The 144179-nt window shown below is 42.3% G+C and overlaps 1 protein-coding gene across 1 annotated transcript; it reads left to right on the forward strand.

The window, feature by feature from the left end:
- The first annotated feature begins 8914 nt into the window (after nucleotides 1–8914).
- antxr2a (ANTXR cell adhesion molecule 2a) lies at nucleotides 8915–78922 on the forward strand. The gene is made up of 17 exons (XM_070904372.1): nucleotides 8915–9360; nucleotides 13748–13819; nucleotides 16978–17049; nucleotides 17507–17588; nucleotides 17708–17812; nucleotides 18062–18130; nucleotides 19745–19825; nucleotides 23756–23816; nucleotides 24935–25030; nucleotides 28139–28208; nucleotides 35955–36033; nucleotides 36673–36768; nucleotides 42307–42357; nucleotides 43420–43509; nucleotides 45379–45549; nucleotides 45948–46028; nucleotides 78739–78922. The coding sequence occupies exons 1-17, from the start codon at nucleotides 9188–9190 to the stop codon at nucleotides 78775–78777; spliced, it is 1488 nt and encodes a 495-aa protein (XP_070760473.1). The 5' UTR covers nucleotides 8915–9187; the 3' UTR covers nucleotides 78778–78922.
- Nucleotides 78923–144179: the final 65257 nt, after the last annotated feature.

Below are 144179 nucleotides of genomic sequence, written 5' to 3' on the forward strand. Positions count from 1 at the left end.
GGTATGGAATCGATGTAGTGTAACTGCTGTGCACGAAGGATTACACCGCTCATTTTTCAGAGCCTTTCGAGACTGGAGACTTTGAGACTTGGTTTTTTTTAGCCTTGTTCTGTTTTCGATCCTATTTGGGATATGTGGAGCATGAATAACCTGCTTATTCATATCCCTGTACGCATGATCCTAACAGTATCCAGTATACCTTCAAGTATCATTTGCATTGTGCGTCTGATATGTTTGGTCTGGCCCTCACCATGAATCCCTCCGAGTTTTCAGTCGTGGACTTTGGAAATCTGCTGTTTCTGTGTTTTTATGAGTCCACTGAGGAAACAACTCACGTCGAGCACATAAATGCTTTCGCTGCTGCTGCCACAACAATCAACCTACGATAAATATTTTGAATTCATTGTTTGCTTTCTCCTTCCAAAATGATGAAACATATTCATATACTCCAAGAAATCATTTGACATCCTTTGTTTGTGTGTATATATACGAATACAAAAGGAAGTGAGATGACATGGTGACAGTTATGGCAGAGCAGCTTTTAAACATTTTCAATTTAGTTTGAAAACATGGCTGAAGGACAAGCAGCTCTGTAGTCAGGTCCCTAACCCTGAGTCTGGTGTTGGGATTGCTGATGGTGTTCCTCCGTAGTGGCAATTTAGTATTCTTCTTCTTTTGTTTCTTCGTTTTTTTCCCAGTTTTTTCTAGTTTTTTCTGTTGTTTCTTGGTGTTTTATTGTGTTTGTTATTTGCAAAGTATAAGGTTTTAATTTACTACAACTGGCCTCCGCCCAGGGACTACAGGTGAAGATGAGCTTTTAGCTATATCTGGTACAAAACATGTTGTTAAGCATTGTCCCTGCTAAATAAACAATAATAATAATAATAATAATGATAATATAAATCCCAGACAGGGAGAGCAAAAAGCAACAATGAACAGCACTTAATGATTCCTTTCCTTCCTCTCTTCTCTCCCTTCCTTCCTTTCATCTTTTTTAACCCAAACAGGAAGAGAGAGACAAGAGTAGGGGTTTGACTGTCGCTCCTTATTGTCCTTAATAAAGCCTTGATTTCATCTGTCACAGCATGAAAAACATGGAAATGAAAGCCGCAGACTTCATTACCAGCAGCGTGTTGGACAAGATCAACAACACGTTTGTTGGCATGAATATAAAACCACCCATTCATATTTTATTAGCATTTATTTGTTTTACTAATTTATTTAACGCAGACATTAATATGAAATTTGTTGTGTAGTCAGAGTGCGAGAGTTGTTACATTTGCTTGTCTGTTAAAAGTTAAATCCTGTGTCTTGTTTAAAACACAGTAAAGTTAAGGTCCAATCAGTGTTACAGCTGTTTTTCATTGAAGATGTCAATGAAAACCTTTCGTGTCCGAGAGTGATGAATGGAAATGTATGGGAAGCGTCTACAGCCATGCTCTTCATGACTTTACTCAGGTGCAACATTTGTTATTAGCACTAAACACTAAACTATAGCTGAGGCTTACGGGACTGTCGACTAGTATAAGATAAGGGAGAACTTTATTCATCCCGGGGTAAAATTGTTTTAATCTTTACAGGTATCACAAACATGTCTTACAGTTCATCCAGTGGAGAACAGGAATGTCTTTACAAAAGTTTGTTTAAATCCATCCAGACATTTAACTCAAAACCACCAATGTGCCATTTCAGAGTCAAGGGATCACTCGGATTCATTATTTGGGGGCCCGTCAATGTCTGCAAGAAATTTCATGGCAATTGATTGAAAAGTTGCTGAGATATTTGAATCTCGACTACAGTGACCGACCGTGTGGCTAAAAACATGGACCTCTCATCGCAAAGCACCGTCAGAGTTGAAAGGTATAAAACAACTGTGCAAAATATCCCATCGTGTTCAGACTTGGATTAACTGACTGCCCCGTCCCCACTGCTGAACATCAGGAAACCACATAATGTTCCCACTTTGACATTAATCGGTTCAGCCTAATGTTTCCAGAAATTAATCCATACGCCCTCACACAGGCTCTCACTTCCTCCCATGATACTCCACGCCAAAGAAATCCTTGACGTCTCAACAGCGCAGTGAAAGAAGTTGAAAGGGTAATTCTGAAACGACTTCATCACCTGTTTTTCCCTCGTCCGGCCCTCCCCGACGTCCCGTCTGAGAGTGTATCTATCCCGATTTCCCTCTAATCCAATTAAACATGGGAGCAGAGGTGCTGTCACTGCCAAACATGTTTCTGCGGGAGCCCACTGAAAAAAAGCCTCGAGACAGATTAAGGCAAAGAAGATCCTTAATTTGTTAATCACTGAACTCTGCTGTCACTGATAGGGGGAACGAGCGCGTCTTCATACGCGGCCCTGATATGAACGGGGAGTCAAGCGTGAAACACAAAGGGGGAATCAAGACCAATTACCGGGAGACGACGAGAGGATCAAACGTGGATTCATTTCATTATCTGGACGATGCCTTGCTGCCTGTTCTTCTCCGAGGAGCGTCGAGTCGATGCAGATGTGTGCTTTAAGTGAGGCCCGGCGTGCAGGGACGTAGTGGAGGGTGAAGCCACGAGAAGCCAGTTCACACACACAACTTTATGATGTACTGATGTGCTCTATATAACTGCTGGTAAGTGTGTGACGACTCAGTGGTATAATCACAGTCAAAGCTGCATTTGGCAATATTTTCATGTAAAATTGAACATGGGCATCTTGACATATACTGTGTATCTGTCGTTTTCCTTCATTAGGGCTTCGTTTTTGTACCTACTGACTTATTATAACACTTGTCTATTCTGTGTCACAAAGTGGGGGTGCAGCAGTGACATATTTAGCTGTAGACTTAAGACTTGAGTCAGACTTCTGTAAGATTTGAAAGCAAAAACATTTAAGCGTGTCGTTTTTTTTGACCCGGGAAAACAGGTAGACCTTGCATGGCCACAGACGCTGATACTTTCATTATTAGGTCTATGAATTGAGAGGAAGAATCTATGTAGAATATACTATAAACACAGCTTTGAAAGGAATTATTTCAGATTCTTTTTAATGGATAGATTTTGAGGTCTATCTTCTACAATAATCACTGCTGTTGAGAGAGTTATTGATGGCTGTAATCATCCCTCCGGTACACTGTGGCCCATACTGGGATCCTTGTTCTATGCACAAATGCACAACAAAGTTCAGTCGAAGCTACGTTGAGGCTTCAGTTTTAGACAAACCGAGTTGGTATCTCAACCCAGCACTGTGGATGGGCGAGGAAACACAGAGAGGAGAATCTGAACTAAAAGGCAGATTTAGTTGTTTAACTCAGACTGCTGTATCCTCATGGCTGCAGCTAAACTGTAGAAAGAAGAACACACTATGAAGGGATGACTTCCCAGCCAGTATAAACAGGAGGGATGATTACAGCTCTTTCAACATACATATAGCCTGCGAGTATTGTATCAAACCTGTTCTTTATTGGTCACCATTTAAAGACTTGAAAGTCTTGTAGCTCGGCATGCAAACGGCTTATGAAGACTTGACTTGGATCTAACCCTACACGACAACTGATATAAGATACTATCTGCCACCACATCTGGCCACATCTGCCCTTAATGTCCAGACAGAGTCATGTAGCCTCTGACCTTGTTTTATCTGATAATCTTTGGTCATAATGAGTTTTGTTTACTTCGTAATGATGTTGGGATTTCGTTCAAACCACCATAATGACAAAGAGTAACAAACTTCATCCTGTATAAAGTACAATGTGAACACATCACGCCGCATCACTTCCAACATGGCGGCCATGGTGTCCTCCGTAGCACCAGTAACTGATGAAGCTGATGTGGAGCAGCTGAGTCTGCATGTCGCTATGAAATGAAAAATGACTTGTTAGACACAACAGAAGATGGTCACTGTGTGTATAATTACCATTTACACATATCAGGCAGGTGTAGGAGCTGTCCAACTCCCCCCCACACACACACACACACACACACACACACTACACTCATTACACACACACACACTTTTGGCTTTTGTGTGTTTTGACACTTGGCCTCAAGTCATGATTGATAGATGCTGTTTACTTGTGGGCAAGGCACTCAATTTCAACTTAAGATGCCATTAGTGACAAACAATGCTTTCTCAAAGGAGGAAAAACAAGCTAAAATAACTCTTATTAAGGTAATTATGAGTTATAGACGCTATTAGGGCTCAATGGATCTTTGTTATTGTGACTAATATTTCTTTGGTAGGTTTTCTTGAGGTGACTTGATTTCCTGACGCCTCTCCAATTATCGATAACGAGGTTTTTTTTTTTCTCTCTCTTGATGAAGCATCATGAACATGCAGCAGTTCTGAACTTCAAGGACCTTCAGAGGACGAAGCCGTACAATCGGGAGCAGTAAAGAGATATTTACTGTACACAGAGAGCAGGATTCAGAGAGCAGTATCTAATCAGTTGTTACCGTAAAGAAAACACCTACTGCTGCCAAACGTACTTGAAATGTGCTTGAAAGAGGAGGACGTTGGCGTGAGGTCGAGTGGAGCTTTGCCTCTTGTGTGTTTATGGAGTCTGTCCTCTTTCCAGGTCTCCATGGTGGAGTGGAGGTCATGTGGCTCGGGTCCTATTTGTTTGGCGGCACTTGAAGTTGCTCAGCATCCTTCGGATCCATGTCCTTCACACATGTTTACAATCTATCTGTAATTTCGTCATCCTGATTGTCCATACTGTGCTCACGACATCTATCGCACGTCTGTCCGTCCTCTATTGCTCTTCCTGAGGTTTCTTCCTCCCACTGAAGTTTAATGATTTTAAAGAAAGTGGTCAAAGGTTTATTGACGTTCTATGGAGCTCTTAAAAAAATGATCCAAACAAAATGTTCCGCCTTCTTTCTTAACGATTAGAAATATTTGTTTGTTCCCGCTCGTTTGCATTTTGTCACGGGTTTATCTCTTGATTAGCTTCAACGCTTCACTGCTTCCGTAAATTAGTCTTGTTGTTTTAACTGTCACTTTTGATTTCTCCTCCAGCTTAAAAGCCCCATGACAAATTGACGCACTGCAACTATTTTCTCAAGCCACTGGATTCTCATAAACATGTACATTTGCCAAATAATGGGAAGTACATGCTTGTTGTTTTCTCTTTGTTTTGTGGAGCCCTGCTCAGGATACACCAAGTTAAGTAGCATATACTGAAACCAAATGGCGTGCAAAAGAATTAACATTCTAATTAAAATCTAATTAGACTTTGATTTGCCAGATAATTATACTCGTGTGTCGCTGTTCTCTGGACTATTCAGATTTGATGAGGTGTGTTAGTGGTAATTACCTCGCTGATATGGAGTTGTGTGACAGCGCAGTTTTCACACTGAGACCAAACAAAAGAAAATAGATTTAGCTCCTTCGTATAATCCACGTTTAAGTAGGAGCTGTGGTTTACTCAACAATATTTACATTTTAAGGTTTTCATGACAAAAGTGCGTCACACAACAGTACTCTTGTACACTAAAGCTCTCCAGTGAAGCACAAACAACTCGCGTAGGATGTTTAACAGCATTTATAGATGAACCCAGTCTATCGAGGCGAGGAAACTAATCTGAATATTAAAATGAATAACTTTATTTCAAGTTTGTTGAGCGATTAAATTAACCGTGGTGACGGAGGAGTCTTGACATCACTGTAAACGTACTGTACATATCATTTTTATGGTAATATTCAGATTAATAATTTCACTGTTCGGTGTGTGCAGCTTTTAGTGTGTTAGCATTTACTCTTACGCTGCTCCAGAATGAACTGGAAACTCATCCGAACTGAAACGTGATTGTGAACTTCAAATATATTAAAATGTCACATTTCACACCATCTTTGGCTCACGGCTGTCTGCTGTACTTTGGGAACAGTGATGTGCAGGAAGAGGCAGGAAGTTCACTGTCAAAGCAGGCAGGAAGACCAAAGTGTGGACTCGAGCCACATGACTTTGATGACTTTAGACTTGACAAAATTTAAAAAAAGACTTTCAACCTGACTTCTAATAACTAGAGGACTTAGGACTTAGGGCTCACAGTATGTCACGGCTCCATTAAAGTCAAAATACTTAGGAATATGTTAAACGTACTACAGGAAAATAGCTGTTGATATCCTCAACAATAACAAACAGCAGCAGCAGCAAATGAATATGGACTACAAACCTTTGTTTTGCTGCTAGATTTAAAAGGATTTCAGTGCTTGTGCCGGCCGTTGTATCACCATCTTATTTGCTATGTATAGTTAGACAGAGACATACCTTGCAAACAAATATGCCTACATGAATTACAGACACTGCAATAAATATGTAAAACCCTTTAACTCTACCTTTATTGAGAACATTTGTTGCAGCAGATACAGGTAAACCAGGTAGAGCTCAACAACAGCTGTGCTGTTTTCCCTTTGAGTGCCTGTCAGTGTCTTTACTTAATTCCATAGCCTGAAGTCACATCCTCTGCCAGCTACACACACCTTGTTCAAACAAGAGGCACGAGTGACGAGTGGTTTCCTGTATGTCCTGGAAAATACCCCCTGAAGAAAGGTAAAATTAGCGTGTATTGTTACCTGAGGGGAAGGTAGTCAGACACACAGGAGTTATGAAACGTAATTACTCAATACAGTCAATAGACACAACTGTGAGAACATTTGCATCATCCGTCTTGGTATTCCCTGAAAGACTTCTGGTTTTCTGAATGCCACTTGGCCGCATTTGGTTAAATGGTGCCGTGCAGCTCAGTGGGCGGAGCGTGGCAGCAATAAGATGAGGAAGGCTTCCGTTTTATGCATACAGCTCCGTGCTGCATTGCCAGGTTTGGAGGTTCAGCTCCCTGTGTAGATCAATGAGTAGAGAAATGCACTACGCCTGCCAGGTTTTGGGATTTAAATCACACAATGAGCCATCCACGCCAAAGAGGCACCTGCAGCTTCCATAGTGTGCCTTGAATAAAAAGGCAAATTTAATTAAATGTTGAACAGAAATGCTCTTGCACCGTTCAATGTCAGATCTGTGATGGTCAGTACCAACGAAAATACATGTTTATAATTGCACAGCAGCATTGAAAATGTACATCAGGACACAACTGATCAATTGCAGTACTTGTATTTTCTCCTACTTTGTATATTTTGACTGTTATGCACCACCAGAGTTAGCTTTAAAGGGATAGTTCAACATTTTTTATCGTGCTCTCGGGTCTGTTTCTGGTGTGTGTTATTGAAGGAGCGCGGGCCAAAGTTATTCTTGGGTAGTTTGCACATGTGAGTTATAAAAACGGAAAAAGAAGGAATGAAGAAACACAAACTGGATGAGAGAAGAAACGCTCACAAAGAGGCTTACAAAAACATGTCACACCCTCCACATAAATATACGTATATAAGGTATACTTTAATGCTACACTTCAGGATCAGTCCTTAAGCAACATCTTTTCCGAAACACATTTGATTTCACAGACCTCACATCTGCAGCCTCTTCCTGTTCTCACTTTGCCAACAGCCTTTTCTGCTTCCTTCAGAGTGACTGTTCTCTCTGCATTGGGAAAAGTGTTTTGGACGCCTGCTTTGTTTGCCACGTGTTCATACTGCTTTAAATGAAGCGTGTTGCAGACGTAGTGCGAGCCAAGCTGACACCTAATGGTTCGGCGAGAGGGTCTCAACCTGGGTGAAGGAGAATATGTGAGGGAATTGTGGGAAAAGGAGAAGATACGTAATTCCCATGACTGTGCAGCTCGTGCGGTTCTTAAATTAAATCGTAATAGCTTGAAAAAAAGGGAAATAGTAATCATCCTTTCGTACCAAAAGTCCCCTTTCTGTGTTACTTTGCAGGCCAAAAGCCCCATGTGGTTTTAATTGCAACACAATTGTGTGCAATTTTTTTGTTATACAAGCGCACGACACAATCTTAATTTTGGCCTTAAATATATGGACTATCAGCCAGAACTATTGTCAAATCATATTTAATAATAATAATAACATAAAATGACTGAGTAAAACATGCTACTGTACAGTTGTTCATGGGCCCCCTGTAGTGTTAGTGCCATGCTCTTGAACTACACACACATCCCATTAAACGTGCAGATGTGACCTGTGCGGATATTGTTGACGTAGCATCATTAAGTAGCCTTGTTGAAAAGATGATACAGATGTTGTTGGGTGTGTGCACCAAGACCTCCAGCTCTGCAGAAGTCCAACAGCTGGTTCCATCTCAGGCATGCGCACTGGACTGGATGAGGCCTTTAAGTGTTGTTGGAGAGATTGGATTCAAACACTTTGTGAACACTGTGTCAGTACTTCACTGTGGTGAGGTGTTCAGGGGACATGCGCGTAGAGACTGATTCAAGCAGGCAACACCTGACACATTTCAAGAACTCATGAGCTTGGCTTGGTGAAGGCATTGGAGGCAGCAGAATCAGACCTACAAGATAACTACATTTTAAGGGCGGAAATAAATACGCTGCTGAAGCCTGATATGATTCATTGCAATAGATTAAATGACCTTGAATTATATAAAATACAGTACTTAGACTGAACCCTAATGATTAACGCTGATTACACATTAATGCACCAGTAATTTGACACTTTGAAAGTGGCTGTTCTTACTTTTTATGTTGATACTTATGTACCTCTTCTACTACTCTACTATTATACTATACGAAATTACTTAAGAATTACTACATCTTGTCATTTTTCCACCACTTAATAAAACATTGGTTGCGTGCTTAATTAAAAAAATAGCCCTGTGTCAGTGCGTTTATAAAACAAAAGAAAAGTAACACTCAGAAGAACGAGCTTCCGAGGAGCACTTGAAGGCGCCCTAACTTTTCTGTGTGTGAACTTCAGCTCGGCGAAGTTCAACGCAGTGATTTAGGTCTTCTTCCAAACAGGGTCACAGTGAGTCCAGGAGCCCGGTTCGGTTTTTGTTGTGTTCACTGAGGATGCGGTGCGAGTGAGCGGGGAGTCAGGAGGATGAAGAACCCGCACAGCTGGTGACGTCGGCGCGGTGGTTTCCTTTATGTCGCAGGTCCGTCGGCTCACTCGGTTGTTTTGGAGGAACTTTGACATGTAGCTGCTCACACTGCGGGATGAGCACGTCGCCTTCATCTTGTCTCTGAAACTCCTCCAACTTTATTTATTGTCATTCCCAACGAGACCGAACTCGACTTGTTTGTTTTTTTTTTTTGTGGCAAACATGTTGGAAAAGTTGTCACGTTACTTCACCGCGGAGGGTGAACTTTTTCACGGAAAGAGTCGGTGGAGTTCGGCGGCAGTCGCAGTCGTCCTCCTGGGGCTGTTTGCGTCGTCTTGCTGGGCAGAGGAAGCGTCCTGCCACGGAGCTTACGACCTCTACTTTGTTTTGGACAAGTAAGTAAGAGAAACGCTGTCGAGAACATCTTGAAATGTAGTTATTTTTCTCATAACCTGTTGAGTTTGGAGGGAGAAGAGGAAGGATGTGGCTCGTGGGTGGGGTGGGGGGATTGGGCGCGTGGTCGCAGGTGTGACAGTTTTCTGTGACCTGATTAGGACATTTGTTTTGACACCACCCTATTAGGTTGGGTACAAAGGTATGTGGACCCTCCTCTCCACGGGGGTGTCCACATATAGCATGAACGCTGCAGTATAAAGTGGCATTTAACTCAGTCCTGGCAGAGGTTTGGGGAAGGGCCAAGTGTGGCCCGCACAGAGTCCTGACTCCATCCAACACCTTTGGGATGAGCTGGAGCTCCGACTGTGAGCCAGACCTGACCCCCCCCCCCCAGCATCAGTGTTGGACCTCACTGATGCTCTCGTGGCTGAGTGGGAGCAAATCCCTGCAGCCAGGTTCAAACATCTGGTGGAAAGACTGAAACCAGAGGAGTGGAGGCTGTTACTGCAGCAGATTAGTGCCCATGGGTGTAATGTTTGGTCACCCTCATACTTTTTTTGGTGTAGCTGCGATATTAGGCCATATTGTATAAGTCTGTCTATGTAGCGAGGGTCACAGATTTCAGCGTAACGTCTTCTGTACGTGTTGGATGGGGTTAAGACCAGGTCCAAGGTTCTGTCATTTACAATACACAATATAAAAAACAACGAATTGCATGAAAGCACAGCAGGAGAAATTATAAAAACACCAAAAGTCAAATTATTTCCATTATGATCCTCCACAGTTGGATGTCTGAATAAGAAGGCAGCCATTGGTTTCAGTTCATTTAATTTTAGTATGAAAAGCAGCTACGTGCAGATGTGTTACCAAACTCAGTTCAAGTTTTCTTGTGAAGATTTCTGGCACTAAGTTTAAAACAGTGCCTGCCTGGAAAGTTGAAAAAGAAAACACATTCGGAAGTTTGGTAACGTTACAGAAAACACTTTTAAATGGTCAGCAATGTCAAATATGTGTAATGTGTAGACTACAACTGCAGCTAAAACGCAGGTTCATGCCTTGGAAAGTTAAAACTTTCTGAAATTGGTCAGGCAGAACCTGGGCGCATCTGGTCCAGAATCAGTCTGGCTTGGGACTACACAAATCCGATAGATAACGGAGGCCTCTCCCTGATTGGCTGGAGTCGCGTGATGCTCGGCGGTTACATGAGAGGAAGAGGGTACTCTGACAAACCTCATGCAACCACACGAGTCTAACTATGACCGCAACCTTACCCCAGCCCGAACCAAGTGGTTTTACCCACCTAATGGTAACCAAGCCTGAACCAGGTCAGTCTTTAAGGAGCACAGCCGGTCACGTGGCGTCATGAAGTTTGTCCATGTATTGTTTCCCTTCCCTGGGACATGCTGCCAATGTGGGGGAGTGACCATGAAAGAGGAAGAATGGAGGTTTGTCACCTCTTCCTCCCTCAAAATAACAAGCTTACTGTTTTAAAATAGTGAAAAAGGCCACATCTTTACATCATTTCAACATTTCCAGAGGTGGACACAGCCATGATCTGTCCGATAGGATCAACTACCTTGAATGTCACCGCAAACAAGACCTTAAACATCGTTGAGCAGTCTCTTGACTGTTGTGTGTTAATCATGCAAACTAGCAAGAAAGAATTGCATCACTTTGGTACCACTTCCTGTGTCTTTTGTGCACTCAGAGTGCTGCTTCAAACATCAAACGTGCAGATACTGCACATACTTTGCAGTGCTGCAGTAGCGTCATGCAGAAAGGCTTCCAATATATTATGGAGAGCTTACAGCCTTGACAGCAACTGTTTTTAATCCTGTCCTCCCCCGGCTTGGAAACGTGCCATTACTCTGGGCCTTTGAGTTGAAACACTGCTCCCCTGACCCATTTGCAAACTACCCCGCCCTCATCTTGATTGCAAAATTACAGGATGATGACCGAGATTATTGGCACAAGTTCGACCAAGTGCGCAGATTTTTAGTTCGCTCTGTATGTTTATGTACATTTGTAGGTTTGGTGTCTGTTTGATTTGCATATGCACGTTTTATATTTGTGAAACGCTCCGTCATCAGTTTGTCTGGGTGTCAAATAGTTGCGTGTCTCTTTGAAGGAAGTTTACTTTTGTCCCTGCAGATAAAATAGCTCCACTGTCAGATTTCCTGATTGATAAGACTAATGTCCCTAATGTCAGCAGTTTGTGCAGCAAAGATTTGTTGCAGCAGCAATCTGCAACACGTCTGTACAACCAAATGTCCATTTTGGTGTTTTAACACCCAGTGATGATGTTCCAGTCTGAGGCCAGTTCATGAAAGCTTTTCTGTTTGGTTTACTAAACACTCAGGTCGCTCTTTCCAAGGAAACGTCCTGCGAAGTGATGCCTCAGTGCCACTAAGACCTATTTATTGTGGGGAGTTTCACTGAGAGCCAAGCTCCCCTTTTCAGGAGCTGCTGGTCACTGAGCTGCAGGGCCTTGGACTCTCGGTCCAGGGATCTCACTGTCGACCACACGTCGCAATAAAATCTTCTGTCTTGGAATAAGTAATTTAATATCATGATAGTAACATACGTTTTCTGGAAATTCAAATTGAGAAACTGGCGTGAATCAAATAATGCTATGAACTTTAGCACTAGGTGATAATGACAAACCCAAATAAATGCATCAGTGTTGAAAGTCGAGGGTAAACACAGAAGGAAAACCGGAGCAATGATCTGACGGTGCTGTAAGGGTAACGTGGCCTTAAAGTTCTGGAAAGATCTTGAAATGATGATAACCAAAGTCTCAGACGATATTGAATCTTTCATCACTGTACTGGATATAACTTCCATGGATTTATTGCCCCTCTCTGGTTGCTGGTGTATTTGTAATCAACAGGTAAACATCTGGATACTTGAGCATGAGCAGTGACAGTCATCGTTGCGCAACAAAGTGAGATTCTAGTGGGATGGAAAGTTACGGAAATGCAGAGTACAGATAAGTTGTGAACGCCAGAACGCAGACGTGTTGTGGAGCAGTAAAATCTAACCACAGTTAACCGCTGCTGATTACGGTGGAAGTGTCCTTTACAGTCACAGTCGTGTCCTCCCTCCTCTGCGTGACCTTGTCTCTGGGCAGCGGGGAGGAGAGAGAGGTGGCATGAAAGATGAGCCTCCTAATGGTCAAACTCTTCTGTTTTATGTTCTCCGCACATACATTCAATTGTAATTATTGGTTTAATTACCTCTTTGTCGTTACACCAAGGGCACATTTTACACACTGTGTTCATTGTGGTCAGACTGACTTATAGAGGGGGTGAGCAGGGCCAAGGGCTACAGGTTGACACCCACCTAACATTGGCTTGTCCTTGGTCACAGCGAGAAATTTATGCATCATTTTTTGACAATTACCACGTCTTAATTAGCTTTAATGAGACAAAAGACGGTGGCGGGAGAAGTCCGCCGTGCTTTTACTCAATTAAAGATAGCAGTGCCTCAAAGGAAAACCTGCTATTTCCAGTTTTGTGAATTTGCATGCTTTCACACTAGCTGAAGAAAGGAAGGAAAGAAGGATTTCAGGAAGAACACATGGAAGGACAGAAGGAAGGAAGAAAAAAAATAAATAAATAAATAAAACAGGGACAAAGGAAAGTTGCGAAAATGTGAAAGAAAGACATAAAGAATAAATAATCCAAGCACCTATGGACTTATTAATGAATCCACTCTACTGCAATCATGGTCAATAGACTCTTTATTAGACTTGGAAAGTCCCATTTTGGATTTAGTACATTAGTGGTGGAAATATTTAAATTGCATGTGTTGGTGTTGGACTTTTTTTTATGTGACACATCTCCAGTTCAAATCTTTTGTAATGGCCTTTTCCTGCCCATGTCTCCTATTGCACACATGGTCATCTTTGTCTGAACTCTTGCTGTTTTTTTTATTGAAGGACTTCTTCCTTGTCTTCTTAGAGAGCTTGACCGGGTCGGGAACCATTGCTAATGTTGGCCTGTAAGCCCTTTGAGGGCTTGAATGTATCTACAAATGGACTTGAATTGACTTGGCTTAGTTACCTCCACCTCTGTCGTACGCCCTGCTGTTTCTTAGATGTAGTTACTGTCCTTTACCTTTTTATTTTGGGAAATAAATTCTAACTCTACCAGCCTTCTAGATTTGTAGAAAGACAAAGCGCCTGTGAACGTTCGAGGGATCTAACAGCTGAAGTGGCTGCTATAGAGCACAGACTTATCAGCACAATTATCCAGCATGTGGCTGGTGTTAATGTCCAACTGTGGTTGTGGTACAAAGCACAAATACTGTACAGTGTTTTACTCCCCGGCACACAATCTGCTGCCACTGACGAGCCGCAAACTGACTGTTGTTTTCTTGTTTCAGGTCTGGAAGCGTCTCTGCTGACTGGTTCGAGATTTACTCGTTTGTGAAGAACCTTACCGACAGATTCGTGAGGTGAGTACAAAGTCGGCAACGTCAATGTCATACACTTTGTTTGGAAACAAAAAAAAAAAGAGTTGATATAGCCTGCAGTCGCAGCTAGAGGTGGGAAGGGTTTCATAATGGTCATATTTTGAAATAATAAAAAAACATGAAGTGAAATTAAGCTCTCTAAGACCTGCAGATATTTCATGGAGCGAGGGCAAGCAATGATTTAACGACGATGGCAACACGGAGCAATATTAAAATACATATAATAAAGCAATCAAAGCAGTAAATATAGGAAGAACTTTCTTCCAGAAAGGATATTCACCATCTCTTTAAATTCATATGTACTGTACACTGACCGGATAAGCAGAAATGAGCTGATTGGTTGGGGAAATGGTGCAATTTAACGTTATCATGGTTGTTTTATCAGATAAATGTCTATATTTAAAGAGCCTACGACATTAGTAGCAGCCTGTTGCTCAGATTTAAAGCACTTCCCACCTGTTTTACAAACCATCAAATTGCAAAAATCAATGACATCCTTTTTGCACATAATTCATTAAAAAGACGAAAACCAGAGAAAGCGGCTTGAAACGTTCAGCTTGCATAACGTTTGAGTCAAACGGCGCCTGCCAGCACAGTACAGACGGTAGCGACCCAGCCAGAATGAAGTGGTTGGTTGAAGAAAATAGCAAAGGCACCAGGTGGGAGTGGGTGGCAGAGAGGAGCAGTCTTCTGGGCTGTGAGAATGGCCATTTGCACCGGGGGGGTCCGGCTCCACACTTATCCCCTGCTTCCACCACAGAACGGCTGACAGGCAGACAATGTACAGTAAAGCAAAAGAACACTGGAAGGCGACGAGGACAATCTGCTAAACAATGCTCGCTCACCAAGAGCTCTTCTGTTCCGCCATGTGGAGCAAACTGGACTACTTCATCAACCCCCCCCCCCCCCCCCACCACCACCACAACGGAAAAAAAATCCCGCCACCCCCCTCTGATATGTCCTTGGCATCGCTGCCTCTTTATCCGTAGTAGAAACAGAAATTATCTCAATACTCAAGCGCTAACATATACGATCTTAAGCTCCACTGAAAGCCTAAAGTTCGACGCTAAGTCACCGCCCACGGATTACCATCCGTGACTTGAGCGTCGGTTAGTTTTTAGTCCACATATGACTCTGAAACTTGCAGACAGGATGTGGATGTATACGGCTGCTACTGCTCCCTGCCAAATCTGGCCGTGTGGCTTAAAGATTGTGCTATGTTTGCGGGGGAGGATCGCGACTGGGCCATGTGTCATGTGGGTGAGAAATATCAGCACCTCTCCTTATGCTCCGAAGGCTTCGGATCTCTGAAGGAAACACTTGTGCGCTTAATTATCTGAAGTTTAACTCGCTCTGTGGGATGTCATCCGTGTGCTTTGAGAGGCGAGAAGTAACTGAGTACATTTACTCAAGTCCTGTACTCCAGTACTTTAATACTCTATTGATATCCATATTCTCACCTACATTTATCTGATTCTGGTTACTTACAGCATTTAAGATTATACATATTCTTTCTTTAATATCTGTAAACTTGGCAGAGTAGAAATGATTGCGTAAGCTGTAACTATGCATCTCTTCTTTGTTGATACCCATACAATAACTTGTTTTAGGCTTGTGTAAATCCTAATTATATTGTTGTACATTTTTATCATATTGTGTTGATACCTTTTTTTATTAACCACAGTTACTAAGATAAAGTAAAGTAAGTATCTCTGAAATATTAACTTTTCAGGAACTTCAAAAAACAGTTTCAGCTTATTGACTCAGTGACTTTTAAAGTTACCTGAAGAGGTTTCAGAAGTCAAGTTAATTTTATTCATGTAGCCCAAAATTGCAAACCGCACAGTTGCCTCACGGGGCTTTCGATTTCTTGTGAGTCGAATTACAACAAGGAGAAACGGGATGACGCTATTAGTTAGATTGCGAACACATACGAAGAATAAAACACGGTATTATTCCATGTAGAGCTGAGTTAATAACTGTCATTGCTGATCGAAATGTGTCAGCGGCGCTAAGTATCGTGACAGTGATCAAGTACTGAAAGCTGCTGAATGCTTGTTCAGTTTTCCCATTTAAGAAAGTAAGTTTGACCATTTCAGTCTGTATCTTCAACAAAAGTCAAGACATGCATTTGAGTTTTTGTTATAAAATGCTTCTGTTGAGTAGCAGCTAACAAACTAAGCAAACTAAGTTGATGACTAGTTGTAAGAAAACCTTGCATCTGAATTTTGTGGATTTCTGTTGTTTTTTACGCTGTCAAGTGGAAACCTTGTATAATTTTTCATTAATTCATCATGTCCACTTTTGGGTATTTTTAATTTCCCTGCTTACTTTTTATCATTATGAATACTTTTACTTTTAATACTCTCAACACAAGGCGCTGAAGTTTTCAAGTACACTTTTACAGTGGGATGTTCCTCATCTGTGTGCTGATTTTAGTTTTCACACGTTTCATCAGCTGCATATTTACTCAGAAACCAGCTGTGTTTGCAAAACAAATATATATATATATATATATATATATATATATACATATTTATGAGGCAGCGATATGACGGAGGGATACTGAATGTAAACAGTTCAGGTTGTACAGAGAAGATCGCGTTCAGAGACACATCAGAGTGTCCAGTGTCCGTTCACACCCCTCCAAAGTCACAGGTACAAAGTATATGTTTGCGTAACAGGATGTGTGTGTGTGTGTGTGTGTTTATGTGTGACTCATCGGCACAACATGTTTCCTGTCTGTGAATTGATTAATCACTTCCCTCAGTCCCACAGAAGCTGCTTTTAAGTCGTACACTAATATTAGTTGACATTAAAAGAGCCCCTTCTGTTTGGCTAAGTATTTATGCCTCTTTTCATTCTCCTTAACTGAACTCACGTAAAAAGCTTTAAATAAAGCTGTCAATCACACTGACTCATTGATAGCCGTTCTGAGTATTTTACATGTCATGCTGCGTGGGTGGCTGACAAAGAGGACGAAGGGCGGAAGTGATGATTTTATGGAGTAAGGAAGGAGAAAACACGATATGGTACAATATTATAGTGTATTGTCTTAGCTTAGCAATACTCTATTTTAAGAATGAGATGTTTTTTGAAAAAAAAAAATCCAAATTTTTGATTTGTGTTTTTCTCCTCAGCCCCAGAATGAGGGTCTCATTCATCGTTTTCTCGGCCAAAGCGACCGTCCTGCTGCCGCTGACGGGAAACAGGTACTGAACTCACTGCTGTGCCGTATTATTATCACTACCTACATTTTCCAAAGCTGTCATAAGTGTATCATACATGTATTACCGTAGTTATATTCTACTGTATATGGAAGTGTTCTGTTGATTTCGGTTCACTGGGTGAACTTGGCCCCCGTCGATGATTTGAAATGTTTGCATGGTGACATTAGTTTGAGGTTAGAGGTTCAATTCCCTCTGGGCCTCTAAATGCCAGAAAAAGACTCTGAGAGACTCTGTTCACACAGCTTGTCATTTCATCTTTATTACAAGAACAACATGTCAGCGTGTCTTTCGGATCCTGCGGTTTTCCAGCACTGTAGCTACAGTACAGCAGCAGGACAAATGATTATCAGTCAGGTGTTAACATGCTGTTCTTCTTCCAGCGGTAATACAGAAACCTTCATTCCCAAGTGTGACGCGTGTCTTTTCCGTGTGTTTTAAGATACGAGATAGAAGAGGGTCTGAAGCGCTTGCGGGACGTGAAACCAGCAGGTGAAACATATATGCATGAGGGAATAAAAGAGGTCAGTTTACCCTCTCAAATACATCCAATCACAGCTCAGTAGCTTTTTTTTACAAATATTCAAATGAATGTGAAAATGGAGCTCTGACGAAATGCCATGTCATGCGGTTGAACCTGAAGGCCTCGGCTCAGATCCAGACGCAAACGACCAAGTCCTCCAGCATCATCCTGGCTTTGACAGATGGGAAACTTGCAGTTTACGTTCACGAGCTCACAGTGAAAGAGGTGAGATTCACGTCGTCGTGTCGACATGTTGAAATTCTGCTCACCAAGCTAATGTTGCACTTGTTTTCTTCCTCAGCTTTTTAAAATATTTCTTTATATTTTTAACACGTTTTTGTTGAATGAGTGAAATATTTATTAATGCGTGTTTTCTTGAATGTGCTTTGGTGCCTGGTCTTCAGTTTTATGGTGTAAATGTTTTCTTTACAATCGACCTGTTGCACATCCTTTACACGTTTGTTTGATCTGCAGGCTGATGAGGCGAGGAAATACGGCGCTCGTGTTTACTGTGTGGGTATCAAGGACTTTGATGAGCAGCAGGTAAGAGAGCTTTAGTCTTAATCTGCTGCAGTCAAACACCAGTGAAGTCTGTCACTGAACGTATGCTGAGCGATTACATTTTATTACAAGAGACACGTTGCTATGTTGGAAGAGTGTCAGGAAAGGTAAACACGTGTGAGTGCCTTTACCCGTATGGAAAAATCCACGTCTTTAAAGGGATATTCCACCTAAAACTCTTCTCAGTATCAAACACTTTGTTTTTACAAGTCATTTATTGAGGAGTCTGTTCTTACTTTCTCCTTTGTTTCCTGGGCAATAATCCTGCTTAATCTGCACATGTAATTTAGCATGTTAGAGATCGTTTGGTTGTTTATTATTATTATTATTATTATTATGTATATTTATATTGTGCCCCTGACTGCAAGTCAAGTTTCCCATCTGGGATAATAAAATGACTGAACTGAACTTCAGGTGGAGATTAAGTCTGTGAGTTTTAGTTCAGTTCCTTTTTCCCCATTGGCTACAGTGATTAGTTTTTATTGTGTGAAATCATTTTTTGGCATTTTCATTTTCACTTTCATTGGACAGTTGATAGTGAAGAGCGCTGTAACCGCTTGGCTACTGGGGCGCTCCATGATTAGTGGTTGCTAATCTTCCACTCACTCATAAATCAGTTTATGAGACAATAATAAATAATGTGTAAAATGAATGGAAGTTAATTACATTGCACAAACGCAAACCAAATAAACTGAAACCAAATGAAACTGCAGGTGTTCCATTTGAATACCAACAATATTACCAGAAAACATCAAAGTGTGCCACCATGAACAAGAAACGGAGACATCAACCTCATGAAAACAAATGTGTAGTCCGTCATGCACTTCTGCTTTTAGTGCATTTACATTAGTTTAAGATAGGACTATATCAGATTCTCTGAATCTCTGTAAGGATGTTGTTAGTAAGAAACTAAATTAGTTTAAAATGTAAAAATGTCTTCAATCAGACAATTCTTTACACATTTCCTGATAAAAATCACAATATTTCAGTGTGTAGTTTCTGTGTTGGACAGCCCAGGCAAACACTGTTAAACTAGAAACTGTGGATTAAAGGCATCACATACGTTGGCTGTTAAATCAGTTATTGGTCCACCACACTGTTCATGGAAATCAATACATTTAATCTACCATAGAAAAATCTGATCACTGCCTTATTTATTATTTGTCTCCACAACATATAATGAGTTATATTATATATTATACATTATGTAATAATGAGTTTGTGCTCATTTCATAAAATGATGCACCGAAGTCCGAATCGTTCCCTCTCATGTCAGTGATGTCAGTAGTTTTACTGTCCCTCTTCCAACATGGTGGCCTGTCCCTTGTAACCATTGGTAACCACCCTGTGATGAGCTCTTATTAAGTCAAAAACAAAGGCAATATTGCTCCCAGTTTGTGCTGCAATGATTTTTTTTTTTTTTTTTATGGTTGAGCAAAGTGTTTGCCACAGTCATGCCATCTGCTATGTCTCCTCCTGCCCATGATATGAAAGGAAAGACAGTGCTCAGTCATAAAGAGGAAAACAGAAAAAGAAGAAAGCAGCGTTAAATCAGCAGCACTTCTTGTTTACTCAACTCTCTCATGATGAAAACAGCTTGCTGATATTGCGGACACCAAGGACCAAGTGTTTCCTGTCAAAGATGGCTTCCACGCACTCAAAGGCATCGTCAATTCTGTAAGTTTGCCTTCTTTCTGTTTGTGTATGTGTGTGTTGGTGTATGAGTTCTCTTTACCACTACCAGACAGGCAGAAAGGTTTTTCCTTATTGTAGAAATAATTCAAGGTGGTAACATCAGTCTGGGAATCACTTGGGTAGATTAACTAAATTTCCTGCTTTGGCTTCATTGAAGTTTGTCACAAATTAAAGCAAAACCTCAGTGAACTTCCTGCGAAGCTGCATGGAAAATGTCTGTGGAAATAACTGCTCGTTGTGTCCTCAGTTTGTAGACGGAGAAGGAAATGTCTTAGCCACTCTGTAGCAAATTAGACGCTGTAATGGGAGCAGCTTGACAGTTAGTCACTGTCCATATGACATCTTCCTCTCAGTGTTTTTATTGTGTGTCAAAAGTCTCAGCGCTTCAAAACAATCAGTGCTTGTATTTATTTTTTTTTTAGATGAAAAATTCAGAATGCACGCATCAAACTCATGTTGTCAGAGTAATGCTGCAGTCAGTGAAGAGCTGTCGGTGTAAGAGTCCCTTAAACAGTGTTTATATGAAGTTTCCCATGCAGCCTCCTCGTCCTCTGCCAGCCAATTAGTGATACTTTCCATTTGCTGCAGCTTTTAGCCTAAACGCTGTCAGCCAAGGCGGGGGTTTGTATGGCAACATTTTTACATGAATGTGAGCCCGGAGCCCTGCGGAGCTCACTGACCTGAGCTGGACTTACATCTGTGTCAGAGCCGACAAGGCCAGCAGTGTTTAGGAAAAAGAGCAGAACGACGAGGACTGTCAGACACGCAGCTGCAAGGATGCAAAGCCAAAGGGTGTGTCTGGGTTCTGTTGTGTGATGCAAAGTACAACAACTATGATTGATTATGTTACTTTTTAACGTGACTGTCAAGTGACGGAGGGTCTAAAACTGTGGCTCTCAGTTGTCTCACAAAATGGGCGCAGACAATAACGTGCAGAATATCTTGGATGCTAAATATGCCTTTTTAAAGAGCAACTTTCAGACCAGTGGATCAATGAGTTGGAAAATGATGTAGAAGCTAGATTTTCAACAAAGAAAAAAAAAGAAAAGAAAAGTACACTACAGTAAAAAAGACAAATTGAACGTGACGTAAAAAAAGGGAGAGCGGCCAAGTTGGTGCCAGTTTATCATTAAGAAGCATGGATCCCAATGCTGGTTCTGACACTGAAGAGGTTGAAAATATGTATTAATACTCATATGACAGACCTCAGCTTTATAATTATGAGCCTGTTGGGTGTCCAAGAGAGCAGGAACAGACCAGGAGAGAAATTGAGTTGTGGTGTGAGAACCAGTGGAGAACTGGACTGCTGAGTGACCGGCTAACGTAGCTAAAGATGGCTAACGCTGTGTTCGCATCACAATATTGTAAAGTTTGCTTTCGCCTATCAGGCTGTAGCAAAACTATTAGTTGTCTAATACCGGAAGGAGTACCGATACTTACACCAGAGCTGACGTTAGCGCCGGTCCTTCTCCTGTTAGTCAAGCGGTGGACTTTGTGCAGCCTGCACAAACACAACAGTTCAACATGATAACAAATGTTAAAATTCAACATAAAACTGCAGAAAAAAAGAGACTAAATTGCAGCCGCCTCACTACCACCTCCTACCGCACGTTGAGCTGAGGCAGAGTCCGGAGACCACGGCTGCCTTTTGTTACGTCATGTGACTCGATGTTGAGGAAAAGAGTGTTTTTTTAAGAGTGTTGCTCAATATGGCTTCTTTTTCCTCTTATGCCTTTTAAAACATACACAATTCTGCATGAACTTTTCAAATGGTCATTTTCAGGACAGATTAAGTATAAATGTAGTAAAATGAATCCTGCAAGTTGCTCTTTAAATCTCATCTCCTTATATTTATCTTAAATTATACCTGATTAAATTAATGCATGACAAATATATATATTTTTTTAATTCCAACAATCGCATGACCTAGTCCAGTTGATGCATCTTTCATATGTTTTTACAGCAAAATGATAAAAAGTGATACAAAACGCAACCGTGATTCATTCAAAACAGATGTAATAGTTGTTGGATCATTATAAAGTCTGAGTTATCATGAGTAGCACCCTGAAAAATGAAGAAGGAAAAAATGACACACTAGTTCAAACCAAGAATATTGTCATCTCTAATGAGCATGTGAATCCAGCTTGTAATAATTAACATTAAAATGTGCTGGAAGCCTCCGAAAGGGTGGATTTGATTATTGGTAATTAGAAGAAAACATGTTTCTGATCTGTTTGTGCTGAGCTAAGAGAAGAGCACGCACACAGTCTTGTTCACAAGGTCGTCCTTCACATTAAAGTCTTGCATATACTGTTATTTTTCTGTTGTTTCAAAACACTTTCCGAACTGTACGAGAATGTCCAGCACAACAACAACAAGAAGAAAGCTCATCCCCTCCGAGTCCTCCGAGACGCCGAGCACTGTGACGCTTCCAGCATCCAAATGAAACGCGGAGCATTCTTCTCTGATTAGTAATACTGGATTCCTGACTAGTTGGCCTCCTCACTCCTCTGTTGGATTTTGAGGATTTGAGATCATCTGTGCAGCCTTTTGCTGCAGGATCCTCGCTGCCTGACAGAAAGAGCTCTGCAAAGTTGTGGTTCTGCACCCTGCAAGGCCATTTTTTTTTTGTTTGTTTTTGTGCTACGCTGGGCCTTTGTTCTCTGAGCTGCCGGCCTTTGGGGAAAATCCCAAATTGCGAAGTAGCCACATCGTTATCGTTAACATCCTTTTAGCTTCTAACACATTCAGCTGAGTTTAGCATCCTGCACAGTGTCGTCGACTTCAACATTCCTGTTAAATAATGAACAACAAAAATGCCCTCATGAACCTTTCCCCCCCGAATTATTTCCACAAAATGACTAAACCAGCTTCATCCTTTCAGAAACCCCACCAGTTACAACACTGGCGGAGAAATTTGGATGACTTTGGGTATTTGGACGGCTGCCTCCTTTTCTCCCTGCAGCCTGTAAATAATGTTTGTCACAAGATCCCAGAGAAATGAATAGCTGCTGTTTGAGTTCAACCAAACTGAGGATCTTGTTTGTAGATCTTCCAACCCTGACAAATCACTTATTTTACCCAAATTGCTTTAAAAGTTCTATATTTTGCTCTATTTAAGAGTAAGTGCTGCTTTCCCAAATGCCGTTTTTGGAGCAGAACTGGTCACATTTCTACACTTAGGAAAACAATGTCATTCCTCGGGTCCTTTCCCTCATTTTAAGCAATCAGTTGGTTTTTTTTTGTCTTTTTTTTTTCTCCCTCTTTTATCTCGGGCACTGCCAAGCAAGTAATTAGACGGGGAAAATAGTGGCACAGAGGAACAGCAGCAGATCCTTTTCCTCCCAGCTGTCATCTACAACCCTCTCCCCTTTTAACGATTCCATATCAAACCATCATATTTAATAAGGCCGCTGTAAACACTTCCCTCTTCCACTCCTCAGATTGAAGTTTCACCCAACACCAAATGAAAGGTTCAAGTGTCCTATATTGCAGTTAATATGCTTCTTTTTACCGACTGTGTACTGGGATTTGCATAGTTTGTCCTTTGTTGATTTATTGAATCATAGCGGATAGTGCAGCTCCATGACAGTGGGCTCACACAGGCCTCTTTATATGATAATGCAGGATCCCGGAGGTTTTTAATAGAACTGGGGAATGTAATAGTCTTGCATAATTTTCCCATAAAGGCTGACACAGCTGCCATTTTCCCTCCTGTTCTCCTCGCCGCTGATATTCAGCGCTCTCCTTTAGCCGCCAGGCCCCGATCAGGAGTGAGACATTTCTCAGGTGTTGCACCCTAATCTGTTTTCTAAACTTGACAGAGCTGATAACGGCCAGGACTTGATGTATTTATTCTTGGTCCTCAAGCGATAATGTACCCATTTCATTTTTTTTCCCTCATCCTCCCAGATATTAAAGCGATCGTGCACAGAGATCCTGAGTGTGGAGCCCTCCAGTATCTGTGTGAACGGTGAGTGGATCCTCCTGCTGCAGGCGGCCTCTGGAGCTCACTCTCTGCAGGACTCCCTCTTTTCACTGCTTGCTTACTGAACTTGCGGCATATTTCCAAGAGGAATTGGAAAGAAAGTCTCAGTTTCAGTGGTGAGGTAACAAGTCTGCTTAGAGACGAGTAGTATATCAATGTGAGTAGTTGAAAATCATCTGACAGCAGTAAGGCCATCATAGGACACTCGAACTCCCCACAGAACCTCAGAAAATTGAAATGATTTCAGATTTTGTAGCAGCCTTTGGGGGTGGTCCACCTAAATCAGTGGTTCCCAACCTTTTTGGCTTGTGGCCCTTTTTAAAAACAAGCAACTTCTACTTGTTACCCTTCATCACTGGTTATGGCACACTCAAAATATGAGTTGTGAGCGTTCAAATAGTGAAGATATCCTTCTCAGGCTGTTTCATTTGTGTAAAAGAAATGTATTTTTTTCAGTTTAATCATCTTGGGACCCTGATTTCTCCCCCTCCGTCCCTCAGTTTGGAAACCTGTCCAAATATATCAGCATATAACTCTGCAAAAAGAGACACTTTCAAGTGTATCTTGATGTAGTTTGGACCAGTTGTGCAAAACACAACATATGATACAGAAGTTAGAACATGAAGTTCAAACATTTTCGTTGTTGTCTTTGTAAAATTATAATTTGGAAAGGAATAACTTTGCTACTGATCCTGCCAGCCATCTGAAAAGCTGGATATTGCTCTGCCATCATGTACTACCACATTGTAAAGTGTTGTATCTCTGCACCAAAGAGAGTCTAATCTATAGATACATGTATCTTTGTTCATATTCGTTGAACTTCTGTTCAAGTTCTACATAGTGCTAGTTTTCCAATCAGTGGGTGGCTCATTAAAGGCCTGAAAAGAACGCTTGATTTACAAGAAACAATCAAAAGAATTATTGAAAGATAAAATGTGCAAAGAAAATGATCATCAAAAGTTGCAGAATTTGATTTGGTTAAGAGGAACGTTAACATGATCATCGGGATGCTGTCGTTGTGCAGCAGTAATACAGAAGAAACTCTTTAACGTTATGTAGGTTCCTGGTCTCAGTCTTATCTCCCGTTTGTTTACATTCCACAGAGTCTTTCGACATCGTCCTCCGAGGCAACGGCTTCACCCTCGGACGCAGCAACGAAGGCGTCATCTGCAGCTTCATAGTCGGCCAGCAAACCTTCAGTAAGTGGAAATCACTAGCAGTGTATACATTACATGCTGCAGAGTCTCTCAGCCAGATTCCTTTAGCTCGATGCAGTTCAAATGTTCATTCAGCACACAACTCGGATATTTTTAATCACTATGAGCAGCAAAAAAAAGCCAAATGTGGAGTCACAGAATACTTCCTGTCCGGCCCTCTGGCTCTAAATCGCTGTCTCAAAGCACGCATCCAGTGTCGCCGATTAAAATAGTCAAACTGGAGTTTTGTGGGTGTTGATTTGACAATAAATAAAAGTCTGACATGAAAGCACCCATCATGTGCCCTGCCTCTGTCCAGGTAAGTGCTGTCCCGCTCCACACACAGTATTTGAACTCATGTACAGTCAGTTAAAGCGTCTGAGGGTTCAGAGCTGAGGCCCGAAGCCGTGTTCACATTAAAGTGCAAAAACAAGGCGGCTTTGCTCACTGCAGGATTGCTAGTTAGTTCCAATAGCGGTAAGTTACTATGGAGACTCAACATTTTTGTAATATATCAGTTTATATATAGATGTCTAAATGCAGCATTTATAATTCTGCTATAATGTGAACACCGCTGTAAGGTGGACATGAAAACTGGACCATTGAAACTCAGCAAACTGTCCCTGTGAATCTGTACTTCGCAGCCTGTGATAGTCCCCCCCCAGAGCCGTGGTTCCCAAAGTGGGTGCCGCGGCACCTTCGGGTGCCTTGAGGGCGGGCCACGGGTTTATCAAATCATTTAATGCGCGTTCCTGTGGTGCGTTCACCACATTAAAAAAACAATATTTACATTAACTCTGAATTATGTTAAGCAATAAATATCAAAATCGACGTATTTAAAAACGACTTTTTCTGAGTTTTTCTGGAGCTCAGCAGTCAGAAGAATAGCGACCGTCAGAGCAGCGATGGACAGATTTGCCAGCGTGAACAGAGCTCAGAGAAGTGCGAGCGAGTCTCAGCACTCAACACGGACCGACGGGTCTGAAGTCAGACTCAACTCTGCTCGGCTGACGGCTTAACGGGCAGGTTTTTGGCTGCTTGTGGAAAGCTGATATCCAGCATTGTCTGATGGCACATTCACTGTATTGCCTGTTACCCAACGTCATATATTTGTGTTATGTGGCACATCTCTCGTCCCATGAAAACAAGACAAGAGAGGGTCTGTCGGTGGAGTCGGACCTGCAGGTTGTGCTGTCTCATGTCCCATTAAAATGCCTGCAACCTTGTGTTGCTTTGTTTGTTTCTCCTTGAACGCCTGGAACGTAAGCAAACTGTGATTTTGAAGAAAATGAAAAGAATACATTTAACATATTGGCGTGTAATTGTAAAAGTTAAATATTTAGCTGTAAGTCTGCAAAGCAACTATATATTACATTATATTATATTATATTATATTATATTATATTACAACAGAGCCACAAACTTGCTGACTCGCAGTAACACACCCTCCACCCTCTTTCCCTCTGACTTCTGATCTCTGAATGTGTCTCACATGTTGATTTATAGTGAGGAACTGTGAGGATTCATTGTGTTTGTAGCCTTTTATATCCATACTGTGGACATACGGTACGTCACATCTCCTGCACAAATCTTCGATGTGAATTGAGGGTGGGCCTTCAGAGGAAGGACGGGACTAAACAAATCCCTGTCCCGACATGTCTGTTATCTCATTGCCGCTCTTTATCTATATGATCTAAATTCAACAGAAGAAAAGGAGGCTATGTAGGTCACTGTGCTCCTTATTTTGAGCTTGCAGTCTGTTCTGCGGAGAAATCCTTTTTCAGGAAGCAAACGGGATTTGGCACCAAAAGCCAATCTTTTCAAGCTCTCATTTGGCCGTGGGATCTGTGGGATCGACGACTGCCAATGACAACACTTCTCTCCTTGACAAGTTATTTTTGATTTTCAACATTTTTACTCAACTAAAGCACTTGAGCATATTTTTTTCTTTTTAAAAAAGAACTTCATCCGAATCAGGAAGTGGCCATTAGCAGATGTCTTCCTGTTAGTCCTTTCTCAGTTTAGGCTGTCTCACATTCGCCCACTTGGGGCTATTTATTCCCTTATTGGCTTTTGCATGTGTTCAGCCCAGACCTTTTTAACAGTGGGGCACCTTATAATTATGGACAGGCATCATGGCGACTATGGAACACACACCACATATGTGGAACAGATGCTTCAGTCTTCTCCATCACCAAACCAGTCGGAGCCCCGAGCAGACGAGCAGAAAAAAATATCAATAATCTGAACGACCTCCAGGGCCGAAGATGGTTCAGGCCTCTCACCACCTGTACTGATCAACACACACACACACACACACACACACACACACACACACACACACACACACACACACAGATCATGATCCAATATGTCATCTTTTTCTTTTCTTTTCTTTATTTTTTTAACCCTCATGCAACACCAGCGATAGAAGAGTGCTGGAAATATCAAACATATGGCACAATTTCTGTCACTTTCCTAACAGCAAAACAGTGTGCATGAAGGCAGCTTACAGCATAACTGATATTTAGTTTAGAAATGTATGTGATGCCTCCCATGTAACACAGAGGGGACACGCTCATTACATGGGAGTTGATAGTGATCTTGGATTATTCATTCATATAAAAGGATGTTTAGGGTTTCAGTATTTCTAAATAAATACCGTTTTCTGCCAGTTGGGATTGTAAATCGTAAATTCATTATTTTATGGCTCACAAAATGTTAATGAAAATAAGATTTTTTTGAATATTATTTAATGCTGATGTCATTTACATTTGGCCCTTTTCTGACGCAATCAGAGACTCATGGGTAATGTAGGCAATTCAACGTGCTGTTTTCCCATGGTTGCCACTTTAGACCACAACGGCTGCGCTTTTTACAAGCGTTAAATGGCTCATTTCACTATTATTACTTATCGCTGTAACTGTCTCAAGACAAGCTCGTAAACAGACGCGTAAAATCATCCGCTGTCACAGTAACGAGAGTAAATGTGATCTGTTTTATTTACTCCATCATGCAATCTGGGAGCAAGTTTACGTCTAAGTTTGTATTTGAGTCATCCGAGGAGTTAATTTAACACTGTTTTTATCACTTTTTTTGTTTTTTTTACAGATCATAGGCCGAGCTCTGTGCGTAATGACTATCTGCTGTGTCCTGCACCGAAGCTCTATGACGTTGGACAGTAAGTAGCTTGCTGGACTTTTGAAGTGTCGGTGAAGCACGTTAGTGTTGCATACGGTTCAACTAATGACCTTTTATTAGATATGACCATCAGATATTGGCCAACCATGTGGTCTGCTGCTGGTGCGGTGCATGTTTCTGCATCGCCACAGAAAAAAGTCAGGCTGTTTTTATTTTCTCATCAGATTTTATGTATTCTTTTCACTGATTTAACTCAACACTAATTCACAGTAATGCATTGCAGAGTTTCTCCCCTATTGAATATGTGCATCACGCTGCTTTGATGAGCTAGTGCCTGCATGTTTTTAAAATTCTCTATTTTGTTTTTGTCGTGGGAAGACACCAAAAATAAAGGGGGCGTCAAAGTATTCAGAAAGTTTATCATAAATTATAATTATAGTTATGTGTGTAGAACCTCACTTAAACTCACTCTTTGCTTTCCCAAACTGATCAGCAGATATTGTGCCAGGATAGACCAGTGGTGGTAAAAACTCATAATAAGGAAGATTTGTATTTTTCAAGTGAAAATATTTCCCTTTTTTACTTTTTTGCCTTAAATCAGTGAAATATTGCTTGTGGGCTTAAACAAAAGTGAAATTTCTTTAAAGCAGGTTTGACACAAATGAATAAACTATGCAAAGTATGCATGGAAATTATATAGCAATATTCTCGTGAAGTAAGTTTTCCAAAATAACTGATGATGTAGCTCATGTGAGGTCAGTGCTTCTGTCGATGTGTTTAAGTTTTGATCTTGGCATGTGGACAACTTCTAATGTGTGAAGTTTTAATGGCAGGCATCTCTCTGTGAACTCTTTTATAAATCTATAAATGGGACCGTCTAAATAGATGGAACGTGTTCTCCAATAAATCCTCATGTTTCCATAAAATAGTGACGAAAAGAAAAGGAGTGTTGTTTGATAGACGTCAGGTCTGTGTGTAGAAATCAAGAAGAGTATTTCAGTAGAAATCTTTCTTCTTCTTCTTTTTCTGTAAAGCCGCACACACTCACAGCCACACACACACACACACACACACACACACACACACACACACACACGCTTTCACAGATACTTCCTCTTTCTTACATTCCCTGACATCAGGACTCTTTCAAAACTATTTTATGTCCCCTTTTCTTCAGGCATTTTCTTGCTTTTGTGCTGCTCTTCTCTGTGTTCAGTGTTTTTTTATTTATCACCCGCATCTCTCTTATATTTAGCTAAGATCTTTTTATGTTTTCTGCTCCATTTTCTATTTCTTTTTTGTGCAAATGAACCTCTAAATCTATAAATCAGCTGTAAGTTAAAACAGTAGATGAAGGGATGAAGAGTTTGGTGTAGCGTAAAGACGCAGCAAACATTGTAGACGCAGCCTGACAGAAAAACACCCCATACATACAACCCACAAAGATCGAAGTGAAAACAGTGTAAATATGCATTTATTCCTGGCTGCACAGCTATTGTTTGATTTTAACGTCATCTCTTATAATCCCAAACCATAACAGATGATCGCTAAGGCATTCTAGATGGAACAACAGATTTGAATGTCCTCGATGACTGCAATCCAATCAAAAATGTATGATTATGAGTGCCGCTGGCTCCTGAAGGTCTTTCAGCTCTAAAACAGATTATGTATCATATGATGACGGCGATGCTGTAACTACTCCAAATCAACTTGAACCTCACCTCAGATAATCCTCTCATTTTAACGTCCGAACTGCTCATGATGACATGTTTTTGTGCCGTTCTTAAAGAGGAACATGAGTTTTTTTGAAGTCAGATGTGCATTCATGTTTTCAGCTCTCTACTGGAGAAGTCCTCCGTCTTTCTCTTAGAATAGATAGAAATCGGGAGAGCAAAACAGAATTTGATATCTTTCTACCAACTCGCCAAAGCGGCAGTAAAAAGATGAACTTGAGCGACTACATCTGTAAACCACAGGCCTACAGCGCCTGCCGTGACCTGGTATGACCTGAGCTGATGCTGATGCTACGTGCCCGCCATTTGCAAAAGGCCTGCTTAATTAACTCTTGGCTGCCGATGGTGACCCATTAAGTAGTTAGCTGGTACGGGCGGTGAGTAAACACATCTGCTGGAGGGGCTTTAAAAGGATGTGCGACAGATGCAGCTATTCCCTTCTCCACGCTCCCCATTTAAATAATTCACCATGCACTGACAATCCCAGCACCCAGGACCACCTGCATGGAACGGCAAAGCCTGGAAACTTCCGTCTCCGTCCATCTGTCTGCTTCTGCTCCATCACCGCTCCCGGCGCGCAGGGCGCTCCGTTAACACGGCTCTACTCAGCCGAAGAAGAATCGTCTTTTCATTGCACATTCCTTCTCCCTGGTTCCCCCTTTTTTTTTTTAGCCATGTTTTGTTCCACGTGAGGCCCTCTCCTCAGCGAGCCCTGCTCGGATTCCTGTCTTGAGCTCACCGACATGGATTGCTTGGAAACATATTTCAGATGCAGCGGTCACTTGAGTCGAGGTGCTCAGCTGCAGCTTCCCGTCCCGCTGGGATCTCAGAGCAGGCGGCCCCACATCCAGCCGCGATGTCCAGGAATCACAGTGTCCTCAGTTGGTCATCGAGCTGTGTAGGAGCACTCACAGCCGAGGCATCATCTGTGCTGACAGCTGCAGCATCAGGCTTGAAACACTGGCATCTGCTGACGGCCTTCCTTCCCTCCCCACCCCGGTCCCTCCCTCCTCCTCCTCCCCCCTCTGTATATCCCCATTAGGAGACCCAGCGTACCCTGCTGGGGCCCCGATCGAGAGGTTAAGTGGCTGTGCTCTTGCAGCAGCATGTCCTCACCTGGTATTTTCACAATAATGGTGGAGGACAAAAAATAACTGAGGGGGAAGTCGACACCTGCTTTACAAAGAAGGTACAGTAGCTAATGCTAATGCCCGTCAATAATTAAACCAGCTGTCCCAGGGTGATGCTAGCAGCATCACTCCATCTGCTCCAGTGGGGGTATGAAGACGTTTATGATAGAATTGTCCTGTTGTTCGATTGTCCTCCCATGTTGTGGCACAGACGCGTTGGAGGTGCATTGATTTGTCGTCACGTGATGAAGCTCGAACCAGCGAGGAGCAACGTGTCAGCTCCAGATCGTAAAGGTGCAGTTTCAGATGATTCAAGCTCTTCTTGGTACTGAACATCAAAAATAAGAAATAAGCAGACATGAAATTCGGAAAATTCTCAACTTGCACGTGATCCTAACAACAAATTCAACGAAGTCAAACACTTTTAGTTGGAAAGTATCCTAATCTGACACCCTTCTTTCTCAAATGTACAGGATCCGGTCTGTATAAGCGCAATACTGGTGTTAGGACTGAAGTGGTTTTGCTTGTTTTAGCCTGTTGACAACAAATCACGTTGACTTTACGTCAGTGGTTCCCCACGTTTTTGACTTGTGACCCCTTAAAATGATGCAGCGTGACCTCTCATCACAGGTTATGCCTTTGCCAAAGAGTGTTTCTATCTCCTCAAATTCTTATTTTGAAGGAATCTGACCTGAAAGAATCCCAGTATTTCACTAGAAAGAAAGTAAGGAATGAGGTCCGAATATCTTTTTAATGTTCCGTGCAGACATTGGTATGATGTGAATCAGGATGGTCAGTTAATGGAAAGAATAGAAACAAATTGCTACCTGGATTGGTGAGAAAAATAGATCCGAAAATGAAGAACTGTAGGCCATGTGCTGTAAGATGTGTCTGAAAAAGTGTCCGAGATTGACGGTTCATGAGTTGTATCGTGCAACACACTTTGTTTTAGTGTTGTACCATCAGTCAGTTTTTTAAAGTGCATGTCACTCTTTCCAAATGGTGGATGTCTCACTCTGGAGCACAGCTTCTCATCCGGTCCCCAGGCTTCACTTGGCGACACCCCCCCCAACCCCCCCGGCCGCCGAACTTCTTCCCCTCCGTCAGAACTTCAGCCACACAAACTGGTGCAGAGTGATGACTCCTGGATGCCGAGTGACAGGATTCGCATATGCTCTGCCGTGAATTATTCACCCTCCTCAATTTTCACATCTTTAAGGGAAGTTTGAAAGCCATTAGCGTCACTATTGTCAGCCGCTCCAGCTGTATCGCATCACCAAAGCTTAGTGTCACGGCGGGATTACTTTCTGACAGATTAGAGCGAGCCTGGGGACAAAGTTTTTCCAACGTGGAGCCAGAGATCTGCGGCGGGGAAGAAGCCCTATGCCATTCAACTGGTGTCCCTGGGAGCTTGTGTCGGCTCTCTACCCAAATTTTGACTGATCCCTCGGCCCCCGTGACAATCTGCCCTCTCATCTCCCATTTATTCAAACACAGCCATCGACCCACCAAGCAGCTGCAGCTCCCTCCTCAGTGTCGCTCGCTGGCTTTCACCGTGGAAAAGTTAAATGACAGCGAGCGTTGTTTTAAATTATTCATCTGGCTCCTTTTTAAAGTCACTCAGTTGCCTTTTTTCATTCTTTTTAACCCTTTTTTTCTCCTTTATTTCATGTTCTGTGTGCTGTTGCCTATGTAACACGCAGTAATGGCCATCATCATCATCATCATCATCATCATTGTTTTGCACAACAAAGGACCGTAAATGTTTTGGTGCACCGTGGTGTTGTTTAAAGGACTTCACAAAAAACTGCAACTAACAACTTTCATTATCTGTTTGGGGTTTATTTTCAATTAAGCAATTAATCATTTTGTCTGGATTCCAGAGCTCAAGGTGACATCTTCCAGTTTCTTGTTTGTCCAAAATCCTAAACTTTTTAATTTACAGTCGTATGAATCAGCAAGTCCTCACATTTGTTTCTTGACAAGTGACTTAAACAATTAGTTGATTAACAAAATAGTAGATTCATTTTTCAGTCGTGCGACTTATCGACTGACTGATCATGTCAGCGGTAATTGCAATACTGTGGCACAGAATAACCACTTTAATAAATCTTCAGTCACCCAATAACTAATCATTCTTTTGTTAATATTCCTGGAAATAAAAGTGTGGAAAAGAGAGGAGCATATATGACTGATGCCGCTGCAGCAGATTCTGCCGACTCAACAGTAACTCTGTGAATTAGCAGTCAGCGTCTCAGGGAGGAAGAAAAAAAAGTCCTCGCTGGCTGTGGTTGGGTTGTGGTGCATTAAGGATGTCCAGCGATGTCAGGCAAGGAGGGTCGGGGGGGGGGGGGGGTTTGTCAGTGTAACTCGCTTGGGAGGTTTCCTCCTTCACACCTCCACCTTGATTAACAACCTGCCCACCATTATCACGGATTGAGGGTGTCAGCTAAATTAGCCTCTCCCCTCACCCATTCAGCACAAGCACTTAGTTAACATGCAAGGACCTGGAACGGCTTCGCTGAGCTGCAGAGGCGTGCAGCCTTTCAGTAATCCACGGCGGACACAAAGGGATGTTTTCTGATAGAGAAGACACTCAAAACTAGCAGCGTTCAGATCTTATAGAGTGGCTCGCATTTTGTTGTCACAGTCCAACCTCCTCTAAACAGGTTGGCAGGATCGGGTGTAAACAACTTAAACCAAACACCTGTCGAAGAGATAAGGCACATAGCGGATCAAAGGAAAGCGTGTGGAATACACAGATAATAGAAATATTCAAATTAACTCAAACTGTAAGACTCGAGCCACGTCACGCTGCCCTGTCGTTACTTCTTTTAAACCGGTCTTATACAGTTTGTTACGCTTACGCGTTAGATTGAATTTGATGATAAACATCTCCAATAGATAAACCTCTTCTGTCACACATGTCCTCTCTCATTTAAGCCTTTTAACTTCAGTACACAATCCAATAAGTACTAAACCTTGGATGCCCCATATGTACACACTCCTCTTTTTTGACTCTGATAAATGTGTTTATGAATTCTTCTTGTTGCTTGACTGTTGGTTGTCTGGCGTCTCGTATGCTGGTTGTGCAGTTGTCAGATTGTGAATGTTTTTTGTTCTCGGGTTTCTCTTAATGCGTCGGGATCAGAATTGAACTAGAGAAGACTTTTTGCTGTAAGTGCAACAGAGTGTTACCTCAAAAACAAAACAGAACCGTTCAGAATGATTCACCTTTACCTGTCTGTTTCTGCTTTAACTGAGCCTGTATTTTCTTTACTGTCTGCTCAGCTAAACCATCCTTTACAAATAAAGACTAAATGGTCTAAATGAAAAAGAGATCTACCGTATTAAAAAAAAAAACTGAGTTACTGAGTTAGAAAACAAAATAGAATATGATAGTGAATTAATAAAAAGACGGGGAAGTGGAGGCATCAACAAGTTGAGTGAAGTGTCAAAGTGCATCCGGTTTTAAAGTTCCATAAATTGTATTTTAAATATTTAGCATGGGTAAATTAGGAAAGGTGCAAAGGAGTCAGTTTAGAATATTTAGAATACGCTGCACAGTAATGGACACATGGTCTGGTTGCTCATCTGTTCTGAACCACAGGAGAATTGGTGGCCCAAGGCGCTGCCTCAGGCTAAATCCAAAGCAAAGCAAAGAGCTCTCTTGTTATTATTCCGCAGCACCAGTTTTTATGCAGGCCTCCCCCGAACGCTACCACACACTCACAGCTGGCCCCTCACACACACACAATGCCACTCCGCGTACTTCTTTCGCTCCTCTCTTTCTTGTGTTGGAGGGAGGATTTCAGACGTTTCACTCGTTCCATATCCTGAATTCTCATTAAACCTGCGGTAATTGGATTGGGCGTAATAGACATATGGAAATTGCGGTGCCGTTCATCATTAGGGTTTTAATTGCGCCCATTTTGGCTTCGCATTTTCCTTCTAAATAAGTCATAGGAGTTCACGAGCCTTGTTACTGCTAGTCAGGTTACTTCATCCACACACACACACTGACGGCTGTGATAATGAGGAGGAAGAGGAGGATTCCTCCCTCTGAGTTCGACCATTTAGTTTGCACCCATTGTGTTCTTTACTGAGCGTTGTGCCGACAGTGAGCTCCGGCCTTGTGGCTCGTTTTCCTACAGATGTGTGACCTTTTGAGGAAAATACTGATGTTGATAATGAAAAAAAAGTTCATCCAATTCCAATACATCGGCTGATGTTCCCTTTTTACTCTAACCATCACTATTTGTAGCTGGTTTTGGTAATGATCCCTCGCGTTTGGGCAATATTTGTCAAGTGTTGTGACAAAGATATCTACTGAAAGACAAAACGTGGCGGGCGTTCCTTGTTCCTTTTTTAAATCTATGTGAACATGATTGACGCTGGACAAAAAGCGTCAGCGGACTGTACCTCTGTGTCCACTGATGTTGGACAGTGACGTCGTCTCTGCCCAAAAGAAAAAGCAGTACACAGATTTCTGTGTTTTTTTTCAGTGCAGCTAAAAACACCCAGATCCTGCAAAAAATACAAGAACGTGCCTCATGGAGATCTCAGGCATGATATTATATATATTATTCTATACAGTTGAACGCTAACCTTTACTATCAAAGATGACACCAAACGCAAAAATATGCCAGTAAATTCTAAATTAAATCATATAAATATATATATATGTATATATAAATTATATAAATATAAATGGCTGCATTTATACAGCATAAATTCAGTGTCACTTCAACATGTCAGCTCACATTGCTGGTAAACCAGCGAATGTTTTGTGTGCAATGTTTTAACGTGTGTTTCTCGCTAAATTATCTGGAGGAGGCTGGCAGTGGTTTTCAGTCATCTTATCAGATGTGGTTAATTGAACATATTACCGTGACACTAACACACTAACTGTTGTCTGTGCAGGACGATGGATGTTCTCATCAGCCTAAACAACGGCACGTCCTTCATCTCCAGCGCCTACACCATCACTGCCTCCACATGTGTGAGTCTGAAGTCCCTTCATACAAGAAAGAAAACGAAAGCATCTGAAATGAGACTGATCTTCTTTCCACCTGTACATGTTACATAACCCTCTTTCTCTCACACCTCTCTGTCGGAGTCTGATCTCCTCACTTAATGTTTCAGTTAGTGTTGCTCATATTGTAGTTTGACGGTGTGTATTTCTCCTGTCTTTATAAGCAGAACTTCCTCTTCTCTTCCGTGTTGATCATGTGATGAGACCAGTATTTTTTCTTCAGCAGTATTCAGTTGTTCCATAGTTTTCCACTGTTTTGTGTTTTTTGCACAATATGGAAGAACTTGTTGAGTTGAAACCTGCAGCAAATTTAATTTACACCCTAAATCAATAATGATGATAATAAAACCTTGTAAAATAATTCTGATGTTTACATATTATGTCCATATTCATTTATTTATTTCTTGTACCAGTTTTTGGGTCTGATGGACGGCTTTAACTAAAAGCATTCGAACATCCCTCCTCGTCTGCATCTCAACTTTGCATTCTAACAAACTTCTGATATTTCTCCACCAGATAATGAACCAGGCGTTTTGTTTTCTGTCCAGTAGTGATTTGACTGTTTGAATGAATGAACTGATTTCTTATGGTTGTTTTCTCCTCTAGTCAGATGGTTTGGCGGTGGCGATAGTCTTCCTCGTGCTGCTGATCCTCGTAGCTCTGGCCCTCATGTGGTGGTTCTGGCCTCTTTGCTGCACAGTGGTGAGTGTTGCTGCACTGCTCATAACCAACTCTGAACATATTCGACTTTGGGCAACCAGAGCTGATGATTCGCTCATATCTTGCCTGTTTTGCCTCGCAATCAAAAAGAATGAAATAATACTCACTGCTACCTTGTGCAGATCTGATGGTGATAACAGGCAAGGTCTAATTTTGAACAAATCTTTTGCACTAAGAGCAAAAGTCGGCGGTGAGAACGCTAAATATCTTCTCTGGATGTTTTTTTTTTGTATGCTGACAGTTGCAAACATCCTGTTGTTGCAAAGCCAGCAAGTCAAATCAAGTTGGGGAAGTTGGTCCAAAGCGTGTGAAATGTATGCCCACTTAGGAAGCCCAAAGCTGTAACCATTAACCAGTGATAACCAGCAGGTCAGTGGTTTAACTGTGTCCGAGGCCGCTCACACACAGCAGGCTCAGCGTCGTTCAGCAGCCAGCTCTGAAGGGCGTCAAACATCTGTTCAACCCCGTCACCTCCCGTTTACCTCGTTCACCCGCGGTGGCTTAGCAACACCACAGAGGAAGAACCTCAAACAGGAAGTGAAGAGCCCACATCCTGCCGATCAGTGGCTGATGGCTGCGTGTGATCGCACACAAGTACTGAGAATAGATGAAGTCACTTCATGTGAACAAACTTGAAAACAAAACAAGAGAGGGATCAGCAGGAGAAGAATGTGAGTGACAGATTGTGTGAAAGTTAACAAAATCTCTGTTTGCGCAGGACTACCATTAGACCTACCTGGGGACTGAAGTGATTAATATTAATCACAGAGACTGTTTATGGTTTAATCACAGTTGAATCTGCCATGTCCACGCTCCAGCTTAAAATACTTAGTCTGTTTTGGTAAATTCTTCTTTCACTAATCCTGTCAATCAGAGCGTTTCATTCCAGCTGCACTGATTTCTTTTTCCTCCCATTAGTATTATTTTTCTTCCTCCCTTCATCAAGAATGGAGGCGGTGCATAAATCTGCAGAGGAAAGTGCAGAATTCATATTTTGCTTTGCTTTGAGTTGGTTTCAACAAAGCTCTTACACACTATAAAGTCTTATTGACAGGCGCAAAGGATCAGAAACTCCCGACTGAAAGAAGCGAAGACCGCTGCACACTGTCGCTTACTCACTGTATTAACAACGTTTCTGTCCTTCCATAAGTACGGTATTTTCAAACAGCACTGGCACCATGCATGTAAGCCCACCAATCAGAGCACAGCTCCCCCTGGCATCCATACAAATAAAGGTCAATGAACTCAAACATAGCACGAAGCTCTTCTTATTACAGGAAGTACAAAAAATCAGCCAAAGAAACAAAACGGTTACTGACTAGTTAAAGCTGAATGAATGTTGGAGCTAAACTGAGCTAATCTACATCATGCGGGGGCGTGGTTTGATCAGATTTGATTGATGGTGTCGCCAACATCAGAAAACAACCAACAAACATTTTGATTCATATATTGTTGAACACCCGATTGGTGCACGGAGGTACATGACATCATGTTTTTCCACAGAGGAAAACAGCCCAGGCAGAAAACTCTGACGTAAAATATCGTGTTCTTGTTGGATCCCATCACTCTGTGTTTTCAGGTATAAACAGACAGTGAAAACCTCATCCACAGCTCACTGACCTTAATTTGTATGAATGCAGGGAGGTGCTGTTACTGTGTACATGATCCCGGTCCAGTCTTAACCTGAACCAGTTCTTAACTGATCAGAACTGTAATAGGGATTAGCTCCAGGGCAGCCAAACCTGGTGTGTAATTTAATGTTTTTTCAGTTTGCCTACTTATTCCTCCTTAGCCGCCCACTAACGATGTTGTTCTCGTTATCACAGGTTAAAATGATATCGATAAGAGCTGTATCAATACCGGTATTGATAAAGTCTTAAGGACTCCCATCCCCACCCATGATGGAGACTGTTAATATTGAGTAGACGTAAATGGAAAATGTGCGTGAATCTTGAAAGGACAAAATATAAACTCCAGTTCAGAGGCTCTGGTGATTAAAGGGAATTTAATTAGTAAGTGCAAATGTGTTTCTCTAAATGTGGAGGTTGGAAGGTTATTCATTAATTCCACAGATCGCCACATGTTACTGCTCCCATGTGGACAGCGTGTTAGTTAAGGTGGAACTTGAGGCTGCGTATAATTAATGAATGTTGAATCTGCAATTCAATTGTGAGCGCTCCTTTTATTGTTTCCCTTTCAACAACTTGATTGTACTTCATGGAAAGGTGTTTATTTCTTTCATCCATTGTTTTAACTTGTCTTTAGTCCTGGATATTCATGAAAACTACTGTCGTAAGCTCCTCACTCTGCCCTCGTCCCCTTTGGAACAGCGGTCTCACCCACTTAACCATTTACAAAAATCCACAACAGATTATCGTTTGGGGCTATGAGAGAGGGGCTACAGATGGTGCACCCTGGTCTTTTTCTGTGTCTCTACTTTTCTCTACTGAGATCTGATAAAGGCAAATTTACCCTCCACCACCGCCAAAAGCCCCCCCACCGCACCTCTGTTCCCATTCACCCGCGCCGCCCCTTAAATGATAGACGTCACCTGGCTTTGTGGACCTGAAGGGAGCCCATCCAGGATGAGATGGAAGCATATTTTGGAAAACCAACAAAGGCATTAAAATGTAAACCCCCTGCAGCATGTCTGGCCGTGGACGTGTTTGTCTTGGTGGAGAGAGCTGCTGTTGCCTTCCATCGAGGGACGAGGCAGAAGAGGAGGGCCATGTGTGGCTTGTTAATATTTAAACCCCCAGTCTGCCAGGTTTCAGCAGTCGGGATGAGGCCACGCACACACACACACACACACACACACACGCCCAACCTCTTTCCCACAATCCCTCTCTCTCTCTCCCACATGGACTGATGCCAGGAGAGAGGTCATGCAAGCTGTGGAGTGGTAATTTCTTTGTTTATGATTTGTTTGGAAATTAAACTCAGAATGGCGTAGCCTTTAGTTCATATCAAAGGATTCAGGATTGGAGATGCAGTTTTGAATTACATCACCAGTTTATCCAAATTACAAATGATTCACCGCTAAATTGGATGCACTTTTGGACACATTTTCAACTCAGTTGGTGCTTAATATGTTAGTAATCTCTGATTATTTCATGTTAGAAGTTGTCAGCGTTGCTCTCCGACGCAGAACTTTTATCTTCTTTTGTTTCTTTTCCCCTCAATCGTTTTTATTTTTTATTTTTTTTTTACAAACAGGTTCATTTGTCTGCAATTAAAAGCACAAATCATTTTTAAATTTCCAAATATGCTACCTGCCACTGATCCATCACTGTAAGCCTCCTGAAACAGCTTGACACAACACGGTTTGAGCTTGGTATGAGGTTTGAGGCTTGAGGTTGGGAACAAACAGATTATCAAGTCCAGTTGGACAGTTACGGAGACAGCCATATGGGGACGATGCCCCGAGCGCCTCTGATTGGTCCAATACCCCCCACCCCCCCTACCCACCCTCACCCCCTCGGTGTCGTGGCTGTGGTGGCGAGCCGCTGGGGCTGATGTCAGGCGGCTAAGTATCCTGCGGTTTGGTTTTTAATTACGTCGCAGAACGCTTCTCCTCACATCTGTCCATCAGGTAGCTGGGAAAGAGCAGCAGAGCCCCGTCATTTGTATAATGCTTTATTTATCCCACAATATGTCCCGGAAATCTGCTGCATAATTACTTAATAAAAAGAGATAATCCCGTCAACGTAAGGTGTGGCTGAAATGATGTTAATCAGCGTATGGAGAGGCTACCAATAGACCTTTACTGGATTTGCTTACAGCCAGTTGAGTGTCAAAGAGCAATTAATTAATCCTAATTGATTAGTTTTCATTATTCTAATGACAAGTGTGTGGGAGTGTGATAGTATCCCTGCGCTTAACAGTGAATGAAACAGCTGCTAGGATCTATGATATGCCATAATTACATTGCTCATTCTTTCCCTCCAATACCAATTTAGCAAATGCATAACCAGCGATGACAATGAAGCCGCTATCTTTGATGACTAATGGACAAAGGTCTGCCTTCCACTTTGCCGCACACCTCAAGTTGAGATATGTCCTCACTGTAATTACATGGGCAGTATTTATAAGCCAGCTACCGTACTCTGCGTGCAGTGCTAACGTCCACTATTGTGTAAGAGGGGGGCAGTGAAATAAGGCCTTATCTCACACCGGCCCTGGGAAAATCTGGGCGGAGAAGTGAACAGGAAACTCTCTTTCCTTTCTTATCAAGCCCTGCTTATGAGCCTCTGTGCAGAGTGCTGAACCTCAATGTAATTATCATTTGACACTGAATAAATGTCGTCAAAACATTGTGAAAAATGCCCATCGCGAGTTCTCAGAGCTCAGTGTGAGCTTTGTCCAGCAAACAGTCCAAAGATGTTTAGTTTGCAATGATATCAAACAGAAAAGAGGAAAAAGAGGAGCAGACATTATATTTGTGAGGTTGGAACCAGATGATGTTTGGCATTTTTTTCTTGATAGATAACTTCAACTTCAAATCCACAAATTTTCAGAAAGCATCGACAGGACCTCTGTGTTTTGGGAGCTACAGGCTCTCTGTAGTGACTGTTTGATTTCCCCCTGGGGATCAATAAAGTACTTTTGATTCTGATTCTGATGACCTGATAACACAGAAGACTAAACTCAGTCTCTCCAGCGGGATCCCTCTCGCAGACCGGAGTGAGTGGCAAGCGGTGTCTTCAGCAATCCTGCAGTAAAAAGTTGGACATCAGTATGTGAAGCGTCTGAGTGACACCTGACAAATGTCACTGTCAGGCTGCTCTTTGCTTTGCGATGCACATCTGAAAAACCCAGTGGAGGCATCTTGTCCTTGAGTGGAATCACATTGTGGACAACCTGCTCCTCAGGTGCCATGTCATCCAGTGTTGTCATGAACAATGCCGCTGGGCTGGTCACTCTGCTGTGGGAGAGGTGGTTATATATGTGTGTGTGTGTGTGTGTGTGTGTTTTGTCTTTTGTTTTGTTTTTTTCTCTGTGTGTGTGTGTGTGTGTATGCCGCCACTCATCTTCCACGCAGACGGGGCTTGGAGCTGAGCCCGAGCCTCCTCCTCCTGTATCTCATTGGAGCTAATTAACTCCTTAGGACTTTATGATTGGGGGGATTGCTTGGGAGCACTGAACCCCATCCAATTAATTAAGAGCTAAACGGGCAGCGGCGCTCGCCCCAAAGACTCCCCTGTCAACAAGTTGATTTTCAGCTTTTCTTTATTTTGCACGGGGGGGCCCTGATGTTGGTTTACAAGCAGAATCCTTGTAATCAGTAGTCAGCGAGGCGATGGGGTGCCAGTTGCGGTTACAAAGCAGCCTGGCAGCGGCAGCGTCTCCGCCGTGCGACGAGCTGAGGGACGTCTCTCTGTTTGACTCAGTCACCTGTCACGAATCGCCTCCGTCAGCCTCGTCTGTGCCGCTCTTGACAAGGTGTGTGTGTGTGTGTGTCTGAATCCGTCCCCTGATAGACTTTGTGCTGACGCTCTTTTGCTTTTTCTGTTTATCCAGGTCATCAAAGACCCGCCGCCGCCTCCTCCACCTTCCCGTCCCCCACCACCTGTGAGTACATCACTGTAGTGTTGTCACAACACCGATGACATTTTTATAAAATGTGTGTGCCATTAAAGAACTATAGATGGAAATAAAAATCAAGTCACAGAACAAACTTTACATTTCATTATGCCACACTGAAGAATAGTGATACCACTCCCATGTCTTTGTGTATGAAGTATGAAGCTGGAGCCAAGATTAGCCTAGCTTAGCATAAATACTGCTAAAGATTTAACTCGCATTAAAACCACAATGTGTCCATTTTACATTTCTGTTTGTGTGCAGATTAAATAAACAAGATATTAGGTGTTAATTAGTGAACTTTATAGGTGCTGGTGGGTGGATTTCTTTTTTAACTTTGGACAGAGCCAGGTTATATGTTTCCCTGTGCTTTCAGTCTTAATGCTAAGCTAGGCTAATCACCCCCTGGCCCAAGCTCTGGACTTAACGCACAGACATGAGAGCGTTGGAGATCTTTTCTTCTCACTCTCTGAAAGAAAGGAAGTTATATGTATAAAGTGAATATTTCCCAAAAACTATTCCATAAGAAAACCTTTGAGAACTTGCTGCCGGTATTACGCTGAGAAATATAAGGTTGTTGTTTTTTTATGACCCTTTTATTGTATGTTGAATAAGCTATTTGTTATTAATGGAAGACGATATCATCATATCATAAAAATCCAACGAGCACAAACAGGTTTTTTTTTTTCAATAAGCACTAGATTTTAAGCTCCCTCTGCAGAGGATGATAAATACTGAAGGAAATCATTTGAGGAAATTAACAAATGATTTGATGATTAAATCCTTGAATTTCCTTGAACCACGTTGAAAGAATTGATGGCTGCAGCAGAAGTAAGGACGTAAGTGTCTCTTCCTTCCTGATGAAATTTACGTAAATGAGTCTTTCCTGTTGAGAGGAAGTGCAAATATTGATAAATGGGATTGAAGGAAAATACTACCTTCCTTTTTTCACATTGATAGATGTCGTTGTTTACAAGAGTTTGCATCTGGGTCCAACTGCGATACGGATATTCATACTGTACATGATCCTAATTTCATTGCCTTTTTAAGGAGCCAGAGCAGCTGCCCAAGAAGAAGTGGCCGACTGTGGACGCCTCCTACTACGGAGGAAGAGGAGCTGGAGGGATCAAACGCATGGAGGTGAGAGCCTAACTGTCATCCCCCAACATATTGCTTTCAGGAGCATGAAACACTTTCATCACAGCCACAAAGTCACGTCTCTTCCATTAGGTTTGACACATGAATCTCCATGAAGTTGTCTTGATGTTGAAATGATTTGAGCAGCACATTTTAAAAACATTAAGGCAGGCGGTCACACCATCTCTACCTCATCAAATCCAAGCAGCAAAAAAAGGACTGAAAGAGAAAATCCTAGACAGCAGGAAGTGACGCATTTCTGACAGCTGTTATCCCGTAAGCCGACATCAGGTTTAGAGAAAACTGCTGACATTCAGTCTTTTCTCTGAAGCTACAAGTTTGTGGAGTTACACAGGCAGCAGGAGGAGGGACTGACTGACTGACTGACTGACTGACTGACCGGCCGGGCCGCTGTCCTCGTCAGTCCACTGATGCCTCCGACATGACAGGCCCTGCCATCTCGTCCTTGGCCGTCCGAGCCTGATTGGATCAAGTCATTGCCAGGATGAAGGATTGAGTGCTGCTGTCAACTTGACATATCCACCTCACCCGTCTCTCCCTTCCGCCTCCCCCTTCTCAACTCCCAAACCTTGGCAAAGCCCCTTTGTTATCCGCCTCCTCCGAAGGGAATCCAGGTTTAAAGGCCAGCTCCCCTCCTCCTTCCCTCCTCCCCCCTCCCTGTTGTACCCCCTACCGCTTCCCAGCCCGGAGGAAGTTAGTGACATTGCAGGGATTTCCCAGAATCCTCGGGGAGCTCCTACCTCTTGACTTCGTCCCCACGAGAGTTGGTGAGCAGCGAGCCCGGCTGTCCCGTCGCTCTCTTCTTCCTGCAGCAGGTTGATTCCCACCGACAGGCCCGTCTCCACTTCTGAAGCCTCCCCCCCCTGCGGATGGAGGACGAGATGCTTGTTAAGATCAACCCGTCCTCTCCTCTGCATCCCACATTTAAGACACCATGCTGAGAAAACCACCTCCACCTCCACCACATTGCCGCTGCCAATATTTCAAACGCGTATTGAGCCGGCTGAGGTGACAACGTATCTTTTATTCATCGCAGCCCTCTCTTTTGTTGATGCGGCAGGCCAGGGATGTATCCCAGAGATGATTCTGAAAAGCTGTTCTATATTGTCGCGGCTTAACCTACAGCTTGAAAACTGTGTCGCTAATTAATCACCTCTCCCCATTCATGTGACGGTGGATTTTTTATCTCCTCCTTGCAACAGATGTGATGAATTCAATTAAAAAGCAGAACAGCTTAACTAACACACAGGCCTACGTTCACACGCTCACACACACACACACACACACAATAACACATTATACCACATGTAAATGTGGTTTTCAGGTCACTTCATTTCTTATGGATATATAGTTATTTATTGTCTTCCTATTGTCATCATGTTTTTCCTTTACTGTTTACCTCCTCAGTGGCTGCAAGTGTGCTCGGCCTCCTCTGTCGGCTTATTGACTGTTATGGATGATATTTAGTTTAGTTTATTAATATTACGACAGATTTTTAATCAAGAGCTGCAGCTCATTATTATTTTGATTATCGGTTCAGTTTAAGAGCCACAATGACTACTACTGAGTGTGTGAAAATACTTGTATAATGTGTTCTGAGGCCGTACACTATCAAGTTGCATTTTGGGATATGTAGGATCCTGTGTTTTTGGATCTTTAAGTACTTAAAGTCAATACTTGCTGCAGAAAAAGTAAAAGTGATGTCCAGCCCTGCGATCGACTAATCAATTACTAATAGTTTCAGCACTAAGCAGTCATTTTGATATTTTGTCAACAATGAATGTAAAAAGAAGAGAAGAAGCCATTCTTGTCTCTCTTAAATTAGTGCTGTGTGTGGTTTCACCTGTCCAGGTGCGCTGGGGTGAGAAGGGTTCGACCGAGGAGGGGGCCAGGCTGGAGAAAGCCAAGAACGCCGTAGTGTCCATACCAGAGGACGCAGAGGAGCCGATGATCAAGCGTCCCACCCCGAAGCCTGCCCCCAACTACCATCAAAACGAGAACAAATGGTACACTCCCATCAAGGTGAGCACTACAGCCTGGGACCCGCTACTGATGTCTTTCAGCCTGAGTCATTTTCAGTTTTCTGCCCTCCAACTAGTGATGTTTGTCTTTTCATATATTATGTAACAAAATCATCCAAAGTCAAAGGTCCTCTTACGAGCTCTTTAAAGCTTTCAACAGCCTCTCATGGTCTTCATTCAGCAAACGAAGCTGTCTCGGGAATCATCATGTAACCTAAGAGTGGAATTTTTGGACAACTGATAACAAGTGATAGTCTGATAAGAAGGGGGAGATCTTAATCCCACACATCATCCTTGAATCAAGACAGAGGTCACGAAATTCCACACTAAGGTCACGTGATGAAACCGGAGCCAGCTTCACGAAAGACCGAACTAAATCCCGTTTCTCCGTATTATCAGGGTCGCCTCGACGCTTTGTGGGCTCTGCTGGGGCGACAGTATGACCGAGTTTCCCTCATGCGACCCACATCTGCAGAGAAGGTAAGTCAGTGAAAAGAGCCTTAATGTCTTCCAGCTCCTGACACTTTTGTTCCCAGTGGAAAATGTATTTGCAGAGAGGCCTAAAATACAGACCATACTCATGATGAAGAAAATATGCAGAGGCATGCAAGGTTGAATGAACAGTGAAGCGTATACGTGGGTGTTTCACTGTAGGGTGTGTGTGGGATACAGTAAATCAGCGTCCGAGTGTTGCACAAACCAACAGCCTGAAGGGAGCGGGTCTCATCGCTGGTCACTGGAGATATGAATAGAGAATTTCATCATCATCTTGCAGCAGTGTGGATGGTCTTCTTCTTTTTTTTTGACTATTATAAAAGCCCTAATCCCCAGTATGATTTAATTTGAGTATTCAGCACAATTACAGTTAAGAACCCATTGTTTTACTGCGGTATTGAATAATCTGTGTGCTGCCACTCAGCAGAGGATGTTGCTGGCACGAGTTTAGCATTGTGTTGTTGTTACCTAACTGGGCCGATATGAGCTGCAGCTGCAGAGGCTCACTGAAGGAAGCGTGACAGGGACATCCTAATATGGTCATACTCTGGACTTTTCTCAACCTCCGTCAGAGAAGAGGAAACATATCGGCTCCACAAACCGACACACTGAAACCGGACGCCCCGCAGGCGGTTAGGGGAGCACGCTGCTGACAAACCGCCACCAAGTCGGAGTTAACCAGATGTTTTGATATGCTCTTAGCTTTCTAAGGCAGCCGTTCATCCAACAAACCACACCATCTGCTGTTGACACTGAGATATATGCCTAATCTCAAAATGAGTAGCATAGATTAGAATCAGTTTGCAGACGGGTGTAGAGGGATGGAGCGTCTACATTTCATTTCTTGACCAGATTTCAGGCCCAGAAACAGGCCTCTTCATATGAAGTCACCCTTACAAACTTTTGTACAGTGGTAGCCAGTGTAGAACCCCCCCCAAATCACATTTGAAACTGAAGACCAACATCTGACTCCTCCAAATACTTCCCCTTTGTGAATGATATCATAACATATTGCAGAAGCTGTACAGTCAATTGTGTCCACTGCAGTGGTTCCTTCTGATCATCTTCCTCTTTACAGAGGTCTGAGAACAGGAACCATAAGAGTCTTTTTAATGGTTCACAGAATGATGTCAGGCTGCAAACGTCTCGAGTGGAATAACGTTTGCTGCCTGTAGAACATGGAAAAAACCGAGGCGGTGAGCGAGCTGTGAGCCTGCCAGTTGCTACTCAGGGCGTCACGGTGCTGTTTAGCAAAGCTCAGAATGCCAGAAGATTATTGTAGGTCAAAAGACGTCCAATATTATGGGTAAAACTAAGCTCCATTTTGTTGAAATGTTGCATATAACCATCTTTTCAGTGACACTATAGTTACAATTAACCTAGATTTAAAAATACAGCTTTTTAACCAGATTATTGGATTGTCTCAAGCAATACCAGAGCAGGCAAGTCCTTACTGCCTGTCTCAAATCTGTCTCAGTCTTTGTGCTACACTACTCTCTGTAAGGCCACAAAGGACTCAAGCGCGATGTGAGCTGGTGTCAGTTCCATGATAAATTGTTAACAGTTTGTTTAATGGGCTGGTGCTGTTTGTGTTGTGTTATGTGGCTTAATAATGAGGCCAAACCTGCATATTTCCTGCAGTACGCTGCCGTTTTCATGTAGAAATGACAACAATTCCCCCTGCCCAGTATTCATCCAACTGTCTGCGTTTTAAGCAGAAAAGGGCAGACTGTGGAAACATCATGGCTGCAGCTCCCACTGCGTAAAAAGATGATAGATGTTCCCACACAAGAGGTCACCTCCGTCGCTTCGAGCAAACTGTTGGGAAGCGTAGAAAACAGAGAGTGAAGCCCACTGGTGAGTAAACCAGTTGTGTCAAAGCTCGCAGAATAGAAGAGGACATGGAAGAAAAGCTGCCAGTGGAGTCCCCGGCACCGCTGGCTGGCTTCATTCACATGCCGATCACTGCGCCAAACTCCACTTTTAAGTCTTTGATCGAGACTGTACGCCGCGGACACAGGAGAGAATCAAACAGGAGGCCGCGAAGGCTCTGTGTGTGTTTGAAGTTACGTCTTAACAGAGCACTCGCTGACAGCCAGTGGAAACTGAATTTATTTTTATTTTTAAGTGAGTTACGATGTTGTTAAATCCCACATTGGCTTACAGTTTAATTCCCAGCGTCACAATGAACAATACAGATGCTTTTTATATCTATGTTATGATTTAATCCAACTTTTGCACTGTAACACTGATTTGGTTTGATTGAAATACTTTCAATACTTAGAGTAAGAACAAATATATAGATTGTAAAGTGTCACTACAGTAATTAAACTCATACAAACCTTTACTGAAAGCACCACTTCAGGGTGACATTTATTCATTTTCAGGTTAATTTCAACAACTACTTTTTAGGTTCCAACTCAGCCCAGAGTCCGCCTGTGGAAACTACACCTTCTACATCAGTTTTCTCTGTGCGAGGAAGTAGTTTGTAGGTTGACAAAACAGCCTCACCACAAGGTCCATTAAGTGGCTGTTCTGGAGCTATCGATCATATCACGAGATAAGACTCTGATTATCTGAAGTAAACATGTTTCTTCAAATGCTTCCAAGGTCAAGAATGAACTTTGAATCACAGCCAGTTTGTTGGTTTGTTTTAGTGAGAAACGCCTCAATGTGAACGTGATCTGTGTAAATCAGTGTGGTTTGCTTTACACTTGTTTTTAAATCAACACAGTCTGATTAACTGATTACTTTTACACCCCATTAAAATCCATGTGAATCATTCACAGCTCCATGTTGAAGACGGCATGTGGTTAAAGTAGCAGCGTAAACAAAGACTTGGTTTCATTGTACAAGATGTACAAGAGATGGAAAATAATTGTCCAATGACGCGTTGTCAACCTTACCAAGATATTTAAGACAATACTTTTAGTACCTCTTTTTAGCGGAGTGGCTAAAGGCTTTGGGCTCTAACACATTTTCCATGTGATTCATGTACCTGACATTAGACTTTCTTTGGACACATTTCACTGGACAAGTTTTTACCTGGACCTATTCATTTGGAAATTTGGACATTGGATTTACAACATTAGTTGGATTTCTTGCAACTGTTGAAATGTTCCCACCTCCTGTTGCACCCTCAGCTGAAGATTTCCTTCATATATTCTTTTCCTGTATGTTTTTTCCGATGTTCCTTGTCTTCTTAGAGAGTCAGTAACTGCTCCTGCTGTTGGCCTTCTCCAGCCTGGCCTTCGGTGAGACGTGTGATATCGGGCTGAACAGATAAACTTGACTTGATCAAAGTGAGAGAGAGTGTGAACTGTCCGGTGGGAGGTTAGGTGTAGATGGCAGAGCAGGCAGCGGAGAGGTGGGGGGGGGGGGGGAGGCAGCAGGGAGCGAGGGAGAAGGGGAGGGAGGGCAGCGGTCTTTGATGGCGGACAGGAAACCTCCAGGGTCATGAATTTTTCAGTGGGCTGCATCCGCGGGGTTACAAGGACTCGTACAGGTGTAAGGAAGCAGGTTGTCGCAGACATCTGTTCTGCACGGAGACCCGGGTGTCCATGCCAGCCCCTCCCCTCCCCCCTCCTTGCCGAACTTCCATCCTCACCCCCCTCCCTCCCTCCCTCAGTGCTGCCGCCCGGAGCCAGACTGCTGGATTGTCAGCAGATGCAGAAGAGAGACAGAGAGACAGAAAATGAGAGTGAAACAGTTTTTTTTTTTTTTTCTGTGGTCTCACATTTAGCGCCCGAGGGCCTTCAACACCAAAGGTAGAGCGGGGGTGGACACAGCTGCAGTGCCGAACTTGCCCCAGGCACAAATAAAGAGATCTAATGTGGTTTGACTGTGTTGTCGGTGAGACAGGGGAGCCGGGGAGGCACTTCAGAGCCAACTTAGCACAGCAACATCTGCCGCCAAGTTTTGCCGGGGATCGACTGGGGACAGCAGGTAGAGGAAGGTGGCAGAGAGAGGGAGGTTGGCCTTATTCTGGTGCACACTCAGGCTCTTTTTGAAGAGGCGGTGGTGTGCATGCATTTGGTTTCTTTTTTTTTTTTCAGAAATCTAATTTTTTCTCATTCAGCGCCCCCCCCCCCCCCCCCCCCCCCTCCCCACCCCCCACACACACACCTTCACTCTAGGTATTGTTTTCTAAAAGCAGCTGTCCACAAAATGTCCAAACAAGGTGTGCAATGAATGATGCATTACCATACATTAAACTGTGTCCTCCTACAGAAAAAAAAAAGACTAGAAGAAGAGTAGGCAAGCCAAAAAAACAGAGAAGAGGCGTTGGACTTCTTCTTCTGAGTCTGTGTGGATTTCCAGTTGGATTTCCATTTGTTCCTCTTGCTCTCATCTGTTCCTCACCAGGGGGATGTGTGGGCTGAGTATGCTGGTGTGTGGAGGTTAATAGTATTATCTGATGGACCTTTATACTACAGCTGAAGCATATTAGCCGTTGAGTTCATAAAAAGAAAAAAATTTGTCGTTGGGAGGGGACAGTTCTTTCTTGAATGTTGACATTTTAGATAAAATGATGTGTTGATGGTGACTGAACCTTCAGGCGAAAGGAAGAGAAACAGAAGCAGTGAGTCTCCTCCCACAAGCATCTTGGATATTACAACGTCATTTTAGCACAAATCCTTCCACCTGTCTCTGTTAATCTCATTTCTCCTGTCCTCTTATCTTGCCTCTGTCGCGTGTGACTTCGTACTATTAGTTCTTTCACAGTAAATGGAAGAAATACAGGACATATTTACATGTACATGATCTCCTTGCGCAAAGTAACAAATGAGTGCATCAGCAAAAAAATAATGTGAATCCCTGTACTATAAAAAAGAAACAGAAGAAGAGAGTGAAGGATTTAAAGATGTTATAGTGTTGAAAGATGAATTTACTGATCAGTTCATAAACAGAAAATTACATTTTTATAATGATTTATTTAACATTCACCAAATGAAAAATCTGAACACATCACTTCAGGTTCTGGAAGCTCGTGATACAGATTTGTCATTATTTTGTGACATTTTATAGACCGAAATAATCAGCCTTACTCTAATATTAGAGCCAACAAAGTATTCCCATGATAATAAAAGTATTATTATTAATGTTATTACGGATGGGAAGAGCCAGAGTGGGAGAAAATCTATGAGGCTGCATTCAGGAGGAACACAGTTGAGATTTTCCACCTAAAAAGCCTCTAAGAAACTGCACAGATGAAGAACGCATGTGAGGCAGTAAACTACAGTCGTAGCGGCAGCTTCCCACCTCGCTGTGTCTCCTCTTCCTCCTTTCATCCCTCGGCTGGTTCATCTTCCCGTCACCCAGCCAGCGCTCGGTGCCCCGGCTACGACGGCGTCTTAATTTAACAGCCGTCGGTCACGTTGCAGACGGTGCTGTGGGAGCGTTTGATTAAGTGACTGTGAGCAGAGGGACTCCACGAACCTGCTCTGGAAGAGTCCCGTCAGACGGAGGGAGGAGGGAGAGAAAGGGATGGATGTAAAAGGAAGGTGTAAAAAAAAAGAAAGAAAAAATGAGGACAAGGCTGGCATAAGCCGAGGGCCACCGAGGGTAGAGGTGACAGTCTGCTTGCCTGGCGTAGCCTGGCATGGCACGGCACGGCATGGCGTGGCAGGGCTGTCCTTGGAGGTCACAGCAATACATGCTTGGGTTTGTTTCCTCCTTCCTCAGCAGCTCGGTGTAGTGCCTGCTGGTTTCTCAGGGCTCAATTAGGATGCTGCGAGGTGCCGCGAGGTGATTGTTTGCATGGAAATGGAGCCAAGTGAAACAGTAGACTGGAAATTAGACGAAGATATTTGCTTTTCAGTTTCAATATTTGACTGGCATGAAGGTGCTACATGTAGCATTTTAACATCAGTAAGTCATCAGTAATTACCACATTCATTTTGAGACATGAGCGTAATTACTGTAAACAAACAAGACCGTGTCTGGGAGGATTGGCAGCCTTTCTCTGGCCTCTACGCTGCATTTTTACATTGTGAGCCACCGGGTCACATTTTCTAAGAAATGTTCTTCCAGCGCAAATGGAGCTCAAGTTTCTCTCAGAGTTTCACTCAATAGCAGATGGTAGAGGAGTGAACGGCTGATGGGGGGTGGGGGGGGAATCATTTCCAATATGTTTATCGTTTTCAGAAAAGCCACAGAGAAAAGCTTTGATCAGGGCATCATCTTTGTAACAAGAACTGAGGATCATGGGAAATGCACGCGTGTACTTTACATTACTGACTGACTGACTTCCCACCTTCTAGGCAGCCTTTGATTTCTATTCATTCCTTCATTTCCATTCAGATTTGTGATCCATCGCCGAACAAGTGGTCGCTTTTATGGTTTTGTTAATGTAATGCATTTTGCGAAAGTAGACCATGTTGAAACCCTTCCCGTATACTTGGACACCTTCGATTTCAGAGTCGGCTGGTTACTGTATGATTAACCAGTTACAATCTCAAGTAAGTTTGAGAGGCTTGAACTGAAATCAGTGACGTAGTAGAAAGTAGGAGGTTACACTCACTTAGTTTGGAAATATGAAATATCTGAAAGAGATAGAACATGGTGTCATCTGTAAATTGAAATTTTCGGGCTATCCCAATTAATAAAGCAGTGATATGATATAAACATGCCATTTAAAAAAAACTAAAAAGATGACATAAATTCTAGATGTAGGGGTTTTAAGAAGGCATCATAATGAGCATCAATCTATCTAGTAGACTAGGTAATAAACCTAGTTCACTACACCGCTGAATCAGATTTAAATACGGATTTAAATATTGGACTGTGGCCATGCCATAGGATCAGCAGTAAACTGGCTGCCATACTGGTTGTGCTGGTGTATCAGTATGTACTGGGCAAGCTGGTCACATGGAAAGGATCCAAGAGAGGAAATGGCTGCCTCGCAGGAAATCAGGCAGGCTGTTTGTGGCCTGAGAGCTACACAATGACCCATTTAGATAATACAAGAGGGGAAATAGCTGTGATGGCCGCACGATCTGAAGAGACCGTGAGAATGGATGATATTGAAAATGTTACACTGTGCTCAGCAGTGAAATCCATTCGACAGACTGTTTATTCAGTCGTATACATAAAGGATGTATTCAGCAGCTTCTTTCTTTGCATCGTTTGTCGCTTGATCTCAGTATGTAAAGCGGAGCAAACATTTACTTGGTATTGTTTAAAAAAAAAAGAAAAAAAAGAAAATGTAAACAGATGCACACATACTCATCCTTTCACGCTTCCCGTGTGTTGCCTTTATCTTGTTGCATTGCAATGCCACACTGAATATGGTGAGAACATCTTTCTTGAAGCTAATAAAAGCCGTCAAACTGTATTGTTCAGTGTTAAAATAAAAGCCCGAGAAGAGCCAAAGGATGACACATCCTTGAAGGTTTTCGACGTTGCAGAAGGCCCACGTTGTGCTCTCTCCACAGCCGTTGAAAGGAATAATTTGGTACCTAAGCGTCTGATAAGACAATATGCTAATGTGGTACTAATATATACCTAAAGAAAGAGTTGACAGCAGCTCTAATGCAGAATAAACAGGCACGCGGAAGGACTTCTGCATGTTGACATCAGTCAGGATGTTTACCGTCACACAGATAAATACCTCGCTGAAACAAATGTAACACCTAATTTCACAATAAAAGGCTTTAATCGAAAGTAAACAACCTGGCAAATGACATTAAGTTGAAACGAACCCCTAGATCAGAGAGCATGAGATTTCCTAATTAACAAGGGTAATTGGAATTAAACCAGAGCGTCACGAATAATGAAGCGTTGGGAGAAGAGACGAGGCTTCATTGGAAAAGGCTGCCGTTGAAAAACAAAGCTCAAAATAACAAGCAGACGTTACTCATGCTTGACATTTAACCCCCAACCACCCTCATCACATTTATCTCTGCTGAAGGGGAGACATTTATTTAGTGTTTTCTTTTTTCTTCTCTGTTGCACTGCGTTTGTGTTGTGTGGGTTTTAGTGGAGAGGGAGGTGGGCCATGGGGTTGATAGCTGGCCGCCACTGTAAAATATAACAGTTCTGAAACACCTGCAGAGGTTCGTCACTCTTTTAGCCACAGGGGAAGCTCTTAAGGTCTTTCACTCACTTAAGAGGTTGTGAACTTGAGAGTATATGAGTGTGTCTCTGCCTTCCAAGAAACGTCATTTCAGTTAAATAGTGTGACTGGATTTTCTGATGATGTTTAAGTTTAAGGTTCTTCTATTATTTCCAAACAAATCTCCGCCGCTGTTGCTGATAATATAACATACATCAAATCGTGTGCACCAGCAGAGTTTAGCACTTTAAAAGACTCTGGATATTTAGAACCGTTACAACCTTTCACGTTGAGGCATTCTGCAGATAACTTCGGTGTAAAATGTTTACATCGCATATGAAGGTGTTTAGTGAAAAGAGACCAAAAGACTTACTAAGACGGATGTTGTTTGTGTGCGTTTAGTTGTTGTTTTTTTTCCACTTTTCCCCAATAATCAAGATCGATCTGTGTTCTTTCTCGTGCCTTGGAGCTCTTTGTACATTATATAGCACATAATACAGCAGCAGCAGTGGTGGTGGCGGTGGTGGTGGCGGTGGGCTGCGCGGGGTAGCGGCGAGCCCTGGGCCTCATTAGTCCTATCAGTGGACGGCCTTGTTAGCCCTAACAAGTAGCCAGCTGACAGCTCCATTCAGCCGCCGCTCCCCCACAAGAGAAGTGACAGCTTTAACTATGGCGGAGAGCGCCGCCGATTTATGAGCCGCGCCCGTGCTCTCTTAACCAGATTAGTTCTTTTTACATTAACCGAGGAAAAGTAGGGCAGATGTCTGTATGACTGGTTGTAAATTTGATAATGACCGCCATGTTAATCCCCCCCCCCCCCCCTCCCTTCCTCCCCTCCCCTCCCCTCCTCGTCCATGCCCCCGCACAGCAAGTCCAGGCTGGGACCTGGCTGGTAACAGGATTACCAATGAGGGGACCCTCCCCATGTGTGTCTGTGTGTGTGTGTTTCTTGGACCAGGAAAAAGGAAGCTAATTGTTGTTGGTGGCGGCTGGTTGGAGGAGTAAAGTGAAAAGTAACCTAATGTGGGAATAAGAGAGGAATAATGAGAAAATGATTAGTGAGACATCAGGACCGAATCCCTTCCAGTTCTTCCCAAATCAAAGAATCGAAGTCTTGGATTTGTGTCGTCAAAGGTTTATTTCACTGAAGAAAAACCTCCAGAAATGACCAATTTTAAACATTTTAATTTCAGAATGCGTGCAAAATGCAAAAAACTTCAATTCTTAACATTTCCGTTTCGTGGTCAAGAGATGAAATGATTTTAAAGAGCAGCTTGAGTTTTACTAAACAGTATTTTGTCAAACATGTACATGTGCAGAGATCTTCCAACTTTTATGTATCTGTACACACACACAGACCAGGCTTTAAGTGTTTGTGAGGTCATTAAATGGAGACAAATGTGAAACAACAGATTATTTTCCTTCCAAGGTTTTTATGTTGTTTTCTTAAATGATTCTTATTATTACAGACATTTATCTCCAACAACAAAAAAACAACAAAGCAAAACACAAAAATGAAAAAATAAATAACAAAACAAGCTGTTTGTTGGATATTTTAATATCCTTCCAGATTTAATGTCATTTATCTGCATGTGAAGATTCTGACTCTGATCTCTTCTCGGTCAGTTTTGGATTAGCTCTTGTTTTTCTCGTCACTTTAAATCTCTAAATTCTGCCCGTGAAATCCACTTTAAACACAGCTTTATTCACTCGGCTACAGAAGTATTTTGCGATTCAATCAAGTATTCTCCGGTGTTGTTGTGCGTGATGTTGTTTTTGGGAATGTCCGGCCCCCCCTGTGCAGGAGGTCTCCCCTTTTCCTCTCCATTAGCTGATCCGTGTTGTTGTATTTGGGTGGCCGGGGCTGGTACCTGCACCCACTACCCCCCTGTCTTGCCCCCCTCTGCCTGATACGATCTAAACTGATGTCCTGCCGGTGCCTTTTTTCCCAGAACCCCTCAGACTGGTTGGAGCGGCGGCGGTGTCGCCGTGTGCCGAGCCTTTTCTTCATCACCTATTAAAATCAAAGCCTCCGTCGTTTGGCGAGGACCGCTGGGATCTTGGCTTTAATTAAATTACATTATTGTTAACGTCAGCTTTGCCGAGGCCGACTCTGTCGCGTGCACTTTGCCCTCCTCCTCCTCCTCCTCCTCCTCCTCCTCCTAGGCTCACCTCCCTGACAGACATATAGAGGAGGGAGGAGAAGAAGGGTAGGAGGGGGGGGGGGATCACACATACATGCAGTAATGTATTCTAATGCTTCCCTCCTCTCCTCCCATCGATTTGAATTTTTAAAAAGATGGAAGCGAGGAGTAATGTTATGTAGGGAATATGTTCACAGTGAATATTCAATTAGCCCGCTCGTATTTTGTATACATAAATGTAAGGTTGTGACGGCGCCGGCTAATATGTAGTGAAGGGCCCTCGCATGAAGCTCCATGTAATGTGATCCGCTCTAAAATGTTTGCGTTTGATAACAGACGTACGTTATGAATAAACATGTAAACATGTGCCGCTGAACCTCAGATGGTAATTCTCATTCTGAACATACAACATGACAGTTGTTAAGTTTTTTTGTTTTTTTTTTATATACTTGCTGTTTAATCCTCAAGCTTTACCATCGTTGATAATGTTGTAGCAGTTTTAGTATTAAGTCTCTATAATTCTCTTTTGCTTTTTAAAATGGAATTATCTTGTGTTATTCTTATAGAAATCTGATTTCACCGGCAAAACAATCATTCAATCTTGCAGGCTTATTATGGATATTATTGTTTTTATTTTTTTTATCTGTTTTGGTTTAAAAATAAACTGAATGGCCCCCTGAAAACACCCCGAATGTCTCCCCACTGAGCCTCTCGCCTCCATTGTGAATAGAGTAGTGAAGTGTCACTAATGTGGCTCTATTCATTGGTTTGCAGGCCTGAGTCTTCATGACCGTCCTACCACTCCTCCTCCTCCTCCTCCTCCTCCTCTGTCCCTCTCTCTGCTGTCGTCCTGTTGCTCCACTAAAGCTGGTGGGATAAAACTCCTGCAGGTCACTTTCCGGGAGGTGAATCTGTGTTTGAACAACCAGAGCTTCAGATTGAAAACGGCCTGACGTCGAATATTTTAACCATATTGATACATCACTGTGCGGCATACAATAATCTCTAAATATACAACATGTTAGCTAAAAAGACTGGACGTGTGGGATGATTAGTAGTAGTAGAGTAGTAATATTGAAGTGTCACCCAGGCCTAGATTGCACCCATATGGGAACCTCAACAATAACCCCATCCAATGGACCAGGCACAAGATTTCACGAACTCTCATGGTGCCTCCATGAATCCCTAACTTATATTTACATTTTTAATTTTTTGCAGATATCCAATAATCACACATTTCCATGGCTGTAGTGCCAGCGTGTGTTTGACACAGTTCAGCTATATGGGTGTATTTATCTTGGGCAAGACTCCCTTGAGAAAAGAGATATTTCATCTCAATGGGACCTTTGCTAATAAATAAGGGCACACAGTCAGCTCAGAAAGGTGAATATTGACGTTCAGCTGATCACAGATCGGCTCGTTTTAACAGTGAGCCACCCAAAGATGCTAATTGTCTCTAGTGACCATTTAAGTGAATTAGCCGTGTCCCCGTCACCGACTGTGAAAGGGTCACTCCTCGTCCAATTACTGGCTCCACCTCGTTAACTCCTTCAGTGCCAGGCCTTTGCCATTTTTTAAACAGGAGCTTAATTATGCTAATGAGCTTTAAGCATGCAAGTGGACCAAGCTCTTTCAGCCTAAACTGGGAAATCCTCTGAGAGCTTTCCTTGATTCCGACCTGGATTTATCTCAACACGATTGGTGCAAATGTCTCTCTGCCTGGAGTCATATGAGTGTTATACTTTAGAAAAGGAATAAAAAATGTCCAGTGGCTGAAAATCAACCAAAAATCGGACCTTTCCGACGTTTGTGCAGTTGTTAAAAAGGCCTCAGCAGCAGTTAAAAGAGGTTTTATTTCCAGACAACAATCTCCGTGCGTCTTGTGATTTTAACAGATGTCTTCTTTAAGGATGCTGCTGAAAGCTTTTTTTTTTTTCTTCTGTCAATCCAGGGGTTGAGTTTGTCATACATTCTCACAACTGGAGCCTGAGCATCCCATGAATAAATTACTGCGTTTCATAATTGATTGAGAGAAAAGATGCAGATGTGACAATAGTTGGCAAAACGACACAGCAGCTAATTGAAAACATTCTTGAAGGGCTTCCAGATGTTGTTGTCACTTCTTTTTTTCCGTCCCACCTCGTGAAAGATCCTCATTACAGTTGTTTTTAGGCGTTTCAGTGCAGAATGGAGCATTCGTCTCTTTGTCTCACCTCGTCCACGCCGCCGTACACCATCGTGGAAGAAGACAAGACGCCAATTTTACCGCCTATTTTATCAATATGTCGTTTATCATTATAATAGATGTATCTGATGTTAATGACGATAGTTTATAAAACAGCTTATTAACCTTAATGACAGTGTGATCTTTTACAATTGATAGGTTGTCTCACCTTCAATTATCCTGAGTAATGATGATACAGATTTAATTAATGCTTAAGTGCTCTAATGGCTTTTTTCATGGCTGTACAGCAGCTCGCCGGGCAGCTTCAGAGGACTTCTTCCTTTATTGTTTGTTGTTTATTCATATTACAGTTTGTCACCCAGAGGCCGTCAAGAAGTATGGACTTTATTCTAGGTTAGAGATGTACACGGCACAAAACGCAAATTAAACAAAACACACAACGCCTGAGTCTTTAATTCGTCTTAAAGCCGTGTTTGCGCACGAACTCTCAAAAAAGATAAAGCCATGATAGAAGTGTAGCAACAAAGAAAAAAACAGAAAGAATCTGTGTTCCTGAGTCGTCCCTTTGCTTCCCTGCGTCTGTCTGCGTTTCTGAGTCTGAGCGAGCGGCGTTCAATCCCACTGTTTGGGAGCACAGATGCACATTCAGTCCTGTGTTCTCTGCAGTCTTAATAGTGTTAACCCGTCAGCTGTCCCCAAACTGAGGACACAAGCGTCTCCAGTGTTTTCGCCGCTAAGCCGGATTTTCACTCTTTCTCGCCGAGCAAGTAGCCAACACAACTTCCACTCTCTTCCACTGCAAATCATCCTCCTCCTCCTCCCTTTCTCTCTCTGTGCTCTGCTCACTGCTGCTGCCTTTGACAAAACCTACATGAAAATATCTTCTCGAATATCTTTATGCCTTTATTTAGTCGAGCATAACGGTTGAAAACTCCCAGGTTTCAACTTCGAGAGTTTGTGTGTGTTTGGAGGACATTTTTTGGCTTTTTAATGTTTATATGTTTCAGATTTATATATTTTTGCACTATTTTTGGAACATTTGCAGCTCACATGAATTTGTCTGGCTGTTAAACCTCAAGATTTAGTCTGTACTGACTAAAATGCGCATGTTGTACCTGAAGAGGAAACAGTCAAGTACCCAAGTTTGGCTTTCTGATCAGAGCCGTAATCTTGTTTGTATATTCTTTGATGAAATGGTTCCTGATTTTTAAATCGAGATTTCTTCCAGTTTTAAACAAAAGCACAGTTCTTGAACGGCTGCTTTGTGTTTAAACATTAAACATGTAAGAACTTTGGCTTCTTTAGTTAAATGAAAAAGGATTTTGTAGAAAAACAAGTTAATATCTAATAAGTGAGGTGTATAAAAAGTACTGTTCTAGTATTTTTTTTCTGCATCACAGCGTGATGTGTATACTTGTACACAGCAGCGTGAACATCATCATTTGTTTTTTGCGTGATGAAACTTTGCTTCACGCTGTCACAACTTCCAGTGTGGTCTCTTCACCCTCTAAACCCTCCTCCTCCTCCTCCTCATCCTCTCCCTGCCTGCCCCTCTCTCTCTCTTCTCCCTCCACTGTACATCTTTTCCTTCCTTCCCTCTCACCGCCTTTGTCTGCTGCCTTCGTGTCTGACTTTGTCCTCCTCTGCGTCTTTCACACTCCCTCTCCGTCTCCATCCCTCTCTGTCCGTTCACATCGGGACGAGGGGCGCTGGGCGCCCGTGACAGTGCTCCTAATTAAGACGTAAAACTGTGGGCAGCAGGTTTCTGAAGGTTACACTGTCTATACCGCAGGAAGTGATAAAGAATGGAGTCACTGATGACATGTGACGTTTTCACCGGGGATGATGCAAACCGCTGCTAATGAAGCCGGGGCTATGGAGGAGAAAGCGAAGGGGACAGGGGGCCTCTGTGTGTGTGTGTGTGTGTGTGTGTGCAGGTTTTGCTCCAGAGGCCTTCGGGATTTCAGGGCAGAATATTTGAGTCAATTAGACAGATCGAGTACGTGAGAGTTGCTGCCCTGCACTTACACTGATAAGTCCAATCCTCTCATACAGTATATCAGATAGTCCCGCTGTACGTAAGATCGTTCTTATGGCTGGGTGATAATTCAATATTATCATCTTGACTTTCAGTGGAATCATTTCATGATGATGTGAACATATTTAACATAATTCATTGTTATTAAAATTCATGATTCCGAGTCAATTAGTGAAGAAAGTTCTGTCTGAATCATTGCGTTATGCCGGCTTTTGTATACATATTGTGATATATGTTGATATTGGGAAAAATAGTCTTACCTCTGTTGTTAATCGAGCTGGCGACTGAGTCAAAGGTCAAAGTGCCTGTAAATGATTGGTCAGAATCTTCCCGACCTGAACCAGGAACGTCCTCTAACTCTTGAATAAAAACAGGTTTCTGTATTTAACACTGATGTCTTGAGCGGTTTGGTTCGTTTTAACCAGACAAAGAGCCAACTGGGATGGAAACGTTTGTCTGTTTAAATAAATGCATTCGCGGTTTGGAGTTAGTGTGCAGGCGTTACTCTTTTCATTCATGCTAATTGACAATAGCCTTGAAGTTACGTGTAATATGTCTAAAAACATGTTTATATTCCCGAAACTGGAGTTTTGGTGCAGAGACCAAAACAATACTTTTTTCAGTAGCTTAGTGTGAGTGACATGTTTTTTTTTTCTCAACTTGTTTATCACTTACTGTGCTCTGTGTTTTTGTTACTTGCTGCTACGTAGACATTATGAGTGCCTTTAAAGTATTTTGCAGTCGGTACTGACTCTCAGTTATTGTATCTGCGTCGATATTGATGTTAATCGATTGCTCAGCCCTATTCATCAGTGTGTTTTTTACAGCTCAAGCTGTCCAGGTGCTAGACTACGTAACAATAGTATCAATGAATCATGTAATGTATTGATCGGCCTTATATAAGCGTGTGCTCTTGTCAGAACAGAACGGAGACTTTGGGGTTAAAACATTTTGTCAGACTAGTTTTCTTGTGACCCAGAAAAGCTTTTGTGCTTCACCCAATCAGGACAAAAATTAACAGTTATGTCATAATCGTTTCAACGAGGTAAAGCTGCATCCCAACACACTCCCTTCCAGACACTACGTTGGTGTCATATTCCATCACCGCTGTATGGAGTCTAGTTTGCTGGCATGCGATAAAGGCCCGAGCATCTGCAGTGAATGCATGAAACCTGCACGCTGTAAGATATAAAAACCGAAGTGCAAGTCGAGCTGTATTTTCCAGCAGAAACGTGAAAGAGAAACTGAACTGAAATGCGAATGCATAAAACATGACAGCTGGCGTTTTCCCTCAAATGAAATAATCTTGACACACTGTGCTGAAAAGCGCATAATAAAAGAGGATGAGGCGTCGCTGATTAGCATGCATGCCACCCTAACAGTACAGCTTGACTCCCCAAAAAACTTGGAGACTTGCAACGAAATGCTCTCGGCCAGTTAATGTAACATCATATGTGGGTCCTCCTGGTGAAATATCCTCTGAGACTTGCAGTATGCACATAGTAATGAATTACATGGCCACCAACCTCGCCATTAGGAAAACAGCAGTGATATTAGCCTTTTTAATGCCGTGCGGTAGAGAACGGAGCTGCTCCACGCTGTTGAATAATTACACTTAATACTGAGTGTTCGAGATGAGGCTTCAGGCGACTGTGAATGTCTGTGGTTCCCAACATATGCAAATAAATTAACATAATGCAGATCGCACTCAGATTTGTGCTCGTGGCAGCAGCAGAAGTTGAAACGAGTGTTGACCCGCTGCAGAGACTGAAAAAACCTGCTTAATTAAACAGAGCAATCAGTGTTACTGCCAGGGTTTAAATCACGAAAAGAGCAGCGTCAGAAACTTCTTTTTCACGTGTGCAAGTCGACATGTGGAGATTCTGAGTTGCCAACTAGAGACCGACTGGTTTATCAGACGATATTGGCTTCTTATAGATCGTTCAGTACATGACGGCAGATACTGTACGCAAAGAAAAGCTGCATTTTGTCTCATTTGACCCACATTTTTCTGAAAAGGCTGCAACTAAAGAATGTGTTTAATATATTAATGTATTAATTGGCTAATTGTTTCAGCACCGCGGCAGCCATTTTGACACGCCATAGGAGGAAAAGCACCGGTACAAAAAGACTGCGCTCAGAGCAGAAGAAAGAGCGACAACGTCAGTGATTCGTTGAAACGCCTGTTTACAGTATGTTTACCTGGTTTAGGATCTGGAGGCTTGTCTATCAGGAGCAAAGGTGGCAGTAGCGCGGTGTTGATATTAGTGCCGCTCTGCAGCATCCCGCTCTTCTTCTTTAACAGGCTTTACTGGAAGTTAGAAGGCATTTGTTTAGACATACCCCACCATGTATAAACTAGAAACAACTACATCCCAAAAGTGACTAAAACACACACATCTGCACACAGCCGCTCTCTGAGGCCGTGAGATGCAGTCATTTGGTTACAGCAGAATAATGTCTGTCTGTCGATTCCACATTTTTAAAGAGCGATAAAGAAAATCCGACATGTAGGAAAGTGTGAACAGACTAATTTACGTATATATTCTAAACCAGAAAGTCAAGGCGAGAGAGGCTCCATCACCTGAGAAATCACATGTTGGTTAGTCGATGTATTAAGATGATCTGGAAAAGATCCGAGCTTGATTATTGACAGACGGGAGTACGACTTCCCTCCAGTTACCCAGCATCACTGTGTGAAGTATGAAGTATGACCTGTTGAAGCTTTACGCAAGAAGATATAAACAAAAAGCTGTTGTACTTTCACAGGAAATTTACATTTATGCTTGTTTTTGCATAAACCTCATAATCATTTTGCAGGTGCTATAATTTGAACGGTTCACTTCCTTTCCTTCCTCTTTAGCCGTGCTGAAGTTTTTCTCAGTATACTCCTTTAAAAAGGCGGCTGTCCACTCTTCTTCAGAGGCATTTGAATTCTTTTACGATATAAGATTCAACCATAGATCATAAACATCGTCTGCAGTACCAGTTAAGTGTAAGATGGAGGACACGTGCGCGCAGTTGGACTCAAACAGTGGATGTCCGTGTACATGCAGTACAGTTTTCAAGCCATCGCTTCTAAGCTGGTAAATCTCACCCTCAAACACGACCGTCGTGCCGCGGCTCGACAATCCTCACGAGTTCATTGGTGTGAGCATCTGAGCCCAATGCGAACTCTAGCCCAAATGTGACACACTGGCTCTGGCCATATGCAAGCTTTTCACCCCTCCTCCCTCCGCTCATACTGGTGTTGTGAGTACACAAGTCATGACTGTTGGCTGTGGCAACACTCTGACTCACATAACCCCTCACAAAAGATCGGGCCAAGCTCCCTCAGCCCAGGCCAAGCCAGGCCGTCTCTGCATAAGACTCTAATTGATTTGATGGACTTGTGCTCCGTTCACACCCCTTCCCCAAACAAACAGTCCGCCCAAGATTTGTCTCCATTGAGACAAAGAGGCAGTGCCCGCCCTCCTCTCGCAAAGCAACACTGTGCGACCGCCTGAGAGGGCAGCGTCGTCCTGCCAAACTTGCTAATTTCACTGCTGGGCCTCGGGGAAGGTTTGAGCATGCTGTGCGACGATTCATCATACTGCAAATCAAGGCTCCCACCCCCATTCTTCTACCAACTCCCAGGTCAACCAGAGTTGACTCAAGTTCACGGTCGTAGCCAAGAGTGTTGACTAAGGACAGTCATGAGAACTGCAGTGCGGCTTAAGAGGGCGGTGCCTTAAAACAGCGGACGTACACACATCATTTGTTTTATCTGGATTGATTTGGGTGTAGCACACATCAAGACCGCCGCTAAGTGTGAGGCCGGGATTTTGTACCGTTTCGTCACAGAGCTGGGAGGAAATTAAGGAAATTGGAAGGGACATTGGGAAAAATAAATAGGGTGGGCCTTTTTCACCAAACAATCTCAGAAACTCTGACCCTCAGGAACCAAACTCAGAAACTTGAACCAGAAACTTGGAGTCCATCTCGCTCATTGTTTTTGAGATTCAAGCACATGAGAATAACCGCAAAGATGACGCAAATAAGACCAATAACAAATGAATTATTGTTCACGTTCCTGCAGTCAGGTTAAGTCACCATAATTAAAGAGTTCCTGTGGTTGAAAAAGGTCAACAAAAGTCCCTCGAGTACGTCTGCCTCTCCGCCGCATTTCAACAACTTGAACTATTAAGCAATTTGGACAGATGTTGTTAGATTCTGTTAGATGGTTGTTGGAAAGGACACACGCAGTGATGGAAGGAAAGATTGCAGCTTAAGTTTCTAAAAAATGTTCCTGGATGAGTTCCTGCAGCCATAAAAGGTCAGCGTGTGTGTTCCTGTGTGCTGGATGTGTTGAAGTATGAAGGAATGATGAGATTTAAATGAGCGAAAATAATGTGTTAACACCCAACGTGGCATTATTGTCTAGATGTACCGAGCCTGATGATATTGAAAGTTGAACTGTTGATGTTTTGAGAAGCTTTTAAGAAGCTCACAAGGAAAGACGATTCTTCAAAAGGAGTATTTACTTGCCGTATTCAATTTGTTGATTTGTTTTAATCAAAACTAAAGAGCTCCAGTCTGTTCATTTGTTTTCCGTTCTGTAATTCTTTGTGTTATTTCCTCTTTAGTGAGACTTTAGGAAAGCTGAGAGGACGTCAGCATGATGGAAACACACCGGAGTGGTGAAGTTTTTAATGCAGGATTTTCTCTAATGCCAGCAGGGACATGTGTGAGGAAAGAAACAGCGATCGGGCCTCATTCAGCTCCCCTGATAATCTGTAGTAACCGCTGGTGGTGCCAAAATCACTGAGAAGTAACATCAATCAGCAGCTCAACACGGACTTTAGTTTCTGTCACTGCAGCTCGCTCATTGGTGGAGACCAGAGGTAAAAAGAGAGTGACTAATGGACGTCTGGATGCTGAAGTACGCTGCTGTTGGCTAACATGCCGCAACACCTTCATAAGTCAGTGTTGTGTTTCTGCAAGGTGGTCAAAAATACGTGTAATGCAGCTTCGTAGTTCCTATTATCCACTAATACGTCCACCTCTAAAAGTATCGTGTATATGGTGTCCTCCAGGCTTATTTTATCTAATGCATTATGCAAAACACGGGCGGGTCTTGAGGCATAAATAACCTTCATTTAATCAAGGAAACATGAACAAAGAGAAGACAGAGTTCAGTCACACGTGTGATTGAACGACTTACACAAACAGCTGAACATTCGATCATCCAATTTAAGAAGTTACAACTATTTAATACATTTTTCATTCGTTCGTTTTTTTTGCTCACTTTGCAGCTTCACTTCTGCCTGAAAGCAACACAAAACCTGAACTTTGCAGGTTTCCCGTCTCAGAGTGCAGCAGCAGAGTTTCCACTTTGTCTCGTGCATCGATTTATCATGTTACATTGATTTTTATTCATGTGTCCTGCCTGCACACACAGCTGTGTGTGTGTGTGTTTGTTGTCCGTCCACCCAGTGTGTGTTGCTGCTGATGTCTTCACTGCTCAGGTCACATTAACCCAGTTCTCACAGTTTGTAGCCCATGTTTAAAAAAACACACACAGACACAACACCTCCCTGTAGTCAGCGTGGCTTCAGGCTCCTTCACGCTGTTATATTTCCAGCATCGCTGGCCGGTGATCACATTATTTACTGCTTGTATTAACATGCGGCTTGATAAGCATATTTTCCTCAGTAGAGCTAACAAGATGCTTTATCACCGAGCCTTTCCACCCGGCGTAGCAGGCCGCCGCCGCTCGCTTGTATTTCCACCCTGTTAGTTTACAGCCTCGTAAATAACAACTTTTCTCCTGTTGAGATTTAAAGCTGGACTTTTTTGCTGTAAAATCAGATTTAACTTTGAACATGAAGACAGATTTTGGTTGTGAATTATGAGCCCAGAACCATTAGTGTAAATCAACTGTGAGCTCTGCTAAATAAGCAGAACACCTTTGGAATATACAGCACAACAACACGGAGTTAATATTCAAAATGCAAAAATCAGATCTATATTTATATAGTCAAGTCATTAAAATGTGTGTTTTAAACTTACGAGGGCACGCAGGAAATCTCATTTGTGCCGAAACACACAATATAATTAAGGAATTACGCAAATTGTGAGCTGACATTTTCTTTCACAGATATTATGTAATTTTCAAGATGTTTCACACTGATACCAAAAGATGAGTAAACTTGGCTTCATGGTAACACCTCACTTCACATCCACACGTCTTAAAATGTTATATTTAAAAGAAAAAAAATTTAAAAGAAGCATCAGTTTATTGTAGAACAAGAATAAACTGGTTGTTAAATTATGAAAAGACAAAAGAATAAAGAAGAAAACTTTAAATGCCCTAAATGACGCAGAATAATTGATTAAACAATTTAAAAAGGACTTGATGTGTTTCGGAAGTAACTTTTCTGTCTGTCTGAGTCGAACACTAATAAGGCAGCTACAGATGTTCATGTGCTGGCAGAGATAAAATAAACCAAAATTGTCAGAGAAACTAATAATAACTAATTCATCAACCCACGACACAATTATCTCCTTTGTGTCTGTGATTAGACACAAATTTCCATTAATTCTTTTGTTTTACCTTTTTTGTAATTGCAGTTAATCATGTCAACTGCAGGAAAGCGTTGCATGTTTTTGGCAGTTCACGTCGGCGCGTCATTAGCTGCAAATCTGCATCTTTAATTTGTTGATTAACTCTTAAAAAGAGAAATGAGGGCTGTGATCTCTCTCGCGCTAATTGCGTCTGAAGGATCAATGATTCAGTAATGATACAAATATGAGATGTTGCTTCTTTTTTTTTTAGATTTGGGGAAACGGCAAATCTTTTTTTTTTTTTTTCTTTAAGAATCTCTCGGAGAAAATATGAATATTCATTACAAATCAGATCCAATGGAACAATTAAAAAACTTAACAATTCAGAATTAAACACGTACAAATCAACCTCATCTTGTGCCTTTTTTTTTTTTCTCACACTTGCTCCAGATTCATTTCAGGTCATGGTTGACCCAGACCAGCCCTCCTTTTCACCTCTCGACCGGGCGCGACGCCAAACCCATTTCCTCCTGCATTAGTCTCATCAGGGACTTTAATATGTGCCACCCTGTAGGAGGGGAGCCTCCCTGGCACGTGCACAACACACACACACACACAAACACACCGCCCCGTCTTGACAGCTCACTCCAATTACTGGCCCTCCCTGTCGCATGGCCTGCATCTCCGCTCAGAGCAGATCACATGTGACCCCGTCCATGCATGCCGCTGGTGGAGGGGGGAAGAGGGGGGAACCACGCGGGGAACAGGAGTAGTAACACACACCCACTCGCACATTTACACACACTCAAGGGACACTTTCCAAAGATTGAGGCCAATCAAAGAGTTTCATTCCAAAATGAGGTCTTGAAAATATATCTGCCTACTCCGACAAAAACACGACTGGCATCAAAGTAAAGCACATTACTGCTAATGAGTCATCTTAAAACCTTTGTTTACAAATAGGTTTTTGAGGATTGAATCATCTGTGTTTTTGAAATATTGACAGATGAATTTAAGGCAACAAAGTTTAGACCAAATGGATATTCAGCATATTTATTTTTTGGAAGACCCATTTTTTTTTTTTTTTTTTTCCTTTTTAAGACTTAAAATAGAGAGGACTGATTAATATTATAGGCTGTCTGATTGAAGATGGCTGCATTCACTGAAACAATGCTGGAGTCACGAGTGGACGTCAGAGCATTTTACTAAAAGATTATAATGATTTATAAAATGTTCAAATCTGTCTTCATACTTCAACAATTCTCACTTCCTTTAAAAGTCAAACACACTCATCCTGTCCATGCACATAAAGGCAAACGTCACCGTGACTTTTTAACAAGGAGGCACCAACAAATCGGCGCTTGCTTCTTAATATTATGTTGTTTTGTTTGAATGCATTTCTAACATGTCCTTTGTTTCTGTGTATGTCGACCTCAGGGATAAAAAAGCCACAGAAGTAAAATTTCTCTACCTAAAAACACTGAACTCTAATACGTCCTGCAGCAGCGAGAAAAGACACATTAACTTTAGGACCATCGAAATTCTTCGACTGCCGCAGTTGATCCACGTAGATTATTGTCGCTACTGTTTTATTATGCAGACGGCAGTTTTTAAGGCATGAGATGTTGAAAACGTGCAGATGATCAGAAAAGAGGATGTTGGGCGTCTTATGTGCTTCTGCATTCGTCCTCTACTGTCTGCAGCTATTGTTTCTATTGGGGATACATTTTGCTCCGTGTCCTTCAGCGAGACACTGACATCGTGGAGGCTGTTAATACATATTTTATCATCAGTGCTGTTGTGGACTGTATGCATCTAAAAACCCTGAGGTTTAAGCAACGGCGAGGTTCATTCCATTTAGCGTAAAACAGACAAATTTTATGGTGAAGTATTATTAACGGGCAAATATTACACAGACTTTATTTAACCAAATGCAAGAGCCTTGTGTTGATGGCGTGGTGGCCTGGAGACACGATGTGAGCTTATGTTTTGAGTGCAGTTCTAAGTGTTTGTGGCGTCTCTCCTGGCCTCTCTGGGAGGACGGTTGTGGCGATGACACGTAATTTAAAAGTACAGATGAGCCCACTGGCTCTCGGTGGATGCTGATACACTGTGGCACCCAGAAAGAAAAATTAACAAATGGCCCCCTCTTTATTTTTGGTTTGTGTTTGGAATCCTTGTTCAGAAGGGTTGCACATGTTGTCTGAGCGTGTTGTACAGCAGATCTGAGCTTTTGGGACACTGAACAGCTGCGTGTCCACTGCAGAACTGGCTTCTTTTTCTTTTTTTTTTCTTTTTTTTGGGGGGTGGAATTCGGGTGCTGCTGCTTGTTTTCATCCAATGTGTGCTATAGCTTAGTATCTTACTTGTGTCATCTTTTAATGTTTGAATGTTTTTTTTTTTTACTGTGTGTCTTAATGCCAACTAGCACCTGAGAAACTTTTATCCATACAGTGCTGCTTTGGTGCTTTGCAGAATTTTAAAATGCCACGCTACAATTCTTCCAATCTGCCCACCTATCTGCTTTTCCTCTCAGCTCTGAAGGCCGCTTGCATTTTTAGAAACCACACAGAATGCCGAAAAAGGCTCGAACTTAAGGTATCGTGACCCTCCAGAAGTATTTAAACTTTTATCAAAAGAACACAGAGCTCCAAACACCACTGAAAGCTGTGACTAGTTCTTCCTACAAGCATCTGCTTAGCACTAGTAGCTAAAAAAGAGACTGGTGGACACAGGAATGTTTTTGTCAATGCTTTACACAACAAATGTTAAGATCTGCAGCCTGTGGGCATCACATGGGAGACGGAGGAAAAAGATTTGGGCGATAAAAGAAAAAGTCTAAATGTAAGTCTGTCGCCTCACAGGTCGTAAAACAGGCTATCAGCTGGCTCACACGTTGTATAAAAGTACCATTGTACCAGGAGAAGGTGCAGTCTATAAACTGGCTCTTCCTTGACAGACAGAGTGTCTCAGTCAGTCCATTAGCTGTAAACCCAGTTGTCTGGCTGGAGTGGGTTGACTTGGACGAGGTCTGTCTAACTCACTTCAGCACATATCAGCCCTAGAACAATCTCTCCTCTGTCTGATCCTCCTGGCACCGCTCCACGCCGATCCTCCCACGATCTCCTTCTCTTATGATTATTTTATCATTTTAAATTCTTTATGCCGCATTGCCGTGGCATCGTCCCCGCTAGAGCAGAGCGGCGCGTTGGCCATACAGTACATTCACACTACAGTTATTTGGACGGCGCTCCGGTGTGGCTCTGTCCCGGTCCCTCGGTTGGATTCTGCTCGTCCATTAGTGCCATCTGTGCCTTCCTGCGCCGTCTGTGAGGGCCCCGTCGGCGCCAAAACGATTGGCATTTCTCTGGAACAACCAGAGGGACGGTGCCCAGAGCTTTTAGCTGCCAATGATGTGCACTTACTCTGACAAAACCAGAGAGGGTGGGGGTGGAGGGGTGGGGGGGGGGGTGGGGGGCACGCAGGAGGCCCAGGCAGGAAACAGCTGCACCTACAGTACTGCAGCATCCATGTTCAGGCTTCAGGAGAAACAACTTATCCCTGCAACAACAGACAGCTGATACAGAGAACTGCTTCGTTTCAGACGTTCAGCTGGCAGGATTCTGCACAATGAGTGAACAGGTACAGGCTGACAGGTGCTGCTACAGGACACCGAATAGAACCTGCAAACCACCAGGAGATGTAAACTCATGTCTTATCACAACCTTATTATTATGTCTTTATGTTTGCAAAGCAAGAATTCACCCTTTTAGATTGAGTTCCAGCATTTAGCCCAGATGGTGTCGTTTCTGAGTGGCCATGTTGTCAAGCACGTTCCCTGCTGAAGTGGCTTTGAGCAACGCTCGGAAGCCCTAAAACCTCCAGGATCTCTTTATAATAACCTAACCCGACCTTTCAGGAACAAAGTGAAAGTGAACTTCAGCACAGAAACAGGGTCTATGTTTCTACTTTATGAGTCAGCACCATAAAAACGCTCTAAGGTGTTTGAAGCCTGTTCGGAAGTCAAGCGAGAATCCGAATCTTCCTCAACTTGCTGTCACCGATAATATGCTGCCACTGTGGCTCGGCCATATGGCTAGCCTTTTAACAGATCCATCCTTTTCTCCGGCAACCTGCTCGTGCTGCACAATAACCGAGGATACAAACTGGACAGTCACGTCAGCTGTTGAATATTTTGTAGGCTTTCAGCTGAAAAAAGCAGAAATGCAAATACTTGATAGTTTGGACCAAAGAACCCGACCAGTTTCTTAACCATCGGTTTCTCTTTTCTCCACGCAGTAAAATATTCTCCTGTCTGCAGGAAATGAGAGCCAGCGATGCTCTGACAGTCTGCAGACCATATGCTGCTGCCTGCTAGCATAACTTTTTACTGCAAGCTGTCGCTCACTCCCTCTCTGCTCCCTGGGTCAGTCAAGTAGCCATCAGAGCCTGGTTGCCCATCAACCACCACGTTATTCATACTGAGACTATTGGAGGCAGTGTTGCTGTTTGAAAGGCCTGAGATGTAAATACAGTGCTAGAGGTTGGATTTTTATATAATCAGTTTTGATGGTAAATCTATTAGTATCATACTGACGTAACTGGTAAAGGACAGCTGCACTGTACAGTCGTGCTTTTATTTGAGTATTTGACTAGCTCCATCCCTGGTCTCTGGCTGAATTTGAACAAGACGTTGTCGTAATGGGGTGCGCATCTTAGACCACTAGACCACCAAGCTGTTCGCACTTTTTTGCCCACATCACCTTTGCGGCATTGCTGAAGGCTTTTACTATGAAAGGCTGACTCTTAAGCGCCCCCCCCCCCAGCACAAAACCAGGACCATAAAGAAATGGTTTTCCCACTTTGTTGTGGAAGACCTTCACTGGTCTGCACAGAGCCCTGACCTCCATCCCCATCCAAACACCTTTGGGATGAACTGGAACACTGACTGTGAGCCAGACCTTATCGCCCAGCATCAGTGGTTGGACCTCACTGATGCTCAAATCCCTGCAGCCAGGTTCCAAACCCTGGAGGAAAAGCCTGAAACCAGAACAGTGGAGGCTGTTATAGCTGCACATTGATGCGCATTTGTTTTGGAAGATGATGTTCGACTATCTCATGTGGGTGTTGTGTTGTCGATGGGTTTCTGCATACTTTAAGTTCTTCTTAATTTGAGTTATGAGTGTGTACACATAAAGATGGAGGCCTTTATAACGTGGATATTAAGTATAGATGGAAACTCTTTTGTAACAGGGAAAAAAAAATCTCATCCTGAAGGCATCACTGCTTTTCCAGAATATCTGTTAAACTTCACAGTTGTGAGCGGAGTAACTTTTTTTTTTTTAAATGTTGTCCTCCCATGGACCTTATGTGCTTGTATAATCTTTATTCATCTCTTTACAATGAGAAGAAATGCCCGAGTTGTCAGCGAGCATCATGTATTTGGCCGAGTCTCAGGTGGCTCTGATTTCCCAGCAGGCCAGATGGCAGCGCTGTGTGGGCAGTGTGTGTGTGTGTGTGTGTGTGTGTGTGTGGACGAGGGGCTGTGAGAAGAGGGCCAGCAGCCTCGTGGAGGGAGGATTGCTCACACCCTGGCTCTCTCCTCTGTCCCCGTGCAGCTGTGCTTCTCCCTCCAACTTGAACTTTTAATTTGTTCAATATGTGGCCGAGGACACCGAGTAAAACAGAACACATGTCTGGTGGCGGAGGCTCGACAGGCAGGGACAGTTCACACTTTGGTTTTTGACAAGTCCACGTCACGTACGGAGGGGTACTCGGGGTGGAGTGCACCAGCAGGGTGTATTTAAAATGAGCACTTTAAATTAAATCCTGGATTAAAGTCAAAGCCATAAGCAAGGAACACCGAGGCCGTCAGAAGGCTGCTTCCTCTGAGAGAGAGACTGCCTTCTCCTCCGGCCTTCCTTAAATTGTGGGGGCAGTGCCCCCCCCCCCCCCCCCACTGATCGCCAAACCAGGAGCACCTGAGATGGAGAGAGGAGAGGAGAAAAGAGGAGAAAGGGACACGAGGAGGGAGCGCGTAACAATTGCCATATAGTCCAGGATGAACGATCACCGTTGCTGCTACATCCTCCAGGAGCGCATTCAGATAAAACAACAGTTTTGACAGACTTGTTCGTATCTATACTTGGTGAACCAGAAAGTTTGGGGAATTTTTGAGGCAGACAGGATGTGTGGGGGGGGGGAGAGAGATGATCATGTTGCAGGTTTTATGAAGCTCACGGGGGTTTTTTGAGGACAAAGAAAGAATTAAGCAAGACTAAAGAAGCATGCCTAAAAATTCAGAGGTTGTTATTAATTTATTCTTTTCCAGGAACTTGCTCATTTTGCTCCGTCCATCTAAAAAATACTGCAAATTAAAATATCAACTGTTAGTTTAAAGTTAAACAGAGATCAGAGCTGAAGCTTAAAGGTTTGGAGCGACTTGGTGCAACTCGCCCTTTTAATAGCTTATATTTGCCCACAATCAACATTTTGGGATTTGTGTGTTCCTCAAAGTTTAATACAAAGTTTTACCTCGGAGAAGTCCTCAATAAGTCAAAGGTGGTACAGTAGCATATGTAGTGATGCACCAACTGGATCCACCAGTCAGTTTGGGCGTCCGTCAGACTGTTTCTTAGTTATTTCTGAAACCTGATGAGAAACCGGAGTCAAACCTGTTCAGGTGGAAGTGAAGCAGCAGTTCACACTGTAGGTAGCTCATGCAGTAAAAAGTGGAACATCTACAACAGCCATGTGAGTACTTTGCAGTACGAATCAGCTGTTTGGCTCATTAACATTTAGTCAGAACAACAGACAAGTGTTGGAATAGTGTGATGCGTGTTGCAGTCGTCCTGTTGCTGTTGGATTAAGTAAGCCTTAGATTAACTAAGCTACTGTATAGGCTGCAAAGCTCTAATGTGGGGAAAAAAAAAGTCTCTGTTCTGGTAATAAAATCTTTCAAAGCCTGTAGCTTATCACTGCAAAATAAGCATCTTGCAACTGGATTACAACTCTCATGCTTGCAAGTGTTTTCACACTACAGTCCAGATGGGAGATTCGTTCTGTAACCTAAATGGATGCCTTCTTTCGTGCGTCTTTTTTGTCTTTGATATTGTAAATGTGACAAACTATACAATCAATTAATACGACAATCCAATACAAACATTTTGGAAGGGGAGCTAACTCGCCATCAGCTGTGTTTATTTCCTGTGATTTGTCTCCCAGAGATTGTTGCGGAGACTCGTTTCAAACTGGTTAAGAGCCGGCGTCATCGAGAGACGAGCGCATGGCAACGTCGTGTTTTTCTGTCGTAGGTTAGTTTAATTTGTAGATCATGGAAGATTTCTAGATTATTTTCTAAATTGCAGAAGCAAAGTCATAGAAAAAAATGTCCTTTGAAACACACGAGTGTAACTTCCAGGACCTGACTCGCACTCTGGATCAGATCCTACCAGACCACAAGATGATCTACAAGTTTTCTCAGTGTGTTGTTATGATTTTAAGGTCAACTGACAGTTTTGGGCTCCGTCCACCATGAAAACCCTCAGATTGAGTACCTGTACGCAGTGAGTGGATTCAGCTGTGAATATAAATATGACTAATGTTCACTTTCCATTTCTTTGGTGAGTTGGAAGTCGTGTCCAGCTGCAACCTACAGCGGAGCCCGCTCGCCAAAGGCTTTTCAGAGCTGTGTCCGTGTCAATAATACAGACTTTAGGTCATTTCTTGGATAACTGAATGATTGTTTGCAGATGTGAGTTGATTTTGAGGTCAGGGAATTGGGAAAGTGGACCTGTACACCTGAAACATCCCCTTTTTAGATAAGTTAAGGAGCCAAATAGTAACCAGTTGTTCAGTTGATGTGGTAATCGATTTGTAGTTAGATTGTTATGCATGTTTGACTCAAATCTTTAACTACTAGAAATAAAACTATTCCTCAGTACCATCACGATCCTCTCCCAAACAATATTTTAAAGACCGTGATAAGTATTATTATTTACTATGTTCACGTATCTTGCAGGATGTCACAGCAAGACATACTACAAAAGCACATAAAAAAGACACAGAGTTTGGTCTGAGCTGTCGCGCCATCTCGTGCAGCAGAGCTCCTCAGAGGCTCGCAGCTCTGGGGGACTCAAGCTGCTCAGGGTGCGAACGCTGCGAGAGATGAGAGTCGAAATCAAACACATACAGTCACACTCTCTCCACTTCACTTCTGGAGCTCTGCCTCAAGTTACAAGCCAACAGTCCAAGTGACAAACATGTTGTCTGAGGACTGGGCAAATGTGGACCTCTGCAGCGAGGGAACAAGGCTTCGGTGCAGGTGGCTAAAAGATGAGATTATTGACTACACAAGACAATTTTCCTCCTGTAACGTTTTAGCTCTTTGTTGCGCTGTGAGTCGTTTTAAAAGTCTCCTTAACTGGAACATATTCTTATTGGCGTTGCTACGGGCAGCCAGTGAATTGATTGAGAAAATGAATCCACACCTTCAGTAATTGATGAATCATTTGAAGTAGTTCATCAAATGAAATGTATGTTCCAGCCTCTTCAGTGTGACAGTTTGCAGCTTTTCTCTGCCTCACATCATCGCACGCCGAATGTTTCTGCCTTTTTAAACTGTTATTTTAACAAAATAAACAGTTGGAAGACGACACTTTTGACTTTTGTGTCGGACCCTCTCAGGAAGATCGACACTGGATGTTGTTTGAATCACTTCAGTCACCATTATAATCACCATTTAATGTATTTGCATCTATTTCAATAGAAAGCCAGTGGATTGTCTGTAATGAACCTTATTAATCACAGTCTTCATTTGGAGGTTGATGCCTCTCTCTGACCCCCCTCCGCCCACCTCGCCCCCTCCTCTTGTCTCTTCCCCTCTCCATCTCCTTGCACCTGACTCATCCACCCGTCTATCTGCAGTCACGCTCTCGTCCGTCTGATGAGATTTCACTGACATTTCATGCTGACATATTCAGACTATTGTTCTGCCGCTCCGGGTGGCACAGGTGGGCCTCCATCTCTCCAACATGGCCCAGTTACAAGGCGGCGCTCCCTGCCAAGTCAGACCCCGCTCATCCGGGAACAGGGGAGCTGGAATGGGTTTGACCGTATTGTGCCGCACCTGCTTCGCCCTCGCACCAGATCCCCCTGCTTCGTCTGCCATTCTGCCGCCGCAGAGAGCACTTCTTCCCTCACCGAGCCCCCGTGCCGTAAAACCCGTAAAATCCACTGAACTTAGCCGCTCTGATGGCCGCGGCCAAAACAGCATCTGATGTGCCTTATTTGTTGACTGTGTGAGATTAGTTGCAGAGGGTACACGTCGAGGGGCTTACCATGCAGAGATGGAGCGAAGCCCCCACCCCTCCACCAAACACCCACCAGCCCTGCCAAATAATGAGAAATGGAAGATTCTCCAGCTTGTCTAAAGCCCTCGTCACAGTCGGTCCGTGCACACTTCTGCTCCCGAGCCAGACTGTAGTGCAGATACTGTAAGAGCTCCCACACCAGAGGAGCTGGCTGCTGACTTCTGCATTCACACCCTGCAGCTCAGGAGACACAGTCCTGCTCATCTCTGTCCACAGTACCGCCATGGGAAGCTTCCACCTTGGACTGTGTGAGGCCTGTGTGTGCAAGAATGTGCTTTTGTTTTCAGAAAAAGAGATGTGCGGCTCAAATATGTGCACATTTTAATGCAAATTCAGTTCAACACGTGAATCGAGTCTTTTGAAGTCTAATTCTGTTCTAATTCAAAACTTTCCAGTCACACATTTCTGGTTCACAGCTCACAATCATCGGCACTAATGCAACTTGGGCTGTGATCAGTTAAGGACATTTTTAGTCAACTGACAATCAGCGTCTTCTCCAGCGTGATTCTCCCGCTGCAGATGAGTGTAGTCATGCAGAGGGATTCGGTAATTGTTGATGACAGAACGCTCGTTCCCCTAAAAAGTCCCAAAAGGACTAATAAACTAAAAACGACTCAACCGAGACTGTACCGACTGATTAACTGCGTAGTCGACGAAGAGGGGGCGGCCATGAGTGCATCAACACGTCTGAAGTCATCTGTTGGGACAAGGTCTGCATTATTACCATGACAACCAAAGTAGTACAATCACCAAATGCTCATACTTGTCTCTGGAGGTCACACCTGGACAATAAGAGCTATCCAGAGAGTCTCAGTGGGACTTTGGGGTATTTTGTTTTGTGTACAGGGACGCGCCGCTATGAGGCACGACCTTTCTGTCTGAAGTCTCGGTACATGTACATGTGTGCTTCCGAAACACCAGGTAGAAGTTCAGTTGTGCATCTACATGCAGAAATGTGGCTCTGTAAACCTGCTATCTTTAACCCTCAAAGCTTCATGGTGTCTCAGGGGTTCACACAGCCCTGAGACACCAGTTTTTGCCCATGACTGTGTGGCTTTCCTCTTCCCCCAATGGACATTCATGCCGCATATTCTCACTTATCACGATTTAAAACGTTTAAGGAACTACTTTCTAAGAGAGAGACTGTCTTCTTCGTAAGAACAGTTTACAGTGAGGCCTGGGGATCATCCGGCATAACAGACACATTGTGGGAAAACATGTTGCTGTTGAGTCATGTTTCACTGCTTTGAGCAGCACAAACAAAATTCCTTTCACCCTCATTGCATTGGTCATCTGCATGGATAGATGTGACCGGAGGCAAGTGAGAACATGTGTGATTGGGGTGAACCTCTCCTTCAGGAATACTCCTGCTGTTGCCGAGGAGCCGGGCGCTGTCCTCGGACATGGAGCTGTTTGCTGCTCAAAGCCTCTTAAATATTTCAAACAAGTCAAAGGACGCAGAGGACGCATTTCTGACGAGGATTAATGAAATAAAGTACCTTTCTATGACGTTTGGAATCAGGTTACAGTAAGCACGTGTGAACACGCTGACAGAGCCAGACAGAGATGAAGAGGTGGATGAGGAGTGTGCAGAGAGGCAGCGTTGTGTGGAGGCCTGCTGGCTGCTGGGGATTCGCTGTGCGAGAGCTCCCTCTTGGTGCCAGTCGGCCTACTGTTGGTGAACAGGCTGCTGCTGCACACACACACACACACACACACACATGTTGGGTGAGACCGTGCACAGGGAGACTAAAGTGAGATGTCTTTTCTATTTTTTTGTTGTCAGTATTCTCAGAAATGTAGAGAGGGAGGAGGACTGTTTGCTGCTGGTTCGCCAGTCGATGCTTCGTTTACTGTATTTAAATACATTTTCTGCTGATTGGAAGTTTGTGTTTCTTTTAAATTATTCTGCCATGAATGTTTGTATATGTTATTTTCTATTATTAATATTGTTATTACGCTGTTTATTGAATATCTTTTGATTCAAAGTTTTTAATTTCAAAGTTTGTTTTTAGGTGTGTTGGGATGTATCACAAGACATATTTAATACATATAAATAGAATATATTAAAAACCTTTTTTTTTTTAACTTTTATCTTTATATTATTTTATTATTGTGGACACTTTTATTTTAATTATTTTAATAGAAATATCTGTTATCACTGAGTCAATTATCAAATCATGGTTTTATGTAAATTTGATGATATGGAAATAATTAGAGATGCTAATGTAGTATAATATACTATATATAAATATTAGCAAAAAATATGTCATAATTACTGTACTTGAAAAACTGTATGAAGTGGTTCTTAATTATAAAAGTTGTTCATACTTTCTCTCTCTGTGTGTTTTTCAGGGTCGGTGTATTAATTTCAACCGTGTGCAGCATCAGTAGAAGAGAAGGACTCTGTGTGAACACCAACACGAGCTGATCGCTGTGGACAAGAGAAGAATTTCAGGTTTTTAGAAGATCTGTAATCCTGCATCTAAAACCACTATCCGTTCACTTCGCTCTACTTTATGCACAAAGTTCCTTCCTGTTTCTCGGCCCTTAGACCTTTGAAGCACACAGGGTGAAACTGTTAATATTAACTCTTATTCATTAAGTTATTTACTGACTTTTTTTTTTATTACCTTTTTTTTTTTTTTTTTTTTTAATTAAGAGAAAAGAAGTTGAGTAGGTGCACAGGGCGCCCCAGAACTTAGCACTCAGACTCGGTTAGCTTTTCATGCGCACCAAAGGCTTAACATATTCTGACCATATTGTGCCTTCTGTGAAAAACCTAATTTCATGGACACAGACGGAAGCTATCTAAAAAAAAAAAAAAAAAAAAAAACATGGAGAAAGGGGCTGTTTGCCTTTGGCGTGGAAGTCGGAATAATCCCAGTGGGCCTCACAAGTGCAGAAGTCCGTTGCCTTTTGGCAATGTCTCATCACAAACCCTCTCCAACTTCAGCAGAGCTGCATGCCTGGCGGCTGCCCTTTGACTGGCTTATCTTGTCATTTTAACACTGAGAAGTGCACACGCATGACAAATTGTAGACAGGATGCCCCAAGGTATTGGAAGGCACCAAGACTTTGCCTTTAGTTTTTTTTTTTTTTTTTTTGTAAAGACACCTTCCTTTCATTATGCACTCGGGACAAGAAAATTAATAGAGCGTTATTCGACCGCAGGACAGCCTCCTGACCAGGATGATCTCCAGCTAGGTTTGAGGGATTGATGCCTTTAAGACCTTGACATGGCGCTTGGTGTTTTTTGCCCCTGTTTTCAGCGCAGTCTGCTCTCTGCTCAGCAAGGCGTAGCACATCACAGCCCATAAACCGGCCTATCAGTTAAGACTTTTAAGATATAGATACAGCCGCCTCGACACTCCTCTGCCCACCGTCTCAATCCTCCGAGGGCTTCTCGGCTGCGTCACAACTCGCTAGTTCTCGCAGCACCAGAATATCAAAGTTTAATTAAAATAATTAAAGGCAACAGCAAGCAGCAGCCTGTGAAGACCTGGCTGTCTCTTTTTTATGCCTTTTGACATTGAATGACCTATTACTGCGTTATTCACAGCGAAAAAAGAGGACACGGCGCCGCGGTGACGGTGCACCACGTCCAAAACGCAAACCCAAAGCAACGGATGCGATGGACGGATAAGTATTGTTCATTTCCAGAAATTATGTCCCCCCCCCCCAAACCTCCACCCCCAACTCCCTCACCCCAAAAAGCAGGGGATATATATTTATATATATTGTGGATTTCTCAAGCGCGCTGTCATGACGCCAATCCCAAATGATGTTAGTGTGAGCGGAAACACTGTGGGGGAGGAAAGGGGGCAGCAGCTGAAGAAAAAGGCTCGAATGATCCAGTCACTTCGGATACCGTACTTCAGATGCAAAATGGATATTCGAGTCGAAACCTGACAAAGCGCGCCGGCTTTGACGGGAAGCGGTATAGACAATGACCAGTGGCTGGGTCAGTGGGATGTCTCTGTGCAAGCAGGGAAGCTTATCAAATGACACTAAAAATAAGTTCAACAACCATCAACTTTGAGGGGGAATGGGTGAGCGTCTCACATTCGGTGGGCACGAGGGCGCGCAAGACGGGCGGCGCGCAACACGCCAGTCTAATTATTCCTTTGTTTCCTCCTCGTCCCGATCGGAGGGACATAAATAATTCCAAATCAAATCCTCGGGGTGTGCTGGTATTTATGTCCGACTTAAACGCTTTTAGCCTCTTGCATAATTTTGCAGGCTGACATTTAATAGGCTCATCAGCCTCTTTCTGGACGGAAATTTTAGCACTTAGATCTTGTCTTTTTTATGTTACAACCAAGAGCACAGGAATGTTATTAACCCGAACTAATGAGATATTTACATAGCAGTCACAACACAAGTCGCCCCGCTAACAACACGTCACATGTCCCCTCTGTGTCCTCTCCACACGTCATTACACACCGAGGTTTTCATTTTTAACACCGATTGTTGTTAATGAAGAAAAGATAAATGTTGGATTTCTTTGTGCCTTCTTGTAAATTGATGCCTTTGATGAAAAACAAAGTATTTTTGTATTTCTGCACTTGTTAAATGAGGTTGTTTTTAATGTCGTTTAAACACCAAAAGTCTAAAATTAAGTGTTGACATTTGTTATTTTAAACCATTTATTCACAGCCAAGTTTTCAGCTTCGTCACTTTCAAATACAACTTAAGCTTTAAAAAAAACGGTAGATCACCACAAGTGTTGATATATCTTCATTTTAATTTTGTCAACATTTCTGTCAAATTTTGGATTTAATTAGATTTGCATGCACTACTTTCTGCTTAGTACATCATTATCAGCTCATTTAAGGTGCAAGAATTGTAATTTATCGTTTTATTATCTTTAAAATTGTACAGTTTTTGTCTTTCAAACTGCCTTTTTATATTCACGTAGCACCTTTAAGTCCAGGTTCAAGTCACACGAGCTGCACATACGTGTGTGAGATGCAACCAAAAAACACAAAAACATCTTTTTTTTGCAAAGCCTTTTTTTATGAGTTTTACACTGTTTTTATTTTCAGTCAAACAATTCCTGTTATTGTTTTACAGTCTGTTGTGTCAAATATACATTCAATGAAAAGCGAACCGTGTTTCTGTTTTTTTCCTCTCTCTTTAACACGTGTGTGTGCTGGTAGGGGTGGACACGCTAAAGGCCATCTTTAATTGGGCCCTTACAGATTTATAGGGCCCGACAGGGAACGTGATTATACAGAGTGTGTGTGGACAGAGGAGTGGACAGTGTGCAGCCTCTCCCCCTGTGAAGTCAGTCACCGGAGGCACCATACACACTCACGCACACACACACACACACACACACACACACGAAAACACAAAATCCCTCCAAGGTCTTCAACGCCCCAAAAATGAGGTCTTGCATTTAGTAAAAATATGCGCTCGTACACCTTCTGCTTTATCCGCGTTTGCATGCTGTGACGAGATGCCAGCTGAGGTGTGTGTGTGTGTGTGTGTGTGTATACATGCAGTAACCCCTCCTCCATGTTGGAAGTGAGAGAGGGACAGTGATGCGTCCTTGTTTGAGGTCTTGATGTCATAAAGATCCGTCTTTTAAATAACCTAAACTCTCTCATGACGGACGTTTAGTGAAATCAGGGTTTGGTCTCATTTCTGCCACTGAAAGTATCAAGAGATCATCTTGTGTAGTCCAGACACACAGTGGTGTTATATATAAATATATATATATATATACTTTTACTGTGAGGAATAAACTGTCGCTGACTTCTGTCCTGTCGATGATCAGACCGGCCTGAGTTTTGTCACCAAATGATTCTCGCAGCTTCCACTGCTGGAAATAAACACGTTTTTCTACTAAAACCCCCTTTTCTGTAAATTTAAGAGCATTACAAAAGCAAAGTTTTTCACATACGGTAAAAAAAAACAGGTGACCTTAAGGTGAATATGACAACAACCGACCCCAGAAACAATAAACAGAAGAGGTTTAGAATAAACTTTTGTTTAACGTAAGTGAAAGTACAGGAATATTAGTTTACAAGTTCACTTCTCTACTTGTATTACCTACACATTTGCCTTTATTTGATTTATTGGAAAGTTACCGCTGCAGAGACATGAGCCCAGGCTGGACTCGAACCCAGATCACTGTTTTAATGGCACACGGTCCACCAGGGGAGCTACCAGGGGAGCTACCAGGGGAGCTACCAGGGGAGCTACCAGGGGAGCTACCAGGGGAGCTACCAGGGGAGCTACCAGGGGAGCTACCAGGGGAGCTACCAGGGGAGCTACCAGGGGAGCTACCAGGGTACCCTGTAAATTGAGAGGTTTTAACTGTTGTTCAGACAGACTAAGCAGCTTGAAGACACCTCTGGGCATCCGTCCTTATTTATTACAATCAAAGAATCAAAAAAACTACAAACGTATATTAAAAGATAATAAGAACATTAGCTGCAGCCAACAGACACTAATGCATCGACTTTGTACCAGCTGAACCGACATGGAGTCATCGTTGTTTACCGTCTGTTAGTTTACTGAAGTCTGCAAATATTTCACTCAAAAACAGCTGCATGAAACCAAGAAACCTTATAAAACCAGTGACTCACTGTATATTCAGAGTTTCCTTTAACTGCTGATTCTGTATAAACTGGACTAAATTCATCCGCAGACAGTATGGGTCCACGCTAACTGAATCATCACCATAAGTTGATTACTTCTCTCAGCTGACCAGTTCACACAGCTTTTAAAAGACCAAAACCAGCTATAGGAGACGTTCGAGACCAACTGTTTCAAATCACAGTTTTATAAACTGCTTTATCAACATATCTGCTGCGTGTCTGCTCTGTTGCTTTAAACACAGCCGGCTGCAGGAAACTCTGAGTTTGGTATTCATCCTGCAAAAGCTGACGTTTCTAGACTAGAAGTCTGGTGCACGACCGCTGCCCATACAGCACACATCCCGTCCCCTTGGTGCCTTTTTATGTTACTGGGAACAGTATTGATGTAGATGTTCATCTGTAACAGGTCCATGTGATGACTTTTTTTCTGGTAAAAGATGAACTTTTAATATTTACAGCACCAGTGTTGACGAAACCAACTCTGTCGATATTTAAATATATTAATAAATGAACCCTGAAGTAAATGCATACATTTATTACATACTCTAATGGTTTAAAAGAGTAGAGTTGGTAAACCAGAGTAGACAAACAAGATGAATGCATTCACACAGGAGGGACAAGATATTATACAATCAACTGAAACAAAAGACATTAAGTCAGACGGTTAAAAATAAGAGCAAAAAAAACAACTAAAAGAAGGTAAAAAACGACCAATATGATGAAGAAACGACTCGTTCATCCTCAAAAAATAACTAAACTGTCACTCAGTCGACCTTAAAATGAACAAAGATGCTGTTTTTTCCAGTCAAACACACTTTGTGACAAATTTTGATTTTGTTTTTTGATGGAGTGCCATTATTTCACACTGCAGCCTGCTCATATACCATGCTGCCATTCAAGCTTATACATCATGCGATATGTAAACGGGCTCAGTACACAGCGACACACTGCCACACTTGAACAAACTAAATAGTTTGCAGATGAAAAAAAACATGTGAAAGGAGAATAAAGCAACTGAATTACCCAAAAGATGTCATGTGTTTAAAGAAGCTTAGACGCTGCAAACATTCGTTCTTTCGGCAGCAGAGAAATGAAACAAAAGAGAAACATGAAGATCAATTTGTAGAATAGAAAGTCATTTTAAGATCATTCTCATTGACTAAAGTTGATGAAATCCACATCCCCTCACACGGTAAGCATCTCCGCAGCAATTTACAGGTTTAAACAAGAATTTCTGTGACTTCGAGAAGAAAGTGGTTCACTATTGTTTTCAGTTGATCCCTCGTCTAACACACCGATTGGAATAAAAGTGGCACATGAGGACAGCAGCATCCGAAGGTCTTTGCATTCTTCTATTTTTATATTAACGCTCACAGCCAAGAAAACACCGAGCAAACTCCTAAATCCACCCTGAGCTGTGCCACAAGGTTCTGTTTTCGCAATTTGATGGAGGGGGCTTAGCTGCCATAAAATTTCAACCTCCACTTCCCCTGATAAAGTTTCTCTGGCAGGCAGTGAACGGACTTAAGCAGCTGTTGCCCCCCGAAAGCCCGTCTGGCTTCCCAGGTTATCCCGATTTGCACAGTTGTCTCTGAAATTTGGGTAACTGTGGGATCAAATGCTCCAAGTCTGTACGGCCGCTAACCTTTCAAAGCCTGAGCCCAGACCCTGTCGGATCCAGAGGGCAGCCCATCCGCCCTAAGAACAGCTTGTTAGAGTTGACACTTGATTTTATGCATTGTATTTCTGAGAGCATTACAACTAAATCCCCTTCTCAGGCGATATGGAGGGCTGCTGTTCAGCGACGGCTGTGGAAAATGCAGGTGGGGGGATTAGGAGAGCTTGACGGTTCGGGATTTCAGAGCTTTATCTTGATGCTCTTTTCTGTGAGCTCCCTGTGAATTTTAAAGCCCAATATACTATATATGCTGATAAAGATTTAGGACTCCTGTAAGATGATTAGACTGTATGTCAGTGATGGTGTACAGTTATTTCAAGAGAGCAGCAAGGAAGCAGAAACCCGCATATGTATGTATGTAATACAAGTCCAATCATGTTACACGCAAGATCTGGGCAGTTCAGCGCTTCAGTAAAACATAATCAGACGTTAACGTTCGTCTCTCCAAAAGCTTTAAACCTAATTATAAAACAGGTACAGTAAGTTTTGTACTTGTTTTTATCACCACTCCAAAAGTAAAAACGATACCTCTCAAACAAAGCTAACCGAACGTCTGGTCATACCCAGAATCCTCTTTGATCACATAGTTCCCGATTGAAATCAAGTACCAATTTCTTGACTTGCGCCGCTGCTTGTGTTCAGACGTTTAACACATTTGAGAACTTTTTACTAAAAAGGGTTTTATAGAAAAATGCATTCCTTTTCTTTCAAAGTCACTTGGAATCAGCACGAGTATCGAGTAAGTTTAAAACGGTCCGAAGCCCGACCGTAAAATTATCTCAAACATTCACCTTCTGCTTACATATTAATACATTAGCAATAATTATTAAATAATACACTGTATATACTATAACTGTCTGATTAAAGTACATTATGCTGATAATACTTCTTATAGTATTATACAGTAATTAATAATAATATGCATCATACATACTATACTAGAGTATGTTCTGTACTTGTAAATGAGTATTTGTACATGTTGGTGTTGGTACTTTTACTACTACCGTAATCCATGTGACACGTTTAATTCCAGCGTAGATGCAGTGTGTTCGACAGAAAAGTACACACAGTTACACACATGCATACAAAGTGTAACATGTAACAACATCCAACACACAAATAAGTAAAACAATCCAGAGAAAATTAATATTCTCAGTCTGTTTGTTAATATTGAAAGACTTCTAATGCAGTCTGGCGCAGTTTTCACCGGCGAGGACCAAAAAAAACAAAAGCCACTTCAGCAGCTTTTGATTTGGCCGTTGGAACAACGAAAAGACAGACAAGAAGCATTTAATCATTTACATTTATTACATTTTCATCAGCAGGTTGGAGAGGTGCTGTGGAGAAAAGCTGGTAAATAAACGGTCTGATGATGTCTTCCACTAGAATCTTTTAAATACTTGAATATTTGAAATATTGTCAGAGCGTGTTCTCAAATGAACAGATGGTCTGCACATGCAAAAGGTTCCAGATGCCATTTTTGTACTTAGAAACAAACACACATAGAAAAAAAAAAAAGAAAGAGAGAAACTCTTTTCACAGCAACCTGCTTTTGCACCTAAATCTGGGCTGCGCTCAGAGACGCTCCTGCTAGGTATGAAATAATGATGGCACAATATGTGTGTTGAAGCTCCGCGGGGGCATATGTTGAGTCAGACGGCCGAGCGAGATCACCTGTCCGGCCGGAGGGCTCGACGGGCCGTCTGGAGCCTGCTAATGATAAACCTCCAACATACTGACTGTCAGATCATGGCGGGCCCTCTCCGAGCGGCAGATCCGCGCAGGCAGCCGCGGTCGCTTCTGCTCCGCGTCTGAACCCACGCTGACCCGGCACGGCGGCTGACGGAAGGCCCTCTGAGCCAATCCGCGTGGGGGCCGCGCGAGCCCGTGCCGGCCCGGTGGGGGTGGAGTCACCTTGCCGGCGGCGCTCTGCGTCGCGCTTTAATGAAGGCAGAGGGAAACTTTGGCTGGAGGTGTTTGTATGTAATCATGTCACATTTCCAGCAGATCCAGGAGGCAGCAGATCGCTTCTGACTCCTCCAGCAGATGTTTGGAAATGGTGCTAATGTTGTGGATTATGTCTGTGGGTGAACAAGCAGCCAGAAACTCTGATACTAATGACAACTGAGTTAACGTAACAGAAATATATGCATAGAATATGTGTTCTGCAGTCATGTTTCGCATTATATTTGATTTAAGTTAAATTACACTTACTGGCCAAATGGAACTTCTATTTATTGCATTATAAATAGATGTTCTAATGAATTAAGCTGCAGCATATCGAATTATTCGGCTCCTTCGGGTGTCGGGACATGCACGTGTGCAGGAGGGAAGAAAGTGGAGGTTAAATGCTTACTTGTTTAATATTTACAGAATGTCACATAAGGACACAAATATCGATGAAAAGTCAAAGTTACGTCCAGCTCAGAATCATCAAGTCCACAGCAGCCAGCTGAAGTCGAGATGAAGCGGCATTTCGACAGTGTTTAGCTTCCGTGTCGCGACGTCTTTCCGAGCTAACTAATGAATCTTAGCTCAGCATCGCTAAAAATTGAAGATTGATGTCGTGATATTATTGGTTGGCTTGCCTAAGCACACGTCATATTTAGTTTGACAGGAAGAACACATGAGCATGATTTTCATTTAAGAATACAAATAAATAGATTTTTTTTTGGCATATATTGTTAGATAGGTGCACAATATGACCGGGGATGTGATCTAAAAGGGTTAAAAGGGAATTTTTCATGAAATCACCTGATCTGAAAACACTTTAAGTTCACAAAACAGATGCTTTCAACTCCGTATGTCGAAGTACGTAATGACTCTTGTGTCATATCGTGTTGATTACCAACTGGCGAAGTGAACCCCCTCCCTGGGACTCTAGACCCTTAGGGGCCCCCAGAAAGCCCAAAGTTTACGTTGTGGGTGTTTGTTTGATATAATTTGATTTAATTCTAATTTATTTGGGATAAATGCATCATGTAAAATGAAACAAAGAGGCTCCGTCCCTGTGTCAAAACTTAACAACCGCTTTCATTCACTCTGAGAGCGACGAGTTCAGACCAGTAACCTCTATCGGAAACCTGCTGACCAATCACAGGCCTTGCTGTCTCCATGTGATATCAGCCCTTGCATGAGAACCCTTTAAAGTCATTCATCTGTAACTCAAACTGGACTTCCTGGATCGTATTTCGTCTGGCCTGTTGAAATGCGTACATTCGTGAATGTGAAAACCAGAAAACGCAGCCCGTAGCTATGTGGTCTTTAACATCTTGCTATTAATCAGTGACTCTATTAACCTTGCACCTTTTATATAATGGTTATTTTATGCTGTGGAGCTCAAAAAGCACTTAAATTAATTTGAAGTTAATGCTTTATGAATCTAAAACTTTTCCATCTTTCTCAAACTGGGGTCAAAATGTTCACATCGCTAACGAAACGCTGGTGTGTTGTGTTTGAGAAGCCTGTTGTCCTGCCTGTCTCCTCCTCCCTCCCCGTCTCTCCAGCTTCTCCTCCCTGTGGAGATTCTTCTCGGAGCGTCCACTCCCAGCGCCAGTCTCTAATCCAGTCCTCCCGGACCGCGGGAGGGACGACAGATCCGAAACGCTGTTTACAACCTCAGCTGCTGCGCTCGCTGGGCCGAACAAACACAGCCCTCCCACAAGCCCGGTGCCACTTCTCTCCATGGCTGGCATCGTTTAACATTATGATATTTTCCTGGTGTTTGCCCACGGATGATGAGGCTCTCATTGCTATGCATGTGCCAGATGAATCATAAACCTATACCATATGCCATCGCAATTTGCTGATGGGCCCAAGCTGTTTTGGTGGATATAAAATCCAGGGATTATGGAGGCTTGATCCTCAGTGAATGAAGGGAGAGAAGGACAGGGAGACAGAGAGAGCGCAGGGGGGAAAGGTGGAGGGTGACGCTCCCTCTCTGCGTTTCTATTGGTCCGCAGGTCAGTGACTGCGGGAAGGTAGAAGGCCGGGCTGCTGATTGACACCTCCCAGATTTTCTAATCTACCAAAGGCTGTGAGGTATTAGCTCAACCTGGTGGTTTGTGAAGGCAAACAAACAATTTCATGTGCACACAGACAACAACATGTTTGTCACCTTGTCCCCAGTTTCATACGGTGGTAATTGAAGTAGCTGTCAAAAACAAAGGGACAAAAGCCTTCGGGGAATTACCGTTGTTGTTGTTCTCCTCCCTGAAATCGAGAGAATTACACGTGGGCCAATCATCACTCGTGTTTGCGCCAAAGCTCTTATTTTAGCGTGTTTATTGACAAAAGGTGAGGAATTCCTCGATGCGGGGAGATCATTTCGATTGTTAACCAAAAACAGGACTTAAAAGCTTTGTTTGAATTAGTGAGAGTGAGTGAATGTTTTTTTGTTTTTCATCACAATACCTGAAATCTTTTCTCAAAAATATCTGCATTCAGCCTGAGGAGGATCCCGCGAGCTTCCTAGTAACTCGTATAATATTGTCTGTGCTGGTTTTGCTGTGTCTTGTTGAGGAGGTTGGCTGCAGCTGCAGAGCTGCGTCTTACAGCGTGTAGTATATGAGAGCGTGTCATCACGGTCACATCACTGCACAGTGTATGAGGTTGTTACGCCTATTTTCGTAGATTATATTATATATTATATTATTTATTTTGGTACCATAGCAACGATCTGTCCCTGATTTTAACCCCACAGATATTAATAAAGATTAAGTGCTGGCTAAAAGAAAACCAGAGCTGTACCCATTTTTAGCTAATTGAACCCTTGGTGTACTGGCGTGTTGTGGTATTTTATTGTACTTCCATACTGAATACTGATATGATGAAAGCTGTATATTTTATTACACTGAACGTGTAAAAATTCAACCAGGGACAAGAGCTGAAAATTAGCCATTGCCCCTATCAGATAAATTACATTACATTGAAATATTCAAAAAGATTATTCAGAAATGTCAACGTTCCCGTGTTGTTTTCTTTACACTTGGATCAAAGATTGTCCTTTAAATGAAGTTTTACTCTTAAAATCGAACATTTCTATCCTCAATATTTACAGATCCAACACTCAGAAACAATAAGCCGGCTGTTTACACTGGATGCTCATCCTGGTGTGAAAGGTCAAAAACAAATCGATAAACATGTAAAGAGGCTTAATTCCTTTTCAGGTTTTGATTAATATCAATATTTGGCTTATGGACTATGAATTCATGTCACGCTACCGACAGCGGAGCGAGGCTTAAGGATTACGTTCGGCGGCAGCATCTGAGCCGTTTTAATAGGAAAACGCTCACAGTCCAACTTTCTATTTAACTTTACTGCACTTTCTAAAGGTCACCTGAACTTAAACCTTTGATACTTTTTAAAGGTTTAATGTATAATTTCTTAAGTAATTGCACAATAGACTTCGGAGCACCAGCGACTGGAGACTGCGCTAACCACCATAACTCAAACTAACAGCATGTATAAGCGATTACCTCGTACTTTTTAATTGAGTGGGTTCAGAGAAGCTCTAACTTCCGAGTTTTACGAGTCTGGGGTCTTTTAACGGCTCGGCCACAGTAATTCGATAATCATTTTCATTTGGTAGAATGCTGGCGATCAATCTGATGGATGACTTCATCAATCCTTATAACACAGTCGTATAGGCCGCAGAGTCTGAGTGTAAGTCGAGAGGCCATGAATCGTCCCTTTATGAATCACATTCCAACTAAAACTTGATTAGTGAGCTATTGCAGCAGGGAAATACAGCCGCACTTGATATTCATTAAGATAAGGTGTTACTGCCAGCCTTACATGGTTTGTGACAATAAATTTCCCATTTGCATGAAAATGGGCTCCGAAATTTAAATGGCAAAAATACAGTCTAGCTCATTGTAGCACAGTTTGGCAGTGAGGAGAGAAATAATTTATTCATGAGGCTGGCAGGATGTTGGGTGCTACCATCTGAAGTGTGTGGTGAAGAGTGCTGATACTGAATTTCACTGTATTATTCCTTTAGATTGTACAGAGGAATCAATTCAATTTCACATTTAAATCGACATTTCAGGCGTCTTTTACTGATCCTAAAATCCACCGAAAGAACCTTAAATCAAACACATCAAGGTCAAATTCTCAGATAAACAACACAACAATCGACCAATAGAGTGCGAGCGCCCGAGCCAGAAATGCCCAAACAAATCACACTGTTGATCCCAGATTGATCGTGTACAACACATACATGATAATTCCCTGGCTGCCTCCTCCTCTAACCCCGCTGGCCTGCCTTTGTTTTGCTTCAGTTCTGCCGTGTGTTCAAACAATCGCTGAGTGAATCAAATTTGTACCAGCCTTTTAATAATTGAGATTATCCTCATGATTATCCTGTTTTGCAGAAAAGCTCCACAGACCACCAGATTATGAGGAAGTAGTTACAGAAGGACTTAGGTATGTTCATAAACAGGTAAATATTAAAAAAAAAATGGGATTTGTCACCCAGTTAAAGTAAAAATAAAGATCCTAAGCCATGTTTTTTGTTTTTTGACCAACTTTTTTTAGTCACAAAAGCAGCCCCTCTCATGTTTGTGTTTTTAGTATGTAGCTGTGTGGAGTTAGCTTAGCTTAGCATAAAGCCTGGAAGCAGGAAAACAGCTAGCCAGGCTCCGTCCAAAGCGCATACTGACTCTGCTGACGTGTTCTCCAGCTTTGTGCACCAATTTTCTCATCTCACCCTCAGAAAGGAAGCAAATAAGTGCATTTCCCAGAATGTTGAACTTTTCCCTTAATATACGAGAGGCTTTCTGTCGTAACGTTAGAATTGTCTTAGATGTAGGATTAGATCAATGACGACCAAAACTGATTGAGTTCCTGTTTGTTGCTGCAAAACAATCAGCAGTTTCCCGTCATTTTCTCTCCATCGACCATCCGACTGTGAATATTTCCCTCTGCCTGTATATTACAGTGCGTTCCTCCTCCTCATTGACTCGCTCTTCTATCAAATCCTTTTCGGACAATTGGCTGGGACAGCCTCAATCATCTCACCCGCTTGGATGGATGAACGAGAATGACATTAAGATAAAGTGAGAGTGGCCCCCGGGGGTCCGTATAGCTCTGCGGTGCAGAAATCCATCTCCAGCTCTAGATTCCCTTGACATCTTCTCACCTGAGGAAGCCCCTGGGCGCAGGTTGACCTCCTCCGCAACCCACCACACGTTTCACTAGCAAACCCTCACTCCCCCCCCCATCTCTGCTGGAGAGAAACACAGTCGCTGATACGAAGCCTTCACTCTAGTCCGAGGTAAAGGCCGGTCAGGACCTGACACCGGCAGCGTCACTGTGTCCGTCTATTCATTAAGGAGAAGTTAATACAACTGTCACTGAAAATGAAAAAAGTAGACTTGTTATTGTTGTCAGGTGTCATGTGGAACGTTTCAATATCATCACATTAAGTTTGAACCTTTGCTGCCCACAGCACCAGCCTCCATGCTGGATGTTATACATGTGTGTGTATGTCTTGTAGACCTGCTTCATCGCTTCACAGCTCGAAGAGACTCGTCACTTCACAAGCAACAAACTCTCTTTATCACAGTGCCACTGATCTGAGATCTGAGCTCAGAATGTCTCAGTACTTCTGAATCGAGCTCAAACATGCAACAATTTACTCAGTTGCCCAAACATTAGGATCAGCTGTTAAGCCTCTTGGTTCGTGATCTGATCGGGGCGTCTCGCTGTAATGTGGACACGTCCAGACTCAGAGCATGCTGGGAAAATGATATATTCATCTGGCCTGAGAAGATCGGTCCGGGGTCCTCTGCGTCTTCGTCCATGTTTAGTCTTAGTCTTTTAAAATGTTATAAAAGAGCAACAGATTTAGCGTTAGCGTGCTCTCGTCCGGTTGAAAATCAAGCTTTTCCACTCAGCGCTCCCCCTAGAGGCCGGAGTACTTCCATTGTGTTGACTGGATGTCCAGCGTTTTTCTGTTGCATTTGTTTTCGGGGTTTGTGTGTTTTTGACGCATGCGTTGCATTGTTTCTGTATTTGCAGCACTTTTACATTGTTTGCTCAGGGTTTTCGTTTCTCCTAATGGAAATGTTTTGGGCCGTGGATTAATGGGTCAGGATGGGTCAGGATGGGTCAGGGTGGGTTCGGTTTAGCGTTTTTGGTTCCTGTTTTTTCGCCTTGTTTTCCTTTTTCCCGCTCCATGCTTACATTTACCTTTCTACTTGTATTGTGGCAGTAGCTCACCGGCAGCAGAGTGGCTCTGAGAATTGTTGAGTATGTTTTATTGAACTGTTCGAGTTGTTTTTTTGTAGAGCTGATTGCCTTGTTAGGAGCTCCGACCATTGTGAGATGTTGTTTTTTTTCCTGCTTTTCCAGTAGAAGTATTGTTTTCTTGGCGATAGTTAGGGCCACAAGTAGGGGTATTATGGTTTGTGTTGAGCATGTGTTGAGCACGTCCAGGTAGCCGAGTATGCATACAGAAGGGGATAATGGGATGCTACAGCCTCGTAGTTGGGCAAAGATGCCAGTAAACATCTAGGCAGTGGAGGGTTTCCTGGGTAACTGTAGGTCACAGAGTCAACATGCACACTTTCCTAATCGCAGCATTGTGTTGGGTGGCCAAAGGCTGGTTCGAAAAACAGCAACACAAACGTCTCCCGTACACGTCTGCTTACATGTAGCTCAGAGAAGCATGTTCATGCCTTTAGCCAGCAGCCACTGAGACCTGCAGCCGGAGTGATGTCTGGAGCTTCTTAACATTTTCAGCAGAATATTATAGTTCAAACACAGTCAGTACCTGATTCAGCCATGTGACATGTTTAACATGTTGGGTTCCATGTAGAGTGTATCTCAGTGTTTAGAGTTAACACACATATTCTTCCTAAGGGGACTCTAGCCACTGGGATCAGATTAAGAAGCTGTCTGCTCCCTCAGAGAGTTCAGCCAGTGCTGTGAAGAGATCAGAGGTACCTCTTGGGGTATTATCTCACAACAACATACAGTATGCCCTAAGAACACATATGTATTTTCATTTGTAGTGTATGTACTCCATGATCCTGTATATTTCATTTGTCTGGAGATGTTGCTGTAATCTCCAATAGCGTGACCAAACTTATGTGACCTCCAAACTTACACAGAAGGATCAATGGCTATCAGGTCACTGGTGTTATCATGAGGGCCAAATGAAAATCTGTTGGGGAATGTGCTGACATATTACGCAGCTTAACTCCTGCACTTCTTAAGGCAGGGAGTGGTGATTGGAAGCCACGCGAGTGCAGCTCTGCAGCTTATCCTGTTTCCAGTATATTCTTAATACTGTAATGCCTGGAGAACATACATGAAATGTCTTCCTGTGCTGGAAATGACATGCGATTAAAATATGTAGAACATGTCTTTTCTATAGGAAACTGGAGAGGAGCAACTCAACAGTTGCAGCCACTTGCTTGATTTTGTAAATACACGCATGCCAATGTGTATGTTTATTAGTTCGTCATTAGTATAATTATGATATAAATTAGTTTCTATTAATTAGTAGAAACACCTCTTGATATAACTCAATACAATTCACAAACCACAGCCTCCAAAATGACCATAAAGTTGAAGCAACTCTCAAGTTAAAAAACTGAACAGTCTTCATAAAGTTAGTATTTATAGCTGGACTGTGTTCGTTTTAACTAGGCGGACCCAACAAACTGAGTGTATACTGAATATTACACATATACAGTAATATACATAACCTATATTTCAACACCTTTGACCTGTAGTTAATCGGCTGTTGACTTAGTCACAGGTGGTTGTACATTGGTTTGTTAGTGGTTGCAGATGACAAAGTCAAAAAGCTAAAAATCAAGATGTTCATGCTTCTCAGTTTAAAGTCGGTCACTGTAGGTTTTAGCAAACAGGACTCACACAGGAGGAAATAGGGCATTTGTTGGGGACTATTTTCAGTGGTGGATTAATACACATTTTGGTGCTCTGGTGAGTGTTTGGGGCAGCAGGACGGTGTGTGTGTGTGTGTGTGGGATTGAGACAAAAACATAGAACATCACTGCCTTTGTCCTTTAATTATGACACAGTTTATTGATGCTGCTTAAACATGTAATAAAGCAATCAATGTCAATGAGACACACCTGATTGTACACACAATTATATGAAGCCTCGGGAAGATGTAAGATTGAACTTTTCAATCAAATGTCAATTCATTTAAACTTAAATTATATGTAGTACATGGCAATACTAACTTTTGTGGAAGCAGGAATGTGTGTGCACATGTAGATAATTAAGTGCATAAATATGAAATGTAATGCCGAACTGAAACACCTCAAGCTCTTATCAGACGATCCCTCAGTCAGCTTGTGTCTCTGAGGCCGTGCACATTAATTACAAACCTCACTCGGAGGCTCTCTAACACACCCAGTATTAACACAGCATGTCATTAATAAGGAAGGGAGAGTGACATGTGAAGGTCTCACATTGTGACTAATTGAAAAGGCATCAATCATCCGGGGCCATTTTACTTGCCTCAGCACCTGCTACTGTATGGAGGAGGTCACACTTTGAACAGGATCAAGACAACTTAATCTAGATAAATTAACACCGCAGACGGTGCCAGGAGGAAGTCTGCCATGTCCCTGATCTCGTCCTGCTCTTTCATACCGACCTGTATCTCATGGGATCGGGTCCATGTTGTTTCTTGCTCCTACAGGAACATTTGAGAAGAATGTGGAGTGGTTTTCTTTATTTTTACTCCTTGTTTTACTCAAGGGAGTACTGTATGCTCTGCTAAAATGACATGAAGTGAGATTTGACAGAACAGAATCAACACTAAGTGACACAAGAATCGTATCTGTAACTATACTGCAGTATGGTCATTTTCTGTGTATTAAGCCATTTTAGAAGTCAATGTCCTAATCATTTTTCAAAGACAGTGCTGTTTGACTTGCAATTTAAGGCCATCTGATCACCAAGCTTAAGGTTCAGGGTCCGTACTGCTACTTGGCAGAGCTTGGTAGATCATACTGGATAAATTCAGCGGCTTGAGTCCCTTTTGTTTATAAATTCAATAACTTTAAAATGGTATTTTGTTCGGGATTGATTTCTATCTTCCTCTGTATTGCAACAGCTGATTGGGTTCATGTTTCCTGTAGTTTTTAGTGACATTCGACACACCAAACAGAACTAAAGTATTATTTTTCAGGATCAAACTTCCCATTACATAACTCTACCATCTTCATGTCCCTGTTAACATGAATGCATGCTCTTAGTTAGCTGCCACTCGTTACCATTGGCTACCAAATACATTTTGAGGGATATGTTATTGTACGAATGTTTTTATACTCTGCACGAATTGCACATCCTGAGTCCCACATGTGTGGTTGGCTTTAGTCAACAAAAGCACTTTGGTTGAGGAGAAAGATTATGGTTTCAATTAATTGTTAATAAAGTAAATATGCCGTGTGTCGTGCTGCGAGTCAGTTTTGACTTTTTCAATATGCAACCAAGACCATGATCTTTTTTTTTTTTTTAAACTTAACCAACTTTAAATTAACTTTAAACATAACCATAAAAAAACTTGAATCATACTTTAGTTGCTACCAGTGGATATTGCAGGGAAACCAATGAAACACGTGCAAATATGTTCAGTGTAAACATTTTGTGAGTTGGTAGATCATGTTAGTGAAAGATGTAATTCAGGTGGCCTTATGTTTCTCTCAAAATGTGTCTTCTGTTGCAAAATAAAAGTATGTAAACGGCGCTGTGCCACTACATCAACGTTTTAAACTTTGAGAAGATCACTTCCAGTGCAGCAGCTCCCTTTACGTCTTCAAAGTCAATTGTTTTTTAGATTACGCCACTACAAGATAATCTTTGTTTTACGTAGCATTTATTCAAAGCAACTTATGTGTACAATGAATGCAACAGTGAGAATGCACATTATGGATTAGCAACATTGCGTGAAACCAATTTAAGTGTAATCAGAAATGTATGTAAGACCCTCTGAACCCTGGAACGATCATGTAATATGGAGAGGACCTGGGGAATTTAAAATAGAGAGATAGCAGCTCAAGAGACAGGATGGAGGATCATCCATAACCCACCGCCATGAACTCACTCCTTTTTTTTTTTTTCTCTTCTACACTTGTGATGTATATTTCATGGTCACGTCCCAGCGGCTCAGGCTCGGTCACTACTGAGCTGCGCTCTGCGGAGGCTGCGGCTAAACAGATGTTTGGAATGGCAGATGAACACAACTTAGGCCTCACATATGCTGCGCAATCAAGAGTTGGGAGTGATTTATTCATACCAGTGAATAATGTAAACACACTTCTTTTGGCGAGCAGGGTCTGGTTCGGGTGTGTGCGACTCACGACGAACTGATGTTCACGTCGCAGGAAATATCAATCAGGTTTCGCTGTGAGGTTAACTATGGATGACTGTACAGATGCAGACGACAGCAGTCTCCTTTTAGCCATTGATGTTCAGTCTTCTTACTGCATGCTTTCGAACCTTTGAAAGTCCGTGACAAGTCCAAGTCAGAACAGGGTTGAGATCCCGTCCAGGCCGAGTCCCAATGGGGGTTGAGTCCGAGACAAGTCAGAGACCCAAAAAAAAGAAGAGTGCCCACTCGTAGAGAGGTGTTCGTAGAGAGAGTCAGCTGTGATACACTCTGACTGGCCACTTTATTAGCTTCACCTATACAATTCAATGCAATACAACAGATCTGCCATCAATTCTACATTTAGGAAGATTATAAACATCAGCTTTATTTGCAGCAAATCACTTCAAATAACCTCCATCCAAACAGATGATTTTATATATTATGTAGTCCCTTTTTATAATCCTAAACTCTAGTTTAATGGCTATCTTACATCAAGTCAAGGAATCTGACAATTAGGTAAGATGTTAACCTGTTTAACCAATTTGTCAACCAATTAAACAAAAATAACAGGACATATAAGAAAATAAGGTAGAAAAGGGTGGGGCCTTTAATGATACAGTATGTCAAAGGCCAAACTCAACTTGTGTTTGGCTCTTGGTTACTGTTCTAACTTTCCCAAATTCTGATGAAACCGACAAACAGACTTTAGGAAATGGGCCTGAAAACATCGTCAAAGGTAAAAAGAAAGAAAGGAGGATATCACCGTAAACACCCCTGTTCATGTAGCCGAGGTTAGCCGTGCTTCATGGAGGTTACCATGATGAAATTGCTCGGTTGAAACCCCCCATTTCACATACGGCTGCATATCAATAGGATAGAAATCCTTCATAGAGGTAAAAGGCACTGAATTAGTTAATTTTCTGCCCCCGCCCCCCCCCCCCCCATCTAGTTAAGAAGATTGTGATGGTGAATTGTGAATTAGATATCTAAAATGACCATTGTGATTGTAATGACAGCTCTCTGTAAGAATCATTTCATCTGCCTACATTACTTTGCAAGATGCGATTAATGAAGCGCGGCGTCCTTCACATTTCTCCTCCGCTCTCCCTCTTATTCCCAGATATACTGATCTGCTGACATTTACTTAAGTTTGGGCTAATGTATTAATTCCAAAGATAATTATTCAATATACTTTTGTCACTGTTGATATAGCTCAGCGTCACCCTGTGAGCTCTGCTCGGAGAGGCTCTATGTGACTTTGCCAGATGGGAAACCGGCTCCAACAGAGATCTCGGTCCTTGAAGAAGGCCATATGTGAGGAGTAGCATGGAGAGATAACCAGACGGGGGACAAATGGTTCTCTAGGACACAGACTTGGGCAGCTGATTGGCTACCATGCATGTACAATTTATATACTGTGAAATATGGATTAATATCATGCAGTCACAATATTTGTTTTAAAACCTTCCATGAAGCAATGCAGTTAGATCAGAAATCCCAGTTTCCGTGGATGGAGTCACTATGTAGGCTCGAGACTTACCTGTGTGTAGGTATTACCTAAATATCGCACCACAGTCATTGAAATACCTCAATCCTGTGTTTGCAGCTGTTTAGCTGTGGTAATGGAGGCTTTCTGGCTGTATTGAATATGACAGCCTTTTGTCGCTTCAAACCTTTTAAATGTCAGCATCGACAGTCTCACGGCACAGCTGCTGTAATTAACCTGTATTTTTGTTTGTTCTGTTTGATGATGTCGAGATCGTTAAATAATGACTTCATCTGCAGCTCGGCAGTTTTGCAGCGACTGCTGGTCGACGCAGTATTTATGATTTTATGCTCGTTCCGCTGTCTGACAAAAGACACAGAAGAAATGTGTAAATGAGAACAACTACATGGTGAATTCAGCTGCATTAAAACACAGTGGATATTTGGTCTATACCTCCATCCCTCGCTGTTCTCCCTCTCCCTCACATAGTTTTGCTGGGCCCATAAGCTAGTTAGATAGTTAGATACCTGTTTTATTTGCATTGTAACTCAATGGTTAGCACTTAAGCTAGGGCAATCACATGGACACATGAATTAGCATTGAATCAAAAACATACTTTTTTGATACTTTACACACTTTTGAACAGTTCACTTTCACAAGACACTGATTGTGAGCAGGCTGCAGGTTAGCAAATGTTGCTAGCTTACCTACCTAGCTCGTCTCCACAATAGCAATAAGAGTAGGCAGACTGCTCTTAGTATTCCTTTCTTACGACAACATAAACAAATCAAACTCGGGCGCGGTATGAAGCAGTCGTGCCTAATATGAAAACGCCCTGAAAGGCAACAGTGTACAGTTTGACAAAACAAAAAAGCACAGCCATGAAAACGTTGCTGTGACCTCCAACATGGCAGCCAGAGAGAGCGAGTACATTAAACCTCCTCATCCAGTTGGAAAACCGTCCCGGTTTAGAAACACTTCTTTTTAAACTCCAATGTAGATTTGCAGCATCTTTGCATCAGCCCCAAGAAAAATAAGTTACTTCTCAGCACTCAGCTGTAATTGTATTATTGGGACATTAGAGTTTAAAATAAGCTCTGTTGAAGTCATTTCACTCTGCTGTAAATCATGAAATCAATAAAAGTGATGTAGGACACAGTCTTTGATGTAAATCCATGAATGGCAGCGTGAAAGACCACTTTAAACCTTCCTCAGACAGAAGTGAGAGGAACTTTTACGCATGGAAACGCAACTTAGGGTCAATTTTTCAGAGCTCATTGAAGTCGTTGGCTTGCGTGGACGGTGGGGTCATCTGTCAAACAACACACTCCACCTTTCAGCATGTTGGATTGCCAAAACATCTGGTTGAGCTCAACTCCGCCAGAGCTGCTCAAATAGGATCCACATGCCATTGACTTTTCTTTACTTTCTTTTTTTTTTTCTCCATGTCTTGTAATTTTCAGCAGTATGGCACATCCCCCAAGGAGCTGTAACGCAACAGATGTGGGGGTGTATGGGACGTCTATGAGAAATAACTTGGCAGAGGTTCCTGTTTCCCTTCAGAGTGTGATAAGATGGTATTGTGAAAGCTGAAAGACTCCAGGAACCTAAAACTCCCACTGAGAATTAAACAGCTGATGAGGTGAAAAGGAAACCTCAAGTGTTTCCTGAAGAAATAGTCTTTTTTCTTCATATCTGGTCTGTAATATGGTGTAATGGAACATGAATCATTAGCTGACAGTAACCAGATGTTTGGTGATATATTGTTATTTCCCATTGTTATTCCTCTGGAGTCATGATTCCATCAATCAGATAAGCAGAGCATCATTAAAGGCGCCCTACGGGGTTTAAAATGTGGTTTGGTTTACAATCAGTTTCCAAATCATATTTTGCGTTGAGGCCTAAGAAACTTGTTCAATGTGGTTCCTAACTAATAAAACACTTTAACTTTTGTTAATGTTTACATCAGCCTTTGCTCTTCTTCTCTTTTAGCGGAGAATACACTTCACAATGCTTTAACGCCACCAATTCTCAAATGAAACGGAGGGATTTTCTAATCGTGTGTGAAATGGATCATATTCTATTTACGTCTATTTACTGACGCTTGAACTCATCTTAGCTCTTGTTGGTAGTTATGTTTGGTGTGTGTGGTGGTACAACCCTGCCCCGCCTCATGCGTTTGTGCACAGAGAAGTGGTTTTGAATCCAATAGATAAGATATCTTCGGCGTATTGTGGAAACGATCCAGTTTGTTTGTAAATTCGACACCACTTAGTATTGTTGTTTATTGTAACAGCAAAATAATTCAGTGATTTTAATGACAACTGTCTTTATGAACATGCGACCACGCTGAAAGGTCAACAAACAAACAAAGAATCCTTGTGATCATAAGAAGATTGTGCTGGAAGATATAAAAGAAGAAACACAGGCCGCTTCCAGCATTTATTCTAAATCGTTTCCTAAATATCTAAATATCATGACTTCCTGCTGATCCACATCCATGACAGATGTAAAAAGACAGACAGTTAGATTTAGCAGTCCACTGGGGGAGAAAAGTGGATTTGATGCACAGTTTTAGATTTTTGTGACATTCTTAGTTGACTTTATACCAATTATTTCCGCTTATTTTTTTCAAGATGGATGCCATTCGTGTCGGAGCTTGTCTTCGACCAGCGGCTTTCTGCTGCACACCGTGTGGTCGAGATTAGCACCAAGGATTTTACAGGGTTTTTTTTAGACTCAAGATGTAAACACACGTGACCTGCGTTGACATCTCCAGGAGGCCGAGAATACCATCAGAGGTAGTAACAATCACACAGGAAGCAGAGTGGCCGTCGAAGGCCTGGACCGTCCTTGAACCAGACAGATGCAGCATCAGAAATGCCTCTTCGTGCTTCAAACAAAGACTCTGAACATCATTTCCTGTTTGCGTGTCAGTGTCTCACCATACAACAAAACAGAAAACAGCAGGAGTGGGATGAAGCCCGGAGAAGAGCACATCACAGCGGCGCGCTTGTCATCCACCCAGAGAAGACGACATCACAGCAGTGCACACATCAGTGGGGTTGTGTGTCCGAGGCCATCTTGCAGATGTCTTTGTTGTGTCTCCTCTCTCTAGGCTGAGCTGGCCACTGTGTGTGTGTGATAGATACTAGGAGACACAGGGAGGCCGCCTGTGATATTTCAGCAGCTGTTTCCTTTATACAGCTGCACCGCCGCAGACAGGACACTTCAAATCATGCTCATCGCTGCCACCACTGTGTGTGTGTGTGTGTGTCAGTCTGAAGGGATCGAGTGCCCGATGTTGCAGTGAGACACAACAGAGGGTCGAGGGGCAGCCTACATCTATCACGATGGATATTATCAGCACAGAGGAAGCGCAGGTCTACTGTGCAGGTCATGTATGGGAAGAGCGTGGCACTGGCTGTGTTGACATGAGTGCTTTTATTCCACGTATATCCAGAACAGCAGCTAAGTCGCGTCCAAAAGGCCTCATGAAGCCACCTCAGGGGAAATAACCTGGCCCATTGTGTTTGACAGAGGTGGTATAAACATGTAATCATCAGTTAAAAAGATGAAAGTCATGTACAAACTGGGCCTCCTCAGCTAAATGACAAAACCTTGAGTTGGCTTTGTCAGTAGAAGCCGACACAGACGAGAAATCCTAAAAGTACTACAGATGAAATAATAACAGCTACTGAGCTAGCACGCCAACAGGTCCATCTCCATGACAAAACAGAAAACTCAGTTTATTATTATAATAATTAATACTGAAAATGAATATTTTATGTTTACTTTTATCTAACTTTAAACTGATTCTGGATTGGTATCTATTATCATTGGCCTTATATGTGATTGTTGGAGATAAAAATGTAATTGTGTATGAATTATTTCTTCATTTAAAGACAATAATAATATATCCATTTTAAAATGAATAACCACCGTAATTTAACAGCTGTGAACAATATTTCATCAGCAGATTTGTTGCTTTGTTGTTTTGATTTCTTGTAATGGCGTAAATGCTATTTTATTAGCTCGCTCACATGCTCAAATGTGTGTGAAAAACACTTCATCTTTGCATAAGAACAATGGCACTTGAGCGGGGGCAAACATTTGGCTTCTCTATAAAACATTAGTATCAGTGACAGCCCTCACAAACACATACCATTCGAATCCCAATGTCAACACAGAGCTCTCCCGGCTACAGCCAGACAACCGTCTTTTATTTCCTCATTTATTTTTCATTTAAAGCAGAAACCACATTGATGTGCCCATGAAAAATACAGATTTCACCCTTGTCCAGTTGGGGGAAAAAGATCCAATGAGGCAGAAAGACACATCAACAGGGAGGAGAGGGCAAAAGAGGAGAAAGGGGAAAAATCACACAGTGTGTCCTTTGAGCCGGTGTCACCCTGCTGGGCGGAGTTTGACATTCAGACCATGCGACAAGGCTCAACCCAGGGTGGACGGCCCCCCTGCAATATTAACTCTCATTTGGAGAGCAGCTGTGGCTATGAGCATGAAACATTGAAGGAAACAGCTGCCATGGATCCAGTGCCATCGCACCACCTCTCGCACTGTCTATTAAAGCGCCCTCCCCACTGTTCCCTTAAGCCTGCATGTAAAAGCGCACAAACTGGCTCTTATTCCTCATGTAATTTCCCTTCTGACTGCAACTTAGCCTGTCTGTGTGAGGCTTGACTGGACCGGGAGACGTCACCAACATCTGGACGAGGAAAAGTGCTTTCAAGGCCTCTCTGTCTGGCTATTTAGCGGTTTGTGTGTGTTCGAACGTAATCAAGGAAATGACACAGAAAGCGTTATTTAAGGAGGGAATAAAGGCTGAAAGGACACGGACAGTGATGTGTTTTGTAAGAAAAGCCCAAGACCAGCAATGGATTTATCCTACTAACAGGTGTTGTCTGTGGAGCCAATCTTTATACGTATTTATGTTTCATATAAACACACAAAAAAGCCGCACAGTGATATGCGGTGGCATATTCTTGCTGGGCATGCTCAGTGACGTTCACCTGACATGGAGCTGCTCTCTAGGTATCAAATAAGCAGCCGCAGAGTTGTTTAAGAATAAACTACATTGGCTACATGTTCAGTGTACTGACGAAAAGTGTCGCCCAATACAAGAGTGCAGCTCGATTAAGTGTTTTTGGATGCCAGCAGCAGTGCAACAGCGTGCTGTGGCATGATATACACTTCAGATTCAAGCTGCACTGAGAAGGCACAACTCAAACTATACCCAGTTTTTCTTTTTAGAAATGTAGCGCATCATCTCTCAGACATATCAGATACTGACAATGGGTTGAACTGTATTGAAATTAATTAATTAATTAATTAATATCTCTGAGAATGTCAACAATTGTTCTTTTAAAGACAAAATATGTCCAGAATGAACGCTACTACTGTACTCACACGCAGGTGTCTGTGCGGGCCACAGCATGATTCACATCACTGTGAGCCGCATGTATGGAGGCATTCAGGTGCCGTCATTATCCTCCACCCTGCAGTGTTGCAGCTATCACCGCCCGCCTGCCTGTTCTTCCCAAATCACTCTGAACGCTACAGCAACTCTACTTCCACTTTACAATCACACGTTCATAAGACACGCTGTATCTTTAAAGACCCTCGCCTTGTAAAGGAGCTCCTCAGAGACACATGCTAATTTACTTTAGCCTCGGGAGGGGTGAGGGGAGAGGGGGGGGGGTGAAAGCATTAAAGGTCGTCGGTGACTCCTAGTGACAGGCCGAAAGTAAGTGTGCAGGCGTCTGAACCTGGAGCTCCGCTGGGGCCCGGACCCCCTGGTGTTCTCCTAGTAGCTGTACAAGCTCCTGTCGTCTGTGCAGTGTGTCAGTGACGGATTCAAAGGCAAATGGCTTTGAATAATTGATCGGTCGGGTCACTGTGGCTGTGGATTACAACCATGCGAACACTCCTGCGATTTCCGTTCGTGTATTTAGCTGTAATGAAAAACAACGTCTGGAACATCGCGCGCAACAAGAACATGAATAAAGAAGCGTCCCTCACGCTGCCTTCGTCGATGCAAACGAGGGCCCGACTCTTCGCCAGCAATGTGGACAATTAGGCTGTTATTAATTATTCAAGAGTGGAAATAATTGATCAGCGAGGTTGAAGAGGCTGCGGATTGTAATGGCATGGGCAGCGCCTCTTTCACGGGGGACAATTAGCAACAGGGGTAATTACACTTACAGCCAATTTGTAATACCAGCGTCTCTTAATGCCACATGTGTACGCTGGTGTCACCATGCAGTATCGTGCCTTTTTGTCCAGGTTGAAGAGCGCTGTGGTGATTGCATCTCAGCCATTCAACGGTTAACAGCAGGAGAGCGTAGTGTTACTGAGCAGCTTCCACATGTAAATACTGTATATACGTAACTACATATGAATGTGATTCAGTTCACTTCTCAAAATGATAATGTCGGCAATAGTCAGTGGGTTTAACGCCGATGTAAACCACTTGGTAGTTACTCACTTTGGCTGGTTTGTCGCTTGTCTGTCTTAACTTAAACTTGAATGTTTTAAATGATTTATTGTTAATATGTTTTTACTTTCTTTTTAGTTGCCAAAGACACTACCAAGTTGCATTATGGTAAATGTAGGATCTGGTTCTGCTTTTTAGTCCTCAAACTTTATGAAAGTGCAATAATAAATTGCAGGAGTCTCCTTTTGATGATGTATTGACGTTGTTTACCTAATATTGTTAATAGAGTTTCATTGTGTGACGACGCACTTAAATAATTAAATCTTGATGTGAGTTGGGGTTAGTGTAGCTCACACTTGAAATCACGGTTTGACCCATCAGTTATATTTCCATATTTACTGGACACTTACATTTACGCCTGAAGAAGTTAGAGTGAGAAATAATTACGTCCTACATTGTTTGACTGACAGATGTGGTGGGGAAGCACAACAACAGTGAGCACAAAAATTTGAGACAAAAATCCCCCCAAAAATTGCCAACTGTGTATAATTTTAACACCGACAAACCATTTGTGAGTGTTAATGCAGCATGGATACAGATTAAATGCATCACAAGTTAGATAACCTACAGTGCAGTATATAAATATATTATTCAAACATAAACCATCTGAGTCTTTTGAGATATCACATGGAAACAGAGGTTACTGACAAAGATGCACCAAAATAAACACTGCAGAGCTGCTTAACTTAAAGTGTCTCATTCCTGTTCACTTTATTGTCCCTGTCTAACACACACTCTCTCTCTCTCTGCCTCTCTCTCTCTCTCATTTCTCTCATGATTCATTTCCAATGTGCCCTTTGCAATTAAACCCGGGGGTTCCTCACTTAAGACAGACAGGCCAGGGGAGGCGGGTGTCAGCCGAGACCATCAGTCATGCATGGACGCTGCGCTGTGGCTCTGTGGATGTGATAAAAAGCCAAAGCGCTGCAACTGCTGGCTGCCACACACACACACACACACACACACACACAGATACACAAACAGTCAATTATCAATGAAATGGCACAACACCCTATTTCTTCTGTATACTGTTTCCCTTTCAATCCCTTCCTTTTCACATGGCGTCCCTGTCTCTCTCGTCACTGTCTTTTCCAGTTCCCATCCCCTCTCTCTCTCTCCCCCTCTCTCTCTCGCTCTCTCTCTGCTATCTCTCATTGACGTTTTAGCACATTAATTGACTCATTATTCCGATTCGTGCTCGAGGAGGGGGAAGGGGCCGTTGATTAACGAAGGCAGATGCCCAGTCTCCGTAGAGGAGCTCTGGATCGCTGTTGTTTGTCCCATACGTTTACATGACTTATTAGAACAGCCAGAGACCGCTGACGGGAAGGAAGAGGAACATAAAAATACCCTCACAGTCAAAGCATTGAAATAATTATTTGTTTACCAGCCACAGTTTTGATAATAGACTATTTGTTAAGTCAATTTTGAGTCAAACATTTACACATCAGTGTATATTCAGTACTTTTGGTTGTTGGACGGTTGATTGGCTTAAAAGAGCCATTTAAAGACTCTGGTCACTTGTGATGAGCATTTTCCACATTTTTATTTGTAACTTTATACACTAAACAGTTGATCTAAAATTATTGACAATAACCTTTTTTTTACATTTATCTTTCAGCCATATTGAGAGTTGAATGTGCTGAATGTTTCCCCTCGCAGGGCTTCTGGGTTTTTTTGCTAAGTTAGCGTGCTGGCCTGTTACGTGGCTAACAAAGCCACAGGGCAGGCAGGGTTAATCAAGAAGACACATAAATGGCAACGGAAAAACTGTTACAAAAGGCCCAACAAGTGTGGATGAGACAGACGCAGCTATATCGGTATTTGTAGAAATAACAGCTCTTAAATTGACGTATTTCTTCAATCAACAAGACAAACTTTAAGTTAACTGCTCCCAACAACCGCTCGTCCCTCGCTAATCGGCCAGGACGAAGTAACAGCTCCTCCCAACAGGAAAATGGATGACATGAACACAACGTCAAAAAATAAACGATGAAACCAAATGGCATTTCAGTCTGATCATCGGGCTAACTCACCCAGCGGACAACGAGGTTTTTAAAGGTTTAAAAAGCAGGTTACAAAACCAATAAGGTGTGCATCTCAACTTCTGAAAGCAAAAACTCAAACATAGGAATTCTCTGCATGACTCACGGTCCCTACTCGCGCTCTCTTCGTGTCTCTCTCTATGTGGTGCTAGCATAAGATTTTTAGGCCATATCTTTAACCCCATTGTTCCCAGGCGACAGCTCAACGTTTAGCCGCCCTGACACGTCCAGTTAGCTACGAGCTCAAAGTTTACCTGACACAGGGTGGCCTACTTATTGTCTCTCGCCCCTTTTTTCATCTACAGCCCCACCCATCAGATCCACCACTCAGTCTCCTCAGCACCCCCATTCCTCCTCCTCCTCCTCCTCCTCCTCCTCCTCCTCCTCCTCCACGCTCCTCATCCTATTTGAGAGAATTAGGAGGGAATCAATCATTTGTCGGGGCCTACATGTTGTTACAGCCGGCCTTACTTCACAGCCAGGGCAACTATCTTCTATCTCCAGGCGGACAGGATGGGGTGGAGGGGCGGTTTGGGAGGGGGGGGGGATATCATTTGGCGAGACCAGGAATTCAAAGTGACGCAGGTTGGAGCTCTGGTGGCCGTTGAGTTTCTCTGACAAACTGACTGCAACGCCCCCAGGCTCTTTTTCCCTCTCCCTTCCTCTCTATCTGTCCGTCTCACTTCTCTGATGTCCCCTCCGCCGCCGCCACACTGTTCTGTCATTCAATGAGACGGGAAGCCGCCGCCATCATTGTTGTGGCAGCCAATGGGAGGCTCGGGGAACACACGGCGGTCCGTCCGTCTCCTCGGTCTGTTCTTTGATTGTCTTGAGGTTGCGGTGGGATGCTCGGGGAAACACAACCTGCTCTGTGTGCACGAGTGCTGTGTAAGCACTTATCAGTCTGGATCAGAGCGGTGTGCTTTAAAGGAGAAGAGGGTGCAATTACAATAAAAGTTGAGGCGGGACAAGGAGACGGAGGTGCATACGCTGGGGTTACGAGCAGCCTGAGAGCGATGAGTTTTAACACAGGCTGTCTCGCCGGGTCCACTTACAATTCGATCACAGTTGCTGCATAAAAACACACCAGGATGGCTGACAACAGTGGATCCAACAAACTGACCTGGAGCGGTTTAGCGTCTTTTAGCTCATTGTTTAGGCTTTGGTTCACTGTCACCGGCTATCATTCCCACACAGTAGGCAGTTCTTCTCGGTAAAAAAGACAGTACGCTCCCTCTGTAAGAGTTAAAGTCAATGGAGAGCCAACAGGAGATAACTGTTTGACTTACATTCATTAGGTGGACACAAACACGATTCAAAATGAATGTTGCTCCATGTCTGCTAGATGTTTGCAAGTACATCGTGTCAACTTAAACAGCGATAATATGTGTTTACAGCTTGTTCTACTGCCCCCAAGTGGCCAAACAATCAGCTAATGCAGGTTTAATGACAGCTTGCGAGCAGCTTATTCCATTTGCTGGACGCTTTTATCCAAGGCGCCTTACAACTTGAATGTTTTCCTTCTGTAATTCTTTTATTTAGCTTGATATTTTAATAATTCTAAAATCTGTTTATGTTTTTGTCTTGATGGTTGTGTGGTTTCTATGGGGAAAGTATTCTTAAACTGGATGAATCTGAAACATATTTCACAGAAAACAGTGGAGGTACAAGGAGTTGACCTGGTGACCTGGTTAATGGGTGCTGACACATCACGAACTCACAGATAAGACGGACTGTATGACAACCGACATTAACGTGAACACGCGACAGGAATGAGTAAACACACTGTGGGCACGATACACAGTTCAATGTCTCGCAACAAAAATAATTAGATGAATTAAAATGAAAATGTGTCCAGTCGCACCAGAGGGAGCTGAAAGTGCCTGTAAATCTGTGTTTGTAATGACGTCATTAGCTCTCAGCTGTTTAAATAGTTGATTAAGGCCCGTGCAGCTTGCACACCGACCCCTGACACCCACAACATCTGTTTTGTTTGTGTGGGCTGAAAAGCAGTTGCTCTCACACTGCGCAATATGTGCCTTCATAGCAAGGTGACATTAGCTCTGAGAACAACATACCCGCTCCGATTAGCTGCACGCTGGAGCGACTGCAGAGGTCTGACTCTGTAATGCTCAGCTGCTGCTGCACTCTGACTCCGTGCCCGAGAGACTTCCTTTGGGAAAAAGTATACATATTTGAGTTTTGCTGATGCGTTTAGTGTCTACACAATATTCAGAATAGATGAAACGTGAATATGAAGGCTGACTTCCTGATTGGCTTCCCAGGAGAAAAACTGTTCACATTTGGGGTTTGACAGACTTTTTTTTTTTTTTCCAGATCCAATTAGAAAGTAAAATTAGAAAGAATCCTAAAGTTTCTTACTCTTGTAAGGTTCTTTTGACACCTTACTGTAACATACAGATTTCCCTTTCGTTTCCACTTAGCTACCAGCTGAAGTGAAGGGTCACCAGTTTACTCCCCATGAGGAGTGCTACTCAGCCTTATGTAGCCCCCGGAGGAGCTTTGTCAAGCTAAAATGACGAAATGACCCCGATGATGTCACAGTGATGTCACCAGGGCTACCTCATGTTGAAGCGTTTAACTGAAAGCAGTGGGCGTGGAGTATGAAAGACATGTGCGTATACCAGTTCTGAGTGCGTGAAGAGACTGAAGAGACCCTCTGTAACCTCAACGTCATCGTAGGACATATGTTAGATTGCAGCTTGTCTGCTAACAAGCTAGCATTAGCATGTGCTAATATGCTTGTTTGTTTTTGAGCATAATCTTCCGCAGTGTCACCCTCCCCCCAACCCCCCTTTTGCTTTATCTAGACTTGCAGATGGTGACCCGCTCTAATAATAGTCATTTAAATAGGACATGACTTTCCGACGCACACATATGTTTGCTTCCTGCTCTCTCTCTCTCTCTCTCTCTCTCTCTCTCTGTCTGTCTGTCTGTCTCTCTCTCTCTTTTGTATCTGGCCCATTTGTTTTGTATCTCACTTTATGCGTTGCAGCGCTGGCTGCTCGAGGATCTTCCTCGCTTGTCGTACGCTCTGACGAACGACCCGCTCATGCAGAGCAGCCGTGGTGCCGATGCCGGGCATGAAATGAAACGTTCTCTTTATCAACTTGGCATGTCAACAGAGAGCGGGGGTGAGGGAGGGGGGAGGGAGAGAGACAGAGACATTCATTGAGGACAGGAGAGAGAGAGAGAGACAGATATCCACACACATGGTTAACTAGCCATGAGCATGCATCCACGTGAATGTGAATGCTGCAACACACACGCTCACACTGTTGCTTCAGCCTCATGTTGAGCTGACTGACTCTCTCTCTACCCTTATGGAGGGAGAGCCCCCGCCATATAAACATAATTATTAACTGGTGTCTCTCAACTTTAACTAATTCACTGAAATTCCTTTCAAAAAAAGCAGAGATAGATTTGAGGTTGCATTTTTCCATATTGTTAATGGCAAATGATAGAGGACTTCCTGTACGGTCTTTCGTATTTCGGTATGATGATGCCAGTTTATGTCTGCTGTGAACTAATTAAGAATGGGGAGGGATGGAAAAAGTCATGTGGAAATGACTAGTGAATTAATCGAATGGTCAACTGGAAGGAAATGACTAATCATGTACCTGTTTTAAATCATTTCTCAAATAGAAATGTCAAATATAGGTTCCAGCTCCTCCAATGTGAAGGTGTGCTTATTAAGAAATGACTCCCTTTGGGTTCTTCGACAATTGTTCGGGCACAATCAGCAATTGGAAGACCTAAACCTTGAGCCCTGGGAACATATGAATCAAGAAAAATCGATAGATAAGACAAGGATCTCTTCAGATAACTTAAGATAAGATAAGAAAGTCCAGGATTACAGAATCTCATTGGTGTAAATGAAGATCAAAGAATTTGTCAAAAAGAAGTTGCAATCTGAGCAACTTTTACTTCCTGGAGTGTGATGCATACAAGCTAGAGATCCGGCCCAGCTGGGACAATGGTACACAATCGCTGCTTCTTGGCCTCAATCTAGTAAATGCTCCATTTTCATTTGTCAGCGGTGGCTGCTGCTACAGACTGCTAAAAGCAGCTTATAGGTGGGGGAAGCTTCAATTTCATCCTTCTTAAGTTTTTTAGCTTATGGAAAAAAAGCATGACACGGATCTTACATATGTCAGGGATTATAATGTATGCTGGACTAACAGCGTGCATGGCTGTGCTGGGTGGGTGGAATGATCCCTGGGTTGTGACAGAGCCATTTTATGTTTCACTGATGAGATTGGACTGTGGTGGTTTAGTGGTGGTGTAATACTGACTCTGACCAAAAGAGGGCTCTCTCAACCTCTGGAGGCTTTAGGGGGGTTGCAACTGCAGAGAGGGGGGGCATGTGAGCAAGTGAGAGGGTGATTTCTGAGAGGGTTTATCGGTTGGAAAATGTGAGTGGATGGATCAAATATACTCAAAGTAGACATGCTGAAGAAATGTTGAGGGAGAGAAAATGATGCAGAGAGGGGGAGAACATGCATGTCTGCACAAGCCCTGCTTAGCATATTGGTTACCGGTGAGGCTCCCTGTGAGCACAGCACATAACTGCTCCAGTGGAGCTGCTCAGTGGCTCACTATAAAACTCCGTGTTGTACTATGCAGCTCCCAGGTGTGATGTGTTTAACTGTGCTGGGGAAAAAAAGAGCATTTTAAGTGTCTGCATGCTGCCATATTGTAGGAATTTCCACCTTAAAAACCATAAACGTGACCTGTAGTCAAAACCTGGCACCACGTGTGCAAAAGTCGTTGAAATCGGACTTCCACACCGGCCGTTTGTGACAAATTGGCCGTTCAGCGGAGACCATCACAGAGGTCAACGGCTGCCACCATGAGAGCAGTCTGGGTGTTTTTAACAGCTCCACTGTGGGCGACACCGATCTGACACACCTCACATCCCTCTCTACTGGAATAATGTGGGGGTGGTGTGACTGAACATGTTTCCCCCGCTAATATCTTGTTCCCCCGTCGGCGCCGTCCGACAGTCATAGTTGCCGCTCCGGGGAGAGCATGGCTTTATAATTGTAACCACATCCAATTAAATTTCCAATTCAGCCCCCTATTAATCAGACCAGTGATCAGAGAGGCAGACGCTACAGAGCATTTCCTGCAGAGACCTGTGAAGGGAGCTGTGTCAGGTTCACAATGTTTTTCTGCCTCTCAGCGTTTGGGGTTTAACTACAGGGGGTATGTTAGTTCTGTGCCACAAAAGGTAACCAACCATCATTTGAGGGCTATATTCTCTTTAAAAGAATAGTTGAATAGTTGGGGAAACATTCGCTCTCTCTTCTCCCTTCTATCTACCCAAAGAAGGTTTTGCAGGAGCGTTTTGTTGCTGTCCAACCTTTTCTTAGTTAAAATTTCCTAAAAGTGTTTTTAAAAATAAATTACATTTGACTTAAAGTTGCCAAATATGGCTACTGACCAGCCACTGTGGGCATCCATATTAGTTTCTTGCCATGCCTTAATCTGTCAGAATCCAGCCTCAACGGCGAACGTGAAGTGTCTATTTCTTGAGCTACCCATCTCATTACTTCATGGCCATTCGTGACCTTTGTTTAATTGCTTTATTTTCTGTGAAAACAGATCAATAATTAATGAGAAACTTTAAACTTTAAAGTCATTTTGTATTCTACTTCTACATAATACAAAAGGTCCAAATTGAAGCAGCAGAGGCTAAGATATCCTGACTTTTAGTAAAGCTGACTTCTATATTTCACATAATGCAACTGTACAGCATGTTTCATCAGGCGTCCACTGCCTGATAAATGCCCATGGCTCATAAACTAGATGCCCGGGTTGTAACGCAGACGTTTTGTTTGTTGTGTTTTTCTTGTCTGCCTTCAGAAAGCCACAGAAGGCATTGTACAACTTTTAGTTTAATCCGCAGGATGAGTAAATCGAACTGAAATTAAAAAAGGTGGAGTGCCCCTCTATTTGTGTGGCCTTTGCTTTTGGGGGGTGATGAAAAGGTGCACCAGTAATGCAGTAAAACTGTGGGATGTCTGGATCGGCTTCATCTGTCCTGCACATTATACCGGCTGAATTCTGTTCACCCATATGTAACCCAAAGTATTGGGGTGTGACAACTGAAATGATATTGGAACGTGGTAATAATCATAATCCATCTAATGGATCAGGCAGATCTGATCCACACACAGTTAGAGTGGAGCTGGGGGGGGGGGGCTGCTAAATCCACATGCAGCTGCCTGACAAACAATAACAGAAATGGAAGTCGTGGTGAGCTACCTTTTTTGTAATCCCCATGATGAGTTCAAGTGTAAGAGAAAGAGCTTTTTGTTGTAGAACAAAGCGTAATCTGCATGACAGTGGGGGTCGTTGCGAGTCGGCGTCAATCACCCCGTCATCTCTGAGGGAATTTGAACCAGCTTTAATCTAAAGTACCTTATAGCACCAGCATTTATCACCTCAATCAAAGAGGTTTTACTTTCACCTTAACACATTTTCATCACATTTAGATGCAGATCAAATTCACTGAAGTTACGCTTTTAAATGAATATCAGTTTTTAGTTCTAACCAAGAGATTAACTCCCCTTTCACAGGCAGACACCATGCATGAGGTGGGCCAGAGAATACCCATTCATCTTATTCAGACTTTGATACCAAAGCTGTCAGATGTCGGATGGATTCTATGCTTGAACTTACTTTTGCACGATTATCATCTTTTCTAACCGTAGCAGATTTTCGTGTTGACGGGCCGGTCATCACAAACTCATGCTTTCCAGACAAACATTGTTCAAATGTTCATAGCAAACATGGATTCTTGGGTTTTATTCAGTGTAAACATCATATATCTTCAATGAAGAGTTGGAGCAAGATAATGCAGAATATATATGACACTGTCAGACAAAGTGGAACATTATAATATTAAGCTACGTAACTATCATGACACTGTTACAATAACGACTCTTTCCCTTTCTGTGAGGACAAAGTCAATTCTCCTAATGCCAACCTCTTATTCAGTTCGTCTGCATGCTTCTTACTGTGTCGGTAACATAAAGTTAATCAAGCTGACAAAATCATAGACTGTATAAAAGAAGTGACGTCTTTGTGGACTACTGTTTTGAAGCCTCGCGGTTTGCATTTTGGCAGTCGCCATCTTGGTTTTCTGGAACCAGAAGTGACCACATTTGGATGAGACCAGTGGAGTCGCCCCCTGCTGGTCATTAGAAATAATGCAGGTTTAAGACACTTCGGCATTGGCTGCACTTTTCAGACCCGGAGGTTGGTGCTCGGGCAAAATCAATGATAAATGGAAATCTGACCTGATCAAGCCAACGGATTTAACAGAACTAAATTAAAACCCAACACATCCTGAACCCATCACGTAGGTTCAGGTCAAAGTTGGTTGGTGCAGCGCCTGCTTTAATTCATTTTTTTTTATCTGTCCTTGAAGCTCAGATAGGATTGCGTAATGTATGTGTGTGTGTGTGTGTGTGTGTGTGTGTGTGTGTGTGTGTGTGTAAGTGAACTTAAACCCAGCCGCCGGCGTGGGACGAGGCATCAACAGAAGGTGTGGGTGCATTAAACACATGCAGCAGCTTTAACTGCCATTGAAAAGAACCTGGCGACTGTGCAGTCAGAGGCCAACTGGGCTGATTCATAAGTCCATTGTCACTCAGCATGTGAAACATGGATAAGCCCTCAGTCTGAACAATGGATCGGGCCCCTTGTATGGGCATCTGACATGCTTTAGCTCGGATTAGTGTGTAAAATATAGGTTATCCTCTGATTTAGGTGACAAATGCTCTTCGTGGAAATATGAACGGTGATGGCGATTTGAATAAGTGCCATTGTTTTAAAGCTTCCTCCATAATAATGCTGTCTGATGCAGTTTGTTTGTTTCTTTGGTGAACAATGTGCAAATAGCAGTTGGTCCAAATATCATAAACCACATAAAAACTAAAAAAAAAAAAATGTTTAGGCACATAACTCGTGATTTAAATGTACTGCAAAACTGAAAACATTACCATTTGTTATATTAATCATCAGGAGGCCAAAGGTCAGAGTAATAGCAAATGCTTTAATAATCATTTTATGCAGACCTGCTAGGAAAACAATAACATTTTAGAGTAATTAGAATAGAGGGAAATGGTTATAGCTCAGTGGGAACAGGAGGGATTAAAGATCAATCAGTGGATACAATAATGTAAAGTAAAGCAAAATTAATTCAAACCATTAATTGCTCAATAACTCAGTAACTGTACATATAATATTAAACCAGAACAGAAGCTCTATTGTTTTACTACCCGTTGCTTTTCATTCACACATTTGCATTTGTGATAGGGGGTAATTAGGATCTATTTATTATTCACACAATCCCTCATAAAAGGCTAATGAGCATTTGTTTTGACGACAGTAAAAATGCAAGAGAAAACGATTTATATTTGTTAGCACTCACAGGTCATTATGCTGTAGCCATTTGTCAGGGGCGTAGCTTCCCCTGCTTGATCTGAGTCGGGAAGAGAGCTCACTCATTCACTCCTCCTCTCAGGATGGACTGATCTGCCCGACAATGTGTCTTCCCACCAGGGGTCCATCTGTAATTCTGAGAGGCCTAGGGTTTATTTGTTTTTGTTTTTTTTGTTTTACTGTTGTGTGATTTCACACCTCACTTCCATCGCAGCAGTGCTCGTTTGGGACTTTCTCAAATTATTTCTTAATAATTATTTTATGGTTGTTTATTAAATCAGATGTTTTTATTATTCATCTTTTCATATGTATAATCATTTTACTTCTACTTCTGATGTTTATGTTTTGGTTTGTTCTACCTTTTGTTTGATGCTGTGAATTTAAATTGCCATTGATTTTTTTATACATTTTTGTGTGAGGCTCAGAACTAAAAAAAAAGTATCCAAATAAAGAATAATGTTTTAGGGGCCCGAAAATCATAATTTGGGGAAAGATGCTGGAGCTGAGGTGGGTTGAGCAAGCCATAGACTGTCATTGGCTGAGAGCACTGTCAATCAAACAAACAAACACTCCCTAACATGCATATGTTTTAAACTTTTAAATGAAACTGTAATTTTAAAAAGTGCCACCAAGACATTTTTAAGCTACGATTTGTGGTTTCTCTTTGCTGCCGTCTCGGCAGTTAATGGAAAATCTTGATTTGGGGAAAGAGGGTGGAGACTGGGTGAGGCTGAGGCGAGCAAGCAGCAACTACAGCTAACTGTCATAGGATGAGACACCTGTCAGTCAAACAAACACTGCTAAGACAAACCTTTTTTTTTTTCTTCTCTTGCCCATGGACATTTCCTCCTACACACCTGTCTACGAGAAACCGAAGGTGTGCACCGGTTAATAAATTAAATTAGCCATTAAGAACATATGAAAACTATACAGTATATTGAATTTGTATTTCAAGGAAGTGGGAGTCGTCCCAGTCACTTAAATAAAGAAGTCCAGCCCCTCTGCTAGCTAAACCCTGTTTTGTTAGCTGACATTGTCTTTTCACACTGGAGGATTATCTAAAGCCTGGACCGAAGCCTGATGGGAAAAGTCAAAAGGTAAGACAGGAAGAAACTTATATTATGAAGCTGAAAAAGTCTACCCATCCTATATTTAGCTAGTTAGCCTGGCTAGGTTTGTTTGGCTAGTTAGCTAACCTCAATATTCATTTGGCTAGCTAAGCTTCAAAAGCTAGCCTGTAGCTACTTTGGTAAGACAGCTAGTTAGCTTGCTAAAAGACCTTCCAGCAACACATAATGAATGCCGCTGCTATGTATGAATATAAAAAAAAGCATTGACAGATATCTTGTTTAAAGTAGGACTGTATGTAAATCTTTGCCAATCGGGGTTAGCTTGTATAGCTAACTTGCACTCTGAAATACTGGCTTGTTGTTTTATGTCATTTTATGATAAACAGTAGGGACAGTAAATTGATACGAGGCTCTTCTGAACTGTTTGCAGCTAGGTGGGAAAGGTGAGGAGTGATGAACTTTGAGTAACTTTGATTTACTGAAATGTTTGTGAAATAGTTAACTCGTTGAGCGGCTAAGCAAAGTAGCCACGATCATGAGTTGATAGGAGGCCATCTTTTTCTTAAATGTCTCCACCCGCAGCTTGCCTCACTTCTCTAACTGTGTCATTTTTATTAATGATAGATTATGTGTTTATATTAAAACCTAATCATCGTCTTCGAAACAATAAATGGGGCTAAATGCCTGGTTTCAGCGGTGTTATGTGTCTTCTGGGTTGTAAGAAGGGGAAATATCAAAAAGCTCTCCCCCCCGATGCTGAGCCGGGACATTAACGGCTCAAAGGTGAGAGGGTTGGTGAACTAGCATGTCTTCCCTCTCCCGGAGGCCTGCTGGCCTTCACCTGTTCCCTGTCCTCCTCTCCTCCACCGAGTTTTCCCCCCCTGCCCCGCAACAGACGTCTTATCAAACGTGACTGATTGCTGTAATCTGGACTGGAGCCATTAAGCAAATTACCTGAATCATTGCGAGGATTAGTCTCATTAACACATGATTAGCATCAAATTAAAATAATGAGTGTTTAACTTGTGATGTCTTCCAGTTGTTGGAACAGCTTGATCAGCCACGCCGGGCTGACAGAGGGGGCAGCCCTCCGTGTCAGGGAGAGAGGCTGACCCCGGAGCAGGGGTGGACTATCCAGTACCTCGCCTGGACTAACAGTCGACCAGCCCAAAGGGAGTGTCCCCTACAAGGTTTTTCATGAAAAAAACCCGAGGTGAGTTGAATGTTAAGGCTGGCTGAAACACAAGGGGCCGCGGGATGTTGGGCCCCAAGTTTAAAAATTATCTCAAAAGGGCAGCCGAGTATATCCATAGGCCTACTTCAAAATTGTGATACAGTGGCTTCCAGTTCATTAGGTACCCTTAGCTAAAACTAATGCAGTCTGATACAACAGTCCTACAATAAATCCCACCTTGTTCAGTTTTTGGTGAACCTGTATGGTCATTTTGGAGGCTGTAGTTTGTGGTGCTGCAATACTTATTATACTGACAGGTGTTTCTGTTATTTTGTCCACCCCATTTATATCAGGGAGGACAGGCTAAATAACAGAAGCGCCTCTCTATTAGGTTTTCCATGAGAAAAAAGGTGTTATGCTAACATGGAATTGATCGTGTCTTCAATGAAGCCTAATGACTTATGTTATATTGAAAATCCTGTCGATACATCCAGATGCACATTCAAGAAACCTTTATTGTCATTTTCTTTGACAACAACATTGCAATTGCTGCTCCAATCTCCAGTTCTACAAGTATACTGCTGTTAAAGTGGGCTATTCCTTTTGAATTGCCTCTGAAAACATTGTCCTCCGGCGACATGACACATGATATGACATACATAAACACATAAACAATCAAACAACAAAATAGAAATAGATTGTAGTCAATCACCTACATGCTCCGACCTACTGGGATCACTGTGTTTCCTTCTAAACTCAGTAGCACGACAAACTATCAAAGCTCTGTGTGCACGTCACCTTGAAACTGGCTTGCACCTTGAATATTCTCACAAATGTCAATCAAGACGCTCTGTGTCCCCATGTGTCCCCAGAAGATGCCTTTTTGTGAGCATCTTCAGGAAGAAAGGAAGGACATGATTTCTGGGCTCTTTTTATAGTGCAAATTTGCCTTAGTCACTGTTTTTTAGGCTTTTTAAAAATTCCTTAGGGAGCCTTTTGGTTCAGAACAGAACGCTCAAAAACAAATATTGTCCTTCATGATCTTTAAAATTAGCATGAAAACCACGGATGTCTAAGTGTTCAGGAAGTTATGTGTACTGTCCTCTCCCCTTCTTTAAATTGCCAAATATTTTAACACTGTTTTTATAATATTTAAAACCTTTCTGATTTGTACATTGTCAACTAACAACTCTTACATACATTTTGCACGTCCTGTTTTTGCTGAAATCCTATTTTGTGGATGATTTTCTAGCAACCTTTTTGTTCAATATTTTTTTTCCCCTTTTTAATTCATACATGAAGCTGTATTGGAATATATACAGGTTTATATATGTATGTTTGTGTGTATATATAACCCCTATTTGTTCTCTTCTTAACTATTTCTGGTTTGTCCGACTTCTGGCTATTTGCTGCTGTAATGATCCCTATTTGTCATAGGAAACAATGGTGTTTCATTTAAACCTGCATATTTAATGAAATAATGGAATATGCCATATGTAAACTCTGTGAGGATAAGAGAAGAGAAGTTTCCGTGCTACCAAGTAGCAAGTTGTGCTTGATGTCCATTCATAACCTGACTTGTTCAGTGTGGATAACAGGATTGGATGAGGCTTTCTACTGTTTTCTCAAATCCCAGACTCTGCAGACATTCAGTAACATCTGTCAAACCATAATTAATCAACATTCGCAGATGTTGCTTTCCTGCAACCTGTTGACATTTCCCCAAAAAGCTCTTGCAACAGAGAACATCTGATTACTTGCATAAATAGTAAAATGTTGCATTATCATCATCCTCACAATCCAACGTCAACCCCCCCCCCCCCCCCCCCCCCCCCCCCCCGCACCTCACAAAGTGAAGATGAACAAATGGCTCGAAGCAGCCAGGGAGTGTAATGCACCTTCTGCTTTTATCTCAACAGGAGATTTATTTTAATACCACAAATGCATATTTAGTAACCGCTAAGTGTAGTTAAAAACTATAATGCTAACCTGCTGCTTGGAGATTATGGACCCCGAATGACATTATGTTTTATCAGAGGGGTGGGGGAGTATGGATGTCAAGAGCTCGCCCAGCAGCACGATTTAATATCATACGCAGCGAGTACAATTCCTTTTTGCACTAATGAAAACAATAGCAGCACTAAACACTCCAGCCTACATTTAATTTAATCTTTGAGGGATTATCTTCCTCTGCTAATGTCAGAGTGTAAGACTGCCTGTGAATATTAAATACATTTCCTCTGCAGATGCTCCGACAACATCGGCGGGATAATGTCAACAGATTTTTTTCTGAGTTTCTTCATATGGGTGGAATTACTTCATGAAACATTTATGGGGAAGTGTTTGCCTTTGCTGAGTTCTCCATTAGGCCTGAATGTCATGACACAAAGGGGGTGGAGTTTGAGGATAAAATTTGTGTTAATGGCCTTGTGTTCCTTTGGCTTTGGCTAAATTAAAGGGCTTAGCAAATCCATCTTAACCGTGACTGTACTGCAAGGGGTTGAAGGGAGGAGAAACTGCAGCAGTGTGCAGAATATTATAAGTAGGGTCACTCAGAAGGTCTGATGCAGTGTGCGGTATCAACTAATTAAATTCATGTGTAGTTTGAATAACTTTTACATTGTTATCAGCTGCTTTTTAAGCAACTGAAAACTATTTTGAACCCAAGTGAGCCAAAAAAAAATAAGGCTGTTTATTGCGCTCGTAGCAAAACAGAATTTAAAATCACTGTAAATAAACACAAGCTCTGGTGTTATTAGAAAAGAAGTAATCCTTTTTTAATATTCAGTATCAGTAAAGTATCAAATATGCTAGTGACAATACATATTTACATCACCTCAAATTACACAAACATATACTGGAGCTTTATAAGCATGGATTACCTAACAGACCTAGCAGACACAGGCCCCTAAATCAGAGCCTGGCTGTAAAGTGACTGTTTTATACTATATCTATAATGGCAAGTGCTGAAAAACAGAGTTTTTAGGCTTCTTTTAGGTTGTAATATAGGCCCATTGGAAAAAAAACATAATCATAAACTTCCCCAACAGTGTGGTCACATGCCTACCAAACATGGCGGGGGGGGGGGGGGGGCTTTAAGGTGTCTATGATCAGGGTTCCTTTCATCTTATAATCATGTTTATAAGCTGTTGTGAGTTGCTAAACTGCAGTCTGGGACGTGAAGCTGCTTCATCCGCGGGCGGCAGTAGCTCCGGTACTTTCTAAAATTCAGCAGCCAGCTGGAGTTTTAGAGTGTAAGTCCGCCTCAAAATGGCGTTTGTTATTTGCTGAAGTCACGAGTAAAGTAGACAAACTTAACAGCCACAGCCAAAATGCACTAGCATTTGGTTAGTGGCTGACGATAATTTCCCCACATTGTTGCTGCTTTATGTCTGTCTGAGCCCATCTGTGATCTCTGCAGCAGCGAACAGTCTTTCTCACTGAGTGCACTGTTGTGTTGGCGCACTGTTTTCCCTAGCAAGTGAATGAAAAGTCATCCTAAGGACATAGCGACACTGCCTAATTGCAGTTGATTAATAAAATACTAGCGCGGGCAGCAGTTGGCAACTCCATTATTATGTTTCTCAAACAGATTAATTGCACCGAACAATATGAGCCTGCCACCAGTGATAGCGAGACTTTGGATACAAAGGCAGTCATCAAGACAGAGCCCGGCTCACATTAGTCATTTTAAATAGCTCACTCAGTGATTACTCTCATGTACAATTTCAGTCTGAGGTTCAGGGATGTGGTGATATGAGCTGAGAGACACTCAAACTACTGAACGCTGTACAACTGGTTGGGCTTTATCAATACAATAAACGTTAACATCAGTAAAATCCAGTCACTGTCAGTTAAATCAGTGTGAAAAGAATCAGATAACACTGACTCATTTCTGTTTGTTGACCAGAACTTAAGACCCAAATACATGCATGCACACTCACAATACTGCCTCTATAGTTTGGGCTGGAGGCTCAGACTCTGTTAATGAACTTAAGCTGAGGGGAGAAGGGGGCTCCCTTCCTCACGACAGCAAATAGCCAAGGGCAATAGCCGATAACTAATGTGTGGAATATTGCAATTAGCATGGCAAAGTACTTACAGGGATCAAATTAAAAAATTCATTAACGGGCGCACTTAATTAAGAAACACTTTTCGGTTTACATGATAAATTATGACACCTATTAAATCTTCCACTACAAGCTGTAATGGCCTTCTTTGCTCCTGGGTATAGACAGTGTTTCCTTTCAGGTTCAAGGAACTCTCCAAGGACCTGAAGTATTTATTAAAGAGTTTTATTAGAAATAATGTTTCCCTGCGAGGGATACAGGAGCAGCCATTTTAGGGAAGATGCGTGGGTGTTTTTTTTGTTTTTTTTCCCCCTTTCTGCACCTCAGCATCTTGTCTGAACATGTCACCCTTAATTGAAACAAGATTGGAAAGAGCCTTGAGTTGAATGTATTGTTAAATGGGAATTAAAATAATGAATTAAGGAGAGTTAGACGAGAACAACGACTTCATATTAGCTATTATACAAGTCCTACAGCACTTTTCACTGCGGGCTAAGAGATTCTAAAAGGATCTTGGACTAATATTGTGACTCTTATGAGAAAATTAAGCCACCAAATTATTTTTCTTAAGATCTGAACCCTAAGAAAACATTACACCTTTAAAACCAGTGTCCTCTAAACTTTCATGGAAGAAATTAACTCAGCTCAGACATGTTTGAGTTTAACAGTTTTAAAAGGGTTTCAGTAGTCCAGAGGTTTTCAAGAGCAACACACACCAGCTGCATTGTGAACCGTTGATTAACACACACTATCATTTGTATATACTGATGATTTTCTGTTGTGAATCTATTCTGTACACATGACATCTGTTTCCTGTCTGTCCATCCTGGGAGAGGGATCCCTCCTCTGTTGCTCTTCCTGAGGTTTCTTCCATAAGTCCCTGTTAAACAGCTTTTCCTCATTTGAATCGAGCGTCTGAGGACAAGAGTGTGTTGTATGCTGCACAGATTGTAAAACCCCCTGAGGCAAATTGTGATTTGTGATATTGGGCTATATAAATAAAATTGACTTGACTTGACCGGACGTGTCATACAGACAAAAGAAGTCGTCAAAGTGCAGAAGCCTTTGATTCATGTGCTGCTTCTGAAGACTTCCTACAACAATGGGAAATGGGACCGTGGCGTATCTGGTTGGTGTTGCCCTTCAGACCCCACAGGAGTCACTTGATATACAGACGGGGTTGTGTTTTTTTGAATTAGTTTGAAATGTTGTGAGATTAGAGACCAGAAAATGTTGTGAGACTCTGCATCAGCCCAGTGGTTGTAAATGTTTCTCCTGCAGAGGAGCAAGTTGTTGTTGATTATAAAACATAAAAGTTACCTGAACTGGAGTTATGAGGCTTTCCTCCGACAGAGACAAGATGTTGGAGGTTCATGGAAGTATTGTATTGTAGTCTAAATGAGCCTTTCTGCTTTTATTGGCTGCAGTTTTGATAACCTTTATTTATCCAATCATCAATTAAATGATCATTCATGTTCAGTCCTTTAATAGTCATACAGCTGAAGATAAAATCATATCCAGGAATTCACTTTATAGACACAACCACTGGCTATGTGGCCACAATATAGCACACTGACCATACTGACCACCAGAATGATTTCCGCCACAGGAAATCATTCCTGCCTGTGGCCATCAAACTGTTCAGCTCCTCCCTCTGAGTGTCAGACACTCAGGAAGAGACTGGAAATCTGGATCTACTTCACCTGTTCATACACTACCTCACTATTTATTCTTAAATGTTTAAGTGCAATACATATATAGTCATACACTTCAGTGCAACACATACATACATATACTTTGTTATTGTATATATATATATTTTTTTACCTCATTGTTCACTTGAATACTGTAAATGTATATTTTCTATTTCTTATTTTTATATTTTATACATACTTTTAGTTCTAAATTATGCTACTTTCTACTCTTGAATGGGAGCACTGATACTGTAAAAATTTCCCCCCGGGGATCAATAAAGTATTTCTGATTCTGATTCTGATTCATACACGGTCCAGCCATGTGCTAGTTTTCAACCTAGTGTTGTTGATCTTAGTCAGACACAACACATCCAGCGGAGCAGCTGTTATTGAATGGTTTAGTTTGTTCGTTTCTTTGTCTCTTTTTCCCTGTTTACTGTTATACATTTACACTATGGATAAATTAACTGCACTGCAGAGACACATGCATGAATCCCGAGGAGTGGATTATACCTTCCCAGTCCAAATAGTTCTTGTCGTCTGCAGAGGTTTGTTAATCAGTGGCTTGGCTGCAGGCTGCGGTATTCTCGAACTGAAATGACTGCATCTTTATGCAGACTCACAGAGAAAAAGCTGTGAGAAGATGCCAGCTGATAAGCACATGATGTGCGTTGAAGTTTGGTCTCGTAGTGGAGGCACCGCTGTGTTTGGAGGCGGCTGTTCAACTCCCTGAGCGGGGAAGCCCTGCGGCCTTAATCATCTCATTTATATACCGGGGATGGTTCCACACACCAGTAAACATTAAACTGATCATCTCAAACAAGCAAGTAAATAAATCTGATTTGCAGAACGGCCCTCCGCAGATGAACCTGTGGGTACACAACAGAATAAGAGGAAATTATATCAGTGCTGGCGCCTGCGGTGGCCTTAATGTGCCAGTGCTTCCTCATAACAGTCAAGGAGCTCTTGACAGGAGGCCTCTTGAACTTTGATTGGCTCAAGTGGCCATCCTAGACGGCCTCTTCATTTTGGTCATTTGAGTCTTCCAGTGTATCCAAAATGGCCTCTGAGCGTGGGTGCATACAGATATAATACTACTTACTGCCTCTGTTTGAAGTCACTGTTATTAACATTTAGAAAGTAGTGATATCCTCATTACATTTTTTGCCCCTCATCCTTTTAATATCGAGTGTCTGCCAATGCCCGGTATAATCTGGTATTTTTAAATTATATTTCAGTTTTTGTTGCCCAGTGAGTGCTGGGATAGTCTCCAGCCCCCTGCACAGAGTAAGTGGGTATAAATATGGATTAGACTTGGACAATTTAATTTTACAAATATCCCTTCACATCAATCATAAGTGCAGCACATACTTTTCATCTGCAGCTTTTAAACAAGGTGACATCATGACAGTTCAAAGTAAATCTTTGCTAAATTGAGTAAATGCAGGTCACGCACTTCGCTCTCGGAGACAATTAAGATTTTGGGTGTTGAATCGTTGGACAGATAGATAATTCAGGGTTCAACAGTTCCCTTCTGCTGCTGCTTCTTGGCTGATCTTATATCAGAGATGATAATTTCAGCACTACATGGCTTTGCTACCTCTTTCTTCATCAACCCTCTGGGTAAATAATTGGCAGAGCGTGTGACAAAATGGCCGGTGGACAAGTCATGAGTGTGCAAATCTGCGGTTAATTTGAAGCCTTGAAGCAGGCCCTGGCTCACTTCTGTGAGATCATTTCAAACAAGTGTCCAGAGCCATGTGCCATGACTAAATTATTAACTGTGTATTTCATAATGTTACTGACAATATGTTAACGTGTTTTTTCACCCCTCCCCGCCGTGAACAGATGGGTCCTTTTACTTTATTTTCCACATCAAGTATGATTATTTCTTTGTGCCAAAAGCCACCTGCCGTTCCTTGGTCTCTGTTCTAATTATTTATGTTGGTAACACACAGCAGGACTTGTTATCAGTTGGATGGTATCTTAATAAAGGAAGGCACATCAACATATTGACATCATGTTCAAGGGGAAAATTTATCATCACGCAAAAGCAGGCAGAGGGGGGTACCAGAGCGGATCAGGCCATGTGCCAACACCTCCAAATCTGACCTCCTTTTGTTCCCCGACTCCTGAGTTCCCTCTCCAGCACACATCTGAGAAACCATGTGATGATAATTAGGTGAAAGCCCATTAAAAAGTCAAATAAGAGGGAATACATTATCATTGAGGCACCAGGACCTGATGATTTTCAGTTGTGTGTGACAGAAAAGGACGAAGGGGTCCAACTGCTGCTCGGAAAAGACAAAAAGTCACCACTTGTTTGTGGCACATAAAGGGTGTGATCACACCTGGTGTTATTTCTTTTGTTCAATTCACATAGGAAGAGTTTACTTGTTACAGCTCACAAATACCTGTTATAAGAGAACAAAAGTCGTGTGAACTCACAATTTATTGGAAAGTTCTGGTAAATTATCATCCCAACAAGACTTTACAGACAGTTAGTAGACAAAATAAATCCAAAAGTCACCATGATATTCGTCTTTTAAGGACAAAATAGGTAGTTTGTCAGTGCCCCCCTTCAAAATGACTCCTATAGCTGTTCCAAACACAACTCATACGAGTGTTTTCTCATCTGCTGCCTCATAGTTAGGTTGAGACAGCTGATAATGAGAGTAGAGGGTTGCAATCAACACAAGACAAAGACAAGAAAAGATGTTGTTGGCCTCCCAAACTTCATCAGTGTAGACAACTGAAAAGGTGAAAGTTAGGGAAAGAGCTCAGTCATGATTTGTGTGTCCGCCTCTGCTACTGATTGCTTGGTCCTTTTGTTTCTGGAGAGGACAGTCTTGACCTTGGCTGTAAATCAGTTTTTGTGGCGTTCACGTATCACTAAAGAAAAAAAATGGTTAATGATGAACTTTATAGATGGTGCATGGTACAAGTTTTAAGTGCTGTTGCCTCACAGGGAGAACGTCTTCTTCCTGGTCCAAGTTCTTTCCTCTGATACAGATTATTTCCTTTTTTCCACAGTCCAAAGACATGCAAATTAAGCATTGCAACTTTATGATGTACGATGTTTGTTATGTCTTGTTTGGTGTACCATACTGTTAAGTATCATGAAAGTAATAAGAGGCTACATACGGTCAAGACTGTAGTTTTGTGTTGTTGTAGTTGGTTTGGACTGCACACAGTTCACCTGGAAGATGACATTTTGTTTATTTCTAGGTACCTTTTATGTAGTATTTTAGTGAAATCACAAAAATAGCTGAATATGAGAATGTTTCTTATCTTGATTTATAGCACTTTATTTACGTAGAACTTTTCATTTGTTGAAGTGTTTTGCCGACAGGAGTAAAGACATAGAGTAGGTAAAATATAGGAGAGGGGCACAACAATATATAAAAACAACACACAAGTGTACAAACCTTAAAATGTAAAGTTATTAGATCACGCTAAAGCTGGAAAAAAAGTGAGTTTCAAGATGCTTTTTATAAATTATCTACTGACCTGGTCAAATAAACTGAATGACGAGATGAAACAAAAAATCAGAGGGGAAAAAAAAACCAAACCCTGTTCCACCGATGCTCATTAGGACACAAGGGAAACATTACATCAGCGATTCCCCTCAGAGCCACAGAATGGAGATTGAGTAAAAATGTCGCAAATAAAAGTAGCAATTAAGTTAAGTATTAATGGCATTTCAAAGCATCCTGTCGTGGGGATAGGTCACTCTTAATCAGGGCTCCGCTGTTCTAAAATGTAGAACACTTACAATTAAACATACTCAATACTTTAATCCCTGGCAGCTAAAATGAATACATCATAATTACAATTTCACATGTACAGCTCCGCTTGTTTCTAATGTGACTGGAAATGGGTTCAAAAATATGTCATTGATGACGGTTGGTGCATTATAATTACAGATTCCTCTATCCTTTCAAAGCTTTTCTATCCATCCCGGGCCAAATACAAAAGCCAACGTATTACCCCACGAGGGCAGTAAGCCATTGTAGCACTCCCATTACGAAGCCAGATTTAAAAGGGTTACAAAACCTTTATCTACCCATTTAAGAACATATATGGGCTCACGGTATCCACAAGAGTGCAGTGAGGAAAAGCCATTGTGGAGCTCAGACAATGCACTGACCATAAATCTATAATAGCCTTTAGGATTAAAGAATATGCTCTCTGAGTTTAATTACATATTGCTTCTGAGAGGTTTACCCCGCTGGGAGGGAGAGGCACGCTGCCGCTCCCGGTGACTGCAGATGAGGGACAGACGGCCAGAAAATTAACAGAAGGATTCATTTAATCTCAACTAGTGAAAGTTTCTGTGCGTTAATGCATCCACGTTCACTGCCATGTGGACGGAGCGAAGGTAAGAACAGGCCAACTCACAGTGTATCTTTATAAAGACAGACATACGGCACACATCGGTGCATGCACACACACACACACACACACACACACACACACACACACACACACACACACACACACACACACACACACACGATGTCAGTAAACAGTAAACACTCACGGATTTCCTGTTCCTGTTATTAAAGCAGAAACTGGATTTCTCATACAAATAATTGTCCAGCTGCAAAAACATAATTGTGATTAAATCTGGGCCACAAAAGCTTTAATATTTGTTGTTTGAAACACTTCAGCTGTAGACGTACTACTGTCCCATAATACTTTTTTTTGTTTGTTTTAAATTGGCAGCATTGGCGTGCACCTGGTGTCATTTTACGTTATAAAAACAAAATAGTAAAGTCCATTCAGAATACTACAGATTTTTGTGATTGTCTGGACTGATTACTATATGAAAATGTAAAGATTCTGGACTTTGGCTCATTATTTTTTTGAGAGTCTGGTCAGACGTTGCAGCTATTCACAGTTTAAAGAGAGTCGGACAATTTATCTATTGAAAACGGAGGCGAGAGTGAATTCAGGTTGGTAAATGGTTTGGTGTTGGTAATTTGATAACAGCTCAGCCCCGGTGCTCTTTGAACATTAAGCACATTTAAGTATCAGTGTGTAGCATCAAGTCGTCTGCTCCGGTAGTGATGAGGGAGTGATGTGTTTTATGAGCAGAGAATCCAGTGAAGTGTAACAAGATGGAAAAGCACCACGTGACTTTCATTGTCACTTTCTGTTGTCAAACAACTACATGAAATTCACATCTTTGTTTCTCTGACAAAGTGAAGTCCTGTGTGCATTATTACGGTCACATCTTTCGTTATTTCTTCCTTCGCATCCTTTGATCGGGTGAGAGTCGGCACCCTTGCAGGTGAATGTTCCCTGTCTGCAGCTGAGCCTTTTGGAGGCGACAGGTTGTGTTTAGGAAACTGTCGAGGAGGGCCATATGTTTCCTCCACTCCAAGGGGACAGTGCGATGCCGAATGTAGGTTAGCACCTGCTTCATGAATGTAATATCCGAGTGAACTCTTTCTAAACTCCCATTGTGCTGCAGAACAGACACCTGAGCTTGTAGATGATTTGTATGAGCGCGGATCACTTTTTAACAAGCATTTTTTTAGTGATGAGTGTGCTTTCTGAATACTGTTGAGTCTTCAGGTTAGACGATACTACCTGCAATGTCACAGGGAGGAATTCATTAAAACCCTGTGAGTAGTTGTTTGATTTATAGCAGGTCTTGGATCCCTTCCTTTGAATTATAAAGTCTTGCAATTAACAGATTGAAAGGACATTTAACCCTGTGTGGAGGGCGTGCCGGGAATTACAATGAATGATGCTGAAGTTTGGTAGCGAGAAAGTTTGAAACGACGAGAAAAGCTTACCCAGTTGAAGCAGAGGAGTTCCCCACAGTACTGCAGGACAGTAGGACAATAATTCAGTAAGTTATGGAAATGACTTCTATTGACTACACTCCTTTGAAGAATATTGGGAAGATTATTACACTGGTTTAATTAGTATGCAAATGTATTTCTTTATGATCACTTTCCTTCTTTCTTCATTATATTTCATCTCTCTATTTATCCTTCAAGAAAGAGCAAGATTCAATTCACTTTGTCTTGTGTTAGAGCGCTAATTTATTGCTCTGTAATTAATTTCAAATACATTACCCATTAATCAGACACATCTGTACAATTATGTCCACATAATTTCTTTTCCAATGGTTGAACTTACCTGTCCATTCTGCAATCTCGCCCATTTACCTTCAAGGACATTTAATTTTACAACTAAGAGGAGGTCAAACAAGTATTTGAAGAGAGATTTTACTTGGCTAAAGCATTTTTTTTTTTTTTTAGTGCACTTACAGTACTTCCCAGAGTTCTTGGAATCAATTATCATCATTCACTTGCTCGTCTTTTGAAATTTGGGAGTTAAAAAAGCCGACGCAGCAGACTAAACGAGTAGCTCTCAAACTGGGATTCAAGAGGCCTCTCGGCAACCTCAGCGATGACCAATGACATGTAACAAAGTATATACAGTATACAGCATACTACTACAGATATACTGTTGAGGTATGAGAGATCAAGACCCTCTGGTGCAGCTCCCAGTTAACCAGCGCAGGTGACACCTGCAGAAGCCAGTACAGAAACCTGTTCAGCAGAGGGTCTCATCACGTTTCAGCTACACGGTTTAAATGGAGAGATCAGTCAGACCTTAATCTCTTCATAGCCGTCCATGCATGCCTTCCTCTCCACCTCTATTCTTATTCAGATAATGTTTAATTCCCATAATCCACGGCCCCGGCTCTGGTCTGAATTAATGTAAGCCCATAGACTTCACAGCTAAATGAAACAAGACCCTACTGTTGTCACAACAGCGTATATATATTACAGCAAGGAGGAGGGGGTTGATTAAATCGCCCCCTTCCTGTGCATTGCTATCAATGCTTTGTTTTTTTAATCACTGCAGACTAATAAGACCCCACAGAGCATCCAGGCCCGCAATGAACAAGATCACATTGTGGCAGATCACCTGCGCTAACCTTCTGTCGAGTTACAATGCCTGTGATGTACTGTGACTGCTTCAATCAAAGCAGCAGATTTGAATATCCACAAGACTTTCCAGTAACAGCCTCCGTGTGAGATTTATGCCCTCATTGAGAAAATTACATTCACTCCCTGTCCTCACTGTTTGGCATCCATTACGGTTCATTATTATCATCGGAAGCCGTACAGCTCTGTAATAAAAAGGGGAAAAAAAGAAAAGCGGAAGTTTGTGCCTAGATTGAGGCATAAATTGTCCCGTCCCTGCTGTTGCAAAACACTCGGCTGTATCTAATTATTTTCTTTCTCCTCCTCGGTCTGTCTTTCTGTAAGTCCGGACAGACAAAGTTGTGCTGCCTGGCTTTACCTTGGACTTATTTTTAGCCGTGCTAGCAGTGTGGCTCTAGACGTGGCAGCTTTGATCGGTTCAGCGGTCGGTTTGATCCAAAGCTGTCGTCCAGAGTGAAAACATCTTCAATAACACATTCTTGGTTTCCACTTTTTGACTTTCAATTGTGTTCACCTGTACTCAAACATGAATCTCTACAAAAATTAGCATGCTAACTTTGGCATGCTAAAATGCTAATTGTTAGCATATCAACATGTTGATTGAAGCATACAGCTGTGATCATGCAATTGCTAAAACATGACCAAACATGACTGCATTAAGGTGGTTATGTACTTTACCATACTGGGGAACTGCGGTGTTGCATTAGATTAATATATTTTAAGTTCAGTTTTAAATACAGTTGTAATTTGATGAATTGTGGGAAGTCACACAAATTTTGTTTGAAGCAGCATTTTCAAAGTCTGCAATAGTTCCTACTGAAATTTGGTTCAGAAAAAATTAAATAACAACAGAGTCTTCCTTCCAAGAAAACAGACTGATAATACAATGTCATCTAGACAGATGCTTATATTTAGCTATTTTTTTCCTGTCCCCTTCAAAGAAATAAATACCAGAGGAGAAGTCCATATTTCTTAGAGTTATAACTGTACTGCAAAACCAGCAGATGTCCTTCTTGTCTATCCTCTTCAGAGCCCTTCTTTGTTTCTGACTGCACCGTGTGAACTAAAATAAACGTGTCAGTTCACTTATCTGCTGTAGTTCAGACCAAAGAAACCAAGCTGAAGGTGTTATCACACCCCCAACACAGCAGACAACTTATCACACATGTACCTGTGCGCTAGTCCCAGGCCTCCATAAATATTCTCCTCCTACCTCTGTGTGAGGCAGATGTCAACATCTGTCTGAGGTGAATTCTCTGAATTGCTCACCCCCCCCCCCCCCCCCCTTTACAAGTATAAGCAGGTGTTCTGGTGTACGGAGTATGTTTTACATTAGTTGTTTATTTTTCCGACTCCCAATAGCAAGAATAAAGTCAGTAAGCTCTTCAATGTTATGACATTTCAAGGAAAACAGAGCTGCAGTTATTTTTTTCTCTCCGAGTACGTTTCAGTCGTTACCTTCGGCGAAGAGGGACATTAAAACAAATGTTTGGAGATGACAGTGGTAGCAGCTAGGCTAACAGCTGGGACAGCCATGGGAGCAGGTGATGTTGGGGCATGAGCAAGGGCTGATACTCCCCGCCACACACACACACACACACACCCCTCCTCCAACATGCTCGGTGAGGAGTCTTCATAAATAATCTTCCAGCAATCTGCCTCTCCCTCCACTCTCTTATTAATTACTTTTACAGCCAAAATCAAACATCTGTCATGCTAGAATATACAAATTAATTATGCAGCTTCTCCCCATCAAGATCCATATAACACTGTTCCTCAGAGCCTCGCTGGCTTCAGAGGTAGAGGTAGTCGAACAGGAAGTACGGCCGTTTATATCTTCTGTGTTTATCTCTTAATGTGTTTTTAAAAGATCTGACACTTGCCTCGAGAGAATTAAAAGAGAATGTATTGTTGTTTCACTGAGGCTTTTCATATTCACTCTACCGACAGATCTGAAGAGATTGGCTCAATATCGTAATATTATATATTATATAAGTATATATAATATGTATCCAGGGAAAGCCAACTGAGCATACATGCCCTTGTACAGAAACAATTCGCTTGATCTTTTGCTCTGTTTGACTTCACAATGGATCATCATTTTTTTTTTATTCAGTTCGGTTTCTGGCTCCTTGTTTGATATTGTCCTCCTGAGACCAGATGCATAAAACACTGTGTAGTGTAGATTGAGGACTAATACTATGTATGGACAAATGCACACACATTATTCATCAGATTCTTCATCACATTTATAGAGCTGCATGTACGCATGGTTCTGTTTTTTGAGTCTCAGCACAAGTTTATGCTTGGGAAATAGTGTGGTTTATCATTTTTACAGCCCATGTCTCATACCAATATGAACACAAGGTGATGTTGAAAACAGGAAGTGATACAATGATACATCCTTCTTTGAACCTGCTCCTCTTACAAAAAAACATCGATCCATCCTGCATTAAAAATGGACGCCATGCAGTTTTCTGGCTTTTACTCGTGAGAACATGAGATCATAATCACATGTGAGAGGAAACATCACAACCAGAGCATCTTTAGTTGCAGTGTGAGTGTAACCCAAAATAACTGCACGTACATCCCTGTTTTTAGACCAAGTCTCCGGCTAAATGATTGTGTGTGTGCAGAGAATGATGATCTTCGAGGTCCACGGGCCCACTGACAGAAGACAGCTGTCTGCCCATCCTCCAGATCGGCTCTGAGGTGTCCTGGGACTCTGCCTGCTCGCAGGTCAGGACCCCAGAGGGGAGGCACCATTTGGTACCAGTTACGGAGCGGCAGGGGGGCACCGGTGCCTTCCTCCCTCCTTTCAGTCAAGGTAACGCTGGCCATGCGAACCTGGGCAGTTCCTGGCTGGCCGGCTGGCTGGCACGGGCAGGAGTTACCCATCATGCCACAGTGGTGAAGGGCCCGGTGACCTTGAGACAGGCCGGGCTCCTCCCCCTCACTGTGCTGCAGACTGCTTATGAGAGGATGGATGGAGGCACATTTTGTTGGGCTTGTGACTGAACGAAACGTGCTGAACTCGCTGTGATGCCTTTTTTAGCCTGCCTTTATTGTGGGAAGGTTGACTGAGCACACAGTAAAATTTGTCAGAGGGCTGCAAATGCTGTTTCTCAGCAACACCCACCTTAAACAGTTAGGACGGAGAATTCTGACCATTTATTAGAAGAGGTTACTCAGTGTATTCTTACTGGACTAAATGTGGTATGTTGGTCGCTAAATCAAATTGGGGATTTATTTATCGCTAAGGGGCAAACAGACTCACAGAAACATTTTGGTGTCGTGTTTCTTTCCACTTGATGAAGTCCAATAGTCACTGACAGTCACTTACTTATCTCTGATTTGTTCTCCACCAACTCCTGAGAAAGATATCTTATGAATGTAAATGTGAATTAGTCTGGAACCTCTCTGCGATGTAGCGTCGAGCAACGGAAACATTTAAACTGACTACAGCGTGCAGAGATGAGCTGTGATGGTGAGTTGGTTTAATACTGACGCGTTGGCGGATTCAACAGAACGTTCCACATCAGCGGCAGCCATCTTGGTTGTTTACGAAAATGCCTCAACAGCGCTAACCCTGTCAGTCATCGTGTCTAACCCACCCCATATCCGATGAATGGTTGTGACTGGCCCGACCCAGGCCAGGCCGGCTGGAAATCTGTCAGAACTGGAGGGGGGCCAGACGCATCTGCCAGAGCAAATAAAACATGTGCTCGCAGAGTTGGGTGGTAATTATTAATGTGTTCAGCAATGCAAAAGACAATTTCACATCAGAGTCACTTGATTCAACATTAACATTTAATAACAAAAAGCTTACTGAGCTAAAGTTAAGTTACCAGTTTCCCTCTACAGGTTCCTTTATTTCCATAATGAGTAAGAGCCACAGAGTCTTGATGTAAGCATCTACTGAGGACACACTGCCATCAGGAGTATAAAGGACTAAAATATGAACAGATTATAGTAGTCGTATGTATACGGCTCTTACAAAACACCCAATGGAACCCCAGAAGGTTCCCTGAAGATGCATTTGTTGGGAAAATGGACTCCTTCAGCTCACGCTAGGTTTCAAAGCAGTGTGTTGGAGAAGCTATTGGGTGCAATGAAAATAATTATCAGCCAGTACATCTTCAAAAAGCCCTTGATAAAAGAGGGGTTTGAGCCTTGTCAATACCTCCACAAATCCCAACTTCTGTATATGGAATCTCAAAATTCCTTTGGATCTGTGACAATCTCCCTGAAGGATCCCACACGCTTTAAAGTCACCTTTACGTACACATGTATGTGGGTACGTACCTGCTGTTACTATGGTAATCGTAATGCACAAGCCCTTTGTCTTTGTCATCAAACAAAAAACAAAACGTACCAATCCAAACAATTTATGACTGTTAAGCGTGGCAGCATATATTATGACAAACAACACATGCTCCATTATGCCAGCTGGTGTAATGATGTGGTAATGCCGGACTCATTAACTTCTGCACACAGTTTATGGTGGCCTTTTATGACAGAATTAATTGATTCACACACATTAAAACAAAAATAACTGGAATGAAAATGCAGTTGGATGCTGGCCTCTCATCTGTCATAAACACTTCTGGTGGTGAGGCGGGGTGACATTATTCATGTAAATGACTGGTCATATATGCAGTAAACAAGCCTTCAGCTTCACAACTACCTTTGAATTTCTCACTGAGTCGATACTACAGTGAAAAATCAACATCTTTAACTATTATGAATTATTGTAGACACGTTTTAGGGTTAGTAGATTTATTCGCAAGCTATACATACATTTTCGTCTCAAGATTTTTACTCGCACTGTAATCTCACACCTTCTAGATGGCTGAATTAGACACCACAATTTGTGGTCTGTTGTTATAGTCTTAATAACTTTTCAACAATCTCCGTACAAATGCTGCATTACGTCTACACTTTATTTATCCTTTACTTTATGTTTGAAAGAGATTCTGTGCCTTCAAACCTTTTCTTCTACAAGTTCTCCATCCGACTTTTCTCCAGAGTTTTATTCTTGAATTCTTGAATTACAGTCAGGTTTCAATGTAACACAGCACATTTTTCAACTAAATCAGAAATAGAAGCTTTTCTGTCAATTGGTTTGTCGAATGCAACCAAGATGCTTCATTACAAGAATGGCAGCATGGTATCTGATGTCTTCAGCATGGTCAGGGCGCAGTTTAGCTCTCTTTTTCTTGGAACGGCCCAATAAGGAACCTCTAAGGGAAAAAAAGGGATTTTCTGCAGCATATGTGACGGTGAAAGTCTGACATTTAATCAGAGATAGAGCTCTCATCAAAAAATAAGAAAGGGCTCAGGCTTTTGCCCCAGATGACTTTCTATCCAGCCATTACCAACAATTTAAGCCATATGTTTAAGAATTTCCCTTGAATCTCCGAGATGAAATGAAGAAAGGATTTAGCTGGGAGATAATTTTCTGAGCTGCGATGGGGGTCACATCAAAGCGGTTCCAGCAGTTCGTATTGAGGAAATGTTTTTTATCTCTTGGGCCGGACTTAAAGGTGATTGTATACAAGCTGTGCTCCGCTTCCGTAATGAATTCCTTAATCCGAATCTCATTGTTATGAACCGTGCAATTACTTACCCGGGGATAAATAATCCATCTTTTGAAGCTGGACAGATACTGTATTGGTTTTAGTAAAGGACGCTCACTCAGTGTGTTTTTACAGAAGGTGATGTGTGGCTGCTGTTCAGGGACACCTTCTTATTTAAATAAAATAAATAACCCTGAAAATCAGTATTTACATGTTATTCTTGTGACCTTACACTCGTGTGTGTGTGTTATCTCTAACAGTGTTGGCACTGAATGCATTTTTGTCTGGGAACTTAGCATTACTGTTAGTCAGCAAAACAAGTTGCTAGCTTCAACTGATGGTCTTCATTAGTGGATTGCTCAGTTGTCGTCATGTGTATGTACCATATAATGACAACTGAGAGTAAACTTCAGCCCTTTCCAAAACAATATAATAAAATACAGATATAATCAATGACACGGTGTGCACATAATAAGTATGATAAAATATGTGCCACTGAATAGAAGTGTGGAGACTTGTGCAAGCAGACGGAGGTAAAACACTGCATGCAGACGCTTCGTCGTCGTAGCTCAGGTTACAAGGAGCCTCGGCCACCGCGGCTCAACAGCCGCTGAAGATTTCATGTCTGGGGCAATCCTCGTCACAGCTTGTATCACCTCACCGACAGATGTCAGCGAAATCAGCGACAGCCGATCATGCTGATCCCTCCCGTAATCATGTGCGATGATCCCGCCGTGACACGGAGCTGTGGGAAATATGTCCGTCAATACCATCGCCGCAGGCAGATGCACCAGCATACCCCAGCCCATGCCCACCACCTGCCCCCCTCCTCCTCCTCCTCCTCCTTGCTCCTTCCTTCCACCATGAGCTGCTGCCTTTTCTCTTGATCTCTCCATCAAGCCTCTTCCCTCCTGGCTACTGTAACTGCTTATACATTTCTCTTTGACCCTTCTGACCCACATGCTTCTCCTGGAGTGTCATTTCTAGCGTAACGACATGAGTGACGTGGAGGTTTTATGAGACACAGACCTGTAAGGCTCGTACGGTAACGTGAGGTCAGCTCTGTGAGGAGAGCGGCATTGTTGGTGTGTTTTTTTTTGCTTACCTTGTGTTTTTGGCCAGGTCATGCATGTCGTAATGCTCACAGAGGGCTGGACAGCTGCTGTCCCTGACCAGCCCTTCCTCCCCATGGCCAGAGTTGCAGCTCTGTGAAAAAGGCCACCGCACAAACACGGTCTCGCTAAAACAGAATGTGGCATATGCTCAACTAAGGAAGCGGCATCCAGCATTCTTGCAGAGCTCAGCTCTATGCGGCTTCTCTCCATGAAGGCCCTGCGAGGCAAAAGGTTTCCAAACAATTTCACATTTTCATGTTGAAACCTTGCACAAAAAAAGAGGGGGAAAAAAACTAGGGGAGCTTTGCATATTCACACATGCCGCAGGCTAGCACAGTTGCTGCTGCTAGCCTCTGTGTTCCCAGCAAAACCTTGACAAAGGTCATAAACAATTTACCGGATCCTGTTATTAAGAGAGCTTTTAAAAAAAGAAGAAAAAACAGCACTGATGATCACTTTGCCCAGCAGCTAGCTTCATCATCTGTAGCCATTCCAACATATGCTTGCAAGATAATAAAAAATGTGGCATTAAACATGGCGGCAGATTGAATTTTGTTCCAGGCTACATATAGTAAGCCAATCCTTCCCTCTGGAAACCTATTTAATATAAGGTAGTTAATGCCACCAGTCATGATGATGTTTCTTGCATAATATAATTTATAGTGGATAGAGGTCCATAAATGGGAGGCATTGTAAAACATTTCCATTATGTGGGGAATGTCAGTGGGTAATAAAGGCTTTATTCTACTTTTTATGGCTCTCAATCTGTTGTTGTTCCCAGCAATTTTTAAATCTGTTAAAATTCAGTGAATATCTTAATGTGCATGTTAAAAGCAGGAAATATCAGTGAGTCTTTTACAAAGTGACTCTCGGGGCACGACTTTTTCACTGGGCATAAAAAAAAGACTGCAAGTCCAGTAAAGTGAAAGTGCATCAGCGAGACTCCTCTTTTTATTACCTCGGCTTCTCGTTTTTTATGCAGAAATTATACATCTTTCTTTAACAGTGCTGTAAAGGTTACACAGTCATTTAAGCAGCAGTTCAGACAGATTGATGTTTATGTCATTACAGCAGCGAATGAAATGTGCCTCTTCGCTCTCTGACTCCAACATAAAGCAGAAATGAGCTTCATCCATCGATGACATTGGAGATACATTAGAGTCAAAGTTGGGGAGAGGAAGTGGTTATTACCTGACAGTCTGGATGAGGGGGGTGGGGGGGGGGGGGGGTTACCTGCTGCTGTTATAACAAGATGAAGAAGTACCTCCTTCAGCAAGTCAGAATGTCTTTTGTCCTGAGAGACACTTTGATATGAACGGTGTTGAGCATGGCAGTTATGTTCAGTGTAAAGTTTACATCATACATAATGTTACAGTTCTTGCAGTGGACAACAAGGCGGCACATTAGTCGGGGCTGAGATACTCTTTGATGCTGTGAAATGTTGATTTTTGTGAAGGCAGATTCAACAAATCCACCATCTTTGCGGGTGTGTGGGAATGTACTAATGACTAATAGTATTCTAATCTGAACTACCCACACCTACTTCCCCCGGGAACCATTTTCCAAAATATGTTTCAATATTCACAAATATTCTACAACTATAATTTATCTGCAACTACCCATTCTTTTTGAATGTGCTGCTGCTTACCTTCAAAACTAAACCTATTACATTAAATTCATGAATAAGGAATATGTATATGTTGGAGCACTGGAGCTAACAAGTACATGTGGATTGCACTTAATTGTTGGACTGAGGTACGCAGCAGTCTGCTAAAAATAGTGCATTTCTTTTACTTTCATGGCTCTGTGGATAGAGACTAATTAGTGGTGAAATGATACAGATGCGGCAACTATTTAAGTCTTTCTTCTGCATGATTTGCGTCGTTATTGCCGCTCTTTGTCTTCGGCCCCAAAAGGAATTATCTGAAGATTATATGAGTTATCAGAGGGTACAAGAAAAGTTCTGATAACATTCAGGATTTCTTGTTGCACTCCTTTGTTTCTGCTCTGTCATATTAAAACGAGGATTGTCTGTAGTTTTAATGCATGACTCATTTTACAGTACACATGTACCAAGTGATCATAGAACAGAGGCAGCGGCTGAGATTTTCATATTATTCTTCTTTGATTAATGCAGACATAAACGTCTAGTTAAATCCCCTACTTTAGCATAATCAGCTTTCTGCAGATAGCTGGAGGCTCTTCAGGACCTAGGACCCCCCCACCACCACCACCACCAACTCATCCTCTACCATTCCCCACCCCCACCCCCATTATGCTGACATGTGTTTGTTTATTTTTATTTCAAAATATCATCTGCCCACAAACGTCTGTCCCATCCCTCCCCAAGAAAGAATAATCCACAAGATGAAAATATGTCTCAATATGTCTCAGCATGAGCTTAGCCTGTAAAACGCTGTAGCTCGACCCCAAAAACTCCACCCGCCTGCCCACCCCATCCCCAAAAAACACTTTCTAATAAATGCGTGATATGAATTAAGCATCGCCTCGTTTTTTCGGATTTAAGGATCAGGCATCTGTAAACCACCTCTTTTAAAGTGCGTCAATATGCTCCGTGTAGTCTTTGGTGTTGTAATCTTGGGGAACAACATGAAACCGGATCAAAGTGTAGTTGGAAGGTGACAAGCTGAAGATCTGCGCTTGTGTTTTTTTGACAACAGCTTGAGAGGCGGGACAGATTGTCATTCGCTTGCTTTTGGGCCGTCTGGTGGTTGGATTTTGGATCATAGAGTGATATCTGATGTAGGAATTTTCTCCTCTGCATTTTGCATTCACGCCACCAATATTTCTTCTTGGAAGTTGGAAGTTTGATATCTTTATGTTTAACGTAAAGGCAAAAAGAAAAGCAACAAGCTATCTAACTAACAAACCTGAGTGAAAGATTGTAACCTTAACTACAAAACTGTCATTCCAGTTTATATGTCTGTAAACTTAGAATAAAAAAATCCTCAGTAGTAAAACAAGCACGCACCAAAACGTTGGACTTCTGCAAAGTTCCCATCTGTACCTGCATGTCCTATCCTGCATACAAACATTAATGTGAACTCTATGCAGATTGGACACACCGCTGTGTACCGCAGAATAAGTTGTAATTACTGATATTATCATGCAAGAATGCAGTCATAAAGCGCACCTTGCCAGTGCAAACTTCTACATCAAAAGCATTACAGCATTGAGGAAAAGTAGTTTGCACGGAGGGCGACTATGGCTGAGTGGTCGTGCAACCTGGAGAGCCTCAGTGAGAGGAGGCGAGGGAACACAGGCAGGGAGGCAGGGACGTCAGCGCGATCTGCAACACTAGTCACGGCAGATGGACATATCACAAGGCCCAGCGCGAAGTTGCTATAACACATAATGTTGTTTGTGCCATGTTTCCAGTTTCTCAGTGCTGGGCAACCGGCACAAAGGCCTGGATCCTGAACTGAAACAGCTTGACTCGGTGTAATGAAATTGCCTGGATCCCAAGTGCATCCTCCTTTCTGCATCGCTGTATCGGAACAATGGCGTTGCCAGACACAATGGGAAAAGCCCGAGAGGATGTTGAAGATGCTTCTCTGCGCTCACGTTTTTTTTTTTTTGGAGATTTGAAATGAGATGCGACTTTCTCAGTCTGTTGTGGTGGAAGTAGTGGTTATACTTCAGTGCATAAAAGCACGCCAACACTCATGGATACAATTTGGTGAATATTGGTCTCTTCTGCTGCCCCCCCCCCACTCCCTCCCATTCTCTGCTTGTATCCCTCCTTCCCCCCTCCCACCTGCTCAGCATGGAGCCATGTTAAAATGATCCTCCCTATTGTCTGCTGACGGTCAAAATCCAACAAAGCGGGTTTCACTTACCTCGAGATGAAAAGATTATGAGCTCAAACATCACTTTAGTTATGGGTCAATAGCTTAGGGTTTTAATCTATTGCCCCCCAAACTGCACCATCATCATCATCATCGTCATCAGGGGGATCAGCACTTTGGCACAGATGTCTTTGATTAATCTTCACGGTGCAGAGAAGTATGCAAAAAGCCTGAACTGTACAGGGATACAGAGATGTGAGAAACTTTCACTGAGTAGCATCCTAAACTGTCACTGAGTCATGTGTAAGGCAACAAAAAAAGTTTAGTGTGAAATTAATTTGGACTTTGAGATATTTTCCACTAATCTAATGCATGTCGTGCTATCGTTTGTTTTCACTCGATGTCCCTGCTCCCATCTGTAGCCAGTTTGTAGTAAACAATTTGTAGTAATAAGAATAAAAAGAAGGATGGAGGCTATCATGATTATTCAAAAAAACATAAAATCAACTAAACAGGGCAGAGTCATAAAAATGAAAGTCAAAACAAAACAAGCCTGTCAAAGAAAAAGGTCATTACAGGAAAGGCATGGTTTAAAAGAAGAAACAGATGTAGCAGGAGAGTGTGATTACACATGTTGTCCAGTTCATCCGGGGTTAAAGATCTTTAATGCAAACACCAGAAAGGGGGACTGTTGAAGGCTTAAAACCTCACTGGAAACAGCTGAAAACATGATCATGTCTCATTTAAAAAATGAATGAATATGTGATGCATTTCATTTGACTGGGGAAGCAAAATGGTGCTAATAATAAGGGCTGATTCATCATGACTGCGTATTTTATGAAGATATGGAGGGGTCTGTGTCCGGCTGCTCAGTATCAGAATCTGCAGGAAACCTTTTCACCAAAAGATGCCACGCTTTACTCCCCAAGTGTTTATCTCCGGCTATCCGGCTCGCGTCCATCACACCCTGACAAAAACACCCTAAATACAAACAGTAGCTGGGTGAAAATAGTTTTGCCTCTTGATAAAAAGATGTATAAAACAGCAACTCAAACAAAGTTAGAAACTTTTTCAGAACAGGGGCTTCACTTGTTTAGGGATGACATACATTTTTACAGTTTCACTCATAGTTTTTTTTAATGTTTTACTTTGTTTACCATTTTTGTTTTCTTTATGCATCAACTTACATGAACATTTTAACACATCAATTTCCATAACACCTACCATGTTTTTGAAATTCAATTTTTATTTTAAAACTGTAAATTCAGCTTTGGTGGTTATTACGTGTTATAACTATTGTATGCCTGAGGTTTAGGGGTTCATTGTCTTGCCGAGGGACATGTTTGATAAACATACAGGACAACCTCTGTCGTCACAGCACCCTGCTGACCAACTGTCGATGGATGGATGGATGGATAATCCAATCTAAATACCACATTGGATGGATAATACACAGAACAGATTTAAGATTTTTTAAATGAGAAGCCTCCAGAAGGTCAAAAGTCAATGAAGATCATGTTTTAATATTGACCTTAAAGGGGAAACGAGGAGAAAAGAATTGTAGAAACCACAATCTGTGTTAGGGAGACAAAGAAACCCAGAGGGAGCTTATAGAAATACGCATGAACCACAAAACCACAAAAACTAAAAATATCAAAAGTGAAAGTACAAACAAATCCAGTACAAGCAACAAGTAAAGAAAGTAATTTGACAGTTTGCTGCAGTATAGTATCGGTATCTCATCTCTTATCTGACGTCTTTCTACCCTGAAAAGAAACCAGGGCAATATATAATAATAATAATAATAATATGTTTTGATGAGTATGAGCCAAATGCATAAATTGTATTTTTAATCAAGAGCTAGTAAATTAATTCATTGCTTTATGACATGAATCATCCAGAGTCTGGAGTCTGTTTTGGGCATATGTCGTTATCGTTAACAGCCACTGATTCCTTCTCATTGTTGTAATTGTCCTGATACAGTTGGTTGTAGAGGAGGAAGTATGAGAAATAGCAGAAAGGCCCCGTGAGGTGGAGAATTGTTGGAGAGAGAAGATCCAGAAGTAAACGAGAAAAGAGAAATGGATGTGCGCGTCTCCGTCATTTAGCTTTCTGGAGGGTCACACGTCCCCTCGTCCCGTCACCTCTCACCCACGGGGCATGGACCACTTTAACAGGACTTTCTTTAACGCTGTCGTGCTGCGCATTAAACAGCTGCTTTGTTAAGTGTCAAGCTAATGTCAAAAAATAACTTGTCCCGTAATATCTTGAGCAGAAGAGAGATCTACAGTCAGAAAATTAAAAACGCCCAGTTGTGATTGATGTGGGACAGGAGTGAAGGTCTGGACCTCAAAGTATCTTTGACTCTGTCGTCTGCGAGGAGAGAGTGATTCTTTGCGTGACGATTAAACTTTGAAGTATAAGGCCACATTACCTTTTCTTCCAGTGATTTATGGCCCAGTTCCCTTGACTGTGTCCGGGGGCTTCAGACACGTGGGCGTGATTTACTGCTTCTGATTCATTTAAGTTCTTGAATAAACACTGAGCGACTTTTCATTAATATCCCGAAAGGATGAACAAAAATGATACCTGTGCTGGAGTGAAGTTCTGCATCACTTTGTGTGTAAATATCCCAGACAGGCCAAGGGTAAATGCAGTTACCTGCTTTGTTTAACAGCCGTGTCAATTTAATGATGTCTTCATGTTGGGAAATTTACCCATTAAATACAGTGACTTTGGGCTCATTGCTGTCACCTTTTGCTCTTTTTGTGTAATCCACAGAAATCTCTTCAAGAAACCTCCAACATAACCAGTCTTTTAGTCTTGCGTCGTACAAATGTATCCTCCACCGAGTGAAAAGGTCTACCGATGGAGATTTAAATGTCATTTTTGTGCTATTTGTACTCGCAACCTTAAACATACTCGATGTAAACACAGATGACATTGGGCAGCTTTCACGCTTTAATGGCATAGTATGGTCCCTTACAGAAAAACATTTCACAATAGACTTCTCAAACTGACCAAATGTAAAAGTGGACAGAATCAGCCTTTTATCTGCTGCAGTTCCCCCCTTACTGCTGCACATTAAACGGCAGCCACTTAAGAATATTAGGCGGCACATTTTCTGTCCTCAGCAGAAACACG

The sequence above is a fragment of the Enoplosus armatus genome, chromosome 4, assembly GCF_043641665.1.
Source record: "Enoplosus armatus isolate fEnoArm2 chromosome 4, fEnoArm2.hap1, whole genome shotgun sequence".
Taxonomy (NCBI): Eukaryota; Metazoa; Chordata; class Actinopteri; order Centrarchiformes; family Enoplosidae; genus Enoplosus; species Enoplosus armatus.

Bases quoted from the DNA above. Each gene is read 5' to 3' on its own strand.
- antxr2a (XM_070904372.1), top strand. From the start codon at position 9,188: ATGTTGGAAAAGTTGTCACGTTACTTCACCGCGGAGGGTGAACTTTTT. The intron at 17,050-17,506 runs GTACTGAACTCA...GTGTGTTTTAAG, and splicing joins CTGCCGCTGACGGGAAACAG to ATACGAGATAGAAGAGGGTC. The intron at 17,813-18,061 runs GTGAGATTCACG...TTTGATCTGCAG, and splicing joins ACGAGCTCACAGTGAAAGAG to GCTGATGAGGCGAGGAAATA.